The sequence below is a fragment of the Bos taurus genome, chromosome 3 (assembly GCF_002263795.3).
Source record: "Bos taurus isolate L1 Dominette 01449 registration number 42190680 breed Hereford chromosome 3, ARS-UCD2.0, whole genome shotgun sequence".
NCBI classification, from domain to species: Eukaryota; Metazoa; Chordata; class Mammalia; order Artiodactyla; family Bovidae; genus Bos; species Bos taurus.
Genome location: NC_037330.1, coordinates 9,702,350 through 9,813,381, shown reverse-complemented (window position 1 = coordinate 9,813,381; position 111,032 = coordinate 9,702,350). Strand labels below are relative to the sequence as shown.

The 111,032-nt window shown below is 50.7% G+C and overlaps 4 protein-coding genes, 1 long non-coding RNA gene and 1 other non-coding gene across 16 annotated transcripts; 1 reads left to right on the top strand and 5 right to left on the bottom strand.

The window, feature by feature from the left end:
* Positions 1 to 625: 625 nt before the first annotated feature.
* Positions 626 to 44,901, bottom strand: CFAP45 (cilia and flagella associated protein 45). Of its 6 annotated transcripts, none has more exons than NM_001038219.2 (12): positions 29,864 to 29,954; positions 24,092 to 24,217; positions 21,117 to 21,253; positions 18,723 to 18,867; positions 18,225 to 18,395; positions 16,859 to 17,037; positions 14,691 to 14,820; positions 10,012 to 10,158; positions 7,461 to 7,574; positions 6,673 to 6,866; positions 1,207 to 1,431; positions 626 to 829 (listed from the first exon to the last, which is right to left on the bottom strand). In NM_001038219.2, the coding sequence occupies exons 1-12, from the start codon at positions 29,864 to 29,866 to the stop codon at positions 751 to 753; spliced, it is 1,650 nt and encodes a 549-aa protein (NP_001033308.2). In that variant the 5' UTR covers positions 29,867 to 29,954; the 3' UTR covers positions 626 to 750. The 6 variants fall into 6 exon arrangements, with proteins under 6 accessions (NP_001033308.2, XP_005203605.1, XP_059740877.1 ...); XM_005203548.5 differs by having other exon boundaries at positions 24,092 to 24,167; positions 29,864 to 29,898; XM_059884894.1 differs by lacking the exons at positions 24,092 to 24,217; positions 29,864 to 29,954 and adding exons at positions 17,564 to 17,592; positions 23,627 to 24,004.
* Positions 44,376 to 52,202, bottom strand: TAGLN2 (transgelin 2). 3 transcript variants are annotated; one of them, NM_001013599.1, is given in 5 exon segments: positions 44,376 to 45,168; positions 45,461 to 45,563; positions 45,872 to 46,046; positions 46,461 to 46,671; positions 52,150 to 52,184. In NM_001013599.1, coding segments are annotated over 4 exon segments (600 nt in total). In that variant the 5' UTR covers positions 46,641 to 46,671; positions 52,150 to 52,184; the 3' UTR covers positions 44,376 to 45,026.
* LOC132344822 (uncharacterized) lies at positions 47,997 to 63,284 on the top strand. Its single transcript, XR_009493833.1, has 3 exons — positions 47,997 to 50,652; positions 55,908 to 62,396; positions 62,521 to 63,284. It is a non-coding gene; the product is annotated as an uncharacterized lncRNA (long non-coding RNA).
* Positions 49,193 to 49,265, bottom strand: MIR1584 (microRNA mir-1584). The gene has a single exon (NR_030843.1). It is a non-coding gene; the product is annotated as a microRNA mir-1584 (primary transcript).
* IGSF9 (immunoglobulin superfamily member 9) lies at positions 53,693 to 73,210 on the bottom strand. 3 transcript variants are annotated; one of them, XM_015461259.3, is made up of 21 exons: positions 73,127 to 73,210; positions 71,021 to 71,270; positions 70,591 to 70,779; positions 64,482 to 64,634; positions 63,612 to 63,766; positions 63,279 to 63,396; positions 61,723 to 61,864; positions 61,430 to 61,575; positions 61,196 to 61,338; positions 59,147 to 59,287; positions 58,559 to 58,675; positions 58,214 to 58,364; positions 57,894 to 58,017; positions 57,468 to 57,643; positions 56,797 to 57,047; positions 56,498 to 56,582; positions 56,225 to 56,401; positions 55,969 to 56,011; positions 54,797 to 55,657; positions 54,375 to 54,502; positions 53,693 to 54,162 (listed from the first exon to the last, which is right to left on the bottom strand). In XM_015461259.3, the coding sequence occupies exons 2-21, from the start codon at positions 71,076 to 71,078 to the stop codon at positions 53,981 to 53,983; spliced, it is 3,540 nt and encodes a 1,179-aa protein (XP_015316745.1). In that variant the 5' UTR covers positions 71,079 to 71,270; positions 73,127 to 73,210; the 3' UTR covers positions 53,693 to 53,980. The 3 variants fall into 3 exon arrangements, with proteins under 3 accessions (XP_015316745.1, XP_059738154.1, NP_001192461.1); XM_059882171.1 differs by lacking the exon at positions 73,127 to 73,210 and adding an exon at positions 72,668 to 73,057; NM_001205532.1 differs by lacking the exon at positions 73,127 to 73,210 and having other exon boundaries at positions 71,021 to 71,272.
* A 6,456-nt stretch (positions 73,211 to 79,666) lies between these two features.
* On the bottom strand, positions 79,667 to 108,709 carry SLAMF9 (SLAM family member 9). 2 transcript variants are annotated; one of them, XM_059882972.1, is made up of 4 exons: positions 108,487 to 108,709; positions 81,684 to 82,025; positions 80,423 to 80,698; positions 79,667 to 80,038 (listed from the first exon to the last, which is right to left on the bottom strand). In XM_059882972.1, exons 2-4 carry the CDS (start codon positions 81,943 to 81,945, stop codon positions 79,833 to 79,835), a joined length of 744 nt encoding a protein of 247 aa, XP_059738955.1. In that variant the 5' UTR covers positions 81,946 to 82,025; positions 108,487 to 108,709; the 3' UTR covers positions 79,667 to 79,832.
* Between the last annotated feature and the right edge of the window lie 2,323 nt (positions 108,710 to 111,032).

Here is a 111,032-nt window from a genome sequence, read left to right as displayed (position 1 = left end):
AAGCTAACATTGAGAAAGATGGCTTTGGGAAGCCCCACTTGTTGGAGTGAGGGGGACTAAAGAGAGCTGGCCACTTGAGTGAGGGGATAGCTGTGTTAGGTAAGGGGACCGGGCAGGTAGGGTGGTGCCCTGATGGGAGATGGGGCTGGTGCCTGTGTGGTGACACTACCAAGAGTTGAAAGGGCTCTGGCAGGAAAGGGCTGAGAAAGGAGGGTGAGCCCCAGGTCCAAACATCACCCTCTCAACATTCATGGTCTGAGACATAGGCATGTGCCTGTAAGAGCTGTGGCACCTCCTTCCCCAGCCCTTGCCCCAGCCCCTCCCTGAGACAGCATCTCTAGCTCCTTGCCATGAAATGCCTCTGCACTGGGCATGGAGTGGGGACAGAGATCAGACTGAGCTGAAAGTGGACATGATGACAGCATGCCAGAGGGTCACCAAAAAAGCCAGGAGACCCCAGGACAAAGGGACCACCTGGCTTAGGAGGGTTGAGCATGAGAGAGAATCCTTCCATTTCTGTCTGCGACCATCATACTGCCCACAGCCCAGGGCCCCCATAACCTATTTTTTCCCCATTTAGTCCAGAGCAGCCACATTTCCCACAGCAAGAAAGCTGGACTATCCCTTAGAGAAGTAGAATAGATTTAATCTATAACTCAGAACTGTCTAGATTAGCAGCAGTTATGGACGTCAAGAGCTGGGGAGGAACCTGCCCCCCTTGAAGGCATCTTGAGGGGCAGAGGGGTTCCCTCAGTTCACAGAAGTGTTGACTGGGATGTTAGCTTTGCGCTCAGCTTCAATGCAGTACTTCTCAGGAAGGCCGGTGGCTCTGCAGGGAAAACAAAGGGTGGGCATAAGCGGTGGGGATGGTGGGGAGGGGACCAAAGAGACAGCAGAAGCAGGCTTAAAGAACCTAGGGATCTGTATTCCTGAGCCTGGTCCCACCACCCATTCCCCAAACACATCCCTGTCAAGGCTCCAGCATCCTGCTAAGGAGTTCCCCAGAGAACCAACCAAGGAAGTCCCAGTTTTAGAACATCTGCAGGAGCCCCCTTCAGAGGGCAACAGCCCATGTGAGCCTGGAGTCGGGCAGGAGCCCCTCCCCACGCCCCTATCACCGTCCCTTCCTTCCCCTAACCCTGAGCCTTCCGGGCTGCCTCCCTGGGGAAGGGGAGAGCAATGGGGGAGGAAGGGACCCCAGTGCACCTCAGCTCCTCGAGCTTTTTCCTCTTGATGTCTTCAATGCGCTCACGCCGCTTCTGGGCCTCCTCCTTGAGGCGCCGGCCCTCGTCGAAGGTGGCGATCCGGGCCTGCACCTGCTTCTGCTGGTTCTCCCGCACCTGGCGCCGGAGCTCGTTGGCGTGCTGTAAGCGCCCTGTAGCCTTTTTCTCTTCCTCCAGCCGCTCCTTTTCAATCTGCTCTCGCTGGGCCCTGAAGGAGGGACATGGGCTGTCGAATGGGCTAGGCTGAGCTGCCCCAACCCAGGGAAGGGTCTGGGGGAGTTCCTGGGTGGGCTCCTCTAGGAACATGCTTCAGAGACCAAAGCCCTCCCTCCCTTTCTGTGGCTCAGAGATCAAGCCCAAAGGCTGTTCCCAGTCAGGCCCAGGTTCAGGGGCGTGTGACTCTATGCCATGGGCATGTTTAGAAGGGCCCCTTGCTTGGCCTAAGTCTCTGCTATTTTAATTGTTGAACAAAGAGCTCTATATTCTCATTTTTTACTGGGCCCTATAGATTTTGTAGCTGGCCCTACACCCAGGATTTCACCCATCGGAAACTATTTATTTATTTTTGGCTTTGCTGGGTCTTCATTGCTTCTCGGGCTTTTCCTTTCTTTTCTCTAGTTGCAGCAAGCAGGGGCTACTCTTCGGCTGTGGTTCACAGGCTTCTCACTGCAGTGGCTTCTCTTGTTGCCGAGCACAGGCTCTAGGGCGGGCAGGCTCCAAGAGCCGCGGCACGTGGGGTCAGTACTTGCAGCTCCCAGGCTCTAGAGCGGACTCAGTAGCTGTGGCACATGGGCTTACCTGCCCCGCGGCATGTGGGATCTTCCCAGACCAGGAATCGAACCGAATCTCCTGCATTGGCAGGTGACTCTTAACCACTGAGCCTCCAGGGAAGCCCCACTGGAAGCCATTGTCCTACTCTGCTCTCTGGTAACAATGCCTGACTCCTCTCCAGCTTGTTCTGAGATAATCTTTCCCCCTCTCCCTTACTTCCCTGCCATTATCAGTAATAATGACATTATCAAAACCAACAAAGAGGATGCTTAGGAAGTTCAAAGAAGTAAAATCTGTGATCTTGGTTCTCCTTAATTGCTGGAAGAAGAAGGAACTTTGCCTGTTATCTCTTACTTCTCTTCCTGCTCCAATTCTAAACTTCTTTCAGGAGCCTCTTCCACAAGAAAACTTAATTGAACCCTGACACCCGAGGGAAAATGGCTAATGTAGACCAGATATGTTCAGGAAAAAAAAAAAAAAGCTCAAATGAAATGCATTCACATCTCAGAGGAAATGCAATCATCATAGGCCATCTTGAGCTAACATCTTATTTCTTTCTCAGTGTAATCAAAAATAAAATATAAAATCATCTTAGGCCAGGATGTCTCAACTGAGGTCACTCATACCCTAACCAAGAGCACCACTTCCCTGACTCACTTCCTTCAGTCATCTTCCAAGCTCCGCCATGCATGGTGTGTCCTCCAACTCCGAGCAACTCTTTTTTGTTTTTTTAAGTTACTTATTTGTCTGCACCGGGTCTTAGTTGTGTATACAAGATCTACACTCCGGCATGCAGGGTCTAGTTCCGACCAGGAATCAAACCAGGGCCCCCTGCTTTGGGAGTGTGGAGTCTTAGCCACCGGCCCACCAGGGAAGTCCCCCAGCAACTCTCTTACATCATGCAGATACCTTCCAAATGTCTATACCTTCTACAGAGGCTTCTCAGTTTATCAAAAGAAAACTGCTGACACATCTGTGAAAGCAGAAGACTCTTCCCCTTGCCTTGCCATCATGTTCCTACATAGAAAACAGTTTTCTATCATTTCATATGATGTGAAACAGGGTGGAAATGGGGGACCTATATGTGTCACCAGAGAGCCCCTGAGGTGGCATGCAATCGGAAACCTGAACAGGAAGGGCCCAGTTATTCCACAGGATTGGGGCTAGGATCCTGGAGCCTGGCTGCATTACCATCATCTGGGGACTTTCAAAACTACTGGTGCCTGGGCCTCACCCTAGACCCATTCAGTGAGAGTTTCTGGCGGTGGTCCCTGGGCACCAGTACCTTTTGTTCAGTGAGAGTCTCTGGCAGTGGTCCCTGGGCACCAGTACCTTTTGAAAGCTGCCAGGCATTTCCAAGAACCACTGAGTAGGGTAGGTCAGCTATTTATGCTTAGTCAAGAGGCTGACAGTTAAAGGCATCCCTCTGTCCAGAAGCAGGAAGTCCATATATAGGCCATAGAGGAGGCCATGCTTTTGTAGTAGGAAAAGCTCAATTGCTGACCATGGCAGAGACGCTCCTAGCACGTGGAGACACCCACCATAGTGATCACATGGCCCTGGAGACACCAGGTCTGGATGCTAACCTAGAACAAATGGTGAGATTGAACTTCTCCAGAGGGCTGGTCTAGCTTTAATAACTGACTAGTCCATGTGCTCCAGGCAAACAAAGCAAAGAAGGGACAAATGGGTCAGTGGCAACAGTAGGGCTTTAATTTCTTTTCATTAACATGTATTAGTGACTGCTAATCCCAGAAGGCAATGGCACCCCACTCCAGTACTCTTGCCTGGAAAATCCCATGGATGGAGGAGCCTGGTAGGCTGAAGTCCATGGGGTCACTAACAGTCGGACACGACTGAGCGACTTCACTTTCACTTTTCACTTTCATGCATTGGAGAAGGAAATGGCAACCCACTCCAGTGTTCTTACCTGGAGAATCCCAGGGACGGGGGAGCCTAGTGGGCTGCCATCTATGGGGTCGCACAGAGTTGGACACGACTGAAGCGACTTAGCAGCAGCAGCAGCAGCAGCAGTGACTGCTAAAGGCAACCCAGATGTCCAAGAGCACAGAGGCTGGGGAGGGCAGATATCTAAAAGGCAACCTGGAGTGCAGGAGCAGAAGCTTTGGGGCCGTTAAGGAAACTGGCATCTTTATCAGATATCTGGAGACCATGGCATGACCCTTGAGGGCAAGGAGAGCTACAAAGCCAAAGGACATCACAGCCAATGGAGGTAGGCTGAGGGTCCACAGTCCCATACAAGTCCAAGAACTTGGCTCCAGCAAGGACGACAATTCCTATAGACTGTTCTGTCTCTGCCCAGGGATCCAGGGGCCTGGTCTGGCATGCAACTAACTGGGGCAGTAGCAAGAAGGACTAAGAGCATGTAGACCAAGAAAGCTGGGCTGCTCCACTCAATCTCTACCTATCTGAGCATAATTTCGGGCTGCTCCACTCAATCTCTACCTATCTGAGCATAATTTCTGCAATTTGTACCACTCTGCCGCAATTCAAATTTCGTTTGTTTCATTTGTATAATTTTTTTTGGTTTAAGCTTGGCTGCACTTCACAGCATGCAGGATCTTAATTCCCCAACAAGGCAGCGAAGTTCTGTTAGCACTGAAGTGCTAACCACTGGACAACCAGGGAATTCCCCAGATTGTTTCCTTTTTTTATTTTTTTAATCTTATACAGTCTGAACCAGAGTAAGAGGTGAGTCTTTCCCAGTTAGGCCAAAACAATTAGAGCTAGGAGAACACCACAGGGGCCCGGTCTGGTGGTGGCAGATGTAACTAGTAGAAAGTAGAGCCACTGAGACTGCTGGCTGCCTTGGGGGAGGAGGAGGGAGACAGAGACAGTGCGAGATGCGAACACTTAACTTCCACTTACAGCTGGAATCATCACTGAGCCAACAGAGAGAACAAAAGTAAAAGGATAACGAGCTGGTGAGGCAGGAAAGGTGGATGCATACAGGTGAGATCCATCCAGATATGAGTCCCTAATATCCTTCCTACATGAACGGGCACGGATGGTGTTTTATTCATCTCTAACATCAACACCACAGCATCCAGCACAGAGCCTTGAATTCATATGCTTAATATATATTTGTCAAACGAATGGCAAAGACCTCCCTTAAAGCCCTGCTCTGATGACTTGCAACCCAGAGCGTGTGAGTTCTTCTCTCTCTGTCCTCAACCTCTCCTGCTGCAGTTTCAGCCCAAACTTGCTGAGGAACATGGAGACAGAGACGGTAGAAGGGCCCAGAGTTATATCTTTATTCATACTTTTAATGCTCCTGGGTTCAGTTCAGTTCAGTCACTCAGTCATGTCCGACTCTTTGTGACCCCATGAATCACAACACACCAGGCCTCCCTGTCCATCACCATCTCCTGGAGTTCACTCAAACTCAAGTCCATCAAGTCGGTGATGCCACCAAGCCATCTCATCCTCTGTTGACCCCTTCTCCTCCTGCCCCCAATCCCTCCCAGCATCAGAGTCTTTTCCAATGAGTCAACTCTTCGCATGAGGTGGCTAAAGTACTGGAGTTTCAGCTTTAGCATCATTCCTTCCAAAGAAATCCCAGGGCTGATCTCCTTCAGAATGGACTGGTTGGATCTCCTTGCAGTCCAAGGGACTCTCAAGAGTCTTCTCCAACACCACAGTTCAAAAACATCAATTCTTTGGTGCTCAGCTTTCTTCACAGTCCAACTCTCACATCCATACATGACCACTGGAAAAACCATAGCCTTGACTAGACGGACCTTTGTTGGCAAAGTAATGTCTCTGCTTTTCAATATGCTATCTAGGTTAGTCAATGGCACCCCACTCCAGCACTCTTGCCTGGAAAATCCCATGGACGGAGGAGCCTGGTAGGCTGCAGTCCATGGGGACGCAAAGACTCGGACACAACTGAGTGACTTCACTTTCACTTTTCACTTTCATGCATTGGAGAAGGAAATGGCAACCCACTCCAGTGTTCTTGCCTGGAGAATCCCAGGGACAGGGGAGCCTGGTGGCCTGCCATCAATAGGGTCGCACAGAGTCGGAAACGACTGGAGTGACTCAGCAGCAGGTTAGTCATAACTTTTCTTCCAAGGAGTAAGCATCTTTTAATTTCATGGCTGCAATCACCATCTGCAGTGATTTTGGAGCCCAAAAAATAAAGTCTGACACTGTTTCCACTGTTTCCCCATCTATTTCCCATGAAGTGATGGGACCAGATGCCATGATCTTCGTTTTCTGAATGTTGAGCTTGAAGCCAACTTTTTCACCCTCCTCTTTCACTTTCATCAAGAGGCTTTTTAATTCCTCTTCACTTTCTGCCATAAGGATGGTGTCATCTGCATATCTGAGGTTATTCCAGCACAAGCTGGAATCAAGATTGCCAGGAGAAATATCAATAACCTCAGATATGCTCCTGGGTAAATAATCCCAATAACCCCCAATTCCTTAAACACTTCCAGGTGCTATTAAGATATTTCCATTCTCTAATAAAACTCTTGGCTCAAGTGTCTTTGAAATATTTACATCACCCATCTAGGTAGAATGCCCCACATGACCGCAGTCAAGGTGGCTGTGCATCTGTCTACGGACATGCCAGAAAGCACCTGTCCACCCTGTACGGACCGTCCCTGCCACAACACTCGGAAAGGAAGCCGAGGGTCCCAGCCCCTCCTACCGGAGAATCCTCTCGAACTCATCCCGGTCCCGTTGCACCTGGACAGCCAGAGTGTGCTCCTTGAAAGCCACCTGTTCTAGTCGACTTTTCCGCAGCTTGGCCTCTGTTTCCATCTTCTTCTGTGCGTTTTCCTTTTCTTTTCTGCGCCACTCTCTGTCGGCAACCTCCTGATTGCGCTTGGCCCGCAGGGCATCCTGGGAAAGGAGAGGGTGAGGGAGGCCAGTGAGGGCGCAAAAAACACCCTCAGGTCCCTTTAGGAAGACGCCTGCTCCAGCTGACCCAGCCTGCTTCGAGAAGCCTCCGGAATTTCTCTAGCAACAAGGTTATGCTACGAGAGAACAGACGGAAACCTGTCATAGAACTTTCAGGTCAGAAGACACCCTGAAGGGTCATCTTGTCCTTCCCCCCCAACCCCCAGCTTATCCCAGTCCTTCTCCTATACCTCAAACAGCTCCAGGCAGTCCTGCGATTGCTTCTAATTTTAAAAACTGCTAATGATGGAGATGCCACAGTTTCCTCCTCCCGTGACACATTTCAATAGTTAAGGTTGAAAGTTCTTTATGTGGCAGCCAAAAACTTTCTCTTGGATGTTAGGCAGGAAATGCACTCCTCAATGCTTGCTGCCATAGGTGTGGGAGCAGGCCCACCCCTCCATCCTCAAACTGCTGAAGTCGAGGTACCTTGCATCCTCTCTTCTATACCCTCACCCTCGAGGCCATTTTACAGGCTGTCAAAGGAGTAGTTAAGGGGGTGTGAGGGGCTGAGGGAAGCCAAGATCGAACAGGTACCTGCTCTGCCTGGTAATCCTGGGCTTTCTCCTGCATGGCCCTCAGGCGGGCAATCTCCTTCTCTTTCTCCCTCCGGATTCTCTCCTGCTCAGCCTCAAACTCTGCTTCTCGGGCCTGCCAGGAAGAAAAGATCTCATAGAATGGCTCCCATCTGCCCCAGCCTTGCAGAAAGAAACTGAGCCCCTGTCTGTTCAGTATGCCCCCTACCCCTCCCTGACTCCGTTTTTTAAAATTTATTTATTTTTAATTGAAGGATAACTGCTTTTTAATTGAAGGATAATTGTATGACTCCTTTTAATGTAGGGCAACATGACTAGCAATGCATAGCTATGAAACTAATCAGCATTTGTAAGAAGCTTCACTGCTTACAAAATGTGTTCTCCTGGTAATATCCCAGAGAGTTCTCACAATGTCTCATGAGATAGATATTCAATATGAAGAAACTAATACTCATAAAATTCAAGGGTCCTGTCCAAGACTGCACAACTTGTAAACCACCAGACAGATTCACCTACAAGTGAACCCAGACTTCATGCTCTGTCCTCTACTTCACAATTTCCAAGTTGCAAGGCCTCTGGGCCAAGTTTTTAGAAATAATAACTGTGGCTTCCTGCCTGGCTTATAAAGTACAGCAGGTGGAAGTTATCTCATTAGTCCTTGGGCAAATGGCCAGCCATGTGATGTCCAGTCCCCCCAGCGGTTGGCAGTTACCTAAGGACTGAGCCATCAAAATTAGTTCCCTTTGCCACTTCTCTGAAAGAGCAGACATATCCCTAAAAGCTTTCCATATTCTGGGGTAGTCATAAGACGAATGGCTTCAGTTGGGTGGAAATGTGATCATCCCATAGAGAATCTTCCTTAGCCTTGTTCTACCTGTCTAGACTTCTGTGCACCGCAGTGAGTTATCTGCTGTGAAGTGTGCATGGCTGGATGTGTGTCAAGCTGGTCTCTTTGCTCAGCGTTGCCCTATACGGCAGGGCAGGGAACTCTGGAGGCTTCCACCAGCAATCTCTACCTTCAGGGCAGCCTTTAGGGGCAGCCTCAGCTGTAAGAGTGGAGACCACTGTGAGGTCAGGGAGGGGCTTGTGATATCCTTGGAGACTTATGGTGGGTTGTGGTCGTGCCCAAGTGCCCAATCCCTTCGCCAGTCTCCACCTCTCTCAGCTCCTTCTGCTAATGACCTTTCCTGGTATGAAGGTCATACATTGTCCTCTCCTGGTCAGAAATCTAGGGCAGTTCCTCATCATTCCACACTTGCAGCGCTGCTCAAGGTCCAAGGCCTCCCCAACAACTGCTCTCAGCTCTCCATCATCTCACCACCTCATTTCCCATCACAACCACCAGAGACTCTCTGCTGCAGCCAATAGACCTGTTCACAACTCCTACACGTGACTGGCTTATTATCACCACCATCATCCACTCAGGAACAGTTGCTGACATCCATATGAGGTACATGATATTATTCTAGGTATGTTCAGCCTAGTCTGATAACTGGACACTCTGAGGCATTTAGGATCTTTTCCATCACTGAGTTACTAGGTTGCAAGAAGTGAGTGATTAGATGAGACAACACACACAAAGCACTTAGCACAGAGCCCGTGCACAGACTAAGCACTTGATAAATGGTTAGCGGCATGATCGTTATTATACAGAAACCCAAGTTCCAAGTCTTGCATTCTCACTGTTCCCTGCATATACCTGGCATTCAATGAAGAAGCCAGAACCAATAAACAAGCTTTGTTGAGCTTCATTTTCTGTGGTTTGCATTTGGAGTATTGAGGTATATCAAACATGCCTTTTCCAATTGTACCCACACTCTCCTCCAGTAAGACTTCCTTAGAGAAGTGTGGTGTCATCACAGAACCTCGAAGCTAGGAGGGGAGACAGGACTACCACATGAGGAATTGAATAACTGTCCTCCCTTCTCTTCTCACAGAAATCCATGTTCACTCCATCTAGACCATGTCTAAAAGCTTTTCTTTGCCCTCCATTCCTCATAGACCCCAATCATGCCATCACCCCAGAAAGAATCAACGCATTCACGAGCTGCATATCTCCCTGGAACTGTTCTCATGCATTGCTCTCTGCTCCACAGTGTGGTTGAAGGCTCTGCTTTCCAAATCTAGCACCAAGTAAAGGATGCCCAAGATAGGAATCTTCGCAAGAAATTTACGGAGCAGCTGACTCATAATTACTGGAGATATAATTATCCAGGTCATGAGGAATCCACAAAATCTCCACTTTCACCAATTGTTTTAATTTTCTTCCCTGCCTGAACCTGACCCTCATCCCAACTTCCAATCAAAGGTGTTAACAAGGGTAACACGCTAATTAGGGTGTCCTTTGCAGGCTATTCTCTGGTAATGAACAAGGAGACTGGCCAGGTAGAAAGGGAAAAAGAAGCCAGGCCCTTGAACTAAGGACGTAAATTTTCAGGCTGATGACGTGGCTGCCTTCTGTTGAGTTCACTCAGGACTCATGTCTGCCCCTCCCTAAGACAGACATTCCATTCCTACTCAGAAGTCCCAGGCACCAGAAGGCGGGTCCCTACCATCTTCTTCTTGGTGAACTCCATCACCATCTGGTCGGCCAGCTTCTCCTGAGCCAGCAGCTCTGCTTTCTGCCTCTGGTTTTCATCGTTGATGCGTTTGATCTCAGCCTGCATCTTCAGCTTTTGCTGGTGCCTCTGTTCCAGGTCCTGCCACCAAAGGGAGAGAGCCTCAGAGAAGAAGAAGAGAGACAGAAAGATACTGGCCTACCAGGATGGAGAGACACGGATGGAGGCAGGGAGAGAGATGCACGCTCTGCAGTCTAGCTCTCATTACTGGCCTTGATTCAAACTATTCTTTCCAGGATCGTCCATGACCTCTTCTAGCCAAACAGCCCTTGACAGTCTTCATCCACCTTGACTTTGTGGAAGCCTTGACACTGTTGATCTCTATTCAGTCTCAAGGAGTAAAGGCTCTTAAAATTCTACTCGGTGTCTCCCACGTGTCAAGTAAAATCCTATCACTTGTTCATAATGTTTTCCTCTTGCCTTCAATTCCCTTCTCCTATTCTAACCCAAATTTTTGGTCTCTGTTCAATAATGATAATTAAAATAATAAAGTATGACACTAATTGAGTACCCTTTTTTGGCCATGCCACAGTATCTTAGTTTCCCGACCAGGGAGGGAAACCTTGCCCCCTGTAGTGGAAATGCAGAGTCTTAACCACTGAACCACCAGGCAAGTCTCAAGGAAGTCTATTCTTATGAATAGAAAGTACTTTACATAACTTTATATAACCTACCTCTAATACCTAAGTGGACCCCCAAACCCTGAAAATTAGGTCTTGTTACTGGGTGTTCTTTGGAAGGACTGATGCTAAAGCTGAAACTCCAATACTTTGGCCACCTTATGCAAAGAGTTGACTCATTGGAAAAGACCCTGATGCTGGGAGGGATTGGGGGCAGGAGGAGAAGGGGACGACAGAGGATGAGATGGCTGGATGGCATCACCGACTTGATGGACATGAGTCTGAGTGAACTCCAGGAGTTGGTGATGGACAGGGAGGCCTGGCATGCTGCGATTCATGGGGTTGCAAAGAGTCGGACACGACTGAGCGACTGAACTGAACTGAACTGAACTGATCTTTCTCATGCAAATGGAAAAACTGAGGCCCAGAGTTTAAGTAACTTGCCCAGGACCATAGAACTAATAAACTCCAGAGCCCAGAACTTTGGAACCCAGTCTATCTTAATTAAAGTTCCAATTGTCTCTGGAACTCTGACTTGATTGCCCCAAGTTTTCATTCTCTCTGCATTTCTGAATTCCCTTTGCACCTAGGATGGTGATATACCTCCTGGGATTTGGTTAGATGCTGCTTTGTGGGGCCCACCAACTTCCTGAGTGTTCATTCTGTCCCAGCCAGAGGACAGGGACCACGTGTCACATGTCTTCTCTTTCCTAATACTGAGAGGAAAACAGCAAATACTCAATAATGAGGCAGAGAAGATGGGGAAGAAGGTGAGAGGCAAGTGAGAAAGGGAAAAAAAATCTCAGAAGCACAATGAGTAATGGAGATCAGAGTCCTCATCATCTTTGAATGGGATGGGAGCCTTTGAAAGCTCCCAGTGGTCAGACCACTTCTGAGCACATCCCCAGGCCCTAATGCAGGGGGGCACTGGGATCGTGTGCTGGGTCCTCCCTATCCTCTCAAACTTGGACTCCTTGCTTCAAACTCTCGTACCCATCAACTCACCCCACCTCCCACACTGCTCCCAGCCACCTCCACTTCTTCGAAGACTAACCCCCACTAGTCTTCCCAGTTTCTCCCCTAATGCATCCCAGGCAACGCTGCTGGCCCTCCCCCAGCTTGGCTCGCTGCCCTGTTCAGGGCCCTTCCTCCAGGGAGCCTCTGAACAGAAAAGCACAGTGCTGTCTGCCACCTGCCAGGTCCGTGTGGTGCCTGAGTCATGACTGCCAGCATTCCCTCAGTCTCCACGCACGAACGCACGAGCCTCCTGGCTCACTCCACAGTCCCTGTCCTGCTGCTCCAACTCCCATAGCCTTTCTTCCTCATCTCCCTTTCTTCTTTTCCTTCTTACCTTTTTTTCCCCATCAGTTTTAGGCCTGACATTGGTATTCAGAGTGAAAGCAAAAGTGTTAATCCTTCATCTGACTCTTGCAATTCCATGGACTGCAGCCCGCCAGGCTCCTCTGTCTATGGGACTATCCAGGCAAGGATCCTAGAGCAGGTTTCCATTCCCTTCTCCAGGGCATCTTCCCAACTCAGGGATCGAACCCATGTCTCTTAGGTCTACCTGCACTGGCAGGTGGGTTCTTTACCATCTGAAGGCAGTATTTAAACCCACTGACCCTCAAAGCTAGAAAAGCTGCTGACTTCTGATCTATGACACACATATAATCATATATTCATTAACTTACTTCTTGCCTTATTTACTTTTTTTGGTTTGTTTTTGTGGGTTCATTTCATTTTCAAGAAACCAAAGAACTTTCCCTGTTTCTCATCTTTGAAACCATTGCAAAGCAACCCCACACTGACTCCCGACACTCTCTGCATCTTGCTAGCAAGCTGGGAAAAACTGTCCCTGCACCACCAGGGGGCTTCACTGGTGGCTCAGCTGGTAAAGAATCCACCTGCAACGTGGGAGACCTGGGTTTGACCCCTGGGTTGGGAAGATCCCCTGGAGAAGGGAAAGACTACCACTCCAGTATTCTGGCTTGGAGAATTCCATGCACTGTTCGCAAAGAGTTAATGCCGTTCTAAACTGGTGAGGCAGAGGTTTCTATCTCTGCTCCATAATACTTCCTGGAGTCTCAGGGAGTGCCTAGAAGGACAGGAAAAGGACAATGACATAACACCTGAGTAACTGTTGACTCAGTGACACCTGGAACTCTCTCAATGAGCCCGTGCGTGTGTTCTCAGTCCCTTTAGTTGTGTCCAACTCTGTGCAACCCTGTAGACCGTAGCCTGCCGGGTTCCTCTGTCCATGGGATTCTCCAAGGCAAAAATACTGGAGTGGGTTGCCATGCCCTCCTCCAGGGGATTTTCCCAACCCAGGGATCGAACCTGTGGCATCACTTGCATCTTCTGCATTGCAGGTGGATTCTTTACCACTGAGCCACCTGGAAAGCCCCCTCAATGAGCCCACTGGAGAATTTGGATTCTCCAGTATTCTGCATGTCTACCCCAGACCCGTCCTTTCTGGCCCTTTCCTGAACCAGGAGCTTGGCCAGGTCTTGTCTGTCTTCTTGGCCTTGTTGGTCCCCTTCTCAAGCAGCTTACAAAGTTGCCTGCCCCTCATCTCCCCTAGCCATCCAGTGATCTGCCTCCCACTTCTCACACTGTACCTTAGCCAGCAGGTGCTCTGAGAAGCCTTCATAATTATGAGGTCCCCAAGAGACCCATCCAGGCCCCCTGTCACTCCTCACCATCAAGTGCACTGGGAGATGACAACTCAGTCATCATAAACATGGGGGAAGAGGAGAACAATGAAAGAATACATGTTCTGTGGGTTAAATGCACCATTAGGCAATAACCTGGCAAATCAGAATGTGGGGCATTCTTCAAATCAGCTGGCCTGAGTACTTCACAATATCAGTGTTATTAAAATTAATGAATGGATAAGGAAACTCTGCCAGATCAAAAGAGACTTAGGTGAATACAGTGTGTGAATCCTGAAGATTCAATCCCTGACTGAATCCTGGTTTGAAAGAGAGAAAAGCACGGAAAATACATTTTTGGAACTGGGTAAATTTGAATGTAGATTAAATATTAAATAATATTGTAGAATCGTCGGACTCAAAATTTTGATGGGGGGATGTGATAATGGTACTGCTGACAAGTAAGCCAATGTCTTTGTGCTTCAGAGATACAAGTTGAAGCATTTAGGCAAAGTGTCAAGATATGGGAAACTTACTTTCAAATAGCTTAATAATAGCAAAATACGTATATACATCTAAAAGAGACAAGCAGCTCCATGGAATTAACAATCATTAAATATAGGTGAAGCACTGATGGGTGTGGTACAGTTCTTTCAACGTGTCTATGTGTGCAAAATTTTTCAAAAGTAAAAAATTAAGGGGGAAAAGAATAAATGCTCCAAATGCTGGCCATGTACCTCGTCTCTGAGCCAGGGGCTTTCATATATTGCAAAAGATCCAATAAGGCCAACAGAAGGGGATTTTTTAAAACCTACTTGGTTCGAGCAGCTATGTTATTTATTTCTTATGCAATGGAGATGCCTACTAATTTTAGTTAGGCTAACAGGTAAAAAGTTTCGGCTTGTCCATACAATTAATGACACTGGGATGCAACATACCTTGGGTGAGGCAACAGCAGGCAGCCTGGAACTAAAAGACAGCTGCTGTTCATGTACAAAGTGTACAATATCCCAAGATAATTGAGGGAAGACCATAAAACATCCCTATGTTTATTTGTGCAAAGCATGCCGCAATATCTTTCCTTGGTGTGTCCATTCACACGGATATATCAATCCTGGACCCCAAGTCCCAGGAAGGCAGGGACAGTATCCAAATCACTGCTCATCCCCATGAGGCCTCGGCCAAACAAGTGTTTCATACGGCAATAAAAAGTTGGCGGTGACGATGTTGTGAAACGAACATGTGTCTGACGGAACGTCAGCGCACACGCTCCAGCCCCACAGTGCGGAGGGCTTGTTGCTGTTGCTGGCAGAACCTGGCATGATCTGTGCAGCCCAGTTACCCTCAGATCCTCCTCTTGGAGCTTTTCCATGTATTCCAGCATCTGCTCCTTCTCCTGTTCCCGCTGTTCAGCAAGCAGCGATCGCTCCTCCTGGTTCTTTTCCATCTGTTCCACAATGTGCCGTCTTCCTCTGAGAAGAAACAGTGCCACGGTGTCTTAGAAACCAAGAGCCCAGGTCTCTGTTCTAACCTCCACCCAAATAACACCCACAATGGGAGGTATTGTAGGGACAACGTGATGAATGCCCCCTAAATACCACTATGTTTCATGAGCGGGGTCAGTCCTTTCTCTTCCGAGCTCCTAATTCTGGGGGCTCACCCTTCCTGAGATTCCCGCCCTGCATTTGTTTGTCCAAGAGTGTGCCCATATCATAAGACACCTTCTCCTTTCAGTACCTGAGGTCTTCTGAAATCCTACCACCTCCCAAAACTTCCCAGAGTAATCAGAGGGAGCGACCTTCCCAAGCTGATGTCCCAGAGTTAAGAAGCCCACAGTAACTCCTTTCTCCGGAGCATCTGCTCTCAGCCAGTGTATCTTGTCGTCCCACTCCATCTAACATGCCTAGTTAGCTAACTGTCCTTCTTATATCCAATCTCATATTTTAAGACCATCGGCTGCTGGTATACAGGGCTGAGTCTGAGGAATTCTCTACACTCAGTAGCACCCTTGCTCAACAATAGAAAGCAGAGAAACCAGATTCTAGAGTCAGTGCAGCCAGTGACTGCGTTATTGGGATGTCAACAACCTTGGAAGCATCTAGATCCCATGATCTCTGAGTAAAGGCTGGGAGAGTGGGAGAAGACGCAGAGGAGGACAAGTATCTACGGGAAGGAGTATGACATTGACATTCAGATAGTACTGTTGAATGGCTTCATGACTCCAAATGAAATACACTAGAGCAACGAGCAGAAAGAGTTACATGGAAGCAGGTTTAGACCCAGTATAAGGACCAGGTCAAATCATTAGAGCTGCCTAAGAAGGCAGGGATTTCCCCTTCATTGGAACTGTTCATGCAAAAGACGAAGAGCCATTTAGCCATGAAATGAACTTTTCATGGGAGCCTACTGTATGGACCAGTACCTGCTAGCAGTACACAGATGAATGGCCCAGGAGAACAGAATACACATGGGGAGACAGAGCTGCCACTCAGTGTGGTACAAGGACTGTTTATAGGGGTAATTCTTGCATTATATGGTTGGCATTCTAAATCTGGGACACTATGATTCTATAATTTATCTGCTTTGGGACTTGTCCTCTCCTGCAAACTGGAGGGGATTGAATTTATTCATCCTAACTTGTATTAGGCATTTACTACAGTCCAAACATTCTGGTAGGTCAGAAGCCAAAGAAACAAGACAGGGACCCTGCCCTCAGTGAGCATACAGCCTGGTGAGGGTCAGGGAGCCACAGCGCAAAGAGGGGCGTGGCAGACCACTAACACAGTGTAGGGGGCCCAGAGCAGGGAGGCTCGAAGCTCGCCCAGTGGAGTCAGGGAAGTTTCTCAGGGGAGGGGATAGCAAGGCCACATTATGAAGGAAGAGAGAGCATTTTCTGGGGTGGGAGAGGAAAAAAAGAAAGAGAGGGTATTCAAAGCCGAGGGAACAACAAAAAATAATGAGATTATATGAAGACCTGGCATGCTGGGGGACATGAAGGAAAGCCTCCTAGAATGGATGGCAAGAAATGATGCAAAATGAGGGTGAATAAGGGCCGTATTGTGAAACACCTGTTGTGATCTTAGAAACAAGCTTTAAGACGTTCTACAGTTGTTTGGGGTTGGACATGTACACACTGCTGTGTTTAAAATGGATACCCAACAAGGACCTCCCATATAGCACATGGAACTCTGCTGAGTGTTATGTGGCAGCCTGGATGCAAGGAGAGTTTAGGGGAGAATGGATACATGTATATGTATGACTGAGTCCCTTCGTGGTTCACCTGAAACTATCACAACATTGTTTGTTAATTGGCTATACTTCAATACACAATAAAAATTAAAAAAAAAAAAAGAAGTTCTGTGGCTTTCTGAATCATTCCATAAAAGTTTTGTGATAATAACAAAGGATTATAATGACCATTTCTCATGTCCTTCTTCTCTGAAAGACTATATGGACCTAAAGACACATGGAAAAGACTTAAAGAGGGAAATGTCAAAACCACCTCTTTACCGGATTCTCTCCTCTCTCCTCTTTCTGTCTAGCTCCTCCTGCCTTTGAACAGATTTCTGCCGCTCCACCTCCATCATCTGATCCAACCGCTTCTCCTCTGCATCCAGTTCTTTTTGGATCAGCTGCTTCTCCAGAATTTGGGCATCCCGGATGGCATGGCACTTGGCATTGAGGATGATCTGGAGAGTGGAATTGAACTTGTGGTACTAGGTCTGGGAGTAAGGATGGGGATGGTTGGGGGGAGTGGAGTGATGTACCACAGGGATGTGGAAGCTGGAGTGGGGAGAAATGGGAGCAGAATCCCATTAAGAGTGCTCACAAGCCCAGAAAAGCAATAGCATCTTTCAGGGTATTGGGTCTAGTGTTTGCGGTAGAGGTGGGAGGTCATGGATCACTCTTGGGAATAAGATGAAAGCTATGGGTCTTCTCCTCCATAAAATTCACTTACATCTATACACACAAAGTTTCCATAAAACTTTAGAAGTTCATGGTCCCCTTAGGGACCCCTGAACCTCAAATGAAGACCCACCCCCATTCTACTCTTTAGGAAAATAAACATTATTGCAGAGGCCAAGCCACTAGATTTTTAAGCTAAAAGAGCCCAACCTGACACATAAGGAGATGAAAAAATCACAAGCAATCAATAAGAGCTGTGGAGTAAAAGCTTTGGAAAATAAAAGGAAGCATTAAAGAGAGAAGATTTACCTGAGAAACAGAAACTCTGGATGAAGAAGCTGGGGAGTCAGCATTTTTCATTTGGCCAGGAAGTGAACGACATGCAAATGAGTAACACAATGGAATTCAAATGAGCCTCTGGTCTTTATGCTCTGGCTAAAGGAAGCACTTTGAGCACAACAAAAACAACCCCATTGTCTGCACCATCGTAGGTGGCCAGAATTGAACTAGCAGGATAAAGATACAACAGGTATTTTTCAACCCGCAGTTCGCAAAGTATCTCCCGTATATTAGCATATTTCATCCTAATAATGCTGCTTAGTAGTTTCGCCACCCTCATTTCACAAACAAAGAAAGTTTGGCTCAGTGAGCGCAAGTGACTTGCTGAAGGTCACACAGCAGGCACTCCGTAGGTGCAACTCTCCCCGACCCAATCTACTCCATTCGCCTGCCAAGGCCAGCCCCTCACCTTTCAACCCTGCACCCCATCTCTAGCCCATGCTTTCAGGCGTGTGAATAACAGATAAGAGGAGGGAGGGATTCCCTGGTGGGCCCGTGCTCAGGACTCTGTTCTTCCACTGCACACGGCATGAATTCAGTCCCCGGTCAGAGAACTAAGATCCTGCACACTGAGAGGCAAGGTCAAAAAAGAGAGAGAGATGAGTGGAGGGAAGGAGCATGGAGAGCCCACCTTTTTCATATCCTTCAGCTCTTCCTCCTGCTCCATCCGCAGCTGGTTGGCTCTCTGCAGAAGGTTCTGGGCCCTCTCCTTGGCTACCTCCTCCAGGTCGCTGAGCTTCCTGTTGTTCCTCCAAACCATTTCCTTTTGTTTCATGATCTTCTTGCGTGTGGTCACCGTGTCCTACGGGAGCCACGCTGGAATCAGCGGGGACTTACTCCAGTGCTCCGTGCCCTGGGCACTAGCTTGGCTGCTGTGGGTGACCTCAGGTGAGTTTCACATCACCCCATCACACTGTCATAGCCCAGAGGTTTCCCAGCCTGGTGTCCTCACCCCTCCCCTGGCCCCACAGTTGCTCCCACCAGATCTTTATTCTGTAACACATCTTTAGCACTTTCACACCTTACTTCAGGGTCCCCTAACTAAAGCTCCCAGTCTTGTGGGAGGCCGGCCTCTCCCCAGCCCTTCTCTTCAACCCCGACTCTGCAAAGATGGGGTGGGGGTAGGTACCACAATGGCTTCCTTCTCCTTCTTGAAGGCCTGCTCCCTGGCCTCGAGCTCTTCTTTGGTTAGGACGTGGGATGCCCATTTGATCCGCTCAAACTCCTCAGGGCTCATGATAAGGGACTGCCCGGAAGGGTCCTTGGTGGGAATGCTGACACAAAGAATGAATAAAATTAGGCAGGGGGTGTGCGGTGGGGGCCGGGGGGGAGCTCTTAGCACTACTCTGCAGGCTGCTCTGCTCTCTACCCCACCCCCATCACTGCCCATCCTGCCTCAGAGAATCAGGCAGGAGAGACAGCGGAATGCGTCCACTGGGGAGAAGCGGTCTCAGGCAAGGTTAGAGTAGCATTACCGGCTTAAAAAAGGAACATTTTTAAGGACTTTGTCTAAAAGGTCCAGGTCACACGTTACCTCCTCTGCACCCGCCCCCATGTACCCATACACACCCACCTCCTCCCCTCCGCTGTCCCTGCCTGTGTTGTGGGCAACATCTGTTTGCCTTGCTAGATCACAAGCTCCTGCGGGATTCAGGCTCTGTCGTAACCCCATGGGCAGCCCGGTCTCTGGCCCAGCACTCACTGGGCACAGAGTGAGGACTCAAAATAAAGCTGCCACGTTGAACTTTTAAAACAGATGATTCCTCAAGAATGACATAAAAAGGGCAAGGGCACGCCCAGCGAGGATGAAGTGGAGGCCAGTGAGAAACGAAACCATCCCTGTGCCTCCAGCCCAGAGGGAAGCTTTGAACCCTAAATATTAATTAAAATCAACAATAGCCAGAGACATGTCTACAGACTTTTCTAGCTGCCCAACGCATTCAACAAACCAATAGGTAATTATAATGATTACAAACAGATGACATACATTGGAGATGGAGCAGAGGAGTGGGCATAAAGCTGCTTCTGGGTGAGGCGTCTAACAGGCACATGGCAAACAGACGCAGATGGTCTGAGGCAGGAAGTGAAACCTCATCCCGTAAAACCGGCTGGGGAGAGGTGTCCAGGAGGTGGACACATGAGTAAGTGCCCTTGAGGCTTAGCCAAGACCTTGTGTTCCCCTGGGTGCTGTGGCCCCAAACAGCCTGTGATCTGGAGTGACCAGGAATGATGTGAATCTGAGACAGCATCTCGAGCTGTTCTCAGAACCCTGACAAGTTACCCAAGACTTCACCTCCAACGTGTCTTTAGGACTGGACCAGTCCAAGAAGGAGCCCTTGGGACTTCTCTGGTCGTCCAGTGATTAAGAATCTGCTTTGGCTTAGTAACAACCTAGAGGGGTGGGATGGGGAGGGAGGTGAGAGGGATGTTTAAGTGGGAGAGGCCATGCGTAAACCTATAGCTGATTCATGTGGATGTTTGGTAGAAACCAATGCAATACTGTAAAGCAATTATCCTTCAATTAACAATAAATTAAAAAAAAAAAAAAAAGACTCTGCCTTGCAATGCAGGGGACGCTGGTTCATTCCCTGGCTGGGAACTATGATCCCACATTTGGCAGAGCAACTAAGCCAGCACACCACAACTACTGAGCCTGCGCACGCTGGAACCTGACATCCCTCAGGACTCAAGGAAGATCCCGTGTGCCCCTACTAACACCCGACACAGCTAAATACACAAATAAATAAAGAGAAGGAGCCCTTTCTTGGGCCACAAGCGTGTCTGCAGGGCTGCTACCGCATCTGGTCCTTCAACACCAGAGCTGACCAGACGGTGCTCTTGGACCTGTGGACCAGCCGTGCCTCCCCAGATCGCGACACAGGATGCATTTTCTGGGAATTCAAGTTTTTAGTGAGTGGAGCCATAGTTGGAAGAACAGTTTAGAGAATGGAGCACCAGCAGAAGAGCTAAACCTCTGAGTGACAGGATTGGCTCCCTTCATGTGACTGAGCTGGGCCTAACCCCACATAAGGGGCCCAAGCAAGGGAGCTGCTCCAGTCAGGAAGCCGTGCTGAGCTAATCCCAAAGGAACCCCAGAGCTTTGGGGAATTTCCTCTTCTGGCCTCAGAGCCTGGGAAGAAGCCCTGGGACTAATTAGGCATCTGGTCAGTTTTTCCTTTGCTTCAGATTCTGGATTTGGCCAGAAGGAAGTGACTCATCTGGACATTTCCCCGACCAAGTGCACTATTCAGGGCTCAGAAGGGACCCCCCTCCCCAAGCATCTACCCTCTACCAGCCCCATAGAACCCACAGTAGCCAGTAGCTGGGAATCAAGGGCAGTGGCAGGAATAGATACAAGGCGGGGACAAGCAGGTCAAAATGGAGAAGAAACGAGAACCAAGAAACCAAAGGCAGGAAATGGATAGGAAAGAGGTGGGGTCCACAGTGACAGGACGAGACCAGGTGGGCTCCCTGTCCCCCCACACAGGTCCTCACAGAAGGGCTCCGTGCCCTGGGTACTCACATTAGCTCCCGGACCATGTCCCGGGTGATGAGCTGGATGGTCTCCGGCTTGTGGTCCAAGCCCAGCGCCGTGAGAGTTTTCCGAATGGCATGCTTATCTCGGAGCAGCACGATGGGGCTGTCACTCCGGGTCAGGGGCTGGGGGGTAAGGAAGGGCAGCTTAGAAGCTGGTCACCCCACTTCTTGCTGGTTAGCGGAGGGTGGCATCTGCACCCCATCCAGCGTCAGGGGAAATCAGCTGGAGCCCAGACTGCAGGAGCACCCAGAGTAGCCAGGGCGCTGAGCAAGCAGCGTGGCGGCCAGATGTGCTCTGTACCAACCAGCTCTTCTGAAAGCAAGGCTTCTCTATAACTCGTGCAGATACTCCCAGAGGGATGGAGGCCCAGGGAGAGGTTTGCTAGTGTGTGTCCATTCCTAACCTGAAACCATCAGGAATGAAAATCTGGGGTCTCTTCGTTCTTCTCCCCCCATCATTTACAAAAGAAAAACTAATTCGCTCTCCTGGACCACATTGAGGGTCTTTAGCATACAGTTCCTTAGGGACACATTCAATCTATAATATTTGTTATTTTTAATCCTTTCTAATTCATTTACTTTGATTCCCCCCCGAAAAAAAGCCCTATGGGGTAAGTTAGAAATATGGCCCGGTGGATCTGCCCTTAAATCTAATATGGTGAGGCAGTCAGTGAGTTAGAATTCAGCAAAGAAAACACAAATTAGATACATGGGTTTTTTTCAACTTTCTGACCATGAAGGAGTTAGATAACAAGAAAAGGAAATCATTTGTTTCAGGGAATTGTTAACACAGGAGAGGATTTCACTTATCAGGAACACAGTGTCTGCGATCCTGAGTGGAGGCCCGGGCACGGCTCAGGTGGAGGTCCGTCCTGTCTGGAGGCCGGCTCTGTGCACACCCGTTCCCAGAATGCTGCTGCCACCTGGCGCCCATCTCTGCCTCCCAGCGGCTCAACTCAGTCAGGTCACAGGCTGCTTCTGCCCTCTGCTGACGGCTGGGAGGCTTCCGAGACTCTGGTCCAACAATAAGCCCAAAAGACTGAACCAGGAATAGGCTGTGTGTCAGCCGCCCTCTCTGGCAAGCCGGCAGGACTAAATCTGGAGAAGTCCGCCATTTCCAAACCTGTCTTCACTTTAGCTAGAAGAGTCCCCATGGACTCAAGACAAATAAACAACATGAGTGTAAGCGAAATTGAATTGCTTTGATTCTTTCCCTTGTCAATAGGAAACAGCTTCTAAAGGCAGAAAGACACCCATCTGGAACAATCTGGAAAGTCCTTTTTAATTCACAATGAGAAGAATGAAGGGTAAGGGTAGACATCAAAAAGACCCTGATGCTGGGAAAGATTGAGGGCAGGAGGAGGAGGCAACAGAGGATGAGATGGTTGGATGGCATCACTGACTCAATGGACATGAGTTTGAGCAAACGCCCAGAGATAGTAAGGGACAAGGAAGCCTGGTGTGCTGCAGTCCGTGGGGTCACAAAGAATTGGACATAACTTAGCAACTGAACTGCAACAAAGGGGAGACATCACCTCTTCTCTCCCTGGTCCACCTGCAGCCAGCGGTGTTCACGCCAGTGCTTAAACCACTACTGGTGTCTTTCTTCTTTTTCCCTTTCCTCTACTTTTTTCTCTCTTTTTTCTCCCTTCCAGTTGTATTGGGACAAAGTTGACCTACTGTTTCAGTTCAGTTCAGTCGCTCAGTCGTGTCCGACTCTTTGAGACCCCATGAATCGCAGCACGCCAGGCCTCCCTGTCCATCACCAACTCCTGGAGTTCACTCAAACTCCTGTCCATTGAGTCAGTGATGCCATCCAGCCATCTCATCCTCTGTCGTCCCCTTCTCCTCCTGCCCCCAATCCCTCCCAACATCAGGGTCTTTTCCAATGAGTCAACTCTTCGCATGAGGTAGCCAAAGTATTGGAGTTTCAGCTTTAGCATCAGTCCTTCCAAAGAACATCCAGGACTGATCTCCTTTAGGATGGACTGGTTGGATCTCCTTGCAGTCCAAGGGACTCTCAAGAGTCTTCTCCAACACCACAGTTCAAAAGCATCAATTCTTCAGCGCTCACCTTTCTTTACAGTCCATCTCTCACATCCATACATGACCACTGGAAAAACCATAGCCTTGACTAGACGGACCCTACTGTTTAGGTTTAAGGTATAGCATAACTATTTGATTTACCATCATGAAGTGATAATCACAGTAAGTTTAAAGAACAACCATCATCTCATATCAATACAAAATTTTAAAAAAACAGACAAAATTTTTCTGTGCTGAGAACTCTTAGGATTTACTCTCTTAACGACTCCACTGTCCCTTTTCTTTCTCAATCTCTCACCGTTCTTCTCTCTACATCTCATTCTCTTTCTCTCCTCCCTTCCCACCTTCTGAATGTCATGTGTAACCAAGATCACTCCAAGTAACTCTCTGGCTCTCCTTCTCTAGTCATCAGCCTCTTAGACTGGCTGATATTTGCAAATAAATATTTACTTGCTCGTTTTCCAAAGCAAAGTAATTGTTTCAGCTGAGCGATTGGAAAGAAGGATGATCTGTGTTCTACTCTGCGCTGTTCTTGGATGGAGGGGGGATTAGTTGAACAACAATTATGTTGTTCTATGTCTGCAAGCCTGGGCCACTGGCACTCAAACGTTCCCATCACAGGGCGTTCTCTGAGCAGAGCAGACACTGAGGGTTCAGCAGTTGAGCCTCCCTTCAGCATTATAACAGATCTTCAAATGGTGCACAGATGTAAAGATCTCAAGGGCAGAGGAAGCCAGGTGGCCTGTTTACATGGGCCCCACAGAGTGTCTGAGCTTGTCCACTGGAGCCGCAGAAACCCCCACTGCCCTCAGTCTGAGAGTTCCCTGGGAGAGGGAGTGACCTGTCCAGAGCTAGCTTTGTTCAGGTCACAAAGCTCCTGGTGACAGCTCCCTGGAGGGACTGAGGCACGGTTACCTTGATAGCTCCAAAAAGGCTCTCATCCACCTCGGAGCTCAGGGCTTTGGTCCGATAGCGAGGCCTATTCCTTGACCTGTTGGAAGCAGTAGAGGCAGAGCTCAGCACGCCAGCTGTGCTTAATGGCTGCAGGGAGAGGCAGAAATTTGGGCTCATCAGTACCGACCACCATCTGCACCCCAGGCAAGGTAGACGCTTCACCAGCCCGTGCTGAGGGAAGGTTGGGTGGGTGTATGGGAAAGCACCTGGGTAAATCCTGAAACACAGGAGACGCCCTACAGGAGCAGTGGCTTCCCTGGACACCAGCCCAGCAAGAAGGAGGACTTCTGAGGTTTCTGAGCTGAAGAAGTCCAAGCCCTTGCACAGCAGGGAAGGAAGGCGGGCAGGAGGATGATTCAGTGTCAGCCCAGTTCTCGTTTCCCGCAAGCAGTCTCTTGTGAGGCCACATAGGCTGTCCTCTCCAGAAAGGCAGTGTCGTCACCTCCAACCTCGTCATCTGAACACCAAGCCCCCTTCACAGCTGATGCTACCATCTGACCTCCTCCATGTCCCCACCATCTCACAAGGTTACGGTAGGGACCCGAGGACAGTAACGCTGAAAAGCACCTTGCACACAGCCGGCAGGTGCCTGATAAACTTCAGTGGATGAACGACTACCAGCTACAATCAGGCAAACAGGTCCACCCTGAAGCTGTGTCCACCACGAGGCTCTTTCACTCTTAGGACTGCTTGAATGTGCATGTGCGTGCATGCATGCTCAGACACTTCATTCATATTGGGCTCTCTGCGACCCCATGGACTGTAGCCCGCCAGGCTACACTCAATTTTCCTGGCAAGAATACTGGAGTGGGTTGCCATGCCCTCCTCCAGGGGAACCTCCTGACCCAGTGATCGAACCCACGTCTCCCGCATTGCAGGCAGATTCTTTACCACTGAGCCACTGGGGGAACCCCTTGAACACGCATGAGTCAGTTTTTAGCCATCCAGTACTCTTCTAGGTTGGATCCTTGTCTCTCCCATCTAATGAGCTGAAAGAGACAGGGATCATCTCCGAGCGTAGAAGCTGAAAACATCAGACAGCTGCCTTCCAAGCCTGGGCAAAGGACCTAGGTGAGCCATCAGATCCCCCAAGCCTGACAATGAATAGGGAACTAGTGATGTAAGAGGGGAACATGGAAACCCCTTCTGACAAAGGCAGCAGTGGCAGTCACTCCCTGTGTCTGGGGCAATGCTGATAAGGGCGCCAGGAGCAGCTGCCACGATAAAGTGCCAGCCCCGGGGGTGGCATCAAGGGTCTTTGCCAGGCCAGTGCCGGGTTGTGATCTGAGCCTCAGTTCTGGCTGCAGTTCCTGTGTGTTTTCATTTTCCAAGCCTAGCTGCCCAGCCTTGGCGTGAACTCTGTGCACTCTCCAAAATCCTCTCCATACATTCCCTTCTCCCTAAATTGGAGTTCTGGCTCTGTTGTTTATAACCAAGAACCCTGACTAACACAACCTCCATTCCCCAAGGTCAGTCCCACTTCAGCTCAGCCTAAAGAGAAGTCTGTCTCCAGGGGGCGGTTTCTGTGAGGACTGTGGGACAACTCCAGGGTTACCCTAAATCTCATTCTGGAGGAGCCCCCATCTCCTGCAGTTCTCGGAGATGGAAGACCCTGGTGCAAAGGGCTGGATGCGTCAGGTAGACCAACCCTGGGAATGAGCAGCCATCAGGGGGACAGGGTGAACAGGGAAATGACCGTGAATTCCAGGTCACTAAACACTAGGCGATATGTTTTGAATGCTCTCTCTAATCCGCCATGACCACAGAGAACTCCCTGCAGCACCTGTTCCACCTGTGGCAGGTTTTCGCACCAAATTGGGCAATTATTCTCCGGCTGGCTCCATTCCACACAACAAGCATGGCTGTGTGTGCCCTTCCCTCCCAGCCTGGCACAGTCAGCAGAAGGCTCACAGAGGGCGCCTTGCTTTACAGCCTCTGTCAGCCCCAATACAGCAGAGCAGAAAAGCTTTAATTCATGAAAGGTAAATACAGGAGCCCCAAGGATGCCTAATAACAGACTCTGAAGGGTTATTACATGGAGAGTGGGGAGCAACAGCTCCCCTTTCCACCAAAAATAGAATAAGAAGGAATGACTAGAATCCACAACAGGTGGGACTGAGGCAAAGCTTAAGGAATAACCTGAAATGATGAGGGCATTGGATCACAAGAGACGGTGTCAGTTCCAAGGGGAAAGGTGCAGAGTCTGGATGTAGCAGGACCTCGATATGCATTTGCTGAAGAACGAATGAATGAAACCAAGCAAGACGACCTCTTGGGGTCTGCGGACCAGACTGAGACAGAAGCCTTTCCAGAATACACCACCACTCCACATTTTCCACATCACGTATGTGGTCTGCGCTGGGGAAAATAACGTACGTGAAAAGGCTTTGGAGCACAGATGGAAAGCATTATTGTTGTTTTGCGTTTGTTTTCCTGCTTCTTTCCAAGGGCTCCTGCAACCTTCCCCTCAGGCTCGGGTGCCCACCAGACTGTAGGATCCTCCAGCGCTGGGACTGTGTCACTTCCCTCCTACGCCCTTGGCACCCAGGTCAAGAGGAAGTCACACAAGAAATACTCGACTGCCTGAGCCTCGAAGTCAGAACAGAGGAAGGAAAACAGATGATGACCACAGAAAAGCAGCCGCTTGGCAGAGCAGAAGGAAGCGTTGAGCTCTGGGGTTGGGTGGCTGAGAAACCTCACTGGGGAAATGCTGACTTTGAAGCCACAAGCCTTACACCAGGGTTAGAATAACCAGTTTTGCCAAAAGCAACAAGAAGGATTAGGGAGGTCACTGTGTAAAAGTACTAGAAAAAATGAAGGAACAAGCAGAAATGGAAAGTTAGATCCTCTGGGCCAGAGGCAGTAGCCAAGAGGTTCTTCCAGGAGGTGGAGGGCTGGTTTTATTTCTTGCATGACTTAACAAATTATAAATATCCCCAAGAAGCTGAGCTGTGCCTAGAGTGCTCATCTTCCTTGAGGGAAGGCATCTCTGGTAGGGAAGGAAAGACCTTTGAGGGGACAAGGATGATTGGGGAAGAAGAGGATTGGGACAGAAAAAGATGCCAGCCCTAACCTTTATATTTTCCTTTTGGTGACCTAGCTGACGCCTTATCTCTTCAAATAGCATCCCATCCTATGTCTGTAAGAATTCAGCCCCTGCTGGGGGCTCCAGGAGAGATTCTGATACAGAAAGATTAACTGGTTAACCAGAATACGATTTTCACATCATTATAAACGCAGGGTGATCTCCTTAATGTATCAAGTTTAAAAGAAAGTAGATTATATGAAATATGCAAGTATTGCCGTAAAAACGCTCCTATGAAACCGAAATGTGTCACTGAAAGAAGTTCACAAAATGTTTAACAGTAATTTCAGGTGAGCATTAGCATCTTAAGGTATTTCTCATTTTGAATAATGATCTGCATTGAAAAGGTAACTCTCTTTATGGCTGAGATAGGGGAAGGGGGCACTATTTTTACAAAACAAAGCAGTGGACCTGGTGCCCTGACTCTGAACACAGAGAGTGCAGCCCTTAAAAAGCTACAGTTCCAGATGTCCTGAGATCTGGGATGTTCAGCTCAATTCCAGCAAGACAGAGCTGGATCGGGGCTGGAACAGAGCGGCGTGGAGTTTCCCTGGTGTATCTGTAACACCTGGCAACTGAACAAAGACGAAGACCTGTCCTTTCCCGGGTGTGCTGTCCACTCAGGGATCTAGTTTCTTTCACACATAGGTTCACCACCGGCTTCACGCTCTTGACCTGATTCTACCTCCTTTTCTGTAGACTTTGGTTACGAAGAAGGTGGGGATGCCCATGTACCAGGCATCTTGCCTTTCACTCAGGTCCTCCCTCTCCTCAAATACAACCAGCTTGGCCATCTGTGGGGTACCATTTGAAGATGACATCCTACTCAACACTGAGGCCCTGTCCCTCCTTCTGGGGGATGTTATTTATTATTTTTGTAAGGGTCCTAGTGGTGTGCCTAATTGTGACCCTGTCTCCCCACTCCTCCAAACAGCCTGAAAAGCTAGTAAGTAGCATCACACACACACCCCTAGCCTGCCAAAGGTCAGAGATCACTAACTTGACCCACTACTTCTCAAAGGTGCCCATATGCCCTGTCCTCTCCAAGGGACTTCAGAAGGGCTCAGTCAACAAACCAAAGCCCCACTCTGAGTGGCCCTTGGATGGGGAATCCCTGATCTGGGTGAGCTGAAGCCCACAAGTCTAAACAGGTGCAACTCACTGATTCATTTGACTTGGAGATAAGACATTTTCGAAAGAGGCGAAAAAGGGAACTAACACTTCCTGTGAGCCCTTAGATGCCAAGTGCAATGCTAGGACCTCACAGACATAGCACCGGGCCCACAAACCTACGTGCAAAAGAGACACTAGATCCCCGGGTGGAGATAAATATGGAGATCCAGGGATAAATATGCACCATAAAAAGCATAAGTGAAAGGAGACCCCTGCTGCAACATTGCAGAGAGTCCTCAGAAGTTGGGAACTGCTCTCCTCCAGAGATTTGTTGATTTTATCATTAACAAAGCTCTTCTAGAAACTCCAACTTGGGGACCCTGAATTTGAACCACACTTAGTCCCAGAAAAGCAGAGTGACCTCTGAGCATGAAGTGTGTCCACAAGTACACTGAAGGAGCTACCTTTGCCATAGGGTGTGCACCCAGAAATTCTAAGGTTATTTCCAGTAACCCAAGGCTCCAACACCTACCCTCTGCCCCACCTCACTTATCCCTTAGGGACCACACCATCCTCCCTGGATCCCAGACACTACTTTCTTACCTTCTCCCAGGCATGCTGTCCTTTCAAACCCTCATGTCATCCTGTCCACCCCAGGGAAATGCAGGCCTGGTAGACCAGTCTCAATCCCTCAACTGGGGTCTCCTGCATTGCAGGTGGATTCTTTACCAACTGAACTATCAGGGAAGCCCCAATCCCTTTCCAGGGACTTTCAAATCTGATACCCTATTCATTCATTCACTTATTCATTTACAAATGTTTGTTGAGTACCTATGAGTGACCCAGACCCCCAATAACAAGAGAAAACTGGGGTTCGGGGACATTAGGTGACTTACATATTGTGGCACTACTAGTCAGACATGGTGTCCTGACTTTGCACACAGAGAGTGCAGCCCTTTCAAAACTGCAGTGCCACGTGTCCTGAGATCCTGAGTGTTCAGCTCAAATCCATCAAGACAGAGCTGGAACGCAGCTGGAACAGGGTGGGCACGGGGCGGTGTGGAGTTTCCCTGACTTAACTGTAACACCTGTCAACTGAACAAAGACGAAGGCTTGTCCTTTTCCTGGGTGTGCTCTCCACCCGGGCATCTGGTGTCTCTTTTGCACATAGGTCCATATAGGCAGAACATAACCTGTTATCTGGCCTCCTCACCAGTGGTTTTTCCACATCACATCCCACAATCCACAGCCAGATGGGAGGGGGATGAGGATTGGGACAGCACTTTTCCAGCTCCTCGGCTCAGCCCCAGATTACATTTTCAGTCGCGATCGATCCCACTCCTTATTTCTCTCTTGGATCCCCCTCCGGACTGCCCTAACTTCTTCTAGGGCTGTCATCCCTGTTCCTGGACCTTCTGACCCCCATACCCAACTTCTTTTCCCCTCGCAGATCCTCATTTTCCCCGCCCAGAACCCCAACACAATTGAAAACACGTGAGGTCCCCATCCGAGGTTCTCCACACCCGGGACCTCACCATCTCAGCCGCACGCCCCAACTCGGCGCCTCCACCGCGTCTGCAGCCCACAGCACCACTTCCGCTCAGGGTGTTGACGCGTTACCATAGTAACCAAGAACGCGCGCTCCTGGGTCCAGGCCCCGCCCCCGGCCCGGCCCGGCCCCGCCTCTCTGTTCCAGTTTGGCGGAGGGGCGAGCGCAGTGGCTTCAGGAATCCGAGCCTCTGCCTGTGTCCATTCCCGCCGGCGCTGAAGCAGGGAACCCTCTCTCTGAAAGAATGACCCTCTCTGGAGCGCCCCGCTCTTCTTCACTTTGCTTTGATTGAACTCTTAGGTCAAGATCCAAATTGTCAAGGGCCTAGCATGGGTCCGGGTCTAACTGCTGCCAGCCCCTCCAGGAGCCAAGCCAAGGTTCACGATTTTCCCCCTACTCCCCATTTAGGTTACCATGGTTACCGTTGCCCCAGTGTGAGGAGCCAAGCCAAACCCTGGTTAGAATTTAGTCTGCAGAGAAGCAAGCAGGATCCCCCGAAACAACTTTCAAAACAGCAGTCTGGTTTGACCAAAGAAAGGACTTCCAGCAGTGAGGATATGTATGTAGTTTAAGGAGCAGTTCCTTAAAATGTTGACTTCACACCTCCAGCTCAGAATTACCTGGGAGAGTTTATTCAAAATAAAATGTAGATTCTACCAGACTATCTGAAATCGAAATCTATGGACCTGGCTCTAGGGAACGCACCTTTTAACGCTTCCCAGTTTGTATGTACTATTCTGGAAAGCTTTTTGGGAGTTTTACGATTTTCGCAGTTTGGTTTGGCACCTCTGCCTCCCAATCTGCCTGCAATGCAGGAGACCCCTGTTCGTTTCCTGGGTCGGGAAGATTACCTGGAGATGGAAACAGCAACCCACTCCAGTATTCTTGCCTAGAGAATCCCATGGACAGAGGAGTCTGACAGGCTACAGTGCATAGGGTCGCAAGAGTCGGACAGGATTTAGAGACTAAACTCTACCCCCTCCCAACCTGCAGGGAGAAAACTGAACTGGTCCCCCCAGCCATACCTGCTCCAAGCCTCAAAAAAACCTTTCCACCCGACCAAGTACTGATAAACTGAACTCCTGGACCAAAAAGAAGCGGTAACTGCAGTCCTATGAGCCACTTCCCCACCCCTAGACATCTCTCCACAGTCCACCTTTCTGGAGTTTGCTCCACCCTGACTTTTGTGTTGCAGAGCCAGTCACTGCCTCCTGTGACACACTCGGGGCTGAAGGATTGGCCGTGGAGTTAGGGCTGCAGAGGGCTGTTTACAAGCTTCAGGGGAGTGGGGGAAGGGAAACCAGGTCACCCCCAGCTGTTTTAAAAGGACTCAACTCTGGCAAGCTTCACATTCCCTCCCCAGATTTCCCAGCCTTAGCTCCTTTGGGATCCTTCGGACAAATTGAGGGAGTGGGGTAGGCTGAAAGTGTTGGAGGTGAGATCAGAGGGAGGGGGAGACAAGAGTAGCTATCCTTCCAGGGACAGTCCTCCCAGCTCGAGGGGTGGGGGGGGGGGAAGGGTTTGGGCTTTCCTACTACAGGCACCCTTCCTTCCCCAGCCTCTTCCCTGGAGCCCAGAGAGGAAGGAAGATGAAGTAAGCAGTCCCCTGAGGGCTGGATACTTCCTCTGCATTTTCCACCCAGTTCTCACAGCCCCATCTGTGTGGAGGGAATTATTATCCCCATCACCAAAGAGGAGACTAAGGCCAAGAGAGTTAACTGTCCGAACTCAAAAGTTCTCAACCCAGGCTGCCTCACTGAGGAAAAGGTGTGAGGTTGACTCAGGAAAAAGGGGGACGAAGGAATGCAGGGTAAAGGAATTGCATCCCAGGCTTTTGTCCCTGGTGGCTCAGACGGCAAAGAATCTACCTGAAATGCAGGAGATGCTGGTTGGATCCCTGGGTCGGGAAGATCCCCTGGAGGAGAAATGGCAACCCACTCCAGTATTCTTGCCTGGAGAATCCCATGGACAGAGGAGCCTGGTGGGCTACAGTCCATGGGGTCACAAAGAGTCGGACACGACTGAAGCGACTTAGCATGAACGCAGCTTCAAAAGAAGGTTGAGGGAATTCCCTGGTATTCCAGTGATTAGGACTCGGAGTTTCCACCAAAGGGGCATGGGTTCGATTACTGGCCTGGGAACTAAGATCCTGCATGCCACACAGCCCAGTCAAAAAAAATTGCTTGAAATATGGACAGAGGATCTGAATCAATGTTTTTCCAGAGAAAACATACAACAGCCAACAGGTACATGGAAAGGTGCTCAATATGATATTGCAAGTCAAAACCACAATGAGACATCACCTCACACATGTTAGAATGCCTATTATCAAAGAGACAAGAGCTAGTAAAGCAATTATCCTTCAATAAAAAATAATTAAGAAAAAAGACAAGAGACAATAAGTTTTGCTGGGGATGTAGAGAAAAGGGAATCCTTGTTCACTGTTGGTGGGAATGGAAATTGGTACAGCCTCTTTGGAAAACAGTATAGAGGTTCCTCAAATAATTAAAAATGGAACTATCATATGATCCAACAATTCCACTTATGAGTATTTATCCAAAGGAAATGAAAACACTGCTTAAAAGGATATATGAACCCCATGTTCACCACAGCAATAGCCAAGACACGGAAACAACCTAAATATCCATCAATGTATAAAGAAAATATTGGGTGTGTATATATACAATGGAATATTATTCAACTGTTTTTTTTTAAAAAGACTGAAATCTTGCTATTTGCAACACCATGGGTCATCCTTGAGGGCATCATGCTAAGTGAAATAAGTCAAATAGAGAAAAACAAATACAATATGGTATCACTTATATGTGGAATCTAAAAAATAGAGAACTCATAGGTACAGAGAACAGACTGGTGACTGCCAGAGGCAGAACAGGGGGTAAAAAAATACAAGCTTCCAGTTATAAGTCCTGGGACTTCATTGGCTGTTCAGTGGTCAAGACTCCACGTTTGCACTGCAGGGGGCATGGATTCCATCCCTGATTGGGGAACTAAGATCCCATTCACCATGCAGCATGGCCAAAAAACAATAAAAGTCCTGGAGATATAAGGTACAGCATGGTGTATATCGTTAGTAATAGTGTATATTTGAAAGTTGCAGATCTTAAAAGTTCTCATCCTAGGAAAAAAATTATAACTATACGTGGTGATGAATTATTGTGGTGATAATCTCACGATAAATGCAAATACGGAATCACTGTAGTGTACTCCTGAAACTAATACAATGTTATATGTTAATTATATCTCAATAAAAGAAATTAATGGATTTATGAGACAAAAGTAATAAAAATGAACCATGAAATCAGTAAAAATTATTTTGAAACCAAGAAGCAAATTGAAACAAAAATTTTCAGATTATCAAAAAAGGTAATCCGATAAATGTTAGTCGCTCAGTTGTCCAACTCTTTGTGACCCTACGGACTGTGTAGCCCACCAGGCTCCTCTGTCCATGGGATTCTCCAGGCAAGAATACTGGAGTGGGTAGCCATTCTCTTCTCCAGGGAATCTTTCCAACCGAGGAATCAAACCTGGGTCTCCTCCATTGCAGGCAGATTCTTCACCTTCTGAGTCACCTGGGAAGCCCCAATTCAATAAGAAGAATAGAAAAAATTTTGAACAGAATAAACAAGTGCCTGGATTGTTTAATAATCCAATTAACCAGAGGGGAAAATCACATGAATATATTGGTGAAATGTTAAATTTCTTGTTGGTTTGACATAAAAGATTGACACTGATGGTGACTGCATAAAATTCACATTAGTACACTAAAATGAGGTATGACAGTCTGGTCAGTGAGTGCCATCAACTCAAAGAATATTTAAGATGATGTACTGAACCATCCCCTCAAATCCTACAACTCATATAAGAAATTTCACAGATTTCTCAAATTTGACAGCAATCAAAAAACTGATACAACAAGAAACTGAAATGAATGAAACATTCCAATCTGTCAATAATAAAAGGGCTGATCAAAATCATGCCAGAGGAAAAACTGGTAGTTCTTGGCTGAGCTACCAGGGAAGCCCATTCTCTTTAAAAAGTAATATTAATATTATAAAGCCATTGACATGTGGAGAGACAAAAAATAAGCAGCCAAAAAAAGGTAAAGGCTTTTTTCACTTGTTTCAGGCAGCGAATTTGTTGACTTAAGTGTACCACGTGAGAATTGTGAGTTAAGTTTTACTGGGGGCAAAGTGAGGACTGCAGCCCAGGAGACAGCACCTCAGAGAGCTCCCAGAGACTGCTCCAAAGAGGAAAGGGGGAAGGTCATATGTACGTGATCTTGGTAAAGGAGGCAGACAGGCAATCAAGCCCGTTTATTTTTTTATTTTATTTTTTAACTTGACAATATTGTATTGGTTTTGCCATATATCAACATGAATCCACCACAGGTATACACGTTTATTTTTTAGAGAGGTTCTGAGAGTCTCCTGAAGCTTCTGCTCATCACAAGAAACAGTCGTCACTAAGAAGGATTGTAGTGTTTTTCTAGATAGGAGGAGATGGAAGAATTGGACTCAAGACCAATTTAGTCTACAGAGCTGTCCTGCCAGTTTTCCAGGAGCACAGAGGGCCTCATTTCTGTTCTCCGCCCTGAACTCCTTCAGGGGGGTGTTGAGGGTCAGTAGCTGCAGCGGCACGTGATTCAGTCCTTGCAGAGGTGGATGGTGGGCACCCTTGGCAAGAGTCAATTTGTGGTTGAGAAATTCATACAGATCTTATGTTATTATTATGTATCTTATTCTTATGTATTCTTAACCTTATGTATCTTATTCTTCCAGATGTCATGATGCTTACAGTATTTGCCAGATTTTTTTTTAATGGATAATTTGTTGTGACTTACTATTCTAATTACGTGTTTGCTGCTGCTGCTAAGTCACTTCAGTCGTGTCCGACTCTGTGTGACTCCATAGACGGCAGCCCACCGGGCTCCCCCGACCCTGGGATTCTCCAGGCAAGAACACTGGAGTGGGTTGCCATTTCCTTCTCCAATGCATGAAAGTGAAAAGTGAAACTCGTAGCGACCCCATGGACTGCAGCCTACCAGGCTCCTCCGTCCATGAGATTTGCCAGGCAAGATTGCTGGAGTGGGCTGCCATCACCTTCTCTGAATTAAGTGTTTACTCCTCTAATTAATTTTGTATCATTTTTCTTAGCAGGGACTTCCCAGACTCCAGGCCTCACAAAACCCAGCAGTTCCGCCCCTGATAAGTAGGAGGCAACCTTTCCCTTCTCAGCAAAACTTGGCTCAAATGCCCAACCATGTCCGATGGGACTTGGGCAGGGGCCCTTGCTCTCACCTCCCAGCCTCAGCTGCTCTGCCAGCTCCTCCCTCAATGCCCTCTTCCACCTTCTCCCCTGTGCCCTTCCTTTTCTTCCTCTCTTCTCTACTTGTTGTGCATCTTTGGGATTTCCCTCCTTCTACTCCGACCCCCAAGCTCTCTATTCACTCTCCTCCTCTGCTCTGCCCCCTCCAGCATTCTCACGCCCAGCAAGCTGAGGGGTGAGAACAATGGGGGACAGCTGGCTGCAGTCGCCTAAGGAGGAGGGCAGGTCCGGATTCTCTGCTCAACCCTAGCCCCACCTCTGGCTGCCTGACCCTTCCTACCAAGTCGCCACTCCCAGTGAAGTCTCAGAGTAAACCCTGGATTGTTGGCCAGGAGCCCAGAGCTGAGAGATTTGCTGGGTGCCTCAGGGCTGGGAGCAAAGCCCAAGGCCTGGGCTGACTCCCATAGCTCCTCCCCACCCCACAGGGCCTTGGGGTGCTGAGTTAGGCAGGCCCCATCCGGCTGGTCTCCTGAAATGCTCCCCATGTTGGCTGAGGCAAGAGGGATAAGAATTTTGACTCTGTGATGAATCAGCACATTTAAATGGGAGGAGCCTGGGAGACAGGACCCAGGGGAGCCATTTGGTTAAAATGAAAAGTCTGGCCTCTCAGTGGACCATGTCTCCTGCCTAAGAACATGAGAAAGGAGACTCTGATTCTTTCTCTGTCTCTTTGAAATGCATTTAGGAACCTGTACTTCTGAACACAGGGATCAGAGTTGCAGACCCTAGACATGGGATAGTGGGGAGCAGGGCCACACATGTCCAATGGGCAAAAAAGATGGGGCTTCTGCATTCCTGTAGAAGCTTTTGTGTTCAGTGGATGGAGTTGTGGGTTAGTGGGGGTCTGCTACACTCCTGTTCTCTCTGAAATCCTTCGCTATATGCACACATTCTGGCATTTCTCCAGGACCCCACTTCCCTCCTCTGGGCCTGCCTCCTATGGCAGCTTCTTCTCCATTCTTAGGGGTAACACCTGCCTGTGAAGGGAATTCTAGGAAGCCCACTCAGGTCTTGCTAAAGCAAAACTGTTTCCTAGGCTGTTGAGAGCCCACAGTTCTATCTAGGGCAGCCTGGAGGGAGCTCTCCCCATGACCCGTGCTCCTGAGGCAGCACAGTGAAGAAGGATAGGACTGACTAAGTTTTGGGAGCCAGACCAACAGAGTTTGACCCCCAGCACAGCCGCTTATAACTGAGAGGCCTTAGGTGACCTGCCCAACCACCGGAGTCTTGTTCCCTCATCTTTGAGATGGATAATAGCCCAGAAGAGAGGGGCTGTGAAGGGCAAACCAGGTTTAAACCTCAGTTTGCATACTGCCTGGTGGCTTTCTTCCCTTTCCCTTCCCACAAAGCAGGGGGATACTGGGGGAGGAGGGAATGCCTTTTGTCTTCAGTGTCGTATAAACATGACCAGGAATCAGACTGTAAATCCTCTAAGTTGCAAGGAAGCCTGAGAGATTGTTTCACAACCCCCTTCCTGGAATATTTGAACTCTCAAACTGCCCCAAGTCTTTCTAAAACAAAGTATGGCTTAAAACACAAATAAATACTTAAATGCATGAATTATTTTCCACCAGGAATTTACTGCCTTCCTGCTTTCTTCAAAACTCTTTTTCTCTTTCCCATTCTTAAAAACTGTAGAGCCTTCCTGCTACAGCCTGAGAGACCAGGCAAGGGACAGGGATAGGAGAGAGAGTTTGACAAGAAGAAATCTGGGGCCAAGGAGAAAGACTGTGAGCACCAAGGCAAGAGTGGGGTGCAGTGAAACTGGGGTCAGAAGATGGTTAGGGTGAGAATGGAAGTGAGAACTGCCGGGTGATGCCTGTAGCTGGTTGGAGTCCCTGGGTCTAGAAGAGGGGAGGGAAAGATGAGAGCATACAGGCCAGTAGGGCAATATCACCCTCTGATATTGGTGCCCTCCCCACTATGGGCGGAACAGTGCCAGAGAGAGCCTCATGCTGGTCATACCTCCCGATTCCCTTAACCTCCCTACCTGGCCTCCTTCCCCCTGGGCAGATAACTCTGAGGCCAAGAAGAAAGTCATCAATAAATCTGCAGCCTTCCCAACTTCAAAAGTCTCATCTCCACCTTCCTGCCTGCCCCACGTTCTTGGGTCAGCATTGCCCTGGTGCCCTGGACACGCCTCCACATGCCTGGCACCGGCTTCTCCTCCTACGTGACCGGCACAGGCCTGGACTGGGTGGCGGACGCTGAGATAAGGCCAAGGGGGGAAAACCGCCAAAGCCAGGAAGTTACACAGCCTGGTTCCCCTGGCAACCCAGCCACAGTCGCCAAACAGTACAGGGTTGGGGGGTGGAGACAACTCCAGTTCAAGGCACAGCCAGAGCTGGCTCAGACCTCAATTTTCTTGTTGGAGAAACTTCTCTGTCTGAATCTCCTAGGACAGTGCCGCTGCCTAAGAATTACAGGGGGAGCCAGTTTAAAATGTAAATTCAGAGCACCACCCCCATAATCTTCACCGCAGATTCCTGGCCTAACAGGACTAACTAGAATTTGCATTTCCAACCAGTTAGAGGGTGGCATGCTTGGGGAAGATCCTGGATGGGGCCTGAGGCATTCCAACCATCCTGTGTGTCTGCTGGACTCTCCAGTCAGTCCCATCCCCAGGGATGCTTGACATGGGTATTTTCAACACCTGGTGAATGACCAGGAGTCCAAAGACCTGAATTCTAGTATATGCAGAACCAATTCAAAACCATGAACTTGGGATGAGCTCCCTTTGGGTCGGGTACTACTGTTTTGAGAACCAGGAGCCATCTAAAGACACGTGAGATGTGCTTTCTATTCTCAAAATCCCTGGGACCCTGGACCATCACTTACAGTCTCTAGGTTTCAGTTTCTCTCTTCTCCCCAAAAGGTATAAAAATATTCAAGCTTTCCCAAGTGGTGACAAGGCTTCCTGTCCCTGGAACTCATAGATATGGAAGTGCCTTGAAAGCACAACTCTCAGATATTGTCCTGGTGATTGTGGTAGCTTTTCTTGCTGGAGGGAAATGCTAGGCTGTCAGTGGGCTCCCAAAAAAATCAAGGAGCCTCGGGGACAGAAACCCCAAGTTACAGGATCAGGGGCTGGGCCTTGAGGCCTCTCCATTAGTTCCTTTTTATAGCTGCCAGTTCTGCCAGTTCTTCACTTGCCTTTGAGAGGTGGCTGCTGGAGAGTTGAACTTTCTGCGCTCTTCCTAAGCCTGACCTCTCCCTTCCTCACTGTGGCCCCAGCCTCCACCCACAGAAAAACCACAGTTTGTGCTGGCTGCAAGTGGAATCCCTCCCCAGTGTCAGCCACCAAGCCAGGGAGCACGATCATGGGGTGAGCAGTTAACTTGGACTCCTTCTGCCACAAGTGTAAGTCCCAGTTCAGCCACCTGCTGGGTTCTGCGAGTTACTTTTATCCTCAGGTTCCCCATCTGTAAAATGGGAGAGAATAATATTCCATGTGTGTTCGTCGCTCAGTTGTGTCCGACTCTTTATGACCCCATGGACTTTAGCCCGCCAGGCTCTTCTGTTCATGGAATTCTCCAAGCAAGAAAACTGGAGTGGGTAGCCCTTCCCTTTACCAGGCGATCTTCCCAACACAGGGATGGAATCCAGGTCTCCTGCATTGCAGGCAGATTCTTTACCATCTGAGCCACCAGGGAAGCCCATAATATTTCGTGACCCAGACCCAGACACCATTAGCTTAGTGGCTGAAGCCAGAAGCCTGTCTTTCTGGCTCCCTCTCCCCGCTTCACTCTGCACAGAATACTAAACAATTTTGAAATCCAGTCTCTTCTTTCCATCTTCACTGGCCTTCCTTCCCCAGCTGCTCTCACTTCCGTCTGGACTGCTGTAGTAACCTCCTGGAGTCGATCTGCCTCACTCACTAGATAATTCCAGATAATCCTCTACCCTTCCTAGGTCATTCTCTACCCTGTAGCCTAAGGAATTTGGCTAAATTAAAATCCAACTCTCATCTCTTCATCCTCCTGCTTAAAATCCTTCAGTGTCTCCCCCTTGCCTTTAATGAAAGGTCCAAAATTATTCATTGACATTGAAGCCCCTCTGATATTGTGCATTTCTCAGCACCCACCCCTCCCACCTCTAAACATGCCCATTCTACTGTCTGGCCCTGCACATTCCCATCTCCAGCTCATGCCCATGCTGCAGCCTGGCTGAGAACACCACCCTCCCTATCACTACTGGCCTCTCCCTTATGCTTCTAATTATCCTTAAATCCTCAGTTCACACCTCACCTTCCAGAAATCTTCACTGATGTCCCTCCCCGTGAGGCTGTGCTAAGTCTCCTCCTCTGGCTTCTCACCTAGACTCCCCTTAGCCCACCACAAATCCCATTATATTACAACCAGCTCTCTGCTCTTCTCGATTCTCCCAGGAGGGCACAGACTACACTTGCCTTGTTGACTGCTGTATCCTCCACCACCCAATAGATGCCTTGCCCTGAATAGGTACTCAATAAATATTTTTTTGAAATAGTGAAAGGACAAATATAATATACAGGTTAAATCCTCAGCGCAGTAAATAACAGAAAAATGGGGGTGAATTAGAATCATCATCACAACTGTGATGGTTCAGCCCCACACCGAGCTCTCATGGAAACAGAGCTCCAAACTCAGCCCTGCCAACAGTGGGGTGAAATGGTGTGACAGCCCCAGGGCCTGCGGCAACATGAGTGTGAGCCCCTCCACCAGCGACGTTGATCTGTGCCAGTGCAATCCCTGGTTCTCACCCTGACTCGGACCTCTTTGCCCACCCCCATTCCAGGCAGGAAAAGAACAGCACCTTCACCCTCCACTGAGACTCAACTTCTCACCACAGAGCTAGTGACTACTCCTTTTTCTGGAGGAGCAACTCCCACCCACAATCCCAACCAGCAACCTCACTCCTCCGGACACATCAGGGAGAAGATCCCTGAGACACACAGCCTCAGCTCACCACGGTATCACCACCAGCCTCCACTCCAGAAATGATCCACGACTGTGGGAGGCTGGCCAGTGATCCTCCCAGAGAGCCCTGCTGGCATTTCTCCAAAGGCACTTATCGCTGGCTTTCTGAATTACCTTGGCTCGTCTCCGTGTTTTATCTCCCCTACAGGATTATGCACTTTGTGAGCCAAGAGATCATGTGTTAATAATCTTCATATCTCCTATGCCTGGCATAGGGTAGAACCCCAATCACTGTTGAAGGAATGAATACATGAATGAAAAAATGGGTTATATATGAGCGTTTCCAGACAGAATTGCCCATTTTCCACGTTAAGAAGATGAGATTTGTGGAGAAGGAAATGGCAACCCACTCCAGTATTCTTGCCTTGAAAAGTCCGTGGACAGAGGAGCCTGGCAGGCTGCAGTCCATGGGGTTACATGACTGAGCATGCGTGCAGAGGGTGAAGGGAGATGGGTTGGTAGCAACAAACTGGTAGAACTAAAAAAAAAAAAAAAAGAAGATGAGATTTGTACTATTATTGAAGGCATTCCTCTTGACCCTTAAGAGAATCCAGAGGCTAAAACACCTGAGTCAAGAGGATCATTTTTCCTTGTTTAAACTAAATTTCTCTATGTGGAACTTCAGTGCATTTGCTTTTAATCTACCTCCCCAGCCACTGGGACTAAAACTCATTTCTTTGCAAGGAGCCGATTACTAATTTACCTTTAGCCTTCTCTTCAACAAATTTAATCCCAGGCCCTTTACTGCTCCCTCCCTGGGGCCCTACTGTCCAGCCCTTTCCCTGTTTCACCGATCCTTGGGCCTTTTGCCAGGCTCTCAGAGACCTCCCTGGGCTGCACAGGTAAGAATGGACCTACTGTTGTCCGCGGAGCCACGCACAAGGGCTCAGATGCTTACACTCTGCCTACATACACTTCTCCGCACCTCCAGTCCCTAGTCCTTGGTAAACACATGCTCACAGGCAGCCTCCACACATGGTCACCCCGTGAGCCCTTGTGCTGTGAATTCTCACACCTGGATGCACATTCAGCACACAGGAACAGACCGTGCAGAACTAAGTTATTTCCACACAGGTCAGCCTCACTGTGAATCTCTCTTCCTCCTGCTTCTCCATCTCCTGCTCCTCCTTCCCCTGCTCCCTGCCTCCCTGCTCCAGCTCTCCTTCCCATCAGCCGCCACAGGCCAAGCCTACTTTCCCCTTACCTACACAGTGATTTTCCACTTCAAGGCTGAACACAAGGAGTAAATGAACCAAAGTTGACTCTTACCTCTTCCCCCTGCCCTCCTCCCACTTTTCTCCTGCAAGGCCTCAGTGCACCTTCCATTTGCCCAGAGCACACAAACCACTCTCCATCCCCTTCCTAACCACCACTCCTCTGGCTGTAGGAGGACTGACTCCTCAGGTTTTCACCTTTTGGAAATGAACAATGAGGAAGCATCAGAAACTGACAGACAGGCTGGTTCCATTTCAGATCCAATCACAGGCTGGGTTGGTTGCTGGGATGCTGGGCTGGCTGGGCACCATGCCATGGGATTCGGGAGTGTGAGGGCCTTGTGATATTCACTCATTCATTCATTTATTCATTCAACAAATATTTATCCAGCACCTACAACATGCCAGGCACTACACTGTATCAACAAAATCAACACAAACCTGCTCTTAAAGACTATGCATTCTGTGGGTGGAGCCAGAAAATAAATAAGTAAAATTTATTGGATATCAGGTGGTGATAGGAGAAAGCAGGGAAGGATGATGGGGTGCAGGTTGAGGGTGGAGTGTGTATAGTTTTAAATAGGGTGGCCAGGGAAGGCAGTACTTGGAAGGTGACATTTGAGCAAAGACTTGAAGGAGAGAAGGAACTGCGGTAACTCCTGGGAGGGGAGATTATTCGTGGCAGAACAGACCCGCAGGCACAGCGTGTTGGGGAACACCAGTGTGGAGAGCCATGGGAAATGAACTGCTAGGAGATGGCAGGGAAGGGGGGTGCCATTCAGAGTTCTTCCTTCCAATCCCAGGGCTGGGACCCATTCTGGCCTCCAGGGCCTGATGACGAAGCAGGAAATATGAGGGGCCAGATTAGGGATGAAACTATGACCTCAAATAGAACAAAATGCTGGAATGAAGCCATCAGAAAACCAAACAAAATGCTGAGTTGTCAGTGGAGGTCAGTTCCAGAAGGAAGGAGCTGAACCTGGAGTGAGATGGATTAAGGGGAGACATGGAGGGGCCTCACCCAGCTTGTTGGTGGGCAGTGGTTGCAGCCAGGAGGGAGGCTGGGCACCTCTCAAAATTCAGTCCCAGCTGGAGCAGCAAGGTTCAGTGAGCTCTCAGCCAGGATGATCTGGATTCAAAACTCTACTTGTTGTTCAGTCCCTAAGTTGTGTCTGACTATTTTGCGACCCCATGAACTATAGCCTGCCAGCTCCTCTGTCCGTGGCATTTTCCAGGCATAAATACTGGGGTGGGTTGCATTCCCTTCTCCAGAACCTAGGGATCGAAACTGTGTCTCTTGAATCTCCTGCATTGGCAGATGGATTCTTTACTACTGAACCACCAGGGAAGCCCTCAAAACCCTAGTCCCTCCACTAACTCCTTATGTGGTCTTGGGCAAGTTTCCTGTCCTGAGATCCAGTGTGTTCATCTGGGAACAAAATGAAGGAATACAGTAATATCCACTTTATGGACTATCATGGGAATCTGCTGGGAGAACACAGTGGTTCTCAGTCTTGGCTCTGTGGTGTGCTGGTCCCAGAAAGTCCTGAGGCTGGTGGCCAATAATTTGTAGCTGCTGCTGCTGCTGCTGCTAAGTCGCTTCAGTCGTGTCTGACTCTGTGCAACCCCATAGACGGCAGCCCACCAGGCTCCCCCATCCCTAGGATTCTCCAGGCAAGAACGCTGGAGTGGGTTGCCATTTCCTTCTCCAAATTTGTAGCTATTAATAGTTAAATCAGAGAAGAGTACAAACGGTTTTTCAGTTTAAACATCAGTGAATTCAATGTTGTCTCTGCAATGACATCACTCTTCCTTACTGGCATTCCACAAAGCCTTCCTGAATGGGAGATAACTGGGAGATAATGGGCTTGAGTGAGAGCTAACTCCCTGGGAATTCGCACAGAGGCGGCAGCCTATCTTATCTGTGCCACAACCCAAGGGAGTGCAGCAGGCAAGCAAATACTGTCTCACCCATGGCTGGGGCTTGGATAAGGCAGAGAGTCCCTGAGCTAATGGCTAATGCACAGCAGTGGCCTGGGGCCTGGCACACAGTAGGTGCTTCTTGGCAGAGGGAGCCGCAGTGGGGTGGGAGGAAGGAGAATGGAAGGTCTCTGGTTATCTACCCACTGCACATTCTGTCACCCCCAGGCACAATGCTGCGGCTTTCTCCCGCCTCAGGAAACAAAGATAAATGGTAGTAAAAGTGGGGAGAGGGACAATGGAGGCCAGGCTGGCTGGTAGGGGTGGGAGCTGAAGTGCGGAGGGCCGGCCCAGGGCCTCGGGGGAGATGCCAGATCTGATGGGAAGGCCATGGGGTTGGAAACTACAGGTGGAACATTCTTGCCCAGGTCAGGGGTAGGAGTCAGGACAACCCAACCCCAAAATTTGACAATTGTGGTCCAAGGCCACCCATCCAGAAGATGCTGCTAAGCTCTCGAGAACATGCAGCTCCCAAGTGTCTGATCAACAAGGCTTCCTCCCTCCAGTCATCACCAACTCCTTCCAGCTCACTCATGCCCCTGTTCACCAGACCCCCACCACTGCAACCCCACCCCCCAAGCTGGTCTGGCCAGCTCCAACAGAAGCCACCTGGCATCAAGCCTGTGGGAGACGCCTCCAACCCAGACACTTGTCAGGACTCAGGACTCGGGGGACAGCCAGCCCCACCTTCCTGCAGTGACTGACAGCCGTTCTGGTTGTGGGAAGGGCCCAGCTAGGTGAGGGCCCCCCTCCTTCTGGACGCTACCCACATATCCTGTCATCATGACTCTTAACCTGAAGGCAGCAGGGAAGGCCTGTCCCTTCTCAACCCCTCACCTAAACAAGTGAGAAAAAGAATGGGAAGGAAGTCAAAGATGGGGGGACACTTGTGACCTTCCATCTCAAAACCCTCTTCCCTGGAGCCAGTGCCCATACATCCCCCACATCCCTCCCTTCCCCACAGTGGGTTCCCCCCAGACACAGCCAGAATCCATCCAAAAAAAAAAAAGACAGAGATTCTTTATTTAAATCAGCAAACTCAGATTCTTCAAGCCCCAGCCCATGGTGAGCAGCCTACCCTCCCAGGCCCCCTCACCCCCACCCCTTAGCCACAGAAAGGATGGAAAATGAGAAGCCTGGGGGCCTCTGCCAGGGCAGGCTGCCTCCAAAGTGTGGTGAGTGCAGTCCAGCTGGGGCTGGGGTGGCGGCGGCCACAGGCCCCTCCCTATAAATTAAGTCCCTGCAGCCACAGCTGTGGGCAAGGCATACTTGTGGGGGGAGAAGGCCGTCAGGCAGCATCCTTGATGCCCAGCTAAGGAATGGATTAGGGCACAGGGCTCAGAGGGAAGAGGCCAGAGGAAAAAGAAGAGGTATGGTGCGGAGAGGGGGTAAGGTCCCCCCCAGTCTTGGTCCCAGGGGAAAAGAGGCCAGTTGGTCCAGTTTTGTGGGTTTGGAGAAGGGAATGTATTAGTAAGCACAAGGGGGAGGCCACCGTCGGGCACCCCCGGAAGAGACAGGCCAGGCCCCAACCCTGGCAGAAGGGAGTGCGAGAGCTCCCAGGGGCTCTCAGGGAATGTCAATGCTAAAAAAAAAAAAAAAAAACATATATATTAACCATTCACGGAGGGCAGGGGCAGGGCTGCACAGCAGATCAGAGGATCTGGCGCGGCATCCCGTAGCCGGTCATGCCTGCCTGAGAAGCCCCGCGGTTGGTCCCCATCTGTAAGCCAATCACATTCTTGCCCTCCTGCAGTTGGTTGTCCGAGAAGTACCGAGGGTTCTCCTTGGATTTCCTGGGTGGAAAGTGAATGCTGGTTAGGAGGAGGGTGGAGGCTGCCCCGGTAAATGTCCTCCCAGGGCAGAGTACAGGCTTCTCTGGCCTAAGTGCTGGTGCCGGCTCTGCCCCAGAGAGCACTGAGCTCACCACCCCTCATCTCGCAAAAGGGACTGTCCCTTGCCATCCCAGGAAAGGCGTGAGGATAGAGATAAGGGATGCGGAAGTGCTTTGTAGAAGGCGTTTCCCAGGGACAGGAGTAAGCACGATCACCACGCTGGCCCAGAGCCTGGGCTGCCCAACATACTCACTTGGGAAACCAGTTAGGATCCCCAGAGAAGAGCCCATCATCCCGGGCTACCGCCAGCCCGCCCAGATTCATCAGTGTCCGCTGCACACAGGCCATGTTCTTTCCTGGGAAGAAGGAGGGGTTGTAGTAGCCTCCGCGGGGCTAGGGTCCTGAATGGCAGGCTTCCACCTCTATCACTAAGTCAGCAGGCCCAGTCCCCAAATTCCTTTACTCTTGATCTCCCTGTTCTCCATTCCAACCTCCAACATGGTCAACTGCTCTACCAAAACACAAACAAATGAGCACGCACACACATACACACTCCACTCTGTCCTCAGGCTGCCAGAAACCTGCCCCTTCTCCCTGGAGGAGATGGCTCAGGCCAACCTCTGGTCTTCTGGACAACAGTGCCCTGACCCTGGCCTTGGCCCACCTTCCCAGAGGTCCACAGTCTGGAAGATGTCAGTGGTGTTGATGCCATAGCGCTCGGCTGCTTGCAGGAACTGGGAGATCTGCTCCATCTGCTTGAAGGCCATGGTGGAGGCCTGGATCTTCTTCACCGGGGCCTGCCCCTCGGGGTACAGCCCATTAATGAGCTCACACAGCACCTGGGGGAGGACAGCAGAGGTGAGGCCATGCCCACACAGATCACAGGGCACCACCCTCAGCTCCAGAGAACGACACAGGTACCTCTCCTACCTGAGGACAGTTCTGACTCCACCTGGAGAAAGCCTCGGGCTCCTTCCTGCCCAGCCCCTGCCTCTGAGCCCAGAAAGTGAGCCATGCTATTCAAGGATCACTGACTAGAGCACACCTCCCCCAGCTCTTCCCCTGGCGCTCCTCCTCCTTCCTGTTACCTAAGGCTTCCACTTCCCTTGGTGGGAGGGAGGAAAAACAGGAGGGCCTCTGCTCGATGGAGATCCCTGGGCTCAGGAAAGCTAGGGACAGGGTTGCACTCCTCTCTTCGGCTGAGACCATGCTCGCTTCCCCGGTACCTCTGGTCGGAGGCGCCCTGCGCTCACCGTGCCATCCTTGAGCCAGTTCTGGAAGTTCTCGCGCCCAGGCTGGGGCCGGCCCACATCCTTGCGGCACTGGGTGGTGATCCACTGGATCAGGATTTGCTCCAGGTCCGCATCGTACTGTTTCTCAATCTTCTGCTGTACCTCCCGGCTCAGGCCGTAGGCAGGTCCCCTGTTGGCCATTCCGGAGGCTGGCGGCAGTGGCTGTGGGGGACTGGGGAGAGGACACAGCCAGGCCCGCGGTCAGCACTCTACAGCCTGTGGAGTGGGGCACTGCCCATGGGGACACATACCGAATCCCTCGGGTGGGCCCCAGAGGGGAGAACAGCTGCCAAATGAGAGCATCTCCCCTTGGCCCCTGCGGGTTCTCCCACCCTTATGACAGGAGCCTGTCTACTACATTGAGGCTTCCCATTAGATTTCATTTGAATGGTTCCACTCCTATAATGAAGTATAAAACCCACTGGAATAGAACATAGGGTAAATGAGGTCAGGATTGGCGGTTCAGCTCCTGATTAGGGGTGGTCAGCTTTAGCAAAGGCAAACTGGTCATCCTAACCCCAGCTGTGCCTTTTCCAGTCTGGGAAGGAGAATGATTTAGAAAGAATATGCAGTGGCTTGGGAACCCATGCCAGGTAGCCACTGGGTTTTTACGGAGCTTCCCAGGTGGCACTAATGGTATAGAATACACCTGCCAATGCAGGAGATGCAAGAGATGTGGGTTTGATCTCTGCGTTGGGAAGATCCCCTGGAGTAGGAAATGGCAACCCACTCCAGTATTCTTGCCTGGAAAAGCCCATGGACAGAGGAGCCTGGCAGGCTACAGCCCAGGGGGTCGCAAAAAGTCAGACACGACTGAGCAACTAACACTTTCACTGAGCACCCACTATTTGCGCTGGGGCTTGCAGAAGAGACAGAAATCCTTGATTCTAAAGTTGCACATAATGCCATCAGAGAGACAAAGACAGCACATGCGAAAGTACAAGAGTTGTACAGGATGAATATTAAACTACACAGATCATGTTGTTGTTATTTAGTTGCTAAGCCAACTCAACTCTTTTCAAACAACATGGACTGTAGCCCGCCAGGTTCCTCTGTCCATGGGATTCCCCAGGGAAGAATATCAGAGTGAGTTGCCATGTCCTCCTCCAGCGGATCTTCCCGACCTAAGGATCGAACCCACACCTCCTGCCTTGCAGGCGGATTCTTTACTGCTGAGCCAGCAGGGAAGCCCATTTGCCGCAGGAATTAAGGGAGGAATATGCACAGAAGCCGCCTGGAGGGCTTCCTGGAGAGGTAGGTCTAGGTAGGCCCTTAACAGATTTCACTAGGCAATGGGACTTTCCATGAGAAATCACGTATTACTTAATTCTACTTTCCTTTCTAAAAGGAGTGGGAGGCAGAATGGCTCCTGCAAAGGTGCCTATGTCCTACTTCCCAGAACCTGCAAATGTTACCTTATATTGCATAAGGGATTTTGCGTGTGTGACTGAATTAAGGATCTTGAGATAGGGAAAGTACCCTGGGTCATCCAGCGGGGCCCAATGTACTCACAACAAGGGTCATTATAAGTGAAAGAGGAAGGCAGTTGAGTCAAAGTGGGAGAATGAGAGGGAAGTCAATGATTGAGTTTCACAGGGCCGTGGACCAAGCAATGCAAGTGGCCTCAAGAAGCTAGGATGGAGAAGGCAATGGCAACCCACTCCAGTACTCTTGCCTGGAAAATCCCATGGGCAGAGGAGCATGGTAGGCTGCAGTCCACGGGGTCGCACAGAGTCGGACACAACTGAAGCAACTTAGCAGCAGCAGTAGCAAGAAGCTAGGAAATGCAAGGCGTGGAATCTCCCCTAGGCACCCCCAGAAAGAATGCAGCCCTGCCGACACCTTGATTTTAGCCAGAGAGACCTAGCACCGCAAGATATTAAATGTATGTTGCTTTAAGTCACAAAATTTGTGATAATTTGTTATAGCAGGAATAAGGCCTAATTCAGGAGCCTTGGGTGATATTAGTTTGAGGACCTCAGTCAGGAAGAACGGGGAGGGGGGTGGCTTCCTGACCGCTGGCCTGAGTTGACAGGACCACACCTCGCAGTGGGCAGTCTGTCCCCACCCGCCGTCTCGCTGCCTAAGTCCCCACACTCAGAGCCCTGTCCTGGAACGCCACACATCAAGGGGGAGCCAGGACCAGAGATGGGATGGGACTCCATTTCCTGCCTCCGTCTCCTCCCCATGGGCTCTTCTTTCTGCTCTGAAATAGAGCTGCCTGATTGCACATAAAAGAGGATGCCCCAGACCAGGCACCTAAGTTGGAGGGGAGGGAAGGGAGACACTCCCCCTCCCCAATCTGGCCCCAGGCCAGGTCAGGCTTCAGGGACGACGTCAGGCACACAGCAGGATGAGTCTTCCTACCGCCTCCTCCCTGACCCTTGGGGCAGGTCACAGGGACAGCAGCTGCCTCAACCCCCCTCATACCTCAGTCCCTGCCGGCGCTGGAGTCAGGCAGCCCCTCCCCACACTCCAAAAGGGCTGCTCTTTCTGACTCCAGCTTATGGGGCTGCACATTTCCTGCAGAGATCCTCCCCATAAATCAGCTATTTTTAAACCTCATTAAGAGCAACCCACCCCCACTTCACCCAGCCTGAAAGCCGGGCCAGACAAATGTCAGTCTGGACCTTGACCCACACACCAGCCCCACACACACTTAGCCGGGGGCGGGCAGGCCGGTTGGGCAGGCCAGTTGAGCGGCTGAGGTCTGCGGAGAGAGCAGACAAGATTCCCTGCCCCCAGCCCAGCCCCAACGGCTCAGCCACCACTCAGTCTCTGTGAGCCTGTGACCCTGCCGCATAGGCTTGGGAGGCTTGGGAGGAAGGAGAGGGGGCCAGAGGCTGCTGCCACCAAGAAGTCACCTTGTCCCAGCCCCTTGTCTAGACCTCACTTCTGGGAGCAGCTTCACTGCAGTCACCTGGGCCTCAGGGCTGTGTCTCCATGGAGCCAACTGGCCTGAGGCCCAGGGATCACTACAGCCAGAAAAGGACAGGAGAATGATTAACCCGGACACCAGGGTTACGAAGGGAGAGCAGGGCCGAAGCCTGACCCCTCCAGTGTTGCCTATGGAGGGCCCCCCAGGCCCACCTCTGGGATGGATGTTGAGAGCCCTCCTAAACTCTGGAGTCTGGACACAGCTGGCAAGGTCACAGGCTCCAGCTGCAATGTCTCAGCTCCACTCGGGGCCACTGCCCTAGACCCTGCGGTGCCAGAGCCATGAGGCAGAGCTCTGGCAGGAGGGAGAGCCATGAGGCAGCCTGCCCACAGCTGTTCTCCCCACCCCCACGAGCAGACAACCTCTGTGAAGCCGTGGCTGCTGGGGCTGCAGTGGCGAACCCGGGGCTCGCCCCTAAAGGAGGGAAGGTAGCCACTTGCCTACTGGAGTGGGGAGAAGCTGTGTGGGAAATGCTCAGAGCTGGGGGTCCAAATGGAAGACAGCTGCACAGCTTGGGGATGGGCTGGCAGTGAGTAAGGTGAACTCCAGAGGTACTCCAGACAGCAGTGGGAACAGCCCTCACCCCCACCCACGAGGTTACAACAGCTGGGAGAGGGGAGGGCTGCAAAAGGCACTCCAGCCCTCAGCCGCACCCAGACCCTGGCTGGACCAGGGACGCTTACCTCACCCCACCGAGCCGAGGAGCTGATGCCAAAGAAAAGGCGGACATGGGGGTGGGGTGGGAGGATTCCAGGGCTCCGGGCAGGGGCGTTGAATTGTGAAGACAAAGGGACTCTCCATTCATTGTGCAGAGAGGACACAGGGGAACTTCCCAACCCAGAGGTGCCATTTAGACTATCCTGAAAAAGCAAAGTGGGAACCCTTGCCTCCAAAGTGAAGTGCCACAGGGAGCAGGGGCGGTGGGAGACCTACGACTGAGGGGCCACCCTGGGGCAGCCCCCTTGCTATCGAGTCAGGGAGCAGCAGAGAAAGCTGAAGCTGCACAAACAGGAAGCCACAAAGCTTGCATGGGAGGAGGGGTATGGGGGGGGCCGTTGCCATGGCTTCTGTGTACCAAACACAGGAATGGGGCAGGGTGGGGGCACCAGGCAGAAACAGCCACTCTGTGCAGAAGTGGTCAGGAGACGCCAAGCGGGATCAGAGGCACGGCAGGGGGAGCAGAAGTGGGATCCTTGGAAAGGGGTCGCTTCACAGGTACAGACAGGTGCAAGAGATTCCTCAAGGAAGCAGCTGTGGAGGGAATAGAAGCATGTGGAGAAGGAAGTTACAAGTGTTGGGGTAGACATGTAGATTCAAGGAAATAGTTCAGAAGAAATATCCTGGCAACAGAAAGTCCATTCGGAGCTAGAGAGCCCCATAGCTGAAAATCCTGGGGGGAGAAGGGATAGGGTAGGGTGGAGGGGGGAGGATTAGAGGCCAATCCCCAGAGGGGCTGGGGTGGGGCGTGGGGGAAGAATTGCACTTGGACAGACTTATTTGTTGATTCTGGAAGGGTAGGGGCCCACTGGCCTCACCCTACCTTGGCCTCCTCTGCAGTTTGAAGTCTTCCCTGTGGACTAGGAAGGAGAAATTGGAAGTGGGGTTACAGACCCGGAGCTGTCCCTCTGGTGCTCTGGAGTCAAAAAACTAGGAGAACCACGGGTCTCCTCCTACCCCGGATCCCCATATTAGTCCTCTACCCCATTTCACCTCTACCCTGCTTCTTTCTGCTCTCGGATACCAAGCTTCCCCAGAACATCACCTGAAGGGGCTCCAGCAGAGCGCGCGGGGCAGAGGGGTGGGGGAGGTCTGCGGCAGTCGATTTCCGGTCCTGCTGGTCCGCCCCCCAACAGTCGCCCCCAGTCGCCACGCCCTAGGCCGTTACTGGGATGAATCACCCCCCGCCCGCCGCTGGGGTGACGCAGCGGTCTGGGCAGCCCGCCTGCCCGCCCGCGGCCACCACCGACTTTCCCAGCAGCAGGGGGCAAGGGGTGGGGGCGTCGGCTCCCGTAGAGGCTGGAAGCCTGGAAAGCAGCCATCCTCCCCCAATACCGCCTCCTACAGGCAGGGCACCCCGAGGCGCTGTCTGGGCTGCAACCTCCCAGATGCTTGAGGTCGAGGGACCCTCCTGGAGAGGACTGGAACTTCAAGTCCCCGCCCAAACCCGAGAAGGCGAGGCCACTGCAGGACCCGAGCACGGCGGCCCCTCGCCCCAACTCGCGACAGCCAGTCCTCAGAAAAACGAGCTTCAGAAACGAAGAGGGCAGGCAGCACCCACACGTGCTCCTGGAACCAGGAAGTGAAGGGTCGCCTGGGAAGACCCGGCGGCGCGGAGCTGGCCAAGGGTGGGCGCCGGAACCCTGTACCCTGCATCACTCTGGGCCAGCCGTATAATCCGTGACCCCCTCCTTTTCTCGCCCCAGCGAGACCCGGGACTGGAGCCGACGGGCGGAGCGCAGTCCCAGAGTCTCCGATCCCGACGAACGCCCCGTCTATGCACTAGCAACACCGCCTGACCTCATCGCTCAACAATGCGGGGGTCAGAGCCTGGGGACGAACCTGACAGCCCAGGGCGGGGCAGGGCAGTCAACGGACCCTTGCCTGCCAGCCCTCGATCCGCAAGCCTACTGGAGCGAGCCGCAGGCTCGGGATTCTTGCTTTCTAGAGACCGCGCACATCCCACGCCCTCAAGGACCCTTCCCTCCAGCTTACGGTTCACGTGGGTCGGAGAGTTGCGCACTCGAGGCGGGGGCCGCAGCGCGAGTGGATCGCCCGGGCGGGGCCGGGGGTTTTCAGCCTGCTCCCGCCTCGGACGGGGCGGACCAGGGGCGGGGCAAGGGCCGAGAGGGTTTAAAGGCGCCGCAGTGCAGCTGCGGAGGGCAGTGCTTAAGAAAGAGGGGGGTGGTGACTAGACCCTGAGTTAAAAGACATGGAGGCAATGGCCTCAACCCTTGAGAACCTCCACCTCTACCCCAGAGCCCTTAAACATGTGCCCCAGTGGGAAACTATCTGCCTAGGTTAGCGCAAGACTCTGGGGGTTTTTATGTGGAAAGAATGCTTTTGGCTCAAATAGGGTGGTTAGGTAAACGGAGGCACAAGAAAACATTCCCCTAGACACAAGTGACTAGGGTGTGGCAGGACTGGAACTAGCAGGCCAGGACAGCTCCCGCATGTGGTCTTGCTCCCCACCTTCTTCAAGCCTGGGCAGAAACTAACAGTGAGGTCATTCCTCGCCCGGGGCCCAAGGGGCGTGATCAGCTTTGGGACCCAGGGTTCAGACTTGACTTCTTTCTCCTTCATTCCCTCCCCTATGACCTGGCACCTCTGCTTTATCCTGGAGGGATCAGAAGAGCCTTCAGTGGAGGAGACTAGCAGTTCTGTCTCTGAGGATGGAGGAGAGCATCCATTGGGGATTAAAAGAATGCCCCCACCTGTTTTCAGACTTCAGTTGAGCAGTCCCTCTGGGGTGGAGTCACTGCTTATACCCATCAGTGGAGTTCTTCATATATGACAGAAGCCCCCAGTGAAACTTGTTTTCAAGCACATCAACAACCTGTGCCTTCTCACGTTTCCATTCTCTCTTGCCCGGCCCTCCGTACCTCTATATTCCAGTGATTCCCTGGGATGCCAAGTGTTTTTACTCCTCCCTACCTTCACACAGGCTGTTCCCCCGCCTGGGATGCTCTCCCTCCCATGACTGACTTCTCACTGCCCTACCCATCACCAACTTGGTGGCTTTGGGGCAGATTACTAACGCACTGAACACCTCAGTCACCTAGTCTATAAAATAGAGCTAATAGTACTACCTACCGCAGAGTGGTAGAGAATTCAACGGTACATGTACAAAATTTAGAGCAGTGCCTGGCTATTGTTCTCACTTCCTGTGACATGCCTGTCCCAGCACAAGCTGTAAGCATTCACTGTTTGCAGACTCCTTCCTTCATGCTACCGTAATAACCAACAGACAGCTTTATCACAGAACTTATCACAGCACACTGTAACTATTTCTTTACTTTCCTGCTTCACTGACTAGAAAGAATTCCCCCAAGAGCAAAGATGTCTTGTGAACTTTGTACTTTTTCAGCACCTAGCTCAATGGCTGGTCTTCAGCAGCTGACCTCAGTAGGCACTTAATAAATGCTTTTGGAATGGATCTTGAATGTATCTCCATTCTTTCACAGAGTCCCCTCACTGTTTAGGGTTTAGGGATTTTTTTCCTACTTCCCTCTCAGATTCAAAGCAGATGACACACAGAAAGATTTTTCACTTTATTTACCTGTAAAAAAAAGCCTCATCCACACCACAAACACCACACACACACACACACACACACACACACACACACACACAGGCAGACCTAAGATCACCGTTGTAGTCCTCAGACTCGAGGGCCTCAGTCCGTACACCCCTCAGCAAGCCAACTGTCAGGGTCTCTGACTGAGCACCAAAGGGGCAGGGGCAGCATCCCCGGCTGGAGAAAGATCTTGCTGGGGGCTTCCCCTGCATGGTCTGTGCACCTTCACCCTGTCTCACGTTAGGGCATTCACAGCAGAGTGGCCTGCTCAGGGTGGAAGACGGGCTGTCGATAGGCTGGTAGCCGGGACCTAGCGGCATCTCGGCGCCGGCGGAAGGCCAGGAATTCCTCCCGAAGGGCAGCGCAGCGGGCCTCAGGGCCAGGAGCATGGGCAGCACTCAGGAGGCAGCCCTCCTCTGGAGTCTTCACACCTGCAAAAGGAAAGACAAAAGGAAGATGTCTTAAGGTCCCCTGGGTGAACTCTTGGGATTCAGCAGTACCATGAAGCTCTCTAGGGCCTGCCAGTGCAGAGGAGCCAAGGCAGTCAGAGGAGCGGGCCTGGCTGGCAACAGGCTGAGTCCTAAGGCTGGGGGTGTAGGACAGTGAGGCCAGGGGTGCCTGGCTTTCTGGAAGGCTCTCACACCTAGCTCTGGCTCAGCTTCAAGTCGGGATCGAGGGCCAGCCAAGCCCAAGTGCAGAGTCTCCAGCAACTCCATGTCCCCTGGGAATTCTGAGTCCCACTCATAGTTCTCATCCACAGATGTGTTCCTCCTGTGAAATGAGACAGATGTGTGGTGTGGGTGGAGGAATAGAGGGTAGCCAGAAAAGCCTGAACTGGTGACCCCAAGCTGAGGGTGGGCCATGGCTTTCCTCTGAAGATCCCTGGACCTCAGCAAAAGCTTCCAAAAGGAGACAAGCTCTCCTGGTCCCAAGGTGGGGATGGAGCAGGGAAGGCAGAGGATACAGGAGAGGGGTGGGGAGAATCTGTACAAGGCAGGGCAGGGCTGGGCTGGGCTGGGCTGGGCAGGTCAGGGCAGGGCAGGGCTGGGCAGGGACTGCCCTCACCTCTTGCTGACTGTCACCACATGCTCCCTCCGGGGCCACCTCTCAGGGCCACTGGCCCAGCTGCTGGTGTCTCCTGGAGCAGGGCTGAGGTAGCTGCCTCCTGCAGAGGGGGCTGTGGAGGGGGGCCTGAGGAAGGAGGCGCTGCCCCGCCCACTGCTCTGGCTTGTGAGGCTGCCGCGAGGGGCAGCAGGGAGAAGGCTTGGCAGCAGCCGTTCCCTCATTGTCCAGTCAACCAGTGCTGTGTACGGGGGCTCTGGTGCGGCCCCAACCCCGACCATGACCCCAGGAAGTGCTGCCCTGGGGGACTCAGAGCTGCAGTCCAGGGGCTGGAGGTTAGATGAGGTGGGGCAGGGCCGGGTATCCATGTAATCTGGGGGTGGAGCAGGCCCGGGTTCCTCCACAGGGAGCCAGTCCCCATCTACATTCATCTCCCTGAAGAAGGGCAGGCTCAGGTACTGGAGCAGGGGTCCTGGACCTGGCAGAGGACTGGGTGGGGCCGGTCGAGGGGGCCCCACAGGGCTGATGTCTGCAATGCAGAGGGGCTGGGGCATCCCACTGGGGCTGCTGCTGCTGCAATCATAGGACCTGGCCTGACGCCGAGCTGGGGTCCGAGGCTCGGACTGCTCAGGGCCTGACTTTTCTCGGGAGGTCCCCACCTGGGGTCCCATCACAAAGCGCCCATCTGGTCCCCGGCAAATGGGCTCCAGGGGTAAGGGCCCCCGGCTAGGTGGAGGATCCGGAGGGGGGCTGGGGGGTCCAGCGGGGTCCCCCCAGAGCAGACTCTGGCGCAGGCTGGGGACTGGGGAACCCTGGAGCTTCAGCTTCGCCACGCTGTCAGGACTGCCCGAGCCCGGAGCAGAGCTGGGGAAGGACAGGAGATCAGGGTCTGTGGTAGGGGGCCAGTCCCCCTCCCAGGAGCCAGCGTCAGGCCTTGAGAGGTTTGATGCAGAACAGAGCAGAGCTAGGGAGAGCAAGGGAGAGAAGGACCCACATGGTGGAGGGGTGGAGGGAAGGCACAGGCGACACGGGGCCGGCCCCCAGGCTGGGGCCTCTGCACTTCCATCCTCACCTCCCTCTCACTTCTGTTCCACCCCTCCTAACCCTCCTCAAGGTGCAGAAAAGGAAGGTGCTCACAGACTGCAGAAGGAAGCCAAGGAAGCGGGGGCACTTACTGGGGAGCCGACTTTCCGGCGGGAGAGAAGATAAGAGGTGGATCTGTAAGGGTAAGAGGACAAGAGGTGCCATAGGAAAAACCAAGCCCCACCAGGGCCCAGGGCGCAGACCTCACTCCGCGCCAGACGCCAGCCCCATCTGCCTGGGGAAAGTGGAACAAGAGGGAAGCAGGGGGAACACACCTGGCCCTTGCAGGGGGTTGGAGTTTCTCCAAGTAGGAGGTGCTTAGAGAGGGCGGGGCCCCAAGTGACCTACCTTGACGGAGGCGTTTGCGGCGGCGACGGGCAGCTCGGCGCCGGTTCATGAGGCAGGCGGCCAAGATGCTCACGAGCACAGCCACGCCCAGGAAGCAGACCCCGCCCACCACGCCGGCCAGCACTGGCTGGGGCAGGAGGCCTGGCAGCTGTGTGCGCGAGGGGTAAACCTCCAGGCCTGGGCAACGGGACACGAGGGAGGGTCGGTGTCTATCACACAGGCGGCTCCGAGCCCCCCAATCCCCAGGGCTCTGCCCTCCTGCCGGGTTCTTACCAGAAGTGGAGACGTTGGCTGTGTTGCTGGGATCACTGACATAGCTACCAGAGAAGGCCACGAGGCGGAATTCGTAGAGAACGTCCTGGGGATGGGGGTCCAAGAAGGGGGTCAAAGCTCAGCACTGCCCACCCCAAGCCAAAGGAAAGACTTTGCAGTTGGAAGGTACGGGTAAAGTAGAAAGCCAAGAGGAGGTGAGGATGGTCAAATCAGGGTGAGCCCAGGTTTGGGGAGTGCAGCAGGGGGCTGGGGAGCCATTGGCAGGACCCGCCCCCTCCGTGCCCACCCACCACACCTACCTTGATAAGTCCTGGCACCAACAGCTGCATTTCTGTGCCTGCCACGGCCCGATCCAACACCTCCCAGCCCTGGGAGCCCTGCCGGCCCTCCAGGATGTAGCCATCCAGCCTCTTAGGGACCAGTTCCGGGGGATCCCAGTGCAGGAGTACCCCCCGGGGCGTCCTCACTGCCACCAGACCTCGTGGAGGGGACAGGGGAGGCGACATCTCTGTCGGGGGAGGACTGGGGGCAGCTGGTGTGGTAGGAAGCCCTGAAGGGGACACAGAGGCATGTAAAGATTGCATTCCCAGTGCCCCTCGCCTGCTCCTCCACATCCCCTGGAAATGGAAGTGTTCCCCATGGACTGCCGCTCACCAGGCTCCTCTGTCCATGGAATTCTCTAGGCAAGAATACTGGAGTGGGTTGCCATTGCCTTCTCCAGGGTATCCTCCCAACCCAGGGATCGAACCCCAGTCTTTCACACTGCAGGCGGATTCTTGACCATCTGAGCCACCAGGGAAGTCCTTCCACAAGCCCTGGGGCCCAACTATTCTCCCAGAGCCCCTAAAGTCAAGCCTCGATCATCTTCCACAAACCCTTCTGGCCACTCCCATCCAGACCGCCCATATCTGGACTTTCCCTGCAGCCCTTCCCCATCCTTGTCTGCTGCTCTGGGTAAGAGATCGCTCACCTTCAGGGGCAGACAAGACAATCTCGCTGAAGGGCCCGCTCCCCAGCTTGTTCTGAGCGAGGACACTGAACTGGTACTGGGTGTGGGGCTGCAGGCCTGGCACTAGGAGGAAAGCAGTGCCCACGGGCACTGCCAGGGACACCCAGTCATGGTGGGCTCGATCAGGACGCTTTGCCCTGGAGGACAGCAGGAAATGGGGGGCATTTCATGAACTAGGAAGAGGAGGAACATTGAAGTCCAGAGAGCTCACCTCTCCTGTCCCCTCAACCACCCCAGGTCTCCGGACTTGGGCCTTGAACCCCTGAGATTCTCTGAAAATCGGACAGCAGAGTCAGGGCAGGGCTGGCAGAGAGGTAGGAGAGAGGGCAGAGAGCCAGAGGGACTCAGGGAGAGGGGGAAGAGGGATGGCAGGGGCAGGTCACTCACAAGGGGGTATACCAGACACTGAATCTCTGCAGATAGCCACCATCAAAGCCCGGCTCCCAGGAGACATTGGCACCCTTGGGCAAAGGTACCACAGACACATTGGTGACAACGTGGGGGCTGGTGCCTGGGTGGGGGCAATGGAGGGATGATGGTCAGGGTCCTGAGGGAGGGCGAAGAGTTCAGGGGATCCAAGCCTTCTGCTCACCACCCATCATCCCAGGGGCTTCCCACCTAAGATCCCCATCTGGGGCCCCCCAAACAATTCTTTCCCCTGTGTCCTCCCCACATGGCTGCCTCAAGCCTGCTCTGCAGCCACTAACCCAGCACGTAGACATTCGTGGAGGCGGCCACTCGGGCCACAGCATTGCTGGCCGTGCACTCCCAGCGTCCATGGGCCTCCTTGGTCAATGGTCGCAGGATGAGGCTACTGTTGCTGTCCACCTGGGCCTGGCCCTGCGGCCCCCGGCCCACCTACAGAACCACTGGTCAGCCCTGAGGACACACGCAGCCACCCCTCACCAAGGGCGCCACTCAGCTCTCGGGGCAGCTCCAGTTTCCTCCCCGTCTCCCCTCTCCCCCCAAACATCCAGGGGCACAGAGAGGCAGGGGTGCGGCGAGTGTGAAAACAGGTGTGAATGCAGGTGGAGTGAGGGCAGGAGCCTTACCTTGGCCCAAGAGATAGTAGGTGAAGGGTCTCCTCGGGCAGAGCAGGGGATAAGGAGTTCTCGCCCTACTTCTTGGAAATATTCTTCTTTGGGACGTTCTAGAAAAGCTGGGGGAGCCTGCAACCCAGATCTGGCATTGGGTGGGGCTCTCTCACACTGCCGTCTAAGGGCCATTCCTCCCCTTCTCTGGGGCCCCCGTCTGTCTCCATCTCTCAGGGTCTCTCTAGCTCATCTGTCCCCAGCCAGGGGGCTGGAGGGACATTGTGGGAGAGACCAGGGCTGATGGGCAGAGGCCTCTCTGAAGATGTACAAACCTCTAGAGAATACCCTTCACCCTCCCCTTTGCTTCCTACTCTCTTCACTCCAGAGAGGGAGGCAGCCTGTTAAAGGGATGGGGCGGGCAGGGGACCTTCCTCCGCTGTGGCATCTGATGGCTGCTGCCACTATGGCAAACAGACGTGGAAGCCCCGTTCCCCATGTGTCTGTCCCACCCGCCTCCGCCAGCCTGGTGTTAGTACCAGCCTTGCATCTTCAGCCCCCTGACCTGCTGCCACTACCCCTGCCCCCAAACCCCACCCCAAGCCGCACCTTGAGCAGAACACGGGTGACTGGGGAGGGCCCTGCAGTGCCCAGACTGTTGTAGGGGGTGCAGGAGTATTCTCCCAGCGCATCCTCGTTCCCCAGGGCAATGATCAGGGAGCCTTCTGGGCCCTGGGACCAGCCGGGGAACTGGAAGCAAGAGGAGATGACAGCCAGAAAGAGACACTCAGCAGAGGCCAGACCAGAGATGGAGAGAAGCAGTGCACGGGAGAGACCCGCGTCTACACAGAGGCCGCCAAAACCTACCCCTAGCCTGGCCTCTCTCTGAATTCCGCCCTTCCACTCTCTTTCCTACAGAGGGGCCACTACCAGTGAGTGTGAAGGCAGCCTATGTGATAGCACTGGGGCTGTGAGCAGTGGAGTTTGTCAGAGGAATGGCGTCTGACAAACTCCAGGGGAGCCACTCCCAGGGAGTCTGGTGACTGGCACCACGTGGGGTTGAGCCGTGTGAGGTTCTCTGCCTGCTGTCTTCCTAGCCCTCCACGATTACATTCCCTATCTTACACCCCACATCAGCTCTTCTTCCTGGCTTCCCTAGTTCTGTACTAACTAAAGGCTAACATCTGACTCCTTACTCTTGTCTCACACCCCACATCTGTCCTCCTGGGAAGGCCTTTTGTTCCATCCATCTTCATGTCTTCCTCTCTAACTCAGGCCTCGTAACCTCTCACCCACACTCTCATTTCAGCAGCCTCTGCACCACAAATGTCCACTCTCTTCCCCTTCATTTCTTTGACAAACTCAACTGCTCACAGCCCTGACGCTATCATATAAGCTTCCCTGGTGGCTCAGCGGTAAAAAATCTGCCTCAGTGCAGGAGATGCGGGTTTGATCCCTGGGTGGGGAAGATCCCCTGGAGGAGAGCATGGCAACCCACTCCAGAATTCTTGCCTGGAGAATTCCATGGACAGAGGAGCCTGGCGGGCTTCAGTCTATAGAGTTGGACATGATTGAAGCAACTGAGCACGCTCACATGGACACACTGATGCTATCACACCATTGCTCACGCAATTTCACTGGTTCCAAATGCCTTTTGACTTTTTTTTTAACCTTTGAAAAAATGTATTGAGTACTACTACAGTTGCAGAAGCCCTGAGGTGACTAGGATTAAAAGATGCAATAGTAACCCACAAGGAATTTATTGTCTTTGCAGACAAACAAAAAAATCTCAATCACCTTGGAATGAGGTGATATTAACTGGGCATCCATATTCTTCCCTTTGGTCCAACCTGTCTTCCCAGATTCTCTGCATCAGTCATGTCCCCACAGGAATTGTAGCTCCCACCCAGCTGGATGACTCATTATGCCATAAACGCACGATACTGTTTCCTGCCTTTGGGCCCTGGTTTCTGCATGGAATGTCTCTCTGCCCTTCAAGGCCGTCATTAGTATCCCAGAAGTCATTGCTGATCTGTCCTCAACCAGCCCTAAGAGGAAGGTGCTCGCTGTCTCCTGCCTCGCTAGCCTTCCAGCAGAGTGTCTGAGGCTGTGCTACCCCCTCGAGGCACAGATGTCTCTTTGCTCCTGTTCCCTACCAGACACCCTGCACAGCACCTGATACAACTGATGTCATTACTGCCTTCCCATTTGTCCCACCCTCCCCTTCTTCCCCTATGTCTCAAGTCCATGACTACATCTCTATTCTTGCCCTGCAAACAGGTTCATCTGTCCCATTTCTCTAGATTCCATATATATGTATGAATATACAATATTTGTTTTTCTCTCAAACAGATGGCTAGAAGGAACCTGCGATAAAGCATGGGGAACTCAGCTCGCTGCTCTATAATGACCTAGAAGGGTAGGATGGTGGGGGGAGAATGGGGTGCAAGGGAAGCTCCACTGTGAGGGGATATATGTATACATAGAGCTGATTCAATTTGTTGTACGGCAGAAACTAACACATTACAATGTGATTATACTCCAATTTTAAAAAAAGGTGTACGTTCTCCAGTCACTGAATTGATCAAAGGCCACCCCAGCCGTCCTGACTAGAATAACACCAAGCTAAGCACTCTCTCCCCTGCCCCAGGGCTGTACCTTGTCCAGCTGCAGGGCCTGCCCGTCCTTGGTCCAGCTGACAAAGAGCAGTGGGGGGTTGGCACGAACAGGGCATCGGATCACCCCCCGCATGCCCACAGGCAACGGCGTCTCAGGAGGCATGGCAGTCACCTGCGCTGGGTCTGGGGGAAGCAGTGGCAAGTTGTAGGGGAGGAGCTGAGCCTGGCCCAAGGAAGTGAAGCCGTCTGTCGAGGGAGCTGGGGTGGGGCTTACAGAGCACAGTGAGGTAGGCAGAGGCCGAGGGCGGGCGCGGGAGGCCGTTGCTGGGCACACAGGTGTAGCGGCCGGCATCATCAGGCTGGGCGGCCTGCAGCCGCAAGCTGCCGTCCACCAGGATCCGCACTCGGGGCTGCAGGCGGCTGCGGTACGGCACCGGGGCAGAGGGGTCCAGGCCTTGCTCAGCCAAGGGGCTCCTCAGACTGCCCACCAGTTCCCCACCCCCACCCCACGCCACCTCACCACACCCCACCTCACCGCACCCCACCTAACCGCACCCGGAGCCCCACCTAATGTGGAAGACATTGGTGCTGTCCTGGAACCAGCTGTAGGTGAGGTTAGCAGGGTATGCCTCAGCCCGGCAGGCCAGAGAAACATCCTGGGAGGCATTGACCGTGCTGTTCTTGGGGGGCACCACGATGACTGGGGGTCCTGGGAAGGGGGAAGCACAGGGGAAGGCGGGGCCTCAGCCCAGTTTCCCAGGAACTCTGAGGTCACTGCTGCCTTTCTCCCCAGTCTGCCCTCTAGAACACAGGGCTGGTTGCTACAGGGCCTCAGGAATGGAAACAGGCCCTAACCCTTTTATTGAACACAAGTTCCTCCTCTGCTCCAGCTAGCTCGCTTTCCTACCAGGGACAGCCACATTCACCCAGTTTAATCCTCTGCTCACCCTACACCATCACCTTTTCTATCCCTCATCTATCTACACCATCTGTATCACCTCTGTGTCTCCTCTCCTAATCCAGGTACCAATACCTTAACCCAGAAGGCTGCAACAATCCCTGACTCCATTCATGCAAAAATGTCTCCACCCATCCACTTTGGCCACAGAACACTTCTGCTCAAGAATCCACAGCAGCTCCTGGCTCCCAGCACATTAAGCTCAAACTTCTTGACCCAAACTTCTTGTGACCCCACCTGGCCAACCATCTTTTCATACATCAAGCCTTCCATACTCTTTCAGGTCAGTATGGGAGCTCACTGGGCCCTTGCCAGGCAGCCTTGAATGCTCTTCCCCAAGAGCCTGACTAGGCCGCAGAGACCCTGCCAAACCATCTCTTAACCCCAGTGCTGTCTCCCTTCTCCAGGCTCCAGCTGCATGAGTGGTCAGTAATAAGAGGTGGCGATACAAGCTGGAGTGCGGAACACCTCCAGGCGCACCAGGTGTGACTAACCTGACCTGCACCATCTCACTTAATCCTCTTAAGAGAGCCTTTTGTACTAGAAATTATTGTCTCCACTTCATAGATGAAGACATGAAGGCTCAGAGGCAGACAGATTGCAAGGCGACTTGCCCCAGATCAGTGGGAAGGCAAATTCACATCAAGGCTTCCCGACGACAGACTTCACCCTGCACCACTGCTCAGCGCTGCCTCCCCTACAGCACCCAGGAGAGCAGGGCTTCACCTCTGCATCTTATTCTCCAGGTCAATAGGGGGCTCTATGAAGGCAGAGTCTACTTTTCAGCTTTCCTTCTGAAGGGAAGGGCTTGACCACAAATTACTGTGCTCGGCTGAACCTAAGTCTTTTAACAATCATGAGAGGCAGACAGGAACTTCTTTGTATAGATGAGGAAGCTAGGGGTCAAGGGGGTTCCATGGCTCATAGTCTGACACCACCACCCCATGCGCTTCCCACTGTACCACACTGCTAGGCACTAAATATCTCCATTCACTGATCCTTTTACAGGCAAGATGCTGGTTTTAGAGGCATTGGGAGCTCCCTCCCTCTCCAGGGGCCCCTGCCTCAGGCCCAAGTCTGGCCCCCAAGCTGTGTGCACCCCCAGCCACAGGTCAGTCCTCTCATGCGTTATGTCCAGCTTCCCGGCCCTCCCCCGAGACAGCACCTAGCACCAGCAGCTGGGTGGCGTGGGTGGCACTGCCCTCAGTGCTGGAGGCTTGGCAGGTGTAGACCCCGGCGCTGCTTCGCTCCACCCTCCGGATCCGCAGCGTTCCGTTCAGCACCTACAGTAGGAGTCAGCAAGCGGGGACCCAGGCATCTCCTCGCCCACAGCGGGTCTCAGACCCCCCTGCACTTCCGAGGCCAGCCAGCAGAGGGAGGCAGCAGGCCAGGCTCGGAGAAGCCGGGGCCAAGCCCTTGCTCTGGCGGGTCTCCCAGCCTGGCCTCACCCTCTCTGTCCTGCAGCCTGTTCCCACACTGTCCAGCCGCCAGGACTCACCTGCACTTGACTCTGGCCCTGGCCGAGGTCCTGTCCTCGGAGCTTCCAAGTCACCCGAGGTTGGGGGTTGCCTTGGGCCACACACCGCAGGGTGACCGGCTCCCGTTCCCACACTTCGAGCACTTGGGGAGGCGTCTCCAGGAACTGGGGGGGCGCTGTGAGGAGAGAGGCATCAGGGGGTGCCAGAGGGGCCACCAGCCCAAAGAGTTGCATCCCAGGACCAGAGAGGCAGATCAGGGCTGCAGCCCTCAGCTCATCAGCCTGACCACCTTCAAGGGAATCCCCAGCCCTGGGCCACCCTGTCTGCGGCACCCAGGGCCCAGTGACGATGCACCGGCCCATCCCCGCATCAGCCTGCAGAGCTGGCAAGGGAGCGGAGCACAGGATGGGCGTTCAGAGCTGAGAAGAGACCTAGGTGCCCTCTAGAGTCAGGAGGCTTGGGTTCTAGGCTTTGCCACTAATCAGTGGCACAACCCAGTTTCCTCATCTATGACATGGGAATACTTGTGACCTCCTTCCTTCTTAGGGTTGAGATAGAATTCATGAAGTACTGTTAAAAGGGGTTTTGATAAAAACAAAGTATTGTATATATGTGAGCAATGTTTCACTCGGGGTTCAATAACCCCTTATCCGCTATCCATTATGCTATCCTGGTCAGGGAAGCAGGAGCAGGGAAGAGAGAGGAAGTTCCCAACACAGAGCCAAGAAGGCTGATTGGTTTTAGGTGTGAAGAATGGAAAGGACAGGAGTGGAGGTGGGCGGGGTGAGATGTAAACAAGGGGCGTCAGCAGAGTGGGGCTTCGGGACTGTCCTTCCGCCCTCCCCACTTCCACACGCCCCCCTTCTTCACCACGGCCCCCAGCTTCCTACAGTTGACGGTGAGATGCACCCAGGAGCCGTTAGCAGAGTCTTCCTCAGGGGTGTGCTGGTCTAGGAAGAGCACACGGCACTCGTACCAGCCCTGGTCTTCAACCCGGAGCTCTTCGATCTGCAGAGATGCCCCCTTCTGAAGCCGGACACGCCCTGGGGAAACAGCCCTGGATCAAGGGTGCTGAAGGGACCGCATGGGAGCCCCAAGCCCCTGATCACACTGGTCATTCTCAGACGTGAAGAACAGGCTCAGTGTTTCCCAGTCACCCTGCTAGAGTGGGGTCCAGAGAGGCACAGATGGGGTTGGGGTCACTGAGGGCAGATCTCTCCCTTCAGCCCCTCGGGTCATTCCTGCCTTTCAGCAGCTGGGACCCAGCTTAACAAAGAGAAACCAGAGTGGCAGCAGGAGGACTAGGCACGGCGCTGAATGACAGCCAGCTTCCAGGACTGTAGGGAAAGGGGCTTAGAGAACCAGCTCTGTGTCTCCTCTGGATTCGTACAGAACCTACCCATCCTTGAACTCTTTTTGTAAGGGAGTTTTGGAGAGTACTCCTGCCAGAGGACTCTGTCCCCAGAAACCACAGCAGTGTTTGGGGCCCGAGCAGGGATCCAGACCTCGCCTACCAAAGCCCCTAATCTGCCAGGGTTATTATCAGTGGCCTAAGCGCCTTAGGGTGGCCAGAGTCCAGCCCAGCCAGGCAGCAACGTCAGCAGCCTCCTCACCCCATCCCCTCGCGCTCCAGGGCATCCAGGCTGTGGCTGACAGACTTCATAGAGCTCCACAATGCACCCACCCCCGGGGCAAGTAGACAGCACCTCCCACCCTCAGCATCCTCTCCTGGCAGAATCTGCACCACAGACAGCTTCGTGGGTCCCTGGCTGTGCGACCCACTGAGCAAGGCACACACTGCAGCCAGAGAGACCTAGCGTCCAGCTCTGCTATATACCCTCTTGGCTACACCACTTAAACCTCTCTCAACATCTGCTTCTTCATCTATAAAATGAGAGAGAGAGAAAAAATCCAAGTGGGGTAGATGGAAGGCAGGCAACACAAGGCTTAAATAAAATGGTTGAACAAATGAATGAGCTTAAGATTTGAAATAGGCAGACTGCACTCAACCTCGGCTCCATCCTTCACCTGATGACACGCCGTCTACCCCTTCTCCCCTGTGTCAGTCAATAGCGCCATCACACGTATCCAGAAACCTGGTGTCATCTCCTTTACTCTCACATCAGCTGTTCAGTAAACCTTTGGTGATCTCTCTTTTACTCTCACATTAGTTTGTTCAGTAAACCTTTCAGATTCTAAATCCTGTTTCCCTCTCTATCACCTTCACTTTAGTTTAGTCGCATATGCAGAGTACATCATGAGAAATGCTGGGCTGGATGAAGCACAAGCTGGAATCAAGATTGCCGGGAGAAATATCAGTAACCTCAGATATGCAGATGACACCACCCTTATGGCGGAAAGTGAAGAGGAACTAAAGAGCCTCCTGATGAAAGTAAAAGAGGAGAGTGAAAAAGTTGGCTTAAAGCTCAACATTCAGAAAACTAAGATCATGGCATCCAATCCCATCACTTCATGGCAAATAGATGGGAAAACAGTGGAAACAGTGGCTGACTTTATTTTGGGGGGCTCCAAAATCACTGCAGATGGTGATTGCAGCCATGAAATTAAGACACTTACTCCTTGGAAGGAAAGTTATGACCAACCTAGACAGCATATTAAAAAGCAGAGACATCACTTTGCCAACAAAGATCCGTCTAATCAAAGCTATGATTTTTCCAGTAGTCATGTATGGATGTGAGAGTTGGACTATAAAGAAAGCTGAGCACAGAAGAATTGATGCTTTTGAACTGTGATGTTGGAGAAGACTCTTGAGAGTCCCTTGGACTGCAAGGAGATCCAACCAGTCCATCCTAAAGGAGATCAGTCCTGGGTGTTCATTGGAGGGACTGATGCTGAAGCTGAAACTCCAATATTTTGGCCACCTGATGCCAAAAGCTGACTCATTTGAAAAGACCCTGATGTTGGAAAGACTGAAGGCAGGAGGAGAATGGGACGCAGAGAATGAGATGGTTGGATGGCATCACCGACTCAATGGACATGAGTTTGGGTAAACTCCGGGAGTTGTGATGGACAGGGAGACCTGGCGTGCTGCAGTCCATGGGGTCACAAAGAGTCGGACACGACTGAGCGAATGAACTGAACTGAACTGATTGCATCTCTCACCTGGGTTATGCCAACAACCCACAAAGAGGTCCCACTGCCTCCATGCTCATCAGCTGCCCACCCCACCTTGACTTTTGATAGGGACAAATGACATTTTCTAAATATTCTGGGTTATGCAAAACAGATGAAACCAGACTATGCCTTTACTTAGCCCTTCTTAGTACCAGACAATCTGAAGCTGTTGGCGCACTCACCCCCGCCAGTCTGCTTCCTGTCTACCTCTAGGGTCATCTTTCTAAAATAGAGTCAACCTGTGGGGGCCCTGATGCCACCAGGGAACAAGTGAAGTATCAGGCTAAGGCTGGCTCTGGGATCTTAGGCAAGGATCCTTTTTCTTCTAAGAACAAGGTGCGGGGGGTGGGGGGGGGGTGGGGGGGGATTTTCCAGAAAGGGTGGAGCTGCTTAAAGGGCTGGGTGCTTAAATCCCCACCTAGATAAGCCTGGATCTCTCAGGTAAACACTGAACATGACCCCACCCTTTCTCCCACCAGTGGGATTCCTCAGTAACCCTAAACTGCCAGGCCATGGAACCCCACAGACCCCACTGCGCCCTCTTCTAAGTCCCATGTGATGGTAACTTTTCGTTACAGTGATCTTCAAGTGCTACAAAGAAGGAAGAAGACAGAAGGGAAATCGAGTTTGGGATATGGGCCACGTAATATCAGGCAATGTCACCATACTTAATCCTCTCAAGAATTCCATTAAAGGAACTGATGTTAAGCTTCTTTCCAAAATCACGTGTCTATTCAGCAATACAGGCAGGCCTGCTTTCTCATGATGCAGTTCACTGTCCACTGCTCACTGGTGTGAGGACCCAGTGATGCTCAGGGCACTCATCCCTGAGTTTAGCCAGTATATTCTCACTCGGGGTGTGTTGGTAGCCAGGGGGTAACAGCTCCAAATGTCTGTTGATCAGAATATCCAATAAAGCACACCGTATGTCCTAACTTCTCTGTGAGGTATGGATGGCTAGCCTGGAAGTGTTACAGAAGAACAGGAAGTTGGCCAGGAACTTCCTGTGCCCTCCCGAGTCCTGGGTCCCCCTTCTGGAGGCCCACTCTCTACGTACAGAGCCAAAGCGAGTGTCTTCAGACCTCTTGACATGCAGGGGTGTGTAGAGGAAGGAAGAGACACAGTCCCCACTCTTGCAAAGCTCTCCAAAAGCAGGGAAACCCCACTCATGTACAAGTGCAAGTTCATGTACACACAGAAGTCCAAGAAATAGGCCTAACTGTGCCCAGATACTCCAAGAAACTAAGAAGCGAGAGGCGTACAGGAGGTTTCCAGCAAGAGGTGACGCTGCAGACAGTGAGAGTTAGTGTTAATCATTCAGTCCTGTCTGACTCTTCGCGACCCTATGGACCGCAGCCCGCCAGGCTCCTCTGTCCATGGGATTCTCCAGGTCAGAATACTGGAATGGGTAGCCATGCCCTTCTCCAGGGGATCTTCCGGACCCGGGGATCAAACCCAAGTCTCCTGCATTGCAGGTGGATTCTTTACCGTCTGAGCCACCAGGGAAGCCCAGGGGATGCAAGAATAAAAGGTGGTGAGGGGAGATGACTCAAGGAAGCGGGGCTCTTCTAAATGGAGGACGAGAAAACTGATTTCTTTTTTGGCTGCTCATCATGTGAGATCTTAGTTCCCTGACCAGAGATCTAACCTGTGCTCCCTGCATTGGAAGCATGGAGTCTCAACCACTGGGCCACTAGGGAAGTCCTTGAGATAACTGATTTTTATCAGACAACTCAGGACAGAGAGAAAACTCATGTCCCTTCTGCCACAGGGGGTATCTTGAAACTCTCAAGAAATATAGCATGAAAGTCAAAGACCAAAAGCTGGTCCCATGAATTGGAAGAGCTAATCTAAGATCCACCCCAGGGAAGCTGGTGTAGAGCAAGTGGACTCTCTTTTCTCTTCACACCTAGGATTTCACACCATGCAGGCGCTGTTCGGGGTTCTTTACACACAGCAGCTGCTTTCATTCTAGGATTTAGTCCTGGTTTGTTTTACACTGCTTTTACTACTTTTGCACTAGTCCACAAATCCAGTCTCCTCTGCTAGATGGATTCTAAAGTCATCAAAGATAGGTAGCCTTCCCTCCCTGTGTAATCCCTGAAGGCTCCGAACAGTCTCTCTCGTGGTTCCTCCCACATTCTAGGCCATGGGCCTCACACACAGTCCCAGGCCATCTCCCCTTCGTTTGCCCAGAGGGTTTGTGACAGGACAGCATTGTCCTTAGCAACCTCCACCTCCCGTTGCCTAGCAACCGCAGTTCAGAGTCCCCTGCACAAAGGCTGAGAGGCCCATTCCACACTGGGAGGCAGTAAAAGGGTTAATGGGTACAGGGTCCTCTCCCCAGGGCCCTAACTCCCCAAACTAGCTCTGCCTGACCAGAAGCTTCAGACCCAGGGGAGGGGTGGGCATGAAGGGCAGGGGTAGGAAGAACGCCCCCGAGGTTACTGCTCACAGCCCGTGCAGCTCAAAGGAACACCACAGAGACAAAAAGAAAACCCACAGGTAGCAAAGTTGCTACCTTCCAGACAAGGGGGTGGAGGGAGGGCAGGAAGGAGAGTTGCACATCACCAGCCCCAACTCCCCGACTCCCACTCCCGCCCAGAGGCAGCCCAGGAAAAGCCTCCCTCTACCCTGCCCTCAGTGGGGCAACGTTCTACATCCACGAGCCTCAGCCCAGCTGCTCCCCAGCCGGCGGGCAGAGGCCGGGAGCAGGGGCTGGGCCCCGCCATTGTCTCTCCATTTGTCCTAAGTGGGGCCCCCGCTTTCATCAGTTCTCCCAAGCGGTTCTCCCCAGGCTTGTGCAGACACATACAATCCCACTAGGCTGTTTGCCAACAACTGCCCCCAGTTTGAAAATAAACCCTTCCCTCTGCACCACCTGCCTGAGCCTCCTCCCCTCTCTCTGCTCAGCCTGCCCCACAGTGACAGCTCAGCCAATCCTGTGGCTTCTCCCAGGATTCAAACTAAAGAGGGAAAAGGGAGGGGGTCCCCCTGCCCCCATCGACAGCCTCCCAGGTGGCCTTTCCTGGGCTTCCCCTATGAGGAGGCAGCCAGACTCTCAACAGCCACCCCAGCCCCAGCCCTGGGTTCTCCCACCCTCTGCCCTCAGAGACCTGCACTAAACCACTCAGATTAAGGCTCCCCAGAGATTAGGAGGAAGCTGAGCCTTTTCAGGGAGCAGCTGGGGCACAGGAGAAGGCCCCCAGGGAGGCCTATACACTATTTTAAGTCCATGTTGGAGCTAGCTGAAGCAGGAACCCAGCCCAGCCCCATCTGTTTGCTGATCTTTCGGGGAGCCTGGTTCCCTCCAGCCCTGCCGTGCATGAGCTCTGCTGTACTCAGAATCAGATAAATCAGAAACCCCCCAACCCTGCTGCCCCATCAGTCTACTCCCTAGAAGCCTAGAACCCCCCAAATCAGCATTTAAGAAAATAGGAGGGGAGGAGGGCAAGGGAGTGAGAAGATAGCAGAGCCAGGGGACAGGAGAGGGCCAAGTAGGGGGAGACCAGGGAGGATCAGGAGGAGTCTGGGAGGTTCGTGATGAGCTCTAGAAAGAGGGATTAGGGAATAAGGATGGACACTTGGAACAGGGCTGCAGGATCTCCTTTGGAACAGGCCAAGTGGAGTTCCAAACAGACCGTGCGTGTGTGTGTGTGTGTGTGTGTGTAAATGAATGAATCCTTCAGTGAATGAACACTGCTTGGGAGCAGAGCCATGCTTGTTATGCAGAGTTCAGGCAGTGGAGCTGGAGATGAGGCTGGGGCAGGGACAGAGCTGTTAAGAAGAGGCCTTGTTCCCACTCTACCCAGCCCACCTTTGTTGGAGACATCTCCCAACCTCTCAGCTGAGGACAAGTCTTACCCACGTAATCAGGGTCGATGCGGGGAGAGTAGAGGCCAAACTGGATGAAGATGGGAAGCAGGAATCCAAAGCGCAGCCACTCGATGACATGCAGAGGGGGCCGGCCAGCCGGGGGCAGCAGGTCGCAGCCCAGCACTGCACTCTCCCCGGCCCGGCCCACCACCGACACCACCTCAGGCTTCCCTCGACCTGCAGGGCGGGCAGGCCGGTGGCATGAGGACCCAGCAGGGACCCAGAGCCAGGACTGGGAGGGGAGATACCCTATCTCGGTGGGTTCCCCAGGCCTTGGTGATGGGGTTGAAGGAATCTTTGATGTTGGCAGAACCAGAGCTGCTCCTCCCCTCCTTGGACCTGCTCACAGAGAACCCCAGGGGTCCACCCCTACCCCAAAGCCAACAGGGAGTTCTGGAGCCCAGGGAGTCCAGCTCACCGTCAGCCCCCTGGCTGATGATCAGGCTGAGGATGGCCAGACTGAGGCACCAAACCATAGCCCAGCTGCCTGCTTGCCCGGCCCCTCCTCTCCACAGGGGCCCAGATGGAGGGGCCCAGGGACGTGCAGAGCCCAGCAAGCCCCTCAATCCTTCTGATCAGGTCACAGGGATCAGCGCTCACTCTTCTGGACAGTTAGGGCTTGGCTCACGTCACACCTGAGAAAGCCGTTCTCTGGAGCACCACCAGATCTAGATGCAAAATGCAAGGCAACATGCAAAGTGGGCCAATGTTGGTGAGCAAAGGTAGAGAAAGGGAAGAGGAGCGCAGATGAGTGGCGGAAGAGTGAGGGAGTGCTGGGGTGGGGAGACCAGACAGGTAAGGACATGTGGGAAGCAGAGGGCTGGAAAGATCTTAGGAAAAGCTGAGGAATTCTGGGGATATCCTCTTTACTCAAGCTCTTAGAAATTTGCACCACGAGGGAACTGGGGTTCCTCTATACTTGGAAAAGGACTAGTCAGTTAAGTATGGGAGATACAGAGCCCCCATGGTCCAGCCTGCTCTCTGTCCTGTCCTTAGTCCTGATGCTAATAACAAGGTAGCAGAGAGCAAGATAGAACCAGTATTATCACCTCCACCCCTCAGTGACATACAAGGACAGTGAGGATCTCAGAGAAACTTGCTCAGGTGTACACAGTCAGTCAAAGGCAAATTTGGGATGAAAACCCCCAGAAAGTGCCCACACAGATCCTTGCCTCATTTCTGCAGCCTCTGTGAACCCCTTTCTCCACCCAACCTCCCAATACTGCTTTAGCCATGAATGCGTCAGACACTTGGGAGAGGAGCTCCCTTTCCATCTGCTGGTATGGAGGGGCCCAGGCAGCATTCTCCAGGTCTGGGCAGGTCCCGGGGCTTGTGGGCTGGCAGCTGGTGCCACTTTCTCTTCCTGATGCTGCCAAGACAGCCCTCTGTCTTGCCAGACACCATGATCCAAGTTCCTCCCATTTTTCTCTCCCTCCAGCATCCTCAGGGCCCAAGGTTTGCCACCGCTTCCCCAGCCCCAGAGGCATGGCCCATATGAAGCTTAAAAAGCCCAAGAGTCCCTAGGGTGTACAAAGTGAGCCCTGGGACCTGGAGGGGAGGAGGTCCTGATAGCCCCAGGGCCTAAGCATCTAGGGAAGTCACAGTGGGGTGGTGCTGCCTTGGACCTGGCAGACCCAAGTGGACTCTGCTCTATGGGCCTCCACCCCACGCCTGGCCTCACAGGTCAAGACCGGCTATAAAACCTCCCCATGTCCCCCAGCCTGATCCCTGCCTCCACTGAGTGGCCCTGCACATCTAACTCCTGATAACTCACCAGCAAGCACCCCCCTGGCTTTCCACTGCCCCCAGTTCTCCCATATGTCACAGACATATCTTTTTCTAAATGCATAAGAACTCCCAGTTCCCTCCTGGCTCATTGTTCTGAAAACCCTAGTAAACCCAGGTTTGCCCAGAATTCCTCTGTTTTTCCTAAGAGCTTTCCAACTCTTCTGCCGCCACTATGTCTTCACCTGATCTCCCCACCCAGCGCTCTCTCATTCTCCCATCCCAGTTATCCCCACTTCTCACAACCTTCCCCACCCCCCACAATTCCCATTCTTCGCACCTGATCTCCAATTGCACCAGATCCTCGGTGCTTCAAGGAACTCCCGGGCTCCCCCAGAATCGCCACCCACTCACTTCTCCCATCCTCTCCTCCCTGGAATGCTCCTGCCTCAGCCCACAATACACTTCTGATACCCCGCCCTCAATTCTCTTCTCCCTTGCCGTCTCCGGACCCCTGGAACTCCTCCTTGTGTCTGGAACCCACCAAGAACGAACCCCCACCCCCACCCCACCTACACACACACACACACTCACACACACTACTTCCGAACTCCCCCAGTTCTCCGGAGTCCCCATCCACCCACCAAGAATTCTACTTCACTCCCCAGAACTCCCCTAGTTCTGCTCCCCCAAAGAATTCCACAATTCCCCCGCTTTCTCCTGTCCCCCATAACTCCCGCACTGTTCATCCCCTCGCTGGCACCCCATTCCATTGCCCCCAGAACACCCCCGCCCTCACCTGCTCCGCACCGCTCGGCCTCACTCTTCCAGCTACACAATAGGGGGCGGACCCGCCTCCCCGCCTCGGATGCCCGGAGCGCCTCCCGTCGCCCTGGAGACCGCCAATCCCCCTCCCGCGGCGGCCAATTGGAGCTAGCAGAAGGCGAGGCGAGGCGGGCGCGACCCCCGAGCGGCCTGGGAGTTGTAGTTTCGGGAAAGCAGGGCTCCGTGGCACGTGGGCCCGGGTCGCCCCCTGGTGGAGCTCGATACAACGAAGCGTGGAAAGACGGATCGGTCGGCCGCTTCCCGCTGCAAGCTTGCGAGGCTAAGCGGGTCAAGGCCCGGGCTCCCGGGGTCGCAGGAGCTGACCCGTAGCTGGTTCCTTGCACTCCCTCCTTCCTGGGTAAGCCACCTTAGACGTCCTCCCTTCGCCTAACGGGCTTAACCGCAGATGCGGCAGCTAGGGTTGAAACCCGAGCCTGGAGGGCAGAAGCACCAGGCAGGGAGCAGGACTCCCCGCCCTCCTCCCAGGGGATCCACCCCGCCCCTCTGATCTCCTCCCTCATCCCCATCGCCACCTCCACCTCCACATATTCTTCTCTGGCCGGACTGGAAATACCTGTCTGCACTGGCGAGCTCCCAAATCTTGCCCAGGCGCCTCCCACTGTGTGCGGAGGGGAAGGCAGCGCTCCCAGCCTGAGGTTGCCAAGTCAGCTCCCAGCACCAACCACCCAAAGAAACGAGTCCAGAGGGAAGAAACTGGAGAGAGACATCCTGGCACGGGAGATTGGGAGAGGAGGAATGAAAGGAATGATCACTTATTGAGCCCCTGCAGGGAGCCAGATCCTGGACTACCTGCTTCAGGACTCCTATGTGACCTGTACGGAAACTCTGTGAAGTAGGTAAAGCTCCGTATGACAAATAAGAAAACTGAGGTTCTACAGGGTGAAGTAACCTGCCCAAGAGCACAGGGCAGACAGAGCTGGAGTGAAACCCAGCCTAGACTCCATCAAACCCACCCACCTTGGGGACTTCAGACTCAGGCAGAAACACATCTTGCATGTCAGCCCTGCAGCCTTCTCTGCTTCCTCAACTTGGTGCTGTCTTAGAGATGCAGGGTCATGACTCCTTCCCTACCAGAAATCTGAAATTTGAAGATGCTTGCTCCTTGGAAGAAAAGCTATGACCAACCTAGATAGCGTAAAAGCTGGGACATCACTTTGCCGACAAAGGTATGGATAGTCAAAGTTATGGTTTTTCCAGTAGTCATCTATGGATGTGAGAGTTGGACCATAAAGAAGATTGAGTGCCAAAGAATTGATGCTTTCTAACTGCTGTATTGGAGAAGACTCTTGAGAGTCCCTTGGACTGCAAAGAGATCAAACCTGTCAATAGTAAAGGAAATCAGTCCTGAATATTCACTGGAAGGACTGATGCTGAAGCTGAAGCTCCAGTCTTTTGGCCACCTGGTATAAAGAGCTGATTCACTGGAAAAGACCCTGATGCTGGGAAAAATTGAAGGCAAGAGGAGAAGGGGGTAACAGAGGATGAGATGGTTGGATGGAGTCACTGTCTCAATGGACATGAGTTTGAGCAATCTCTGGGAGATGGTGAAGGACAGGGAAGCCTGGTGTGCTGCAGTCCATGGGGTTGCAAAGAGTCGGACAGGACTGAGCAACTAAACAACAAAAAAAAACCTGTCCTGGTGCTCCTCTGGAAGCCTTCCCTAAAAGCAGCATGCTAATCTCACCCCAGTCTGAACTCCTGCCACTCACCAGGCATTTGATTCCCAGTCATACCCTTGGCACCCAGAAGACCCAATAGGATGGGTCTGACCACAGCTCACACCAGTATCCTGTCCACATCCTCCCTTCCGGGTGGTCATCCAGCCCTTTCTGACTAAATTCTGGGCCAAGAAGCTTACCACCCCTTGTAGTAATTCATTCCATCTTCAGGGACTTGACTGCTGGAAAGTTCTAAAGGTGTAAAGATCTGGGTGTTTTTCACCACCTGAGATGAAAGTGTGGGAAGGGAGTGAAGGAGGGGAGCAGGCAAGAGCAATGGAATGATGTCTCTCACTATCCCTCCAGCAAAGTCTCTCAAAGTGGCCCTTCAAATGTTACAATGTGACAAACTGACCTAACAGTGCTAAGACTCCAATGAAAACGTGTTAGTGAACACAAGAGGAAAGCAAGGCCAAGCAGAATGCCTGGGGAAGGTGGCGGAAGAGTGTGACAGTTATTATATCTTGGGCCCTCACCAACCAATACAAAAGATCTCCTTCCCCTGTGTGAGAATGGGCTCCATCTCTGGTTCAAAGGTTTCAATTCCACTGTCTCCAGTATTTTCTTGAGGATAAGTTAATTTCGTTTGGACATTAAAATAACTTTTTGTAAAATTGGGATTTGAAATGGTTTTCAATTTTTTTAAGTTTAAGATACAGTCTTTTCTCTTTTGAGGGGGGGAGATGCTAATTTTGTATTTTATTATTATCATCATTTTGCTCTGATTCAGGTGCATCTTGTCAGCTTTCTGGTAAGAAAAGGAACCTGACCCTAACTTGCTCCCTCACCATGCTGGAAGTGAAAATTGGTTAAAAAAAAAAAAAATCCTATCCATAAATATTATTTTCTGGAAAAATTTGTTCAATCTGCTAGGATTCTACCTAGCATCATCCTGCCAAAGCTTAAACCAGCCCACATATTTTCAATTTGTTGACAGGAAGACTAGACAATGTTGTCAATTCCAGAGACTTTGCTGATTGCTACGAGCACTGGTCCTGTCACCAGATCAGAAAAGAGTTACCATTCATCATTGATTGTTTTGTGGCTGTTGGCATGCCTGTTTTCTAAGCCAGTGAGACCAAAGCTCCATGAGGGTGTAGAGCTGGTCTTGTTTCATCCTTAAATCCCCGCCACCCCCACCTCAGCCCTTAGCCTATCAGAGAAGACCTGCCTGCCTCTCCAGACTACCCATTCATCACAGAGCGCAGCGCATGGCCTCATAGTCCCTTGAATTCATGGTGCTTGTTCACTTATCAATGGCTTTCTTCTTATCTTCTGTCTGGCTACAAAGTCCTTTTTCTCCCTTCCCTGGGAACTCACTGGTAGTCACAGGTCAAAGTTCTGTTACCTCTTCCCTCCAGGACATCATCACTGAACTCTCACCACATCCTCACCTTCACCCGAAGCCCTTGTCACACCTCACTGTAATTACATCTAACACACCCCACAAAGAGTTCCAAGGGCAGAGAGTATCTTTTCCACCTCTCCAGTGCAAGCCCAGTGCCTGACACTTCGGCACTTAAGTGTTATCCTCCTCCCCTCAGTTTGCTTTTCACCTGTTTCAACAGAGCTGCTGCTGCTGCTGCTAAGTCGCGTCAGTCGTGTCCGACTCTGTGCGACCCCATAGACGGCAGCCCATCAGGCTCCCCCGTCCCTGGGATTCTCCAGGCAAGAACACTGGAGTGGGTTGCCATTTCCTTCTCCAATGCATGAAAGTGAAAAGTGAAAGTGAAGTCGCTCAGTCGTGTCTGACTCTTGGCCACCCCATGGACTGCAGCCCAGGCTCCTCCGTCCATGGGATTTTCCAGGCAAGAGTACTGGAGTGGGGTGCCATTGCCTTCTCCATTCAACAGAGCAAACTTTGCAAAAAGCAAAGTGTTACCAGCTGATTATTATCCCGGTTTTCTGTAGAGGAAGAGGCCCGAGTCTTTCTGAGCTTGTATTCCACCTTCTTCAAAGTCTGAATGTTCCGCATCCAGGTGCTCTGGGCTGGTTGGGGACCTCAGCCTTTCTCCGTTCAGACTGGGTGTGAGAGGTGCTCCCTTGTATTTTAGGGAGGGCCATCAGCTGACTGTACAGAGACCATTCCTTCCCTTATTGATCTCCTGTGCCAGACTCTGAAATTCACAAGAAAAGACCTGCCCCCATGTATGCAAGATGGCCAGTGGCCTTTTCCACTCAGTTTCCAGAAAGCTATTAAAGAAATTAGAGGAGTTGGGAGCTGCAGGTTTGGTCCTAGATCTTCATGCCTTTTTGGAGGTGGAACTACTCAGCCCAAAGCGAGGCACAGAGAACCAGCCTCGGGCCAGGGACTGCCTTCCAGCGGGACAATGAGTCAGACCCTCAGGGAATAGAGTGGATCCTTTGCTAGTCTTAGGAACTCTTTGGGGAGTGGACTTAGAAACTAAACTTCCCTTTTTTCTTTTTCTTTTCCCAACCTCACCACCTCCTCCCCAAGCCCTACAGGGCTCCATCTCCCGCCCAATAATCGAGACAGGAAGCCCCCGCTTGCCTCCTGGCTCTGCTTCCTTCCGTCCCTGGAAGCCCTGGCTCTTGGTTTCCTCCATGCCCCTTGCTGGAGGCTTCCTCTTGGGGCGTCCCAGTGCCTGGCCCATGTGCACTGTTGAGGCATGTAGGATCTACTTCCCCGACCAGGGATGGAGCCCAGGCCCCCTGCCTTGGGAGCATGGAGCCTCAGCCATCAAACCACCAGGGAAGTCCCCTGTGTCTTGTTTCCCCAAGACATCCTTGGTCCCTACAGTCCCAAGTGAGTCCATCTGCCCCTCCACAGTGTCAGTGTTCTTTTTCTTGGGACACACTTTGGAGGTCAGTATCCTTCTCCTCACTAAGAGGGAAAAGAGAAATGCAGAGAGGTGTCTGGCGTGGCTTCTGCCACACAGCCCTGTCTTTACCCCTCAGTCCCTCCTCTAAAATTCCCTGGGGTTACCAGCCCATCCCGCCCCTGTCGGAGCCAAGGCGTTCCCTTAGCCTTGTAGCACCAGTCAGCTGTACCTGTGCCTGCTGTCTTCAAAGGGCGTGTTTCTAGTCGAAAGGGACGGTGCCTCTGTGGACATCTGCTGGACCACGTGTCCCAAGCCAGAGGCCAGTGGCAGAGCACAGCCCAGATCTCCTGGGATCCCACCCAGGGCTCTCCATACAGTGTCAGGGGACGCTCAACTTTAAGGGATCCAATATGTTGTTTTCTTCCTTTGTGTGCCGTTTCTCAAGGACTCTCTATTCCTTATCAGTTCCTGGGAAACAGGAACGAGCAGAGCTGCACGCAGTTCTCAGGACTGAGATCATGGGACAGAGCACCTGCTTGGATCCCCTTCAGTGACTCCCTTCAGTGACTCCCTTCAGTGACTCTTCAGTGACCTTTTAGGACTATTCATTTTTTGCAATTGGTGGAATTTCATTCTTTTTAATGGCTGAGTAATCATTTTACTGAAGATATATAAGCATGCATTTCTGCAAATAAAGGACCCTTGTTTCACTCGAGACTTGGGATCCTGCATCCTTCTTCTCGTTGACTCCAGTCCCCAGGTCCCGGTCTACGAAGACCGTGACACTACAGTATCCCACACCACCCTCCTCCAGGTCACTCACTCCCTCAGCACGTCCTGTGGCATGAGTGGCCTTCAGTCCCCTCCGCATTTCACCCCCAACTCTGCACCCTGCCACGGCAGCTACATTAAGTAGCATTCACAAGATCTGATTTGGGGAGGATGACCAAGACTTAAGCAGAGGGTGAGGAATTCATATTGATCACTGGGCTTGGGAAAGAGCAAGAACATAAAATTAAAGGTCTTTGCCAGGAGAACAGGAGGAGGGGAGGGTAATATATGTGTAGGGGGCAGCAGCCCAGGACAACAGTCCAGAGAGAAGGTGTGAGACATGGAAATCTATGGGTAAGGGATAGACAGGACTCTAATCCCAAATACAAACAGGGGTCAAGAGTCTCAACCTCTGCTGTTTTTTAAAAATATTTATTTTTACTTTATTGAATTATTTGGTTGCACCAGGTCTTAGCTGCCGCACACGAGATCTTTGATCTTCATTGAAGGATGCCAACTCTCTAGTTGCAGCTTGCAAACTCTTAGTTGCAGCACATGGGATCTAAGTTCCCTGACCAGGGATCCAACCTGGGTGCCTGCACTGGGAACATGGAGTCTTAGCCACTGGATCACCAGGGAAGTATCCAGACCAACGCTATTAATCCAACTGAGTTGCCATCTCTATGGGGCAGGCACCAGAGGCCCAGAGCAACTGGCATCAGGGAGATGATGGAAAGGTCACCAGGCTCAACTGAGACCCAGAGTAGGATTGCACTGGGGTGCTTCATAGCTCCCTGTGCAGGACAGTCGGTAGATTAACATCGGGTGGGTGAGTCGCTTAGTGAACTCATTGGCCAGGGTGTAAGGAGGGTATGAAAGCAGAAGAATTGGTAGGAATAATAGGAATAATACCACATTCATGCAGAGTTCTTGGTGCCTGAAATTTCCCATTCAGGAGTCACAGCTTCATTTAGATTAAAAGGAATCTCTCACTCTTCTTATTGAAGTGTAAATGTTATGTGTGTTGGTGGGGAATGGGTTAGGCGTGAATAATAACGTACCAACACCGCATTGTGAGGAGGTCTTTTAGACTCACTTTCTTCTCCAAAGGCAGTTGTGGAAAGCAGGCGGCATGGAGGGGGTCACCTAGAAGGGAAGGAAAGGCAAGAAAGCAGGTTTTGCCAGAGTTACCCAGTGAAAGACTACACAGCTCCTCCAGAGTGGAGTCACCCGGTTTGACTTTATTGCCAGACAATCATCCCTCTGGGAGCATGGCCCTTGAGATGCCCGCCCTTTGATCCCCTGGGAATAGATGAGCCTGGGGAGGAGGAAGTTTCCGCTGGGGCTGAGAAGAAGCAATGCTCAGGACAGGGGCCCCCAGGGGCCATCAGCTCAGGCTGGGGCCAGGCCGCCCCTTCCTTCTCAGTTTCATTCTGTCTCTCTTGAGTTTCTTCATTCTCAGCACTTTGCCTCTTGTCTGGACTCGGATGAACCAGAAGCCCATGGCCAGAGTTCCAAAAAGCAAGAGGATGAGCAGTCCCTTGGCCAGAAGACAGAAGGAAGTGGAGGCCTTCTCCAAAGGGTAGCCAGGATCTGGGGCAGAGAAGGCAAGGAGAGAGGGGCTTACCAGAGGGAAGGTCTGGATTTAGGGGAAGACACCCACCCCAAATTCCACCGAGGAGGTCTCAGGTTCACTGTCAGCTGATTCCTTGGCAAGTATCTCAGGGATGTATATTCTTTTCACAGAATCTCGGAGGTTGTGATCTGGGGAGTAATCTCAACCTAGAAGGGACTAGAAGGGACCTTCCCAGCTTCCAAGCTGTGAGCACAAGGAAAAGGGAAGCCCCTCCCCAATCCAGGGGTCAAGTCTGTACGGGAGGGGTTAGGTTCTAGACTCCACGTTCTCTCCTGAGGAGAAGGGTGTGGTCACCCTGAGACCCTGCAGTGACTCGGGGACTGTCTCTGGGACCCTGGTACCTGCACAGAAGGACCCAGCTTGGATGGGACGGGAAGTGATGTTGCTGACAGGGTTGCTGGCCCTGCAGGTGTAAGAGACAGCCTTGTCCCCAGGCCTCCAGAATGCTCTGAGGATGGCGCCTTCATGGGCTGCGTCAGCGCCATCTTCCCAGGATATCCAGGTGTAGGTCACGTCCAGGCCCGCATTCTCTACAGAGCATATCAGGGATATATTACAGGCACCTTCTTCCCCAGGGATCTCAAACTTCACTGTCATGTGAGGCTGTGACAGGTGTTCTAGATGAAGGAGAAACACAAAGGCCCTCTAAGTAATCAGGGACTGGCTCCGTTTTCCTAAATTCTTCGACACTGGGGTACTGATGCTGCCCACTGAGACCTGCTTCACCTAAACGAGGAAGGAGCCAAACTAACAGCACCCAGCCACCATCCAACCTGTGGTTCCCAGGGCAGCTGCCAAGATGACGGAGCTGCTGTTGGCATCTTCTACCTCTGCTTTACGCCTTGCCTTCTCTCTCTTACCTTTGCACCCCACCTTCCTTCAAACTCTCCTGCCTCTTTGATCCTAGAAAATATTATCACCCTCCTGAGGGCACTTTTAATTAGTGTATGCACGATTCAAGGTAGAATATCAGTCAATGTCACAAGCATTAAGAGGGAATTTGGGTTCAGGTAGACAGGAGACCCTGATTAGTAGCCCTCAAATTAAAGAGGAGGATAAAAGGCTTAGGAATGGAGGTGGCAGGACTTCCCTGGTGGTCCAGTGGTTAAGAATCCACCTTCCAGTGCCGGGGACTTGAGTTTGATCCCTGATTGGGGAAGTAAGATCCCACATGACACGTGGCAACTAAGCCAGGGCACCACAGCTCCTGAGCCTGTGTTTTAGAGCCCCTGTTCTGCAACAGGAGAAGCCCCTGCTCACCGCCGTGAAGACCCAGTACAGCCAATAAAAAAATATATATATATATGGAGGTGGCATTCATGCCCAGGACGCAAAATCTCATAGGAACAGAAAGGCTTCCTAAGAGGTCTGTAGGGAAAGCCCCTGACTCCTTTCACAACAATCCACAGACACTGCTCAGAGCCCAGGGCCTTGCTACTCCAGGTCACTTTACCTGCAGGTGAGGTCAGACACACTGGAGACAGAATGCTTTCCAGTCCCAGGCCCTCAAGCCGAAACCCCGAGTCCTAAGACCCTTGGGCCTTTGTGTAGGAATCTCAGGAGAGTCAGAAAAGGCAGCGCTATGGTTCCCAATAAACTCACGATAGACGCGCAGATTGTACTGCTGCATGGTGGAGACCTGGGACGTTCTCAGGTTGACTTGAGCTTGGTAAGATCCTGAGTCCTCCCAGCTCAGATTTTGGATGTGGAGGGAGTAGGTGGGCTCCAGGAAGCTTACTCGGCCGTCATAGCGAGGGTCGGTCACCATGATGGTAGCCGGATGTCCCTCTTTCTCTGGCACCACAGTGGCAAGCCTTTTGTGGGAGGACCAGATGATGTTCTCAACCTCCTCATCAAATGGCATTTCCAGGGGCAGGCTGATGGACTCGTGAAGGATCCCAACCACTTCCTCAGGATCCGCACCATCTCCAGAGTACCCTTCAGCTGCAGATAAAGAAAGAAAAGATTAGGACCTCCTTGGTGGTCCAGCGGTTAAGGATCTGCCTTGCAATGCGGGGGATGCAGGTTCAATCCCTGGTCAGGGAACTGAGATCCCACATGCTGGGGAACAACTAAGCCTGAGCACCACAACTACGGAGCCCATACGCCACAACGAGAGATAATTCGTGCACGTCGACAAAAGATCTGCATGACTCGCAATGAAGATCCCATGTGCTGCAACTAAGACCCCATACAGCCAAGTAAGTAAATAAATAAATAAAACTTCAGAAAGATGGAAACAACGCAAGTGGTGTCTCTGGGCTGCTGAGACTGGCGGTGGGGCGTGGTCTCAGTCTCAGTTGAGTAGTTTCTGTGACTCACAATCAATCTCATCCTCCAACTGCCTCTTCTGGCTCTAGCTCTTTGCTGCACCTGACTCGAGCACCTACCAGGGTTGGGTTTCCATCTGTACCTCACCCTCCAAGTTCTCTCTTCTCCATTTGCTGTCCTTGGGGTTGCTCCCCTTCTGTATCCACAGGTATCCTTATCTCTTTTTACTGCACTAAAGTCACACCCTAGTCCTCTGTACTCCAGAGGAGCTGAAGGACTCAGTCCAAGAGGCAGCGACTTGCTAGCCCAAGGCCCAGCAGAACAGGAGCACAGAGAGGAAATGAGACACTCCTGTTCTGAAGCTGGCAGTCTGTCTCACCTTCCTGGGACAGCACGAGGAGGAGCAGCCACAGAAGTGCTCGCATGCCAGTAGCCTGTGTCCTGGGAGTGTGGCCTGGTCAGCCCTGGAGGCTCTAAGGAAGGCAGGCTGACAAGATGCTGCTGGAGGCAGACTCACAGTCCTGGGGAGAGGGAAGTGGTTCCCCCAGCTAGCTGTCCTCTAACTTCCCCATCTCACCAAGCCCCTCCCTGTCCATCTTGGGAAGACATCTCTCCAGCCTGATTGGCAAGGTGGTTTACCCACTGCCTCATGTTTCCTGTCCATAGTACTCAACTGAAATCTCACTTCCTAAATGAACCCTTCCTAGATGCCTGCCCCCTGTATTCCCAGGCTTCCCAGACTACCACCTCCCCCAAGCTCTTCAAACACTTTCTATCCACCCTGTGATTTGGCTCTCAGGATACTCTGCCTCAGATCTCCCTTGGCAGTTCCTATGTTGCTGTGATCATTTGATCTTATAAACATCTTTATCTCCCCAGGCAGACTCCATATTTTGGGACATCTCTCTATGTCCTACTGATGCTGGTTCCCATGCTAGACACATTTAGCGCCCAACTGATATTTTTGGCATGTATGAATGAAGGAAGTTTTTCTATTTCAAGTTAGCTAGGTTCCCATTTGAGAGACTATTCATAGGAAGAGAAATTTTGACTTCTTCCCCCAACCCCAAGTTCCATGGGGTTGCAAAGGGTCAAACACGACTGAGTGACTAACACTTGGTTTAGACCAGAAAGCCTATCTATGTTGTCAATATTATCAAAAAATATTAAATCATTCTGTGAGAATATGAAATGAACTAAGCTCTAGGAAATCTGACAATCAGAGCTGTCCAGGACACAATGGGTAGCCTTTGAAAGTACTTTCTGTCCTTCGTATTCAAACTAAGATTGGACAATCTTGGATTGTTGAATATTCTACAGCATGTCTGGCATCCATGGGTGCTCAGATGGGATAATCTTTAAGTTTCTTCTAGTACTCAATTCTATGAGTCTTGCTGTAATCAGGAGCAAGAGTGATGCCCTTAAGATGAAGGGCACAATTAGAGGCAGATATGTGCCAATATCCCATACTTTCGATGATCAGATTTGACACTCAGTTAGGTATTTATTGAATAGCTTCCTTGGCCCAGGCACTGTCCTAAGTGCTGGGTGATTAGCAGTGACCAAGAATTTTAGATCATGGCTTTATGGATAGCAGAGGCCAACAACTGACCACAGCCAAGTAACCGCAAGTTTGATGAGTCTTACCAAAGGGAAACTGGGGGGACCTGTGACAGAGGGATTTACCAAAGCTGAAGTCAGGAGGGTTGGGGAAAAGCTTTCGAGGAGAAATGATTTTTAAGCTAAGACCTCAAGGATGAGTAAGATATGCTAAGGGAAGACAAGAATGAAGCAGACAGTTCTTAAAGTTCAATTTATATAATTATCAAATCTTGGGGGTTGGGGTTTTTTGAAAATGTAGATCAGGTCTCAGTCTGAGTATGAAAACTTTTTTAACATAATCTCATTTAAAAATAGGTTCGATGCAGGATACAGGAAGCTTGGGGCTGGTGCACTGGGATGACCCAGAGGGATGGTATGGGGAGGGAGGGGGGAGGGGGGTTCAGGATGGGGAACACGTGTACACCCATGGCAGATGCATGTTGATGTATGGCAAAACCAATACAATATTGTAAAGTAAAAAAAAATAATAATAATAAATAAATAAATAAAAAGGGGAAAAAAAATAAAAAAATAAAAATAGTATTAAAGCAAAGAAGAAAAAAAATTCAGTTGAAAAGATGAGCATAAGTTAGGTTCTCTGAGAAGCAGATGATGGAGTTAGGAGTAAAAGAGGTTTAATCTGTGTGGGCGAGGGAGGGTGAGGGGAACATAAAAGATAAAATGGAAGGGAGCAGAAATGAGCAAGGAGAGCCTGGGACTGTGATGCTGAGCAGACAGTCTCACTAACTCAGCAGCGAGCCCTGGCGTGGAGCTCCCACATTCTCACCATGCACGGCCATTGGCTGGGGCTGCCCAGGAAGTGCATGGGTCTCTCGTGGGTCCTGCACGTGCTGCAGCTGGCGGCTGCCAGCTGACTGCACCCCTTGAAGCTGAAGACGAGTTCTCTCTTCAAAAGAGATTCAGGGGCACCTTCAGGGCCACTGCAGTGAATATGCTGATCAGACAAAAGGTGACTATGGGCAGATTGATTAAACACCTGTCTCCATAAATGGTACATTATACTTATTGAGCAGAGAGAAATAATTTCCATCACTTCCTCCCGCCCCCAACCCACCCTCACTAAGCCCTCCAAGTTCAGTGTGGAGAAAGCCCTTCTCCAAGTATGATTTTCAAGTGCCCCGGAAGTCTGATTTTTCATTCTGGCTCATGGATTGCGACCCAAATGCGGCTCCATTTCCATCTCTCACTGCCTCTTCACTCTTACTCAGTGGGGTGATCTTCCCCTGTGACAGATGAGAACCTCGGCTTTGGTTTTCTGCTCTCAGTTCAGAAATGAGAACTTCTTTCCCATGTAATATACAAAATTCTAAACTTACCTAGAATTGAGCAGTCTCGCCTTGCCCTGGCTTATGTCTGTTTCAGGCTAAAAGCTTACACAGGAGAGTGGGAGAAGCCCTGCTCTCTGCTCAGCTTCACTCTCCCTCTGCTTTCTTCAACTTGCCCCCACCCCAATTCATGTTCCCCCATCTCCAGGAGGGTGGGCAGGGAGGGGAGAGGGTGGAATCGTTCTCACCCAGCTGAGTGTCTTTGCACTCTGTGAGTCTGGCAGATGGTTAAGAAGGACTCCATTGAGGATCAGTTTTGTGGGTTTTTACACGTTTCTGCTGGTTCCTTCTCTCTATTCTTGACCCAGGAAGGATGCGTCTCTATTCTGAGTCATCCTTTGAAAGTCTTTCCTCAGCCCCTGGACATCTAGTTGTACATCTCATCTCCACCCGTCGCCCCTTCAACTGTCCCTATTGTATGGCACTCAGGCCTACCAAGCAGCAGGCTGTGTCTCACAGGTGGTCCTCAGTTGCCCACCTAAACATTCCTAGCTTTGACAGATTCTGAGATCTATAGCATAGCACCACCTTCCTGGCTGCCTCATGGGAGTCCCATCTTACTCCACAGTTGGTTTTAATTCTCCAAAGCCTGATTGACACTCCGGTCCCCTTGGACTCTCACCTGCAGGCATGCATGTCAAAGCTCACAGTGTCCTTTCCCTGAAGACCCCTCCTTTGGCTGCTGGTCAGACATAACATCGTTTATCCTTTGGGGGATAAGGTGGGATGTGTGTGTGCTCAGCCACTCAGTTGTGTCTGATTCTTTGCAACCCATGGACAGTAAGCCACCAGGTTCCTCTGTCCATGGGATTATCCCAGCAAGAACACTGGAGTGAGTTGCCATTTCCTCCACCAGAGAATATTTCCCACCCAGGGATCAAACCCGTGTCTCCTGCAGCTCCTAAACTGGCAGGTGGATTCTTTACTGCTGAGAAGCCCATGAGACGGGAAATGACAATGAAAAGTTCTTTCTAAAGAAATCTCTTTCTGGCACTCCCCGGCAGTCCAGTAATTAGGACTCTGCACTTCCAATGCAGAGGGCAGAGGTTCCATCCCTGGTTGGGGATCTAAGATCCCACCAGCCATGTGTTGCAGCCAATAATAATAATAAAATAGAAAAAAAGGAAACCTCTTTCTGAGCTCCCTCTCTCCATAGATGAGGGAGATTCCGAGAGTGATGACTCAGGTTCTCCTTCATTCTGGTTGTAAATTTCACAGAGGGAGGTCCCCCGTGTTGCCTTTCATCTCCCCATTCCTGTCCCAGGGACACCTCAGTGAACCACGGCAGGGAGAGTTCCAGCTAACACAGAGGATCCCCTTACCGCAGTCTTTGACCCAGCTGATTTCTGCAGCACAGTGGTGGACAGTTCCAGGACTGTGACCTCCACCCTGAAGTTTGTACCTTTGCTTTTCTGTTTCAGGGTTTTCTCTGCAGCAGTGGAATTGCATCAGCCCAGGTGCAATGCAGCCAAGAAGTGCAGGGGAGTGCACAGACCCCAGAGGTAACCCCTGGAGTCAGTGGAACACTGAGTTGACGGATAAATGCCCCAGCCTCCCTGCCCTTCCTCCCTGCCCTTTCTTTATTCCCTGCCCAGGGATAATCCTGAGGCTTGTTCTTCAGGGTTTTTCAGCCCACAGCAATAACCAACCACGAACACAACTTTTATGGGCTTTTCTCCCTTCTCCACCTCATGCTCCTCATTCTTTCATATTGGCTTCCTGGATGGTCTCCCAGAAAGACTACCTCCACCCAAGTTCTTGCCAAAGGTCCCGTTTTGGTTGAACCTAGGTTGTTGTACTATTATATATGATAAAGTAGTTGAGCCATTCAAACTTAGATCCACTGTATCCTCTGCCTGGGTCTTTAGAGGAAATAAGTTAATGAGATATAAGCCTCCCATTCCAATTCTCTTGATGTAACAGCCTTGGGAAACCATGGGCTGGTGAAAAGCTGGTCCTGCTCTGATGAAAGGATGGGGAGATAATAAAGGGTCAAACCTTTGATCAGGCTTTGTCTTAGCTTCTCATCAGATCTGGAAAGACTAGGACCCACACAGCAGAGCCATTAGCTGTGTGGGTAATGGCTGTGTGGGTAATTAGCTGTATGGGTAAGTTTCCTCTCACAGCAAAGCACATTGAGACTTACATGTGTCTTCCATTCCATCAAGGGAGCTGCCTGTATGCTTGATACAATATTTACCTTTTAAAATTTGTTGTTGTTGCTGTTCAGTCACTAAGTCATGTCTGACTCTTTGCGACCCCATGAACTGCAGCACTCCAGGCTTCCCTGTCCTTCACTGTCTCCCAGAGTTTGCTCAGACTCACGTCCATTGAGTCAGTGATGGTTTTAAATGTCAGGGTTAAAAGAGTGATTATTCAATTGAAGGTGGCTGGAGAGAACTACAACAGTTCGAAAATTGTTGAAGGGCAGCCAGAGGAGCCATTGTGACGCAGAGGAGAAAGGAGTGTCCCTTGTGAGGGACCAGCCTGGGCAGGATCCCTGGGGTGGGAGAGAGCAGAGTACACTGAGCGTCCTGACCAGGTGGGGCCAAGGGGGAGGTGGCGAAGAGCAGAGAGGGGGCTCCGGAGGCACCCTGGAGACAGCTCACCTTAGAGCTTCAGAGACCTGCTCAAGAGCTTAGAAATCATAGTCTCTTAAAAAGCTTACTTTGACAGGCAGGAGAAATAAAGGCTAGAGGTGAAGAGAAAAGGGGGTAGAGGGAAACTTTATTGCTGTCGTTGACTTGCAGTGTTGTGTTATTTTCTGCTGTACAGCAAAGTGATTCAGTTATACCTATACATGCATTCTTTTTCATATTCTTTTCCATTATGGTTCACCAAGGATATTGAGTGTTTCCTGTGCTGTACAGTAGGACCTTGGTGTTTATGCTATTGACTTTTCTTTTTTTTAATGGGGGAGATATGAACATATTTAAATGCTGAGAAGAGAAGAAAGTGGGGAGTGGAGCTGCAGAAAAGAAAGGAGATGGTCAGTGGAGCTAGGCTGCCCCCATCGTCCCCAGAATATCAGAATATCAGAATCCCAGGGAACTGGGATTCAGGACCCAGAAAAAAGAACCAGCCTTAGACTGCAAAATGGTCCTTCTTTACACAAGAAAAGATGATCAGAGACGCAGGCAGATTTGTCTGTGGCAAGGAGTGAAGGGGAGTCCTGTCTGGTGGTTTCAATTTTCTCTGTAAAGTGAAGGTGTCAACTAAAAAAGATGTACCACGTGAGAGTTGAGAGTTAAGTTTCACTTGGGGGCAAAATGAGTGCTGAGGGCTTCCCAGGTGGCACCAGTCATAAAGAGCCTGCCTGCCAATGCAGGAGACATGAGAAGCAGGTTCAATCCCTGGGTTGGAAAGATCCCCTGGAGGAGGGCACAGCAACCCAGTATTCTTGCCTGGAGAATCCCATGGACAGAGGAGCCTGGCAGTTTACAGTCCATAGGGTCGAAAAGAGTCACACAACTGAAGCAACTTAGCACGCACCCATGAGGGCTGTAGCCCGGGAAACAACACCTCAGATTGCTCCGAGAAACCCTCCAAAGAGGTACTGGGGGAAGGTCAATATACAAGATTTTGGTGAAGGGGGAGTTCAGTGCAATCAAGCACTCATTTTACAAAAGGTTTTCTGCTAGTCACAAGGAGCTGATGTCATCATGATGGGATTTAGTGCTTTTCTACCTATAAGGAGATGCATGAAATCAGTTCCTGAAAACATCCGTCTAAAGGCCTGGTCCACCAGTCTCCCTGGAGCACAGAGTGCCTCGTTCCCCACTGTGAACTCCCTTCGGGGAGTGTCGAAGTTCAGCAGCTGTAGCAGCACGAGGGTCAGTCTCCGCAGAGGTAAATGCCCTTAGCCAGCACCAGTTCGTGGTTGACAGAGGCCAAGTTCTCTGCTGAAACTGAAGGCTGAAGTGTCTGTGTCAAGGGCAGGACAAAGTTTGAAACAGATGCAGTGACTCTGTGTCCAGGCTTCTTGGGACAGCCCGAGTTTAAGTCTGCTGTCCTGGGCTAATTATTAATTGTGTCCCTTTTCACTCTTAGAAAGTATCCTGGTTTGTAGGGTAAATTATGTGATTACTCCAAAACAGGAGCAAAACCTTAAAAAAAGAATCATAGTCAAATAGCTAACCTTTAAGAGCTCAAGGCCACCCTTAGCTTTTCTGGTCACCGCGTGTCCCTGAAGTTCTAGGGGAAGGTAGTGGGGTGGGCAGGGCGAAATGAGAACACATCTGGAACCAAGCTGCTTGTGCTGGAAACTTCATCTGCAGAATGGGATCCACACAACATCTGTTTGTGGGGCAGTTGTGAAAATGAGGTGAGATGATGCCTGGAAAGCCCTTAGCACAGACGGGCACACAGCAAGAGCTCAAAGAATGTGCGTTGCAGTTATGACTAAAGTTTAAGTGTTGAGAAGGTGGACTTGGGAATTGTGAAGAACTGCAGCCTCTTTGTACTGGGCCAGGGTCTGTGTCTATTGAAGAGAATACTACGGAGGAAGTTTCTAGCATAAGACACGTGAATAGACTTTTCCCCAGCAGCGTAAATCAGCCCCTGGTCTGAGGACACAGAGGGCGTTGCTGCCGGCAGGTTCAGCCCAGCTTGGTGTTTTCCATACCCCTTCCTGCGCATCATGTACAGAGAATCGCAGCATGCTGGGCTGAGTCCCTTGAACTCCAAATCCCTGAGTGGTTCCTAGGTACACACACCCTTCCCTCAACTTGCCTTTTCAGCACCATGCGTCTGCCTTTCTTAAAATCAACTCCCTGCCATATGTTCTGCTTCCCCTCATGCTTATCATTCTCAACGTGTAGGTTTTGCATCTTCTGCATCAGAATCATGCAGAGGGCTGTTTACAATGCGGATGCCTCGGGCCCCCACTCCAGATCCAGGGACTCAGGGTGGGGTCGGGAGGGAGTGATGGCTGCAAACCCACCTGCCCTTTCAGGTCCTCAGGGGATTCCGCTGTGTGCTACAGTCTGAGAATGCCCCACGCTGCCTGCTCTTCTGTTTCACTGAAACAGAGAGGAAGTTCCCCAGCCAGAGCTGCCTTTGTCTCCAATTACAAAAGGTTTCTTTCCCCCTGAGTAGAGCCATGAAATGCTGCTCTCTGGGGCTGGGCTGCCTAGAACATGAGACAACTCTGGGGGCTTGGGACCTGTCCTCCCGGAAGTCTCCCTGGGAATTGGGAAGCCCTGTGTCCAGGACGGAAAAGGAAAGCAGGCCCAGGCCAGAGCTTCAACCCAAGACGTCCACCTACATTTAGTCCTTGACATGTGGGCGTGCTGATGCAGAACTTGCTTGAAAACAGGAAAGAAAAAAGTTCACAATCTACTAATCTTGTCCAACCTGTTATTTAAAAAACAAACAGAATGAGTGGTGGAGGAACTTCTGCAAGGCCACATGATTGAGGCTGAGACCCAGGTCTCCTGGAGCCTTGGGGGCAGGACTTTACCTGACGAAACTAATTTTGGATGTAACAGAACTCTGTCTGTGATGTCCCAACACAGAAAACCCTCAGTGAATGTTAGTATTGCTGCTGTCATTATTAATTTGTATTTGTATTCATTTGTTGTTGTTAACTTGTATTTGAGACTGGAGGCGCTCAAAGAGAGCCCGAGGGGAACAGAGGGGGATGCCCTGAGCGATGCCAGCTGGACGCCCAGGCAGCTCTGCACAGAATGAGTTATACTCTTCTCAGCAAATTCAGCACTGATCAGGGGCCGGCTCTGCAGACCGCCAGTTCATCGATGTGCCAGGGATGATCAGAATCTGGGAGGCTGCCTCATCTTATCAGGACAGTCATCAACTGATATATAAAATCAGCCACTCATCCTACAAATATTTAGGAATTTCCAACAAAGTACCAGGCACTAGATGTGCACCACAGCAGTGAGCAGGAAACATGGAGCTCACATCCCAGTTCCGGGTGGGCTGCAGGGAGATAGGCAGTGCACAGCACACGAATACACAACAACGTCAAGGGATAAAGTACCGCAAGGGAAAGCAAAACAGGATGAAGCGACACAGAAGGAGCCCCCAGGGGTGGGGGAAGGCAAGAAATATACCTCATTGAAGGGGTTCTGATCAAATAGATCAGTTTCAGTTGCACTGCCCTGACATTTCTTCCCTGTACAAGGTGTGAGCAGGAGGCAGCCCCGGGGAGCAAGGTGTTAGAAGACAAGAGATGGTGGTCCCTGGTGGTCCAGTGGTTAAGACCCCCTGCTCCTAATGCAGGGGGCCCAGGTTTGATCCTTGAGTCAGGGAACTAGATCTCATATGCCACAATGAAAGATCCTGTGTGCCACATCTAAGATCCAGAACAGCCAAATTAATTAATCAATTGATTTTTTTTTTTTTTAAAGAACACAGCAAAAAGAAAAGAATATAGGAGATGAGCCATGATGCAAGAATTTGATGACAAATGTCCATCACTCACGTGAAGGACTAAGGTTAGTTAGGGGAAGCTGGATGAAGGCTATACAAGCACTCTGTAAATCTGTAAGTCTAAAAGGATACCTCAAAATAAAAAGTTTTTTTAAAACCTAAAAATAAAATGTTTGGTGACAGCCTGTTGCATCCATTTCTGTAGTGAGCTCCTCCTCCACTGCTGTCCAGATGACATTTTCTAAGCAAAACTCAGGTGGTCCTGTCAGGGCTTACTTTCAAGACTCTCCTTGCAGTGAGTCACAAGGAGAGTCCTCCATACCACATTTTTCTTAGAAAAATGCATCTCATTTTTTTAAGAAGGTAAATACTTTCATTTGATCATTTGTTTCTTTGGATTTGCACATCTCATCTCTGATCCACTAAGCAGTGACTTAGTGACAACACTTTTGAAACTCAGAAAGCAGTCTCATTTTCTCCTTTTCTGTGGCTACCAACACCACCTCCCACCACATACACATTAGATACTTTTTCTTTTTACATTTTTATTTATTTATTTTTGGCTGTGCAGGGTCTTTCTCTGCTGTGGCTCGGGCTTTCTCTCGTTGTGGCGAGCGGGAGTGCAAGGGCTGCTCACTGTGGTGGCTCCTCTTGTTGCACAGCACGGGCTCTCGGGCACTTGAGCTTCTGTAGTTGTGGCACATAGGCTTCGTTGCCCATTGGCATGTGGAATCTTCCCTGACCTGGGATCAAACCCGTGTCCCCTGCATTGACAGGCAGATTCTTAACCACTAGAACACCAGGAAAGCCAAGATGTTTTTCTTGATGAAGGCTGCAGGTCTTCCTTTATCAGATATAAAATACTTTCAACAGGAAAACCTCCGTTTCCCTATCAAATTCCCTCAAAGAGTTTCTCTCTTATAACTGTTTCTTGACACCCCACAGTCAAATCCCCTGTCAGGGTTCAATCTTTCTTCCCAGGGGAGAGAGGGGCTGTCTGAAGTCTTGACCTCACAGCACTGAAGGTGGCTTGAATTTCAGCCATGGGATTGCGCCACAGGATCTCTGTGATCTGAGAGCTTTCCTTCCTCTGAGGGGAGAACAGCCTGGTGACGGAACACCAAGAATGGAGACATTTTCTCCCAACCTGTGGAAATGGCTAAGGAGTTGGGGAAGGCCTCGGGGATCCCCTCAATGCGCGAGAAGAGGAAATAGTGACAGAGAAAGGGAACTAGAGAATTAGGAGTAGGCACTGCTAGCAGCTGCTCTGCGGGTGGGGGAAGAAGCAGTGGAGAGGAGAATTGTCCTGGACTGATGGTTCCGACACTGGGATAGCCAGACTGGTGGCTCCCAGTGCAGTGACAAGGAGTACTGCCCCTAACTCTTTGCTTTTCTAAAGCTCATCTGATCAGGTGTTCCCTAACAGCTATGCAATCCAGCCCTTCCTTTAGAACAGTGGTTTGTGAACTTTAGAAATATCCACACAACCCCTTCCTCAGAGGAAATATTCCGAGAAACCCAATACAGGAAACAGGTAAAGGTGCACTGCTCTGGTGGAAGTTGGAGGATGGAGCCTCTCTCACTTTAAACCCCAAGGCCACTCCTTGGAGCCCTGAGGGTTCTGTGGAGTTCCTCTGCTCAGGGGTGGCAGACGGGCAAATAAATGGGACAGAGTGAGCAGGTGGAATAGCCATTCCCTTCTTCAGGGTGTCTTCCTGACTCAGGGATTGAATCCCAGTCTCCTGCATTACAGGCAGATTCTTTACCATCTGAGCCACCGGGGAAGCCCTCAGAACTTCTAACACAGTTCAAACAGAATGGTTGGAATTTCACCTACTTACTTACCTATTGGACGAAAGACTTTCCTTTTTAAAAAAAGTGTCTGCTACTCAAAATCCTTTAAAATAGTGTTTATCACCCAACTTGGAGCCTTGAAAACACAAAAGGATACCTTATGCTCCTATAAATAGGCATGATTTGCTTTGACAAAGGTCCTCAAAGTTGGGCTAAAGGGATTTTGTCCCCACTGAGAATTACTAACCCCAGTTAAATGGGATGATCAGAAAACTGAACCCCAAGCCACATTATATATGAACCCACTGCAGGCCAGTAGCCTGTGTGGACATTTGTTATAAAGTAGGAATATTCAATGGGGCTATGGCAAATGGGGCTTGTTGATTAGTTGCTCAGTTGTATCTGACTCTTTTGCAACCCTATGGACTGTAGCCATCCAGGCTCCTTTGTCCACGAGATTTCCCAGGCCAAGAATACTGGAGTAGATTGCCCTTTCCTTCTCCAGGGGATCTTCCCCACCCAGGGATCAAACCCAAGTCTGCACTGCAGGCAGATTCTTTACTGCTGAGCCACTGGGGAAGCCCTGGAATACGGGGCTATCTGTTGCTAAAGACACTGCTCACTATTAGCACACGGTGTCATCTTGAGAAAAATGTCTCCCAGTGTCGGGAATGGCAGGGCCCAGGGCCGTTTCCCTGAATGGTCTTGTAACCATAGAGCTGACCTCACTATCCGCTTGGAGTTGCTGCTATGAGAGTAGAGAGACACTTGGGTGGCCTCTCATGGCCAGGATAGAATATAAAGCATGCAATTTGGATACCGTCTTTGTTCCTGGCACCAGCTTATCTTCCTACCCTGCTTTCTTCTAATCTCATTCTCCTAATTGATTAATGTCTCATCTTGCCACGTTGAATGCATTTTGTAAAACATGTGTGAGAGTTTAGTCAAGCATACAGTTAGAGAGAACACAAGACCAAGACCATCCTCCCTTCTCACACCAATTGCAAATTTCAGAGGTTCCCCCAAACCACTCTCAGTTTCACACACTGAGAGCTTTTATGCTGCTGCTAAGTCACTTCAGTCGTGTCCGACTCTGTGCAACCCCATAGATGGCAGCCCACCAGGCTCCCCCGTCCCTGGGATTCTCCAGGCAAGAACACTGGAGTGGGTTGCCATTTCCTTCTCCAATGCATGAAAGTGAAAAGTGAAAGTGAAGTCGCTCAGTCGTGTCTGACTCTTCGTGACCCCATGGACTGCGGCCTACCAGGCTCCTCCATCCATGGGATTTGCCAGGCAAGAGTACTAGAGTGGGGTGCCACTCATAGGTTAAAATCAGCCTAGCAAGGACATGCAGAGGCCCAGGAAAAGTACCAAACATGTCCTCTCCCTGTGGAATCCTAGGACAGTGTTATGCTCTTGGCATCAGTATGTGACATTACTCACAGAGAAGCTCACCCAAACCTTGGTGCCATTTTTCTGGTGTCTTGATGACATACAGCCCTCATGGCTGACCTTTAGTTTCTAGTCCTTACAAAAGTTAGGGGAGAGAAATGATACTGCATGGCCCAAAGCCCTCATCATAGATCACACTGTTAGACGGTCTGGTGGCCAAGGTCCCCATGCAAACAAAGACATGCTTATCAGACCTGATATTCTAAAGGTCCAAAGATTGTTTCCCAGTAGCCAATAGCAAAGGCCGGACATCTCTTTGGGAAAGTTAATTCTTCATGACACAGTGTGTTAAATTCATTTTTTCCAGCAAGGAAAGAAGGAATGAATCAACCAATCAAATTGAATCGGTCCAAACATGACCAGACTCCTGAGTACAGTCCCCGACTGACAATAATGCCACAGGAACAAATCAAGGTGAGGGTCTCCAGCAGGGACTGGAGCCCACAGCCTGAGCCCTTCCCAGGGCTGGTCATGCTCCTCGTGGTACCCAGGACTGGAAGAGGGAGCCAGGGTTGCTGCTCTACCCTGAGTGAGGGGAGGAGAGACAATGCCCTCTGAGGCCAGAGAAGGCAAGGGAATGCTGATGAGATGGAGGTGGGTTCAGACAGGTGCCATCTTCTCCAGACGGAGCAGACTAAGATAAGCCCATATGCAGTAAAATGTAGGGGTTCTGGCAGCTTTGCAGAACTGTTTGGGAAGGATACCGAATCAAGGTCACAGTTGGCATTGAGAGTCCAGGGTCTCAAAGCCACTCTCACAAGCCTTCAGGCAGCACCTGGGCAAAGCAGCTGCCATTTCTCCCCTGCTACTCTGGGGAGTCCCAGGAAGAGGAGACCTGTGTTTCCTGAAGTACATCCAGGCCATATGGCCACAAGGCCCCCTTTGCTGGGAGACATGCAGACAGTGTGACAGTCCACCCCAGCAGCAAAGGGGAGAAGGCAGCGCAGCCAGTCCTGGGGAGAGGGCATCAGCAGGCCCGGGGAGAAATGGGGCCAAGCTGTGGTTGGGGGGCCTCCCGTGGGTCTCTAGAGCCCATCTGCACCTGGGACTCCAGCTCCTGACTCTCTTGTCACGTCCCTGTGTATGCTTCAGTTGAACTCTCCACCCTCTGCTCTCCCTCTAACACATGCTGTCTTAGTCAGCTCAGGCTCCCATAACAAAATGCCACAGACTGGGAGGCTTAAAGATCAGAAATGTAATTTCTTAAAGTTCTGCTGGCAAGAAGTCCAAGATCAGGATGCCAGCAAGGTAGCTTCATGCTGAGGCCTCTTCTCTTGACTTGTGGGTGGCTGCCATCTCGGTGTCCAGTACTCTTGCCTGGAAAATCCCATGGATGGAGGAGCCTGGTAGGCTGCAGTCCATGGGATCACGAAGAGTCGGACACAACTGAGTGACTTCCCTTTCACTTTTCACTTTCATGCACTGGAGAAGGAAATGGCAACCCACTCCAGTGTTCTTGCCTGGAGAATCCCAGGGACGGGGGGGCCTGGTGGGCTGTCGTCTATGGGGGTCGCACAGAGTCGGACACGACTGAAGAGACTTAGCAGCAGCAGCAGCAGCAGCCATCTCAGTGTATCTTCACATGACATTTTCTTTCTGCAAGTCTGGGGAGAAAGAGGGAGGAGGGGAGGGAGAGGGTAAGAAAGGGGAAGAGGAGGGGATGGGAGAGAGGGAGAGGGAGGAGGCTTTCTGGTGTCTCTTCTTACAAAGGCACCAATCACATCATGAGGGCCCCACCCCTATGATCTCATCCAACCCTAATTACCTTCTAAAAACCACATCTCCAAATATCACCATATTGGAGGTTAAGCCTTCAACCTATGAATTTGAAAGTTACACAAACATTCAGTTTATAACACACACTCTATGGCCTATCCACAGGAGACAAGTTGTCTGTGTCTCACACCAAAATCCACATGCCTCAGATTTACTGAGATCTCAGGAAAATGGTTCTCTAGAGGGTCCATAGCATCTGCAACTGTAAGAAGAGGGCCCATCTTACTGCTCATTTTCACGTGACCTGAGGTTCTTCTCCTTCTACACATCTCTCTCGTCCAAGCTCCCCATACTCTGGGCCCAGCATGGGGCTTGGTGAGAGGAACACAGAGGAGTGAAGTCTGACCCTAGTCAGCTTGCTGGGGCTCAGAGCCCAGCTGGGGGACAAGACCTACCATCCACGCGAGTGTCTCAGGCTCACTCGTCTCTCTGGAGACACTGTTCCCAGCCTCGCAGGAGTAGTTCCCAGCATCCTGCTATGACATCACCAGGAAGAGGAAGGAGGTAGCTCCACCATGGGGAGCCGCATGGTTCCACGGGATGTCCCCACTGAGGTGAAATGAGTACAGGATCGGAGGGGAGCCCCTCTGGACCTCACAAAGGAGCTCCGCCTCATTCCCCACAACTAGGCTGGTGGTTCTCAGGGTGAGCAGGGGACGGACGGGACACTGGAGCTGGGGAGCCCACAGTTGGGAAGGACAGTGACTACCCAGGCTCCTCCCTTAGGGACCCCCCCACCCCAGCACTCCCAGGGGCCCCACTGCCCACTGCCCTCTGCCAGGCTTCTGAGTAGTGTCTCTCCCCTCCCCCAGTCATGCCACTCCCTGATCTCCAGCTGAAGGCTCTGTTTCTGCACCCTGCCACCCTCAAGGGCCACCTCATACCAGCAAAGCCTGGAGTCTCCCTCCTTGGCTGCTAGGAGGCAGAGTTATGTTGAGGAGGTAGAATCTAGAAAGCTAAATATGTATACACACACACATATGTGTGTGTATATAACACAGCAAAAGAGTGAAAAACAACTAAATGGTTTATTAATGGAGACCCCAGTTAAACAATTATGGCCCAGCCATATAGTGAAATACAATGTAGCCATGAGGAAGAGGTAGGTCCCTAAATACCAAATGGAATGAGCCCCAGGATAAAGTCTTAGTGAAAGAAAATTAAAACAACGTGTGGATCCTTGTGCACAATATACCTCTACTTGTATAGATTTAGATATAAAAAGACATGCATGTACGTATTCACACATCTATAAGTTTGTGTAGGCATATTAGATCTTTAGAATACAGGGGGGTAGACTGGGTAACTCGTGGACTAGGCTTGGGAAAAAACAGTTTTCACAATGTGCTTCTTTGTTCTTTATAAACATTTTCTAATGCTTTTATCACGTTCACATTTTTTAAAGATTTATTTTATTTATTTATAGCTGTGAGGCATACGGGATGTTAGTTCCCAAACCAGGGATTGAACCAGAACCCCCTGCAGTGGAAGTGCAGAGTCTTAACCACTGGACTGCCTAGGAAGTCCCAACTTGTTTTAACAAAAGGCTAAGTAAAACAAAAGATTCTAACCTTTATTTCCGATTTTCCATCCTCCCATAAATCCCTGCCACCTGAATTGCCTGAGCAGAGATCTACTTCCTGCAGCTGAAGATCCTGGGAGCTGAGTCACTAGATGAATAGGGAGGATGCTGGGAAAGAGGCAAGGAACAGACTGTGAAATTAAGAATCTGGGCAACCCCAGCTTAGGCAGAGCAGGATGAGTAGATGAGCAGACTGACAGCTGATGATAGGCTTGCGTTCTTGCTGGTGGCAGAAGACAGGAGAGACACAAAGCAGAGGTGGGCCTGTGTCCCTGGAGTTACAGGCCGAGGTCCCACGTGAAGCTGGGGGACACGCAAGGTCAGCAGACGCAGTCTTCCCTCAGAGACACAAACAAGGGTTTATTGCCAGAATTTGGTTCTGGCATCTTTCTCTCTTCAGTTATGGGAAACATCCATTGTGTCCTGTCCGCTGAGCTCCCAGCAGAACCACTCACAGCTCCAGCTGGCAGGACTGGGACTTCACTTGGAGAGGCCTGGAGTGAATGGGATAGAGTGGCTGAGAGGGAAAAGCTGAATGTGCCTAGGCACAGATGTTTGTCACTGGGCTCTCAGAGGAGGCGGGGGTTCAAGGCCATTCGCAGAAGGGAAGAGACCCTGAGACCTCCCTGCCTTGACATATGGCACACAAGCACCAGCTCAGCACTGTAGAGCCAGCCTTACCGACTGATCAGAGTCAGTGGCCGTAGAGGCCTCAGTCAGACGGCTTTCCCCTCAGACATTTCCACCCAGGGTTATCAGAAGGGGATGCGAACACCGCCATAAAAACAAAAACAACAGGGATGTGAAGCTAAGGATGCACCAAACTTTCCATCACAGGGCTCTGCAGTGGAGAAAAGTGATGGGCGTTAGACTTGACAATAAGGATTTCCTGACAAAAGAGACTGAACATGGGTGAGTCCTGAAGGATGAGTGAGCCCCCTTACTCCCTCTTCCTACACAGATTTGGAAAGTGCCAGCTCCCACTACTGCACCATCCCTAACTGGTTATGGCTTCCCAGGTGGCGGACTACAGTCCATAGGGTCACAAAGAGTCAGACACAACTAAGCATCTGAGCATGCATGCAACTGTATCCTGAGATGCTTCGTAGGAACATTTCCATACAGCACCTGGTTGTCCTGGCTTTAGGGTCTCCAAGGAGCAAGGGTCTTTCCTGCTCCCCGTCTTTCCTGCTTCAGAAGGAATGAGGCAAGGAAGTCAGACGAGACTTGACAACCAGTCCTCTCAGAAGTGGCAAGCAGGATAAGACTTGAGGTAGCGGTGGAGACTTTAGAAAGGAGAAGTGATTTAGGGTCTGTTATGAGAGTAAATGTGGATCTTCATACAGGACATCAGACCTGATGAGGTGGATCTCAGCAGGCAGAAAGGACTTCTCATCTCTTAGGAGCCTGGTTTCAACTCGAAGGAGATCAATGGATGTTTGTAGTCACCTAGGTGACACATTGGAGAAGGAAATGGCAACCCACTCCAGTGTACTTGCCTGGAGAATCCCAGGGACAGCGGAGCCTGGTGGACTGCTGTCTCTGGGGTTGCACAGAGTCAGACACGACTGAAGCTACTTAGCAGGTGACAGATGCTAGGATGGCATCCACACAGGCCAGGAACTAAGAAGGGAGGCAGCTAAAAATGCCTAAATTATATCTTACAAGACAGATTCGTGGTACTTTTTAAGTTTCCCTTTTACTTACCCTGAAAAGAAAGTGGAAGTGCTAGTTGCCTGTTGTGTCTGACTCTTTGCCACTCCATGGACTGTAGCCCGCCAGGTTCCTCTGTCCATGGGATTTTGCGGGCAAGAATACTGGAATGGGTAGCCATCACCTTTTCCAGGGGATCTTCCCAATCCAGGGATCAAACCCAGGTCTCCTGCAGTGCAGGTGGATTCTTTACTGTCTAAGCTATCAGGGAAGCCCTTTACTTACCCTGCTGCTGCTGCTGCTGCTAAGTCGCTTCAGTCGTGTCCAACTCTGTGAGACCCCACAGACGGTAGCCCACTAGACTCCCCCGTCCCTGAGATTCTCCAGGCAAGAACACTGGAGTGGGTTGCCATTTACTTACCCTAGTTTCTAGTAAATTCTTGTCTAAAGGTTTCAGCCCAGCTCAGCCATGTGTTGAAGAGGAAGCAGAGCTCTCTAAAACTCAGTGTGGTGGACACCGGGAGTGGTAGTCAAAGAGAGGCCCCAAGAGAAGGTGAACCTCAAAAGCAGAGGCTGTGGCCCAGTTGCTCCCCCGCCTGCCCCCCGCCCCGACCTCTGCACCGTAAGATTCTTGTTGCAGACCCAACTTCAGCGATTGTGAAGGTGTAGATCAAGCAGTGACTGGCTCTCTCCTCTTGTAGGAAAGGGAGTTTCTCTTACTCCAATCCATCTTTTTTCCAAGCTGACCCCAGAGAAGACTTCATTTGACTATGTGAAAATACAGATAACTTTTGGTTTTAAGGAATAGAGGATTCACTTATGCTTATTTATCACGAGGCTACTACCTGAGCCTTGAATGTCATTAAATACATCTCATCAATGCTGGCAGTATTGTTTCCTTTTATTAACTTCTGTTTGGTCTTGTTTGGTTTTCCAAGTTTTTGGCTGTTACTTGGTGTGACTGTTAGGTAAAAATCCTTGCAAAATCAATGTGGTAGGAGGAAGCTGTCATATTGGTTACAAATCAGGAGAAGTAGAAGGCTACCTAGGTGGTAAAGTTTGAGTTGTTTTAGAGAACCCTGTCTCTCAGACCCCACCCCCAACATGAAAGTCCACTGATTCCTTTTTTGATTGCCACTACTTTCCTCCAAGTTCTTCTTTAATATGCAAATACTGCTAGGAAGATAAGAGGAAACCTCAACATAGCTCTGTTTAAAAACTGTTCTAATATGTTTGTAAATGTTCAGGGGGAAAAAAATGTAAATCTCCTTGGGTAAGCAGGCTTAGATGAAGCTATGAGCTCATTTTGGTAAATGTGCAAGCTTAGGCATTTAAAGCAAAGAGATTTACATCAATCTAAACTTCCAAGGCCAGGAGTTCAGCATCAAAGTATGGTAGCCAAAAAATATTTTATTAACTAGAAGAGACTCTCATGGGACTCTTTATCATGAATGACCTAGAGAAAATAACATAAGGCAATATATTTTCTACCTCAGTTTAACTCAGCAAAGATCTACTTCATTCTACTATATGTAGCACACTATGGTGGGTGTGACTTGGGACACAGGATTGCAGGTAACAGTCCTCTTTCCCAGGCAGTCTACCACGCAAGACAAAATACAAACGGAGACACAAAGCAAAGCGTCAGAGTACTGGGAGAGCTCAGTGAGGGGAGAGAGCCTGCCCAGTTGCAGGATTCAGCTGGTATCAAGAAGGGATTTAGAGGCAGTTATCAGGAAGATAGATTGTATGTGAAAGAGTTGTCATTAAGGAAGACACAGAGATAGGAAATCACAGGAATATTTTAGGCCATATCAGATGGTCAGGTCTGGATGGAACATAGAATAACAGTGGGAAGTTAGTGGAAAATGAAGATGGGAGAGATTAGAAACCTCTGAGCAAGACCGAGGCAAAGGAAGTTTAGGGCCTATTTACATTAAGTCTTCTGTTCTTTCCCATGTCTACTTTCAAGAGCTCAGCCCTAACCACCCACTGGAACAATAAATCCTAGCACACTTCCAGGACAGGCTTCTGGGGCATCTCTCCACAATGAGCTGAGTCTTTGGTTCTACCCTTAGAAAGACTCACCTCACATAGCTCAGTGTTTGTCCTTTGGCCACTCTTCCCAGCCTCTTCCCATTTACCATATCCCAAAACTTTCCACAAGCCTAGATACCTCTCAGCCTCTTGTCCTTTCAGCCATGACTACCTTTGTCCTCTCTTTATAGTGACTAGTGATAGACATTGCCCATGTGCCAGGCTCTCCTTTGACAGCCAACAGAGTCTCCTGAGGATTAAGTGCTAATTGGAGATCCAGCCCTATTTAATATGTATACTTCTCACTCTCCAACTCTTATGTCTTTCTCCATCACGGTCTGTGTCCACGTCTCCTGGACCCATCTGATTCTCCTTTTTCTTGTCAGATGGCAGAAGTAGGAATCACAGGAAGGAGCAGCAACACATACACCAAAGGACTAGGGCCTCTTAATTTGTGAGAGAGTTGCAAGGATGAGATACCCTCTGTTATGTGCAGAATTGTGCCCACCCTCCCCACTACTCCATTCATAATTGAATTCTTAACCCCTAATATCTCTGGAGAAGGCAATGGCATCCCACTCCAGTACTCTTGCCTGGAAAATCCCATGGATGGAGGAGCCTGGTAGGCTGCAGTCCTTGGGGTTGCTAGGAGTCGGACCCAACTGAGCGACTTCACTCTCACTTTTCACTTTCATACACTGGGGAGGGAAATGGCAACCCACTCCAGTGTTCTTGCATGGAGAATCCCAGGGAGGGGGGAGCCTGGTGGGCTGCCATCTCTGGGGTCGCACAGAGTCGGACACGACTGAAGTGACTTAGCAATATCTCCGAATGTGACTGTATTTGGAGGTAGGATTTTTGAAGAGGTAATTAAGGCAAAATGAGGCTCTTAGGGTGGGCTCTAATCCAATATGACTGGTGTCCTTATAAGACAAAAAGGTTAGGACCCCAAGGCTGCTTGTGCATGAGGGGATGACCCTATAAAGAAGCAACAAAAGTTTGGCCATCTGCAAGCCAAGGACAGAAGGTCAGAGGAAACTAACTGTGCCAGAACCTTGATTTTAGACTTCCAGCCTCCAGAATTGTAAGAAAATAAATTTCTGTTGTTTAAGCCACCTAGTCTGTGGCATTTTGTTATGGAAGCCCTACCAAACCAATAGACCTCCCAAGACCATGTTGGAGTGGATGACTGGAAAGATTTTTTACATTATCAGTGCCTACAAAAATCCATAACATTCTTCAGATGAAATCAGCTCTGAGGACTTCCCTGCTGGTCCAGTGCTTAAGAATTTGCTTTCCAATGCAGGGGACACAGGTCTGATCCCTGGTCAGGGAACTAAGATCCCACATGCTGCAGAGCAACTAAGTCCATGTGTCACAGCCACTGAGCCCTAAAGCTCTAAAGCCCTTTCACCATAAAAAGAGAAAGCCTTGCCCTGCAGTGGAGACCCACCACAGCCAAAAAGAAAGAAAGAAGTTAGTTCTCTCCTGGAACACCAGCAAAATTTGCCACGCCCTGAGACTTGCTGTCCTGATACCCTGGGCACAACTGACTGGACCAAGGATCAAGGTCTCTTTAGACCCATGTGTTTATGGGAGAGCTTCTATCATAGAGTTACTAGGTTTCCCAGTTAGATACTCTAGGAGGATTTTTTTTTTTTTCTTTTAATTAAAGATAATTACAATATTGTGTTGGTTTCTGCCATACATCAACATAGATCAGCCATAGATATACATATATCCCCTCCCTCTTAAACCTCCCTCCAAACTCCCCGCCCACCCCACCCCTCTAGGTTGTAAACAGGAAACAGTAAAAGAGCAGGGAAGGTAGAGGTGATAGAAATAGGAATGGGAGGAGAAAAGACAGAAGAGAGAGAGAGACTGAGTAAGGAGAACAGCTATGTCTAGAGCAGAAGCTGGCTTCTGAGAGAGCTGCTGCTGAGTAATTCCCACTATCCTGTGAGGCCTGACCATGAGACTGTTGAGACAGTTTCCTTACTTGTCCTTGCATCCTTTAAGTGGATCCCTGCCATTCAGCTTATTTAACTTATATGCAGAGTACATCATGCGAAATGCCAGGTTGGATGAAGCACAAGCTGGAATCAAGATTGCCGGGAAAAATATCAATAACCTCAGATATGCAGATGACACCACCCTCATGGCAGAAAGCAAAGAAGAACTAAAGAGCCTCTTGATGAAAGTGAAAGAGGAGAGTGAAATAGTTGGCTTAAAGCTCAACATTCAGAAAACTAAGATTATGGCATCTCTGGTCCCATCACTTCATGCAAACAGATGGGGAAACAGTGACAGACTTTATTTTTTGGGGCTCCAAAATCACTGCAGAGGGTGACTGCAGCCATGAAATTAAAGGACGCTTGCTCCTTGGAAGAAAAGCTATGACCAACATAGATAGCATGTTAAAAAGCAGAGATATTACTTTGCCAACAAAGGTCCATCTAGTCAAAGCTATGGTTTTCCCAGTAGTCATGTACAGATGTGAGAGTTGGACTGTAAAGAAAGTTGAGTGCCAAAGAATTGATGCTTTTGAACTGTGGTGTTGGAGAAGACTTTTGAGAGTCCCTTGGACTGCAAGGAGATCCAACCAGTCCATCCTAAAGGAAATCAGTCCTGAATATTCATTGGAAGGATTGACGCTGAAGCTAAAACTCCAACACTTTGGCCACCTGATGTGAAGAACTGACTCATTGGAAAAGACCCCGATGCTGGAAAAGATTGAAGGCAGGAGAAGAAGGGGACGACAGAGGATGAGATGGTTGGATGGCATCACCGACTCGATGGACATGAGTTTGAGCAGGCTCCGGGAGTTGGTGTTGGACAGGGAAGCCTGGCATGCTGTGGTCCATGGGATCACAAAGAGTCGGACATGATTGAGTGACTGAACTGACTGCCATTCAAGCTCTTTAAGCCTGAGCCTCTCTTTTTCTTGCAACCTAAAAGAACCTGCCCATTATGATAGTGTTTTGGTTTGCTAGCACCACTGTGACAAGTGCCACAAACTGAGTGGTTTATATAATCAAAATGTCCCATCTTACACCTTTAGAGGCTGGAAGTCCAAGATCAAGGTGTCGGCAGAGTTGGTTCCTTCTAAGGCCCTGAGGGAAGGATACATGCCTCTCTCGGCTTGTAAATGGCAGTCTTCTCCCCATGTCTTCCCTTTGTACATGTCTGTCCAAATTTCCCTTTCTTATAAAGGTATCAGTCATGTTGGATTAGGACCCACCCTAATGACCTAATTTTAATGTAATTGCCTCTTAAAAGATTCTATACCTTAATATGGTCACATTCTGAGGTGCAGGGAGTTAAGACTTCAACATATGTACGAGAGTTGGGAGGGTGTGGACAGTTCAGCCAATAACAAACAGGTTTTTAATTTTTTTAATTTTTTTCTGCTTTATTGAGATATAATTGACAGATAAAATTGTACTATATTTAAGTGTACAGTGTGATGATTGAGTATATGTAGGTAATGTTTCACATGATGAAATGATTCCCACAATCAAATTAATACATCAATCACCTCACAATGTTACCATTTCTTCTGTAAGAATGTTTAAGATATACTTGTAGCAAATTTGGTGACTCAGATAGTAAAGAATCTGCCCCCAGTGTTGGAGACCCGAGTTAGATCCCTGGGTTGGGAAGATCCCCTGGAGGAGAAAATGGCAACCCACTCCAGTATTCTTGCCGGGAGAATCCCATGGACGGGCTGTAGTCCGTGGGGTGGCAAAGAGTCAAACACGATTGAGCTACTACCACTTTCATTTTAGCAAATCTCAAGTATACAATACCGTTATTAGCTAATTTTTTAAAAAGGAAACATATCTTTCAGTTATAAGTTTAGAGGATCAAGTGCACAGCATGGTGGCTATAGTTAATAGCAAGTAGGTCTTTATCTAAAACCAAGGCACTTCCAGCAGGCTTCCTCCCAGCCAGTCAGCTTTCCTCCCTTGACTTTCCCCCAAACAAGCAGCCATTCTGGGGTGATGGCCCTGCTCACTGACCAAGCTGCCCCTGAGGCCCAAGTTTAATGCTTTTCCAGAGAGGAATACTGATGTACCTACCTACCTCCAACCCATAAGCACAAACAAAATAAAGCAAATAGTCTGTGTACACTGATATAAAAGGATCTGAAAGACAATTTTAAGTGAGCAAACAAGTTGGAAAGCAATCTGGTCAGCATAAGCACATTTATGCTTAAAAACAAACCTGTGTGTTTTGTATGCTGTGTGTGCCGTGCTTAGCTGCTCAGTCATGTCTGACTCTGCGACCCTATGGCCCAAGGCTCCTCTGTCCATGGGGATTCTCCAGGCAAGAATACTGGAATGGGTTGCCATGCCCTCCTTCAGAGGATCTTCCCAACCCAGGGGGTGAACCCAGGTCTCCAGTATTGCAGGTGGATTCTTTACCAATCTGAGCCACCAGGGAAGGCCTTTGTATGTGCATGTAAAATAATGTAAGTGCACAGAGAATAAACCAGGTGATAAGGAAATACAGAAGAGGGCATGAACATCTCAATCAGGCTGTAAAGGAAGGAGAACGTTGAGGGGAGGTAACAAGCTTGAAAGAAACTCTTTAAATGATGGAGTCTCCCTGAGCACATTGGTGAATGGGGATGGGGCAGGGTGAGCGATGCCCCTCTGATAGGACAGAACCCTTAATTAAAGGGAAAAGAATGAAATTAAATGTGAAACTGATCAAGCAGCACAAGAAAGAAAAAGAAAAACAGAAACTGGGCATGTAAAAAAGTCCTGAGGAATAGGAAAGAAAACTGGAAAACCTCCTGACAAATGACCTCAGTCTCAGCAAAATAAAAGTGATATATTCCACTGTTGGGGGCTGAATTATGTCCCCTGCAGATTCATATGTAGACATCCTAACCCTCAGCACTCCAGAATGTAACTATATTTGGAGATACGGTCTTGAAAGGAGGTGATTAAGTTAAAATGAGGTCACTAGGGTGGACCCTAGTCCAATGAGACTGGCGTTCTTATAAGAGGAGGTTAGAGCACAGACACATCTGGAAGAAAGACCATGTGAGGACGCAGTGAGAAGGCAGCCAGCCGCAAGCCAAGGAGGGAGGCCTCTGAAGAAACCCCTCTGCTGACACCTCGATCTTGGACTCATACCCTTCAGAACTTGAGAAAACACGTTTCTGTTCTTTGGGCCCCCAGTCTATGATATTTATTATGGCAGCTCAGGTTGACTCATACACCTCCCAAGGCTGTGGTGTGCTCAAGAAGAGGAAGACTTCACGCACCCGCTGGACAGAGGGAGGGCGCCGCAAGCACACACCCAGGAGAGAACAGCCTACGCCCTTCCAGGAGGCCGGCAGAAAACAGCCCACCCAGACCAGAGGTGCTAATGAGGTCAGCTCCTCTTTCACGTCTTTCTTCTGTTTCCCTGCGACTGCCGTGATTCAAATAGGGCTGTTACAGTCACCTCTGTGCTGGGAGAGGTACCCTCAGGTGTGCCGCGAGGAACCTGGGTGACAGGTCTTCATACCGAGGCCACACCCCCCACGCGGCTCCCAGCCAGTGAGGAGCTCAGCAAAGTGCCAGAGACAGGCCGGTTGTGCCTGATGTGGAGCGTTGCTGTTGGGCGCCCCATCAGCCTTGCCCCTCACCTCCTTTCACAGGTGTCACAACTACATTACAAAGCCTCTCCTCTACTCCTGCTCCCTCCTCTTTATCCATCACAGACGTGGCATTTCCCCCCAGTGACTCTCCTGTACGGGGACTTTTGTCGTGGTCTCTGCTTCTGTTAACCAGTCTCCTTGCCCCTGGTTTCCCTTCCCTCCATCCATCCTCCACACTTCTAGACTCCTTCGCTTCAAATTCAAATCTTGCCCTGTTCTCTGCTTTCATCCTTTCCTGGATGCTTGATCACTTACAAGACGAAATGAAAAGATTTAAGCCTCTCTAGATTCAGCCTGCACTTGACTATCCATTCTCAGACTCCCTACTTCAAGTCCCGCTCCTGACAGCCATAGTAACTCTCTGCACTTTTCTGAACTCCAGTTCATTTAACATCAAGACTTTTGGTCATAAAATTCCTTCCTCCTGGAACCTTCTCCTCCATTCCCAGCATACCAGCACCACCACCTTCGGCATACAAACACACCCTAATAGTGATTTTTGAATTCCTATCAAGACCCTCTTCAAATGTCCTGGACACACCCAAGCAGAGGAAATCATGCCTCTCTTTGAACTGCTTTTATACCCAATACCAGCATCTCTTATGGCATTTATCAAACTGTCCTGCAATTCCCTGTCTCTTAGGAAAAAGTTTAAGGTAGAATAAAGTCATTCTGTATCCTCAGTACCAGCACAATACCTAACACATAGTAGGTGCCCAAACTTTATGTGATGCTAAGTAAATCTATATGTGTACATAAGCACAATATTAAATATAACACACGAAAGCAAACGTCTTTGTCAGTCATCTGCACCTTGGCCAGGCTCCTCTCTTATTGACTTACCCTCCCACCAAGGGTCTTCATCGCAGTGCCACCACAGGTCTGTGATTCTTCATCTCTGGCGGAGTGAGGTGCATGTGGGTGTTGGAGGAGCCATGGGCTGAATATCGCAATCACTGCATATGTGCTGGGAGTCAGAGGTGGACAGGGGAAAGTTCCCTTTCCTGGAGAAGGAACCCTCAGGGTGCCAAGAAAAACAAGATCATCTCAAGAAAAGATTTTTCTGGCCACTTTTTTTTTATTCCCTTTAGTTCATTCAAGTCAGTTTCTATGACTTGCAAACAAAGGAATTTCATGAATTCACTTGAAAAGCATTGTTGGGAAGGAAATGTCTGGCTTGAGAGGTTGAGTTTGGGTGGAAAGTCAGTGTTGGCTAGTGGAGCAGGGTGGTGGGAGGGCGGAGGTGGGGTAGCAAAGCTTGAAGAGCTTTCAGAGCCCTTGGAAAAGGACAGAGGTGCCTCCTCTGGTCAGTGATTTTGGTCGATCTCCTCCCTCCACTCCCCCAAACGAGAAGCTTTGCAGTAAGAAGGGCTCACAGATCACCAGCTCCCTCAGAGGAAGAGACGCATGGAAGTCCCAGCAGGGTCATTCACAGCAGCAAGCTGCCCGGGAGCCGGAGAAGGACGTTTACCCTTGTCCCAGCAGCAGCCAGTGCTTCAGGCTTGATGGAGTGAAGGAGTTGGTCTCCTCTAGGAGCAGAGTGGGCCGACTACACAGATGATGCGAAGAGGAAGTAGAAGGTGTGTGGTCTTGGTGCAGTGTTTTCCCTACGTGACTAGGAAAACAAACTTCCCTCTGTGTGGGCTGAAGGGTGTTCCCCAAGATGCCCAAACCCTAATCCTGGAACCTGTGTTACCTTATATGGCAAAAGAGACTTTACAGACATGATTAAATTAAGAATGCAAAGAGTTGACTCATTGGAAAAGACTCTAATGCTGGGAGGGACTGGGGGCAGGAGGAGAAGGGGATGACAGAGAATGAGATGGCTGGATGGTATCACTGACTCAATGGATGTGAGTCTGAGTGAACTCCGGGAGTTAGTGATAGACAGGGAGGCCTGGCGTGCTGAGATTCATGGGGTTGCAAAGAGTCGGACATGACTGAGCGACTGAACTGAACTGAACTGAACTGAACTGAAGTGAACTGAGATGGGGAGTTATCCTAGATGACCGGATGGACCTGAAATAATCACTAGGGTCCTTGAAGGGCCTCGGGAGAAGTCAGCATCAGAAGAAGTCCATCTGATGGTGTGATGAGAGAAGCTAATCGGAGACAGAAGATGTAAAAATGAAAGTTGCTCAGTCATGTCCGACTCTTTGTGACCCCATGGACTGTAACCCGCCAGGCTCCTCTGTCCATGGAATTCTCCAGGCAAGAATACTGGAATATGTAGTTGGAATACTGGAACCCCTTCTCCAGGGGTTCTTACTGATCAGGGGATGGAACCCGTGTCTCCTGCATGGCAAGCAGTTTCTTTACCATCTGAGCCTCCAGGGAAGCCAAAAACCACATGTGACAATTAAGAACTTGGAGTGTGGCTGGTCTGAATTGAGTTATGACACAAGTGTAAAACATACCCAAATTTCAAAGACATAGTACCAAAAAAAAAAAGAGAATGTAAAATAATTAAATAATTTTGATATTGATTACAGATTTAAAGTGATAATATTATGGATATAGTGGATAAATATAGTGTTTTATTAAAATTAAATTCACCCATTTCCCTTTCCCTTTATATTCCCTTTATCAAAGTGGCTCTTTGAAACTAAATTTCTGTGTGTGGCTTGCATTATGTTTCTACCAAACAGAGCTCTCTGATTCTCTGAACCTTGCTGAATGGAACACACAAAAGCAAGCCCGGAGCACTCAGGGAAGCCAGTCAAACACGCTGACTTCTTTATGAATGCCCCTGGCATTCATCTGTTCCTTCTCTTTTGTACCTTTAGGATGCTCCCCAAGAGACATTCCTGGGATCATCTTTAATTCTTGACTGTCAGGTCCAGCTAAGCCAACAGAGTAAGTTCAGTTGACCTCAGATGGCTCAGGTCCCTGCCCCAGGGCAGAAAAATATAGCCATCACTTTCTCTTTGAGGCATCCAATGGGCTCAGAGCACCATCTTCCCAAGTGGCTTAGCAGGAGTCTGCTCCCCGCATACTATACTCTATTTTTTAATCCCTGCCATCTGTTCCACAAAGTTTCAAGGGGTCATCATTTAGGTGCTTCTTTTGGATAGAAAGTTCAACTCTGTCTAGAAATGGTGCATGGGTCTTACAGCTATTACACCTCAGCAACCATCAGGAATTCAGCTTGCTTTCCTCTCCTCACCCTCTCCCCAAGAGCGGCCCTAGACCAGAAAAAGACCTTCTAGCTCCCTTCTTCAACTGTCCCCCAAAACACGCACACAGCTGGCTCCCACCTTAAAGGCTCGACATCACATCATTACAGTGATGCTGATGACCTTATCAGTTGCAATTAAGCAACTGAGCTTAGTTGCTCAGTCGTATCCAACTCTTTGCAACTCTTTCGACTTGTAGCCTGCCCAGCTTCT

What these genes read in the sequence shown, in the direction of transcription:
- CFAP45 (NM_001038219.2), bottom strand. An exon ending in AGCTGAAGGATATGAAAAAG is followed by an intron (nt 17,038 to 18,224) that starts GTGGGCTCTCCA and finishes TCCACTCTCCAG; the next exon opens with ATCATCCTCAATGCCAAGTG. An exon ending in AAAAAGCTCGAGGAGCTGAG is followed by an intron (nt 830 to 1,206) that starts GTGCACTGGGGT and finishes TTTTCCCTGCAG; the next exon opens with AGCCACCGGCCTTCCTGAGA.
- TAGLN2 (XM_024984923.2), bottom strand. Translation starts at nt 46,640, where the DNA reads ATGGCCAACAGGGGACCTGCCTACGGCCTGAGCCGGGAGGTACAGCAG. An exon ending in ACTGGCTCAAGGATGGCACG is followed by an intron (nt 46,047 to 46,460) that starts GTGAGCGCAGGG and finishes GTCCTCCCCCAG; the next exon opens with GTGCTGTGTGAGCTCATTAA. An exon ending in GATCCTAACTGGTTTCCCAA is followed by an intron (nt 45,169 to 45,460) that starts GTGAGTATGTTG and finishes CTTTCCACCCAG; the next exon opens with GAAATCCAAGGAGAACCCTC.
- IGSF9 (XM_015461259.3), bottom strand. Translation starts at nt 71,078, where the DNA reads ATGGTTTGGTGCCTCAGTCTGGCCATCCTCAGCCTGATCATCAGCCAG. An exon ending in CATCAGCCAGGGGGCTGACG is followed by an intron (nt 70,780 to 71,020) that starts GTGAGCTGGACT and finishes CCCGCCCTGCAG; the next exon opens with GTCGAGGGAAGCCTGAGGTG. An exon ending in TCACCCGTGTTCTGCTCAAG is followed by an intron (nt 58,676 to 59,146) that starts GTGCGGCTTGGG and finishes TCTGGGTTGCAG; the next exon opens with GCTCCCCCAGCTTTTCTAGA.
- SLAMF9 (XM_059882972.1), bottom strand. Translation starts at nt 81,945, where the DNA reads ATGCCATTTGATGAGGAGGTTGAGAACATCATCTGGTCCTCCCACAAA. An exon ending in GTACAATCTGCGCGTCTATC is followed by an intron (nt 80,699 to 81,683) that starts GTGAGTTTATTG and finishes TCCTTCATCTAG; the next exon opens with AACACCTGTCACAGCCTCAC. An exon ending in AGCTGGGTCCTTCTGTGCAG is followed by an intron (nt 80,039 to 80,422) that starts GTACCAGGGTCC and finishes TCTCTGCCCCAG; the next exon opens with ATCCTGGCTACCCTTTGGAG.